The sequence below is a fragment of the Cupressus sempervirens genome, chromosome 7 (assembly GCF_028749045.1).
Source record: "Cupressus sempervirens isolate cs-2001-9-10 chromosome 7, ASM2874904v1, whole genome shotgun sequence".
NCBI lineage: Eukaryota > Viridiplantae > Streptophyta > Pinopsida > Cupressales > Cupressaceae > Cupressus > Cupressus sempervirens.
This window is the reverse complement of record NC_143124.1, coordinates 847,529,869-847,674,047: the sequence shown is the minus strand read 5'-3', so window position 1 is coordinate 847,674,047 and position 144,179 is coordinate 847,529,869. Positions and strand designations below refer to the sequence as shown.

Sequence of the window (144,179 nt, the reverse complement as noted above, 5' to 3'; positions counted from 1 at the left end):
CGTAAGTTACTCAAGAGCTCTACTCCAATGCCTCCTATTACAAGTGATAAGAGTGATGCTTCTAGAAATTCAAACAATTTTTCTAAACCTAACAATTCCATTAAAATCAAGTCTATGAATACAATTGATGATCAAGTGGCTACTACATCTAGAGGTGCAACTATGTTTTCCTTTGTATTTCATCCTAATCGTCAGTATACTCAACTATCTGAGAATTTTCCTAAGGTGATAACTAATTTGATTCATGCTCGTATTCTTAATCTCCCTCATATTCATCCTATTGATCCTAGTAAACCTTTTCCCTAGGTATTTTGATCCCAATGCTTTCTATCAATATCACCATCAACAAGGTCATGATACTCCAAAGTGTTATAGTTTGAAGAATACTATTCAGGACCTTATTGATTCTAAGACTATCTATGTTGATGCTCAAGTTAATAGCATGAATAAGTTTGTTACGCAACCTGATCAAAATTTGTAGATTTATACTAATCGTTTACCTTCACACTCGATGAATGTTATTAATCAACCTTCTTCCAACCACCATAATGATTATGATGAGAAGATGGAATAAGAGAATCATGTGGTTAATCATGTTGAGGTACACTCTCAACCTCTAATTTCTTCTCCACTTGAGCCTAAAAAACTACCTCCTATTATTAGCTTTTAGTCACTTTGATATGTTTAAGTCACCTAATGGTCCTTTTTACATCACTAGTAGAGTTGCTCATATTCCTTCTCATGGTACTCTGGTTGATCCTTCCTCTATTTTGAATGTTATCACTGAAGAACACATTCTTAACAAATGAATACATCAAGATACTTATGATTTAACTCCTATTTAGATTGAAAATTATAATGGTTTTTTCTATCATTCTCAAAGTTCTATCACTTTACCAATTGAACTTTTAGGGAAACCTATTTATACTACATTTATTGTTATTCCTACTTCTGATCAATTTCAAGTTAAGTTTGGTATTCCATGGCTTTCTACCATGCAAGTTGTAGCTTCTCGTATTCATAAATTCCTTAAATTTCCTCATGATGGAGACATTTTTACTATTAATCATTCTCTTTATAAACCATCATATCCTAGAGATTGTGTTGAGATTGATTTTTATTGGCCATCTCATCTTGAAAAACTACCTACTCATCCTAATCATATCTATAGAAACTATCAACAATATAAACTAGCTAAGATTATGGAGCTAAGTCTTCCTAAGGGTTGTTCACCTCTGCCTGTCTTACCTATTCCATGTGTTCCTTCTACTTTTGCATATGTTTCTTCAACTACTGCATATCAACCTATTAATGTTCCTTCTTCAAAACTTATGGTTGTTGATCCTATTCCTCCTACCATCCTTCATAAGGCTTTTCATAACCAACATTCTCATCAGCATCACTAGAACCATCAAGCTAAAGCTCATTCTCTTTCTTCTCAACCTACACCTTTGTCTCAATTTTTACCTTCCTTGATCAACCTATGTGTGTTTCTTTAAAGGAACCTACACAAGGTAACACTTTACACTTACATAATTATTTTGTTTGTATTTTAGATTTTGTTAATCTAGATATGGAGGATACTTTAGATGATAGTAGTGATGATGATTTGATTAGTATGGAGAGTGATTTTCCTAACATGTTTTCTACACAACTTACAATCACTTCTAGTAATGAGCATAGTGATTGTCAAAGTCCTTTCTTAGAACTCGTTGTGATTCCTACTATTATGGATGTGGTTCCTCTCGCAAGTCATCATCCTTCTCCTAACATTTTACACTAAGATGGGGGGGGGGTACGTAGAACGCTTGATGTGAACTCCATCCATCATGGTATTTTTTAGTGTTTTATGTTGTATGTATCTCATGTCATGTTTTTGTTTCCATCATTCTTCTATTTTTATCTCTTTTATTCTATATGTTATTCCATGTTGTGTTGTATCTATGCTATTGTTCATACCAGTGGTCTTGTCTAGTCTTCTTAGTTACTTATGATATGGTAGCACTAATTCTTTTTGGTCTCCATGTTATTGGCCCAAAAATACTCTTCTTCATATCCCTTTTGTATCTTTTCCTTCATTGTGTTGTAGTTCTACTTCCTTTGGGGAATGATGATGTTTTAATACTTGACATAAAATTGTTTGTTATCATATGATCTTAATGAACCCTAAGTTATTAAATCCCTTTCATGCTCTATCTTTGTGTTGTGCTCATTTCCCTTGGTATGTTTATCCTCTTGGGGGCATCTCCCAGTGGAAATGTGTTAAGAATATTCCACCAATATAACTAAGAGGGGGGGGGGGGGAGGGGTGTGAATCAATTATCCAACTATTATCAAAATTATCAACCTTATTAAACCTTAACCATATGAGCAATATAATTAGAAACAATAACAAGATACTCATACACAATAACACCAGATATGTTAACTAGGGAAACCCTTGATCAAAGGGAAAGTCATGGTGGGGATGGCACCTACAAGATGATGTATGAATATAAATATTCCTTGTTAGAGGATAGACCCTGTTAGAAGTCTATGAAAACATTCAGTACATATCAGTCCTTGTTAAGAGACTTCGAATCCCTGTTAGGAGTTGTAGAAGGCAGATGGACCCACTTTCCAAATAGCTTTAGGGGAAAGACCAATGAACTCACTATCCAAATGATCCCTATATTTTTCATTGTAGAATAATATAATTGAATTGTACTTCTCCTTCCTCTTCCTTTTTCCTATCAACCAGACTTATTCTCCTTCTGATCTCAATACTAAATCACAAACTTTGCATCTAATAATCCCTTAGATCACTTACTCCCATTTAACAAACACTCTTCTCTTGTTCACACACTTTTCACTTGATATACAACACAATCAATTTCTACAACCAAGGAAAATACTTTCCTTTATACCAAGTCTTCAAAACAATTCCTTGAGTCGGCCTTGAGGCTTTCTCAATTAATTCTAATAGGACCACAATAAGATAATTAATTATTTCACAATCACATAACATTGTCAGCTCACAGTCTTAATAACTTCTCACACGTAACTTGTGCACTCACTGATGTCATCATTGGACTATCCTCTATCTTTGTGTAACTTTGCCTATCTTGATTCTATCTTTGTTAGGAGATACAATCCAATCATCAGAAATTGTTTCTCAGGTACTCTATCTTTACATTGCTCTCTATAAATCTCACATATCTTCTACATTTCTTTGACTTATTTGATGTGCACTTAACCTCATCATCAGGACATAGTGTAGAACATGTCCTTAACCGCGTGTCACCTGAACATCAAAACTCTATCCGTATGACAATGATCTTTATCTGCTACCCTACCAGTCTTCACATAAACCATACTATGTTGTCATGAATGAAAAATCATGAATGCAACATGTCAATCATGCCACATGCTCACCAATTCTTAGGATAATCCCCCAAAGAAATACCATCATCATTCATGCTACAAATCTCCCCCTTTGGCATTGATGGCAACATAGATGAAAAAACATCTAAGCTCCAAGAATGCCAAACAATACTCTGATATTGTTGTTTTTCTCATCTCTCCAAGTCCTCTTCATCAATCAAATCTAAAATTCTCTGGAACACTGCTATGTTTTGCAACTCTTAGGATTGGCATCAATTGTTAACACACTAAACAACTCTTATCTTCTCCCCCATACATCATAACTCTTCATGTTGTCTATCTCCCCATAGAGATATTCCTTCTCATTAATTACATGAATCTTTCTAAATCTCCTTAATAAAGTAGGGATTTTTTTCATGTACATATTTCCCCCATTGACATTAATGATAAAGGCCTCATTATGTGAAGCATCTGCTCCACATTTTCAACCAGCTCAAATGTCCAAAGACATTTTTCAAGACCAATTCCCAAGAGTCCTTAGTGACTCTACTCATCATAAATACTCCCACATACAAGAGGCGTCAACATTCAATCCAGTCAAACAATAGTTCTCTATACCACTAGATTGATGCAATCTTTGCATCACCTACTTTGAAGTAGGTAGGGTCATAACCCCAAGCATAACCCTCATGTACTCAAATGTATCTTTAGGAAAGGGCTTCATAAAGAGATATGTGATATGATCTTTAGTACTGACATACTCTAATCTAATCTCTTCCTCTGATATATGCTTAGTCTTAGAATTAAATTCAGGATTCTTAGACATACTTATTGTACTTATGTTATCACAATATATGATAACAGGTTTTGAAAATTCTATCCCAATGTCCTTCAACATCTGCTTCATCCACATGACCTAATTATAATTATTTTTTGCTGCTATATACTCTGCCTCAATTGTACTCTATGAAATACAATCTTGTTTCTTGATTAGCCAAGAAACCAATCTTCCTCCTAAGAAAAATGCTCTACCACTAGTGCTTTTTCTGTCATCCATACTGCTTTCCCAATCTACATCTGTATAAGCACATAAAGTGAAATCAATTGATTTGTCATACCATATCCCATAATCAGATGTTCCCTTCAAATATCTGAATATCCTCTTTACTGCTACATAATGATACTCCTTAGGATCAACTTGAAATCTAGCTACAATCCCAATCACATTTTATCTATTTGGTCTAGTGTGAGTCAAATAATATAAACCTCCAATCATAGATTTGTAGTTCTTTTGCTAAACTATAGGTGTCACATTCTTGCTAGATAACTTGTGACTAGTTATCGTTGGTGTGCCAACATGCTTACAATTTTCCAAGACAAATCTTTTCAACACATCCTTTAAATACTTAGCTTGTGAAATGAGAATGCAATGACCATTTTGCACAATTTGTAAACCTAAAAAGAACTTCATCACACCAATCATGCTCATCTCAAACTCATTCTTCATTTCTTCAGCAAACTTGTCACTCGCTTCATCATTGCCTCCAAAACTTGTGTCATCAACAAATATAACTATTATCAGCAAGCCATTCTCAATTTCTTTCAAGTACAAGTTACTATATGTCTTACCTTTAGCAAATCCAATCTTTGCCAAATACTTTTCCAACCTTGCATATCAAGTCTTAAGTGTTTTCTTTAGACCATATAGAGCTTTCTTCAAGCTACATACCATATCCTTGTCTTCTATGAAAGGAAATCCTTTAGGCTTCTCAATATATACCTCTTCTTCAAGTTATCCATTTAGAAAGGCTGATTTGACATCCATCTGATACACTTTGAACTTTGTGTTTGCTACATAAGCCAAAAACATTCTCACTTCTTCCATTCTGGCTATAGGGGCTTATGTTTCTTTATAATCTATTCCTTCTTGTTGTGAATAACCTTTGCATACCAATCTAGCTTTTTTTCTTACAACTTCACCTTGTTCATTCATCTTGTTTTTGAATACCCATTTAGTTCCTATAATATTCTTGTCTTTAGGTCTAGGAACTAATTCCCATGTATCATTCTTCATAATCAGATCTAGTTCTTCCTTCATTGCTTGAATCTAATGATCATCTTTGCATGCCTCATCTGCACTCTTAGGTTCAACTTGATAAATCAAACATAATTCCTCTTTTCCTCTATTTCTTGTCATCACTCCTTTTTCTTTGCTTCAAATTATCTACTTTGGAGGGTGATTCTTTGTTAGGTTCTTTTTAGAGGTAGGAGTTACTAACTCAACTCTTATCTCATCTCTTGGTTCAGATATTTGTTCTCCTCTTTGCTCAACAATTTGCACATCATTATTTAAGTCATTGTTAGTCTAAAAGAAAACTTCTATATTTTCTCTAACAATTCTAGGATTTTCTTCTTCCTCATCATCAACAATAGTTACTAAAGCTATCTCCTCTATTACTTCCTCTTTATTAACAAATTCAAGATCATTATCTTTGTCATCATAGTCATTCAAGAATTTTTTGATACTTGCTTTAAATTATTCATCTTCAATAGGAGTCAAATTCTTTCTAGTTTCCCTTATCCTATTAGGAAATTTGGAAGAAAAATGACCAAACTCTTTATATGTCCAACAAACATTTTTTTTTCATACCTTCTAGCTATCTTTTCATAAGCAGATCAATACCTTCTTTCATCTTCTTGTCTTCTTTGGATCTAGATTTGTCTTTACTTGTGCTTATGTTCTTTCATATGCAACAAAAGTATTTTGGATCAAGAAACTCAATGCTCTATTCTTTACACAATTTCGATAACTCACCAAGAATCTCTATCTTTTGGGTGTCAAAATTTCCTCTTTCTGACTTAAGACTTTCTTTTCTGAAGTGACTTGTCATTGATCTCCCAAAGTTGTTAAGCTTTCTCTTCAAGGACTTGATGATCTGATACCAATTGTTAGAATATAGTCCACCAATATAACTAAGAGAGGGGGGGTGAATCAATTTTCCAACTATTATCACAATTATCAACCTTATTAAACCTTAACCATATGAGCAATATAATCAGCAACCATAACAAGATACTCATACATAATAACACCAAATATGTTAATTAGGGAAACCCTTGATTAGAGGGAAAACCCCAATGGGGATGGTACCCACAAGATGATGTACTAATATAAATATTCCTTGTTAGAGGATGGATCCTATTATGAGTCTATGAAAACATTCAGTATATATTAGTCACTATTAGGAGACTTTGAATCCATGTTAGGAGATTGCAACCTTGTTAAGAGTTGTGCCAACCCTGTCAAAAGTTGTAGAAGGCAGATGGACCCATTTTCCTAATAGCTTGAGAGGCAAGATCAATGAACTCACTATCCAAATGATCTTTGTATTATACCTTGCAAAATAATAGAATTGAACTATACTTCTTCTTTCTCCTCCTCTATCTTGTAAACTAGACTTCTACTCCTTCTAATCTTGATACCAGATCACAAACTTCACATCCAATAATCCCTTAGATCACTTACTCACATTTACCAAAAACTCTTCTCTTGTTCACACACTTCGCACTTGATTCACAACATAATCACTTTTTACAACAAAGGAAACAGCTTTCCTTTATACCAAGTCTTCAAAACAATTCCTTGAGTTGGTCTTGAGGCTTTCTCAATAAATTATAATAGGACCATAATAAAATAATTAATTATTTTGCAATCACATAACACTGTCGACTCATAGCCTTAACAACTTCTCACATGTATGACTCTAGGACTTATGCACTCACTAACATCATCATCAGTCTGTCCTATATCTCTATGTAACTTCACATATCCTAATTCTATCTCTCTTAGGAGATACAATCCAATCATTAGAAACTTATTTTCAAGTACTCTGTCTTTGCACTGCTCTCTGTAAATCTTGCATATTTTTTGTATTTTTTTTACTTACTCGATGTGCACTTAACCTCATTATCAAGACACAATATAGAACATGGCCTTAACTATGTGTTACCTGAACATCAAAACTCTATTCATATGACCATGATCTATGTCTTCTACTCTTCCAGTCTTCACAGAAACCATACTATATTGTCATCAATGACAAACACACTCATGAATGCAACATGTCAATCATGCCACATTATCACAATACTTAGGACACTCCCCCAAAGGAATACCACCAACATTCATGCTAACCAAATATTCTTTCATAGATGCATGTATGCTTTTGTTAAAGTTATTGCTCTTGTTAACATGTTAGTAATCACTTTAATGTGGGGAGATACACTCCAGTCATTCCTTTTTCCCATGGAATAAAAATACAGATTTTGTGTATAGTTTGGATTACTTCAACCTTTAGTGCTTGGTACACTTTCTAAGGTATACCCAAATCTATGCATTATTATTTCATGCTTTGCCTCTCTCTTTTCCTTTTTTTCTTTTTTAGTTTCCAGGAACTATAAATAGTTCTCAGGGGCTTGGTCTCTTTTTAGATATCTCTCTAAACTATTGACAGTTCAGGAGGCTCAATCCTTATTTTTGGCCCTTCTTTTGACTACTAACGGTCTGGGAAGCCTGATCTTGTTTTGATCCCATATGGACACACAAATCCTTATGCTTGGATCACTTTTTTATTCTTCTTTTAGAGACATGGATTTCCCTTGAAGTTGAATCCCTCGATTGCCTAACTAACATGCCACACACACTTTCTAGACCCTTTGGTTCATCTTCTAATGTGTTGAATAGCATGCCACATACACTTGCTAGACTATTCAATACCATCCCCTTTTTGCAGAGACCATTTTCCCCCTGGTCATTTCCTTTTCCTTGTGTGGGTCAAAATAAGGTACAAAACCCTTATTGGGAAAGCAAATACACCCCATTTTTTTTGTAGCACTTATCTCTCTTATTGTGATTTTGGATGTGACAAATACTCAAGTCTATTTGGGGCCTGATGATTTCTTTTCCTCCTTAGTCATGATAATATTTTCCCTTTTTCTCTACTTTACCTTGTGTTTGAGGAAACTCATAAAGTGGGAGCTTAATGTACCATCTTAAAATGGATGCACATTCCTTTTAAGACCATTGAGATCCCTCCTCTACATAATTCCCTCTTTGGACCATGGATATGCCTATGCTCACTTTTCTTTTCCTCTTTTCCTCTTCTATCTTCCATATTCCCACCCTATCCTTCTATCATCTTCCCTAGCTCTTTGTGGCACCTAGGACCTTTCCTCATAGACTAGGTCAACCTATTCCTCCTAGGTCGACATAGTCATGGACTAGGTCAATCAAGGTTGACCTAGTCGCCAATAGTTCTAGATCTTGGGGCTCAAAAGTCCTCGAGATTTTAATTAGTTTGTGACCATTATCTAGTTGACTAGTATTATTTTCCTGCCCAAAAACTCATATATAAGGAGACATGGAGACTTCATTTTAGTATCTCATCAAGCTCAAGCATCTCATCCATATCTCATCTCAAGTGATTCAAGCTATTGCTCTCTAGTGAAGATTTATGCCCTTTGCATTCAAGGAGTTCAAGCATTCAAGCAAGGAGATTTATGTATAACATTAAAGAGTCATTTGTGAGCATTTTATCTTCAATATCCAGTGCATTGTTAGCCATCAAGGGGGGAGATCCACATTGAAACATTCATCTTCGTCTTCATTGATGCATATTCATATCCATGGCACCATGATAAAATTATGGTAGATCTGGTGCAAAGAGTGGAGATACCTTACATTCCTAGTTCAATATCTACAATACAACTACATTATATACACATTGGCAAGGTGAATCCTAACATTTATCTTGTTCTTTATAGTCATTTACATTTATATTTCTCATTTACGGTTAATTCCTTAACTTAGGGCTTAACCAAGGCAAGCCCTCAGCAAACCCCAATCTCTAAGCCTTTCTTTTATGTATTCATTTGTAGGTTGGAAGAAAAAATAATCATAGATCTAGAACTTATAGCTTGCAAGCTTTCTAGACTCATTAGATTTGGTGTCACGGACTACATTAACCTAGTTGTAAGATGTCCTTCCAAGTTGACCTAGTCCTTCAATCTCAGGTTCTAGGAAGATTTTTGAGTTTTTTTCCTTTTGTTGTTTCATTCTAAAATACACAGACATAAATTAATAAAAGATTTAGATCTAAAAGTTCTTGAGCGAAAACACATATTCTTCTACGCATTTCAAGGTGAGTCTTTTATATTTTGTTTCCTTTGATATCTTTAACCTAGATTTACATCTTAATTGGGTTAATAATATTCACATAGCATCTAGATTTACATTTCCTAAGAAATTAGTTTAATTTCACATTCACATTTGTTAGGATTAACCAAGGACAAAAATAATAATTACATGCAAATATAACCAATATAAGAAAATAGTAAATCACATAGAAGAGAACGTAATATACACAAATTTAACGTGGTCTACCCAACCCTTGGGCTATGTCCACCAATTTAATAAGTCCAATATTATTATTATCCAGTGATTACAATCCACAATCCCTTACATCTCAATACCACTACAAGAAGCTACAATCTCATCATACGTAATGAAATCCCTAACAAGAAGCCATTTTATACAAGCTTTTGTCACTTACAAAATGAGGGATAGAATAAGTCATCCAATAGAAAACATAACAATTGATGCCTCTCACAATAGTAAATTTATTTTTGGCTTCGGGGGTGCTACCCCCCAAAACCCCCATAGGGGCATTACCCCTCAACCCCACCATGTACTATGTTAGGAAGCACACTTGGAGCGTTGCCCCCAAACTCTCGTAGTAATAATTTGTGTGGAAACTACACTAAATAAAGAGGGAAAAAATAACCTCTAGGTATGATTAGGCTCCACAACTCAACAACATTACCCTATTAAGGGTCAAAGATAGTGTATTTCTTTGTATTGTGTTCCTCTTTATAATCTTGATTTAGTATTGACACCTCTCTTCCTTTGGATCCTAGCTAATCTAATTTGGATCATAAGTGAAATCATACTTATTTCCCTCTTTCCATCACATACATATTTGAATGTCTTAGTGACCCCATAAAGTGGTAGTATACATATTATTTAAAGTGCTTCCATTTTACCACTAAACAATAGGAAGAAGCTCAAGATCACTACTTAATAATCAACCGAGTTCAGTGAACCATAATGGTCTTAGAATTGAGAAAGGAGAATGTTCTAAACCTGGTCAAGACAAGAATAAATCTAAAAGACAAAAGAAATAGGATGACAAGATTTCAACAAAGCTACCTAAAACTCAAAAATTTAGTGGGAAGTGTTTAGTTTTTTCTAAGACTAGTCATGAAGACATGATCTGTACAAATAAACATCATATATCTAGTAATTAAAGGCATAATTATGACCCAAGTATATGCAATGGTGTGATAAGGATGAATGGAAGCATAAAAAGGGGAAGCTAGATGTCAAGGTGTTCACTTTCATAACTTAGAGAAAAGTTAGGGGCTATTTCCCCTCCTAATAAGAATTAAGATACAAGAAATTGCATCAATCTAGGACACTAAATGTATATTTCTTACAACTAGATTGGAGTTTTGGAGGCTACTACTTGGGGGGAGAAGTATACATGTTAGTTTTATGTTAAGATTTGATTGGTGATCGTGATTGTGGTAACTCAGATACAAAGATGGACCTTTTTCATTGATGACAAAGGGGGAGAGAAGAATGTGAAAAATAAGTACTAATTGAGGAGTGAATCATGTAAAAGGATATTTAATATACTTTCTCATAAGAAAGAGTTTTGGCTAAGGAGAAATGGTTGTTCAAGAGATGATAATATATATTCAAGGGGGTGGTGGGTGGTGGATAATAGAGAGAATAATATGCAAATAGATTGGAACCAGGCGAATCTTGTTCCTAGGGGATCAAAGACAAAGAAAAAATGAGGTAGAAAAGTAGAGTTAGATAGACTATGAAAGATATTGTGATATTGCTTTTAGTATTCTTGGTTGTTGGTCTTAGAGGAAGGTTGTAATGACTTTTATTGCATTAATTATTTTCCCATCCCATGCTTCCATCAATGCTAAAAGAGGAGATTGTTGGTAGCATTAGTTGTGTTTTCATTGGTATCAACGTGTTTATTGTGCAATATTGCCAAAGGAACAATATATTTAGATGTATGGCAAGAAAAAATATTAAGGATGAGGAGTTGTACACCTCATAACTTGATATATATTTTGTCTACTAGGTTCATATGAAGGTTAAGGTGTTGACATGATGATTTGAGAAAGTCATTTAATCGCATTGTTGATTGGATACTTTATTATCTATCAATATAACATAGTTACAACAATTGGCTTCACTTATATACATAGGTTGAGGTATTTGGTCACATGGTAGGAAATATATTCATTACATGGTGATATGTCTTATATTCAAAGGGATATTGATTATGAGGGCTTGCAAGGTATTTTCAAGCATTATAGTGGAAGGTGATAACATTCTCGAGGTATATCATAAAATGGTGATAGATCCATTGGTTAGGATGGATTTTTTTATTTTTTATTTTAGCTTAATGATGCCTAAGAATGTTCTCAAATTACATTCTTAATGAGTTAATAGCCTATATTTTTCAAGTAGATAAGATTTAAAGGAAATTTTAAGTTGGTGATAAGTTTCCTTATGTTCTTAGCTGACCTTATTAGTAAAATATTTTAGGACAATCCGTAAAATATTTTATGGAAGAGTTATGATCTATAGGTGATTACGAAGGATCAATCATGTTGGATTAAATAACTATATATCAAGTTCATTGATTATGGCATGATGAGTTGAAAATTTAAAGTTAGATCTATCTAACCTTGTTCTTGATAAAAATGAGATGGATTAGGGTAAAGATTGTGGTTGCACAAGTAAAGGATTGACCATAAATGTTAGGGATTTCTTGTGAAGCAACTATATATATCTAGTGAAGGTTGAATTTCTCATTTGAAGGAGTTAGAGAAAATTGCAACAATATATATGTTGTAATCTAATGGAACTAGTCAAGGCATAATTAGATGCTATTGTACATCAATTTGTAAATCTATAATATTGGGATCTAATTTGTGTTTTTAAGAGAGTGAGTCTTCTAGAGGGTTGTAGCCATGTTGTAGTTGATTAATGAAATATAGGTAGTGTACATTAATGCACATGCCCCCTACCCCACCCCCTTTTAGTTCCTTGTTTCCTATTCCCTACACAACTTAACACTTTGACTTGCAATATAGAAGTAAGATCTATTTGTCTTCAATTTTGTCTCTAGTAAAGTGGTAATAGAGAGCAATATATTTTGTTCTTGCATGTAATATAGGATTCTTAGCCATGGAAATTGTATTATGATTGTCAGAATATAAAGGTTTTGGATCTTTTTTAGGTGTCCCCAGATCTTCACAAAATCCTCTAATCCATAAGGATTCTTTAGAGGCAGTAGTACATCCTTTATATTCATTTTTTCTGGTACCAAGAAAGGTATATTATTATTTCTTACTATTCAAAGAAATGAAACTTGAAACAACAAAGAAATAATATCCACAGGTTGATTTCTCATCATTGAGACCCCCTATTTATGAATCAATAACTCCTTTTAAAAGGAAATCACAATTTGCACCATGAAAATAAACCACCATTAATTGTTCCTTTAATATATCTCAAAATTATTACTGCCACTTTAAAATATTTTTGTTTTTTATTAAGTAAAACAGGTTTTAGAGGGGTGCCTGAAACCCACCAGTTAACAACAAAAGATGACAATTTTTTTAGAGCTAGCTACTTTCCATTAGTTAACAACAAGTCATAATAGACCTCCAAAACCAAACAAAAGAAAACATAGCCACAAAGAGTAACAGGTAGGCTTAAACCGCCAAAAGCCAAGGGCAAGACAAAAAACTAGGAACATCAATCAGAGCATTGTTTCTTTGACCAACTCCGTAGCCTTGAGCTCTAGCTTTCCCATGGTTTCTATTGTGATAGTTAACAAATGAATGCCATTCGGAGAATCCTCATTTTCCCTCTTCCTCTTGTTTGATCTCCTTCTGTTGCTCGGGCTCTCAACTAGTAGATAGTCATCTTCTTCAGCAACCCTGATTTCCTCATCGTCCTTATTCTCTTTCCCCCTAGTGCTTTAAAATATTTTTGTTGAGGTTTAGACATAAATATGGAAATTAAAACCACTATAAGAAATATATGATCCAATAAGAGTTAAATAATTTAAACTTCCAACCAATTGTTTATATAAAGTAGCATCAACTAGAGGAGTTTACCTGTCAAGCATTAACTTTGTTCCTAATTCATGAGTAGAAATATGATTAGCATCAATATTTTTAAACTTGACTAAACGATCTTGAGCATATTTACTTTGAGATGGAAAAATACAATTAGTTGTTTTCTAAATTTCCATTTCCAAAAAATAATGTAAAAAATCCAAAATCAGTCATTTCAAACTTTTGATTGAGTTGAAACTTAATTTATGAAATCAATTTTTTTGGAGCTTTCTGGTAGTCAAATCATCTACATATAAAATAATAACAACAATTTATTCTTCATGGTGTTTAATATATAAATTTAGATAATTTTGCTTCTACTAAATCCTTTGAGAAAGAAAGAATGGATATATCCTATCAAATCATGAATTGATTTCTTTAACTTCCAAACTAAACTTTCACTAGCTTTCTTAACATATCCATGAGGTTGAGACATAAACTTCCTCATGTAAATCATCCTTTAAAAAAATCACTTTTAACACCTTTTCGATGAGTAAACCAATAATTGAGATGTTAAAGAAAAACAAGTTTAATAGTAGGCATTTTAGCAATAGGAGCAAACATTTCATTATAATCTAAGCCTTCAATTTGAATAAAACCTCTAGCAACTAATCTAGTTTTAAACTTAGTAACATGATTATTAGAAGGGTAAAAGCACAAATTTGTGTCACTTTTCGCAATACCAAAACCTATTTTGGTCAAATCTCATTTCTCTTATCAATTTTTTTTTTCAAAAACTAAAAATACCCTTTTATAGATCTTAGATTCAATATCATCATTATATGAATTTCAAAGCATTTTGATTAGTTATAATATGTTATAATTTCAAAATGTTATAAGTTGATATTTCAATATTTCAGAAGATGCTCCCTCAAAAAAGGAAAAAAAAAATAGTAAATCATATCAAATATATATATATATATATATATATATATATATATACAGAGAGAGAGAGAGAGAGAGAGAGAGAGAGAGAGAGAGAGAGAGACCTCTTCATGAATATGTAATTTTTCTAAAAATGGTGTAGACTTGATAGGGAAGTTTTCACAATAGGAAAAAATTGTTCAATTTTGATAAAGTCGCATTATGCACTTATAACAAAGAAAATATACATAAAAAATAATTATTTCTTTTTTTGTTCCCTAGCTATACATGTCATCTATAAGATATTTTCAAATAAGAACAAAAAAAAGATTTGCATATACTTGTTTGTCGGGAACTACACCCTATATTTTTTATAGTTAAAAAGGGACTTTAAAATTGGAAAAAATGAATAAATTATTACTCAAAAAAATTATGAAAATAACAGGCATAAAATTCATCCAATTCTACACATTTCATCAGTTTACATCATCTTTAAATTCTTAACACAAATACCATTATTTTTGTTATTAAAGTTGAATTGTCGCATTCTAATATCCTATTTCTTTATAAAAGGTGACACAAGTTTGTGCTTTTACCCAACATTTCTTTTATCGTTATATAATAATTTGCAAGAAATAAAATTGTTACCTTGAGGGAGAATAACTAACTCCCTAGTTTGATTAGCAAGCAAAGTATTATATTCTTCTTGCACTCATTTTTGTCAATAAGGTTGATTTTTAGCTTTCTCAAAGGAATTAAGATAGTTTGCATTCCTAATAATAGATATCAAAGCATAATTAAATAATTTATTCTTCAAACCTTATGTTTATCCATCTAGCTAAATAATCATCACCTTCTTGAATTAAAGTTTTAAACCATTCATACTTCCTTTTAGAACTAATAGAATCAACAATAGAATAATAATAATTAGGAGTAGAATCATCATCATCATTATCACTATCACTATGATCAATAGAAGAATAAAGAGGGTTGATAGAAGGAGGATTTTCTTTTGTAACCACACCTTTACTTTGAGAAGCTCCAACATGATAAGCTTTGGAATAATCATGTACTCCATTTTCTATAATACAAACATCTCTAGAAACTTTTACCTTTTTAGTAGTACAATTTTAAACTCTATAAGCCTTTGAATATTAATCATAAATAAGTATACAAGGAGAAGATGTAGAATTTAATTTTTGCCTCTTTTGTTTAGCTTTATGAAGATAAGCAATTGAACTAAGAATCTTTAAATGTTGAAGACCAGGCATTCCTATTGGACCAAGCCTCTTTGGGACCCATATCCTTTAGAGTTTTAGTAGGAGTCCTATTAATAGTATAAGTTGTACAAGTTATAGCTTTAGTTAAAACATTATAATCTCTATTCTTAGAATGCAATAAACATCTAGTTATTTCAATAATGGTTATTTTCTTCCCTTTTGCCACACCATTTTGATGGGGTGTATAGGGAATGTTGAGCTCATGTTTAATACCAAAATAGTTCAAATAAACACTAAATTAATGATTGCCATATATCATACCATTAGCAGTTCAAAGCATTTTAATATTAAAATTCGTTTTCCTTTCAATAAACATAGGAAATTTAAAAACATATTAAGAACTTGATCCGTAGTATGTAAAACAAAATCCATGTTATCCTTGAAAACTCATCAAGAAATATAAGTGCATACCTTGATCCTTATTCTCCATGCATCCCAAAAGGTCATTGTGAACAAGATGTGACTTATCATTTTCCCTCCAAACTTAACCATGAGGAAAGGGATCCCTATGCATATTATTACTCATGCAACATGTGCATATAATTTTAGAAGGTAAAACACTAGGTTTGATCTATCTACCTTATTTTGTGTGAAGGATTTTTTTTTTTTGATTTATGTGGCCAAGATATTCATGCGAAACATAAAAATTAATGGTAGTAAGGATTACTTTGAATCAACAAACTCATGAGATTTGAATAAGTGATCATTGTCCATTTTAGCATTAGAAATAGCTTGGTTATATTTTGGATCAATGATATAACACATATTCTTAGAAAACTCACTCTTATAATCTCAAAAAAGCTTAGCAAAAAAATCAATTTTATTTATTTATATAGGAATATAACTAACATGTAATTTACCATTAAAAACATTGACATCATCAATAGCTTCTACTTTATAAGTATAATTGTTAGCAATTCAAACAAGAATGTTCAAAGTATCAAGATGTGTAAATCCTATAGTTTCTTTATGAGAAGTAACATGTTGAGATGCACTAGAATCAATAATCCAAGCAAGAGGCTTTGAAGCATTGCAACTAAAAGTAAATATATGATGTGATGAATACTACTATTATTACCTTTCTTATTTAAATATGGTTCATTTTGTTGAATATTTTGATTATTTTGGTTCATAAAGCTTTTACCTTTTTGTGTCTTAAAATAATTAGTAGTCACATGACCATCCTTATCACAATATTCATAATGGTGTAGATTGTTTTTTAGTATTATTATAATTGTTATTATAGGATTTATATTAATATTTATTATTAGAATAGAAATCATTACGACGATGATTAGTATTGAATCTAAAATCAATATTTAAAAAAAAAAGATTAAACATAAAATCATGTTCGTTACTTTTAGGATAACCAAATTTAAGTAATTTGGCTTCCTCTTGACGTAATAAATGATAAAAAATATGATAAGTTTTTTATTAAGTAAAACAAGCTTTTTACAGGGGTTCCTAAAAGCCATCAGTTAACTACAAAATACTACTAAAAGTTTAGGTCTAGCAACCATGCAATAGAAAAAACAACAGGCCATACCCAACCATCAGATGTAAACAAAGAACATATGGCCAAAAGCCAAGATATAGACAAAAAACCAGAAATAATGATCAGGGCATTAATTCTTTAGCCAGCTTTGCTTTCTTGAGCTCTAGCTCTCCCATGGCCTCAACCTTGTTTGTCTTTGATTGGCTATTGTCCGAAGAGACCTCCTCTTCCCTCTTCCTCTTTTTTGCTCTCTAGCTTTTGCTTGGCCTCTCACCCTACAAAGAATCATCCTCATCAGTCGTCCTAGTTTCCTCTTTGTCCTTTTCCTCCTTCCCCTTTTTGCTTTCCTCCATCATTGCGTGTAGTTGAATGATGTTATTATTAAGACCTTTTATTATCTTAAGGCTCTAGTTAGCCGAGCTATGGAGAGAGCTCTCCATCCTTTCCACTCTTTTTTCAATCCCATAAACCCTGGCATCCAGCTTGCTAATTCTAACATTCCTATCTCCCCCTTCTGGCCTTTCTTGCCCCTGCATCCTGAACATAATCTCTTCAATTTCATGGAAGATCCATTTAATGGACTAGAAATTGTCCACCAAATTGTTGTGGGAATTGTTAAGGAGGTTCATCCCCATTTCTTGTGCGTTGTTGCTAAGAATCACCAAAGCCGATTCAATTAGCTCTTCCAACTAAATTTTTCCATCCCTTCCCTCCAAAACTTTTGGGTGGATATGTTCTCTAACTAGACCCATCTTCGCAGTGCTAGCATTAAAATTCCTCCATGCAGTTTTCCTTCGCTTTGCATCAAGAGTAATAGTGGTATTAGCCAAAACCTCTTCCTCTTTTCTCTCTTCCAAAGCTTCGATAGTGCTCTCCTTACCCTTACCAAGTGCCTTCTCAGTATCCTTCTCACCACCCCTTTTCCTTTTGACCAAGTTGTCATCCTTCCTACTTACCTAAGCCTTACTGGTGCCATCCTCTCTCACATTGCCCTCCTTATCCATGTCTATCCCCTCTTCCTCATCATTATAATCCTCCTTTGAGTTGTCCTCTTGCTTTATCCTTCTCTCTATTCCTTTTCCAACTTAGAAGGATTAAAGGTGTAATCAGTGTCACCGTTGATCTTTCGAAGATCAACGATTGGCGCTTACCCGCTATTTTAAGATACAAGAAATTTAAGCAATGTGAGTAAGCGGTAATGCGACACATGGCCCCACCCCTAAGGACATAAAGCTTATTACTTTTTTGAATTAAAGCCGTCTGATCCGGTGAAATTGAAGGATGAGATTTGAATTTCTGATGCAACTTGAGAAAAAATGGCTAATGGAAGTTAATTTGGTTCAGAGCTTGTTCGCGTGATTTCAATGCTTGAATATAATTCATGATCTCGCCATTTATTGAACCACCAAATTGCAAAAGGCTATCAGAATACAAAAAATTTCTAGAGCTAGGGCACAAAATTTCACAGGGAAATCCAGTGAATTGCAGCAAAGCATTTCACAGAGCAAAGCAGAATTTCGGGGGCTTCTCAGTGAAAATTGCAAATTTAATGTTGCAGATGAAATTGCAATCTGATATAGACATAATTTCATCATGTATGACTTCTCCAGCAATTTTAAGGGTGATTTGATTGTCTTTGATCCAGTTGGGAGCAATTAAATGTTTTTGGCAACAACACAAGTTGCATTTCATGAAAAAGCAAAAGTGACATGTTGAGATCATATTTTTGGAGCCTCAGTATAGTTTGATGATTTCTTGATATTTCTCCATAGGATATTTTGCTAAATTGTTAAAGGGGATATATCAGATATTTTGGCATCATTTATGGTTTTTTGTAGGTAGATGAGGAAGTTCAGTTTCAACAACTTCAGAATGAAGGCTCTTTCAATAGGGAAGATGTCAATTCCAGATTACATTTCCTGAAAGATCTTCTCTCCTATATATCTTCCTTTTCTGCTGATTGTAAAGGTTCCAATTCTTTGAATATTTTAGGAGGATTGTGAGACCATTCCGGTTCCAATCTCCTGAGATTTTCTCACAGTTGTGATACCAATTTTCTTAGTGTTCTTTAGTTATGAACTGTTAGTCTCAGAATGGTTTTGACATTTGAGTGCCAACACACTTAACCACTTTCTACATTGAAGCCAAGTACACTATGTATGCCGAGTCAGAATTCTAATAGGTGTCGAGTGATCTTCAGGTGTTGAGCATGATACAAGTGTCAAGTAATATATAGGTGCCGAGTCATAAATGATGCCGAGCAGGATAGAATCACTAGAGGAGCCGAGTGAGCTAGTTTTCTTATATGTGCCGAGCATTAGGAATTAGAAAGTGTCGAGTAACACAAAATGCACATATGAGTTTGAGAAGGCACAAACTTAGATGTAAACTATTTTTATGGCTAACATATGATGAATCTTAAAGGATCTAACTAATAAGATCGAATCTTTTGTACTTCCTATGCAATCTGCATGTAGCCAATAAGAAAAATGGAGAAGGCATGCAACCAATAATAAAAGTGCAAGGAATGAGCGGGAAATAAAGATTCAATATGGATTGTAGATCCATAACTAACCTTAAGTCTTCAAAATTCTTTATAAGGAAGACGAAATCTCATTGTGTATGAAAAAAAAAAGTGTATGGGGAAACTATAGTGAAATTCAGAGTGAAGAATGAAAATACTTAGACGAAGAGAGTAGCAATTAGATATTCAATTGATCAGAAGAAAGCAAGGGATACAAACAGATATCAGATCTCAGAGAATCAAGATCAGAGAGAGCAGATCAAGTGCCTGAATTCAACAATCAAGGATTGTAAGCTATCAGGTTTATTATACCTAATACTCTCTAGCAATTGTATTAGAAAGGAAATCCTATGTTGATAGGTTAGCATAATAGCTAGGTTGTAGATCCTTTGAAGAGGTGATTAAATCCTTTAACAGGGTAACACTTAATGAAAAGTGTTTGTAAATCCTTTAACCAGGTCACTATTGATACAATGTAAAGCCTTTAGCTAGGCAGATCATCAGAAGTGGTCAAAACAATTATTGTTGCAGTGATTTTGTGGGTATCATCCCCACCCCAGTTTTACCTTCTTATTCTTGGAGGGTTTCTAGGTTACCAAAATCTAGTGTTATGTGTTGTTGATGCATGTGTTTACTTCATATTTATTTCATATGTTTACATGCATGCAATTTACTTTTAGTTAAAAGTTTTAATGGATAAAGTGTAATACTTCTTATTCACACCCCCCCCCCCCCCCGCCCTTAGAAGCATTCTTCCCATTTGAATATTCCAACAATTGGTATCAGAGCCTAGGTTCTCACAAGGAGAAGCCTAACAACTTGGAGAAAAAGGTTAGAAGATGGAGGTCTTCAAACTTGGGAAGATAATAGAAAATCAAGTGATTGATGTTCAACTCGCTCTACACAAATTGGAGGAAGCCAGAGTAGAATTTAAAAAGTCTTTAAAAAGAAGGAAGGGTGTAGCCATAGCTGAAAATGATATAAACTACAAGGAGATTGATACCACAAAAGTATTTTCCAATGGTGATACTAAAGAGTTTGATGTAGCAATAGCAGAACTGATGGAAATGAATAGATCACAAGCAGAAGAAATCAGAATCTTGAAGATTGAACAAGAATCACAAGCCATAATGCTTTGTGAAGTGACTGAACAAAAGAAAAGAGTTATTGAAGAAAAAGACATGATAGAAGATGACAAGAGAAATCTTACAAATAGATTGGAGGAAAAGACAATTGAGTTTGAAAGAATCTCAAACATGCAGCTAGAAACCTTAAGCCAAATGATGAATGCACATCATGAGCTGAATATGAAGGACATTGAGATCTCTACACTGAAGATGCAAAATGAACAATTGCAGAATGACTTGAGAAGAGAAAAGGAAATTTCAGAGAGCTTCAACATACCTAACGAAGCCATCAAGTACTTTGAGAAGTTGCTAAAATTGCCAAGGTCTAGCAATGACACTCAAGGATTAGGATATACCAGCACTAAAGAAGGAGAGTCATCCAAGACTGTAGAAGAAAGGAACAAAAAAGGTAAGAACACCAAACCTACCTCTCATTTCTGTGGTAAGAAAGGACACACTTCTAATGTGTGTAGGAGCAATAATGCCCATCAGCATGATAAGCCTAAGAGTGCAAGCTATTTTCATAAGTGCAAGAAGCAAGGACATCAAGCACATGAATGTAGAACTGGGACTATCAAGACACCAAGATTTCAAGGTCACTGCTACAATTGCAAGAAGTATGGATATAGAGCCTTTGAATGCAGATCAAAGACCATGTGGACATCAAATCAACCAGCAAATACAAAAGGCAATGGAAATCACTACTATTGGGATTACAACACCAGGTATAGTTGTAATTACTATCAAGAATATGGACATGTTCCTAAAAATTGCATAAGGACACATTTTAGAGGAAACTACAGCAGATGGTTGAGTCAAATCACATGTTTCAGTTGGTTGAAGACTGGTCATATCAGTAGGAATTGCCCAACAAGGTCCAAGGCACCAAGTTTTGAGTTCAACAAAGGGAAGGCAAAGGCAGGCGTTGAACACATCAGAGGAGCAATGAATAAGAAATGGAAGAAGAAAAATGAGTTTAGCACATCAAGTGAAGGGTTCACTTCACCCAATGGATCAAGTGATCACACTTCATCAAACTAAGCATGAATAGGTGTATGGGATTGATATACAAAGTTATATCATACATCAGTCCCAAGACAAAGAAGTATTGCAAAGAAGAAATCAGCATAAGCAAAGATGCCAAGTCAAAATTTGAAGTTCTTGCAAATATTGTCGAGTCGTCCTCAGATGCTGAGTAAAGCTCCAATGCATGCCGAGTTGCTAATAGCAACCAAGTTGATGGTTGATGTCGAGTTGAGAAATGTCAATTGAAGCCGAGTCATGTTGAAACCTTCAAGTGCCGAGTTTATAGCTATACATGCACTAATCATTTAATGCTATGTTTTGAAGGGTATAAGGTCAATTTTTTATTATTTCTCGCCATTCAAACGCAGAGCAAAGATGAGAAGAGTGCAGGAGAGATCAAAGAACTGCATCAAAGCCATTTGTACGGATTTCAACAGTGATTCAACATAAATTTCATCGATCAAAGGTATTTATCAAGTGCTGAGCTACGTAGTGTTAAAGTTTTAATCTTTTAAAACCCTAGATCGGTATAATGGCTTCTAGTTCTAAGAACCCCAAGGGAAAAGAAGGTCATGAGGTTCAGTTGGTCAATAATGAGGTTAAACAACTTGAATTTAGGCCAATTCCAGAAGTCGCCTATAAAAACGACCGTGCTGGTGCATTATCCATCATCCCATCCAAAGTAGTCATGGTACAGGATGTAAGGAAGTGTTATAGATGCAAAATTAGCACCATAGGTGATCTTGAAATATTCCAAGCCTATGAAAAACTATGCAAGAACAAAATTTTGAAGGACGAATTCCAGATAGTCGAGAGAAAGGGTTTGACCAAATGCCCTAGTTTACCCTATAGGATTCAAAATTGAATGGATACAGATTGTTTTAAGCAGAATTCACAATGGATGTTTTTGGCTAGAAAAAGGTCCAGTAAAGATTACAAAAAGGATAGTGCATAGGGTTATGGGTTTTCCAACCCTAGATCGGCCTAAGACCCTGCGCAGTGATTCCAAAGAGATCATTGAAAAGAATACATGTGCAAAATAGAATAAGAGGGGTATGACTATTGATACTATCACTGATCCTCTTCTAGATTTTGTTGTGAGAATAATATCCCATAGATTCTATCAATCTAGTAGATTGAATAGTGTGCCATGCATAGCTATTGATGTAGCCTACAAACTGGTAAAGAAAGATCACACATATGATCTGTTAGAACTTTTGTTGCAGCAGATAAATGAAAACCTAGGAGCAATAAGGAGATCAAAAGGTGCTCAATGAAAATTTGGTTAAGTTCTTATGTGTATATTCTTTTATGTTATGGAAGAGTTTTCTTCTATAGGAAAGGTGAGTTGGAATCCTAACAAAACTGCAACTACACAAATCAATGAGTTCATTGATCAGATGGGTGACAACTTTGAAGCCCATATGACAAGCTATTTTGAAGATTTCAAGAAATCCATGAAGCAAAGGGTAAGAATACCAGTTTCCTTAGTGGAAAAACATATCAATGACATATGCTTCTTAGTTGATATTGATTTCACCTATATCCAAGCGGCAGTTCCAAGGGTGAGATGGCTAAGGCCATTGGGTTATGAACTAGATGTGGATGAAGCATCAACAACAATCACTACATTGCTTGCAGAAGAAATAGACAAATCTGCCAAGCCTTTTGGCACATATGATGTTGTTAAATCCAAAGTTGAAATAGGGTTGAAGACTGCCTCTGTAATTAATAAGAAAGATAAATTGGTGAAGAAAATAAAGAAGAAATTTGGTGAAGGAATTGAGGTGGTAGCAGAAGAAGAAGATGATGATGATGATGATGATAAGGATGAACAAGGGCAAGGCCCAATGGAATTGATTCAAGGCCTAGGTGAAGATAAGGAGGAAAGTGTCGAGGAAGCACCAACTCTAACCGAGCCAAAGAAAAGAAAGGCAATAGTATAGCCAGCCTAGCCTAAAGCAAAGAAGGTTGCTAAGCCAACCCAAGCCAAGCCATAGATACTAGTCACAAGGTCTACCACAAGGGAATCTTCACAAAAGGCCAAAGAACAAATCAAAGAGAAGAAGAAGGCCATTGAACAGACTGGTGAAGTGCAAAAGAAAATATGTAGCACAACCAGATTCAGATGAGGAAGAGAGAACAGAGTTAGAAGATAACAACCAATTCAGAGTGGTAAGTCATCCTCCCAAATCAGCCATAGATAAAATTTGTGAAAATATTAAGAATGTAGATTTTACTGATTTGAAAAGTATTGATTTCAACAAGCTAAGTAGAGAAGAGAAAAACAAAATAGAGGAATCAGTATATGCAATGATGGCTGAATTTAAGAATACACCTCTAGAGCTAGACAATACCATGCCTAGGGAATTATATGAAATAATTGAAAATAAATGACATTATTGTCTGAAAATGGAAAAGGAGATAAGAGAATCTACGTTAGCACAAGTGATGCTTGACCTAACAAGAGGTCAAATAACAAAGGCTAATAAGAAACATAGTGGCAAGTTCACACTAAAGTATAGAGCCTTTAGCATCCGACAAAACAAGATTGAAGATGTTGTCAGTAAGTCCACAAAAATATGCAAGTTGATAGATGGTTTGACTACTGTCAAGGATGGAGAAGAAGATCCCCTTGAGGGACAAAACACTAAACAAGAAGATAAGGCAGAGCCTAGTGAAAAAGAGAAGGTAGAAGAAAAGGTCATAGAAAAAGGAGAAGAAGAGAAGAGGGAAGAAGAAAAGAAAGATGAAGAGGAGAAAGAAAAAGGTGAGGAGGAGGAGACACAAAAATAAGATGAAATGGCAATAGCTGAGCAGGAGCAGCAACAAGACTAGAGTGTGCAAGACACACAATTGCCACCTCTTAGCCCTCCTCATGTAACCATCACACCTGCAGACACTATAGCTGTAAAGGATGTTCCTGACACTTCTGCTCAGAACATCAATCCTTTAACTACAAAGGATCTCAAAAAGATCCTTGACCAATCCACACAACAAGAAAAATTATGTACAAATCCAGTATTGGTTAGTCTGAATGAATTACAAAAGGTAGTAGCTGACACAATTAGAGATAAAGTGAATCCACAAGAACAACCTTCCATCATCTCTACAACTACTAGTGGTCAACTTCAAATGCAAATAGTTGTTACATCAGGAACAATTGACACCATAGTGCAAAAGCCGAGTGTAGAAGGAGACAAAGATATAGAAAACAGGACAAACTATTGCATCTGATCCTATAGCACAAACACAAGGTGCACCTCCTCACATTTTTATAATTGACCAAGATAGTAGACAGGAGGAGAAGGAAGCAGAGAAAACCCCTAAAGAGTAGGAGGTAATACAAACATTGATAAATTTTCCTACCTCGGGGACTCCTCTGAAACAGCCAAGCAATGATGCAATGCCACTACAAATGTCAGCACCAGGATCAAGTACTACAAAATTTGCAAGGGTGCTTCACTATGGAGACCCTAAATTAGATGAGGAGATAGTCATACCTAGTTATGACTAAAAAATAATAAGCATTGATCAAATCACTGAGATTCAGGAAGCATTGAATAGAAGAAAGTGGCAAGAGATACTCAGGAAGGAGTATAAACAAAAGCAAGTATTACATGAGATTAAGGACATCTTTATGGATGCCTTCATCTTGCAGTCACCAGATGAGACAAAGCATATAATGGAACAATTGTCAGATATTGTTGACCAGGTGACAAATGAAGACCAAGAAACTAATGTAAAACTTATGGAATGGTTTGAAAGGAAATTCCAAGGGAAAGTAAAAGAGAAAATATCTAGTGAAATTGCATTGTCCCAGGCTGACTTGGCAAAGATGATTGACAAAGTGAAAATGGTACTTGAGAATATATTCTCATTGTACAAAAATTTGTGTGACTTTTCATACTTCACACAGGAGACAAGCCAAAGAATAATGAGCCTGGAGAGGAATCTGAAGATTTCAAGCATGCAACTACCAAAAGATCTAGCTCAAAGTGAGAAGCACTTTAATCAAACGCTTCACACCTAGAAGGAAGTAGTTGTGTTAACAACAGAAGAGGCCACCATCAAGGCCAGATTGATGTAGCTCTAATCTTCCATTACCCCACATTTGGAAGTACTCCATAAAGAACAAGCCTATGCTGAAACTATTCTCAAGAAAGATCCTCATCTTTCTACTTTAGATGGACTTGTTCACCTTGCTACAGAGACTGCCATCCAACACAAGTCATTGGAAATTGCTTTGCATAATTGGGATGCAGCCCTTAAGATGATTATGGAGGTAAATAGTGCATTTTTGGCGAAATATGGTCTTAACCCTTAGTACCCTTTGACATTTGTGTCAAAAAGGGGGAGATAAATTAAAAGGGGGAGATATAATAAGGGGAGATATAATAAGGGAGATATAAAAAAGGGGGAGATACATTGTATATCACAGGTATAGAGTACAGAAATAGGGCACAGCTAAAGAGTATCAGATATATTAGAATTTTGGTTACAGGAATGGATGGCACAATCAACTCAGGGGGAATTATAAGAATCTTAAGGTCAGATAAATAATGCTTAGTTAAGTGTTTTTGACACTCATGTCAAAGGGGGAGATTGTTAGTCTCAAAATGGTTTTGACATTTGAGTGCCAACACACTTAACCACTTTCTACATTGAAGTTGAGTACACTATGTATGTCGAGCCAGAATTCCAATAGGTGCTGAGTGATCTTCAGGTGCTGAGCAATCTTTAGGTGCCGAGTGAAGATCAAGTGTCAAGTGACTTCAGGTGCTGAGCATGATACAAGTGCTGAGTAATATATAGATGTCAAGTCACAGATGATGCCAAGTAGGATAGAATCACTATAGGAGCTGAGTGAGCTAGTTTTCATATATGTGTCGAGCATTAGAAATTAGAAAGTGCCAAGTAACACAGAATGCACATATGAGTTTGAGAAGGCACAAACTCAAATGTAAACCATTTTTATGGCTGACATATGATGAATCTCGAAGGATCTAAGTGATAAGATCAAATCTTTTGTACTTCTTATGCAATCTGCATGCAGCCAATAAGAAAAATGGAGAAGCATGCAACCAATAATAAAAGTGCAAGGAATGAGCGAGAAATAAAGATTCAATATGGATCGTAGATCCATACCTAACCTTAAGTCTTTGAAAGTCTTTATAAGGAAGACGAAATCTCATTGTGTATGAAAAAAAAAAAGTGTATGGGGAAACTATAGTGAAATTCAGAGTGAAGAGTGAAAATACTTTGAGGAAGAGAGCAGCAATTAGATATTCAGTTGATCAAAACAAAGCAAGGGATACGAACAGATATTGAATCTCAGAGAATCAAGATCAGAGATAGCAGATCAAGTGCCTGAATTCAACAATCAAGGATTGTAAGCTATCAGGTTTATTATACCTAATACTCTCTAGCAATTGTATTAGAAAGGAAATCCTATGTTGATAGGTTAGCTTAATAGCTAGGTTGTAGATCCTTTGAAGAGGTGATTAAATCTTTTAATAGGGTGACACTTAATGAAAAGTGTTTGTAAATCCTTTAACCAGGTCACTATTGATATAGTGTAAAGCCTTTAACAGGGTAGGCCTTTCATAGGGCAGACCATCAGAAGTGGTCAAAACAATTATTGCTGTAGTGATTTTGTGGGTATCATCCCCACCCTAGTTTTACCTTCTTATTCCTGGAAGGTTTCTAGGTTACCAAAATCTAGTGTTATGTGTTGTTGATGCATGTGTTTACTTCATGTTTATTTCATATGTTTACATGCATGCAATTTACTTTTAGTTAAAAGTTTTAATGGATAAAGCGTAATACTTTTGATTCACCACCACCCCCCCCTCCTAGAATCATTCTTCCCATTTGAATATTCTAACAATGAACATCAGTATTGTATTTGTTTTGAAGCATTTTATAGTAGACAGTCATTCTTTGTGTATTTTATGAGTTTGATAAATAGATGATATATTGGTTTCAAGGAAATTAATGCAAGAGATTCATTTCTTTTAGTTTCTTTCTAATTCTCGTCTCCTTCTTCTGTTATCTGCAATGTTTTGTGTTTGAGAACGAAGAGCTTGAACTCATTTGCAATCCCTTAAGGTTGTATGTCAGGATGAATTTTCTAGTGGAACAAAGATCCATGTAAATGCTTGTTTACATTGACAGGGTTGCAAGTTACACCAGAAGGATTTCATAAGTATGAGAGTTGTTATGAAGACAGATGTCTATTTGCAAGTCAAATGGATAGATCAAGTGTTTGAATATATGAGTATACTTCAAGTACCCATCTGTATGTTAAGATTTATTTGATGCCCAATGGATAAGGGACTAGTCAGTTTGAAGGATACATGTTCTCTGTTGTTGCATACCTGGGTTATGCTGAGAAATCAAATCTTTAAATGAATATCAATTTCCCATTTTATGTATTGAAGAACTAGAATTGTTGGTCATGGCTTGTTTGCTATTACTTTCCTTGGTTGTGATTAGCTACTGCAATTAAGAAGTTTGTCAGCAAACTATAGAAGGATATTGACCATTTCTACTATAGGGGATAGTCTTGCATAGGAGAATGTCAAGTTAAAGAAGATTTATCCCTTAGGTCTGCCCGCCTTGGCTTAGCAGAGCCTAAAGTGAAGTGAGTCCTGATGACTCTATTAATTGGTCAAGAATTGAGATTTAACCTTGTTGAATATAGGATTTAGCTCATCCTTAGGCTTTTTCCTAGTCTTTGTTTCTTGGTATTAGGTTTAAATCTACCTGGTATGTTCTTTACTAGAAAGAACTCTAACAAAATGGCGACTCTGCTGGGGAGTCTGTGAAGAATTTCATTGGTAGAAGTACTGGAATGTTTGGTATAAATAACACTGTCATAAAGTGTTTTTCATTGCTTTGCTAAAGATTCATGTTCCCTAGTCAAGTTTTATCCATTTGTAGCAGTGACTTTGAGGTTGAATATAAATGGTATTGTTAAAAGGTGTTCATCTTCAGTCAATCCAGTTGGTCGTTGTTTTCAAAGTCTTACTGTGATTTTAGAGTCAAGAAATTTATGTTTTAGCTTTGTGTAAAGGTTTTAAATTCAAGATAAATTTGAAGAGATGTCTTCTATCTGCTGTTGTTTCAAAACAATTTGTGGTATCTTTAGGACTAATTCAATTCATGTCTCACTTAATGTGAGTGGCAACTTGAAATCAATCTCTAAATCAGTGTAGTATTATACATGAATTGTGGTTAGTTACTACAAGAGAAGAACAAATCTGAAGAGGTTGAAACATTTGAAAGCTTGGTAAGATTTGTGATGTGTTGGTTCAAAAGGTTCAGAAAAGAATTTGTGATATTTTGGGTCTATTGTTGTAAGTAGTGAACAGAGAACTTCCAGCCATTTAGATCTTCAGGTATTTTAGTTTTCATGATGCTATTCTTGTCATGAAAGAAAGTGGTATATGTATGTGTTCTCCATCAAGTGGTTTTCAACACTAAGGGAAGGAGAATAGTTTAATAAAGTTCCATGCACTTCATAAGAATAAGTTTTAACTTCTTGTATAAAGTTTTGAAGTGTATTTGAAGAAATTCATTTGGTAGTAGGTTGTAAGATTGAAGATAATGTTCTATGACTATTATAAGTTTGTCTTCAATTAGTTCATTTTTGCAAGTGCTTTGCAAAAAGGTTTAGAATCAAGAATCAATTCATGAAGTGTTTTCTCTTTCCAAGGTCGTATAGATCTGCTACAAATTGTGAGTATGCAAAGTTTTCCATATTGAAAGTCTATTCAGAATTCATAAGTGGTAAATAGTTTTCAAATATTTTCTCACTTAGTGTGAGTGGCAACTCTGATTTAAATCTCTATACCAGTGCATGTTTTATCTCAATATCAGAGGCTTTCAGTATTTATGGGTAGATCTAGTTTGTTGGGAAAGAGGAAATATAAGTTTCTTGATTAAGGGTTTATGTGGTTGTTTGTATCTATTGATATAATTGATTTCAAAAAGGTGAATCACTATTGTGATTTCATTTTCCTCTCCAAGGAGGTGGCGACTCTACAAAGGATTCTATTTACCGTGTGAAGGGTTTCATATTTGCACCAAGCCAATCAGTAGATCTGAGGTTTCAAAAAACAACACATAAAGGTAGTTACAATTTTCATGTCTTTGTCATTCATGAAAGTTGGATGGTAAAAATGGTTGCCTCAATCTAGTGGTTTCAGCACTAAGAAATAGAGGTAGAAGTTTAAAATCTCAAGAGATGGATTCTAAGTCTAGATCTTAATATGATGTGCCAAATCATGAAAGTGTTCGTGTGAATATTGCTAGGTTGAAAAGAGAAATTCATAATAAGACTATCTTAACATTAAGAAGTACAGTTGGTGATGTTAAGGGTCTTGATGGATTTCAAACTTACATGAAATTCAAATCAGCAGTTATGAATCTTGATGAGTTCTTTAGACCAGAGAAGTTTTCATGGCCAATGGTTCTCTTAGAAGTTCTTAGGTTGCATTCAGTTGATTGGTCAGCTGAGTCAAGATTCGAAAAGATTATTAAATTCCAAGATATTATCACAGAAATTGAATGTGATTTAAAGGCTAATGAGTCTAATGTTAGTGAATGTAATGAGTCTCTTGAAAGTGATATTGAAAATGAAGAGTCTCAATTTTATGAATCAGAGGATAGTAATCAGTAATATGATAATATGCATAATGTAGATTCATCTTCTTACGATGATGAGTATACAGAAGAAGAACAGTGTGACAATAGTAATAGTATTTCTTCTAGTAATAAGTGTGAATGTGTTACAATGCTGGTTGTTGAGGTATTGTCTAAAAAGGAAGATGTATGTGATGATCAGAATTTTGATTTTTTGGAATATATTACTAATGAGTCTGCTCTTACAAATGTATCAAGCCATCCAGATAATAGTCATAGCCAAGGAAAATAAACTAGGGATGAAATCTTATTAAGTGTTGATGAGATTTCCAATTTGTTGGCTCACGACTTTGAAAGGTATGCTAACCAATCTAAGGATGCTTGTGTTTTGATACATTATGCAAATTCATGTGGTGAAGTCATTTCCCCTAAATTTGATGTTGAAGAAAATGTAGTTTCAGAATATGCTATGTTGAGTATGGCGGGTGTATGTGATGATAATGACATACATGACGACTTCTATGTTGAGAATGAAGATGTAGAGATAAGGTCTGTTCCTGGTTCATGGTTTTCTTGTTTTCATAAGGCCGAGATACATTTAGATTGCTCATGTGATGAAAGAAATAGTAATGAATTAGTCCATTATAGTGAGTTATTTGAGGAAGAAATTGATACAGATCAGCATATTGTAAACATGCAATTTCATGATGATTCTTTTGATTTGGTATCTAATCATTTGTTGGAATGTAAAGAAAATGCAGCATATGTTCAGTCTGATTTATGGAGTACTGATATTGCAAGTGCAGAGAAATCAAATTTTTCATACTCTTCATATACGGAGGCACAAGGTGAGTTACAATATGATTCGTGTAACTCGTTGAATGAAGTAGAATACCAAGCTTTTGTGTTTCTAGTTGAAGGAATCCATCATTCAATTAGTGGTGATCAGTTTCAGTTTGGTGTCAGTTATTATGATCATGCTGATTCATATTTTCATAGTGAGCAAGATGAGGAAAGCATGTCTAATTTTTATATGCACTACGGAAGTGATGATAATAATTTTGTTTTGCCTAACAAAATGATTGAAAGTGCTAACATGTTGGGTGAAACAAATGTGAATAAGAATTTCAATTTACCTTAGGAGAATGGTGATGAAAATAAGGTGTATGACAAAGGTAAGGAGTTTTGAAAACTTTCTGGTGGCCCAAGGCCATCGTTTGTACATAGTAGGAGTAGTTGTTTCTTTCTTTCAATAAAGTTGTTCGAGAGGAGTTTTTGAAGTTCAGGTGTGTGGTCTGCTCTCCCAAAAATTCTAAATTCTTGCATAGACTCAAGTAGTCTATCATCCCCAAACAGAGCCACTGTTGATCTGATTTTTCACAATGCAAAAATTTGGGGAAATTTTTAGTGAAAAATCATTTGAGTCTTTGTGTCTTGCAAATTAGGGTTTTATTCCTTGTATTTTTCAAACCCTTAGATTGCCCTAGTTCATAGCCTGGTCTCTGTGTCTTTGAAATCCTATTAAATTCTCAAGGTTTGTCTTCAGAGAATTTCTCAGAAACCCTAGTGCCCTATCTTATTTTACCCTAGTTTTGAAAAACCCTCAAAATATTTTCAAAAAAATGTTTTTTAATGGTTTATCATTTTACCCTAAGGTCAGGCTTACACGAGCATGGTTTTATTAAAAGCTCATTTAAAATTCATTGACAATATTCTTTTTGACTGGATTATTTTGAAAAATGCCCGAAGTATTATTAATTTTGTGTGACTGTTGATCTCATTCAAATCAACGGGTACCACATTCCCGCAATGTTCAGGTGCAAGGATTTTAAATAAAGCGGGCAAGCGATTTTTTGACATGTAGCAAGGTGGGGTCGAGAAGCCTTAGTATATGTTGTAGTATGCCAAGTTGTAAAGTGATTGCTGACATGTATTGTCAACTGTGTTGTTAAAGAGGTTTCTCTGCCAAATATGATCGGACCTTTGTCAACCGTAGATCCTTCAAAGATCAAGGGTTGGCACAAGCCCGCAATAAAGAACTGCTCATTAAATAAGAAATGCAAAAATGCACCTTTGTGCCATGTGTCATAGTGGGGCTAGAATTGGGAGAGAAAACTAAGTCATGCCATAATGTATGCCACATGTGCTTAGCTAGAAGTACTTTTGTTACGGGCACAGAAAGTTTCAGAAGTCAATGCAGTAGTCAGATAGGTCAAAGCACGAGAGTTGAAAGTAGTCATTCCATTGCCCAAAGTAGATGAAGTGACCATAAAGTGTAGAATTTTTCTTACATCGTTGTTCTTGTCTTGATCAACGCAGAGCACTTGCCCACATTAAGAACTTGAAGGAAGTTTAAATAATGCGGGCAAGCGGTTTGTAGACATGTGTCCATGGTGGCATCACTATTCCCAACTTAGAAGGATTAAAGGTGTAATCAATGTCACCATTAATCTTTCAAAGATCAATGATTGATGCTTACCCGCTATTTTAAGATGTAAGAAATTTAAGCAATGCTGGTAAGCAATAATGCGACACGTGGCCCCGCTCCTAAGGACATAAAGCTTATTACTTTTTTGAATTAAAGTCATCCAATCCGGTGAAATTGATGGATGAGATTTGAATTTTTGATGCAACTTGAGAAAAAATGGCTAATGGAAGTTAATTTGGTTCAGAGCTCGTTCATGTGATTTCAATGCTCGAATATAATTCATGATGTCTCCATTTATTGAACCACCAAATTGTAAAAGGCTATCAGAATACAAAAAATTTCTAGAGCTAGGGCACATAATTTCACAGGGAAATCCAGTGAATTGCAACAAAGAATTTCACAGAGCAAAGCAGAATTTCAAGGGCTTCTCAGTGAAAATTGCAAATTTAATGTTGCAGATGAAATTGCAATCTGATATAGACATAATTTCATCATGTATGACTTCTCCAGCAATTTTAAGGGTGATTTGATTGTTTTTGATGCAGTTGGGAGCAATTAAATGTTTTTGGCAATAGCAAAAGTTGCATTTCACGAAAAAGCAGAAGTGACATGTTGAGATCATATTTTTGGAGCCTCAGTACAGTTTGATGATTTATTGATATTTATCCATGGGATATTTTGCTAATTGTTAAAGGGGATATATTAAGTATTTTGGCATCATTTATGGTTTTTTGCAGGTAGATGAGAAAGTTCAGTTTCAAAAACTTCAGAATGAAGGCTCTTTTAGTAGGATAGATGTCAATTCCAGATTACATTTCCTGAAAGATCTTCTCTCCTATATGTCTTCCTTTTCTGTTGATTGTAAGTGTTCCAATTCTTTGAAGATTTTAGGAGGATTGTGAGACCAGTCTAGTTCCAATCTCCTAAGATTTTCTCACAGTTGTGATACCAATTTTCTCAGTGTTCTTAAGTTATGAACATTAGTATTGTATTTCTTTTGAAGCATTTTATAGTACATAGTCATTCTTTGTGTATTTTCTGAGTTTGATATATAGATGATTTATTGGTTTCAAGGAAATTAATGCAAGAGCTTCATTTCTTTTAGTTTCATTCTGATTCTCATCTCCTTCTTTTGTTATCTGCAATGTTTTGTGTTTGAGAACGAAGAGCTTGAACTCATTTGCAATCCCTTAAGGTTGTATGTCAGGATGAATTTGCTAGTGGAACAAAGATCCATGTAAATGCTTGTTTACATTGACAGGGTTGCAGGTTACACCAGAAGGATTTCATAATATGAGAGTTGTTATGAAGACAGATTTCTATTTGCAAGTCAAATGAATAGATCAAGTGTCTGAATATATGAGTATACTTTAGGTACCCATCTGTATGTTAAGATTTAGTTGATGCCCAATGGATAAGGGACTGGTCAGGTTGAAGGATACATGTTCTCTATTGTTGCATACCCAAGTTATGCTAAGAAATCAAATTTTTAAATGAATATCAATTTCCCACTTTATGTATTGAAGAACTAGAATTGTCGATCATGGCTTGTTTGCTATTACTTTCCTTGGTTGTGATTAGCTACTGCAATCAGGAAGTTTGTCAGCAAACTATAGAAGGATATTGACCATTTCTGCTATAGGGGATAGTCTTGCATAGGAGAATATCAAGTTAAAGAAGATAGATCCCTTAGGTTTTCCTGCCTTGGCTTAGCAGAGCCTAAAGTGAAGTGAGTCCTGATGACTCTGTTAATTGGTCCAGAACTGAGATTTAGCCTTGCTAAATATAGGATTTAGCTCATCCTTAGGCTTGTTCTTGGTCTTTGTTTCTTAGTATCAAGTTTAAATCTACCTGGTATGTTCTTTACCAAAAAGAACTCCAACATGGTGTTTGATGTTATAATTTGAAAATGTTATTAACGCAAAAATCTAATGCACAAAATAGATATCTAAACTTTGAATGCAAATACCATGAAGTCAAAATAACATCATAGATTTAGTCTAGACAAGAAGAAATGTGCAAATGCTTGAAGCAAAATATCATTAAGAGGATGTTAAACAAAAAGATGTTATAATCAAGCTATTTATCATGCCTACATAGAAAAAAGAGAGAAAGGAGGTGGTTGTTAGAAAGTAACAGATCATAAACCTCTCACTTAACCAAGCATGCTCACCTAACCAAGCGTACTCACCTAACTAGGCGTACTCACCTAATAAAGAAGTATTACCTAAACAATCATATTTTATTTAACTTAATCAATAGTAATAATAGGTGTCAAAAAAATAATGGGAAAAGGAATAAACCAACTAGCAAATAAAAACCTACACTAACACCCCCATTAAGTATAGCTTAGGTGAATGTAGAGATGATGGGTACTAACAAATGAGGCCACAATAGGTACCCATGTACATTTCAAAGTCCCCCTAAAGGAACAAGAAGCACCCCTTCCCCACCCCCACAAGAAATAGAGAGAGAATAAAAAAGACTAAAGAGCCCCCCATAAGAGGACACTGACCACACCCTAAGAAAAGCTCGCAAATGAAGGAACTTGCACTCTATAAAGGGTTTGGTAAAAACAATTGCAGTGTGATTTTATGTAAAACACTACTTGAGATAAATTGTCACACCATGAATCATATCTTGCATGTAGAACTTTATGTGCATGGTATGTTGATGATAGATTGCATTATGAGATATCAGAATTGCACTTTGGTTACTTTCAAAATGGAATTCCATAATCAGTGAGAATGTTCTGAATTGAGATGGCCTCCATAGTGACATTAATTGTTCCTCTATAGTCATCTTCTATAGATGAAAGAATAATAACATCTTTCTTTTTTCTTGTCCATCAAACTAGACTACAACTAAGGGAGAAGTGATATCTTGAAGTAAACTTATAATCTTGAGAATTGTTTACCCAATCTGGATTTTTGCATCCCACCAAGTACAAATCTATACCCATTGCATTATGAATCCCATGATTGTGAGTACCCTTGATGTATTGTAGATTCCACTTAACTACCTTCCAATACATTTATTGTGGATCCTGCATAAATCAAGAGACCATGCCCACTACATATGAAATTTCAGGCCTTATATGATTAAAAAAATTTAGTCTACGAACAACTTATCAATACAAAGTGTCATCAATCAAGGATGAAAAATACATAGCCTTGAAGTTTGACCCCTAACAAGAATGGAGTAGCTACAATGCTACAATCAATTATTTGAAACCTATGGATAATGTCAAGTGCATACTTAGAATATGAAAGAGTGATACCTAATGAAGATTGAGTGATCTCAATCACTAAACAATAGTACACAAGCCCAAGATTGACATTAAAAAATGAGCATGAAGGACATTTTTTCATTGCTTTAATGGTGGATGAGTGACCCCCTGAGAGCAAGACATCAACATAAAGAAAAAAAGGTGTGAGCATCATCCTACTGTAATATGCAAACATTAAAATCTAAATGGCACAGAGTGAACCCCACTTTCAAAATGAAGGAATCCACCTTGGCATACCAAGCCCTGTGGGATTGTTTTGAGGCCATAAATAGACTTTCCAAGATGACACACAATTGAAGAATCTTGAATAAGCCCATATGGATTCTCCATGCATATCTCCTCTTGAAGATAACCATAAAGAAAATAGCTCATCACATCCATATGATGAACATCCTATTTATGTGTTGTAGTTATAGCAAGAACAATTCAAATGAAATTCAATTTGACAACTGGTGCAAAAGTCATAGAGTAATCAATCCATGGAAGTTGGGAGAAACATTTGGATGTCGAGAAAGCCTTATGCTTTTCAACCAATCCATCTAATACATATATTTTTTGATGCACCCACTTGCATCAAGAACAAATTTTGTTCCGAGGAAGTGGGACAAGATCCTATGCATGGTTTTTTTGCAAGGTACTAAGTTCTTCTTGCATAACTGCATCCCATTTTAGTGATACCAAAAGTTTCCCACAAAATTTGTGGATCAAAAGTTGAGGAAAGAAAGGCATTTAGAGCATCCTAAAATTGTGATGTTGTTCTCCTATGATTTGATGGATCCCCTACCCAATCACATGCTCCCTAGAAAGCCTGACTTGAGACCAAAGAGGCCCAACAGTTAGAGAATGGGGAGATTCTAGAGGAGAATCATAACCCTCTAAATGATGACTAGAAGAGTAGGAAGATCTAATCTCATGGTCACCATCCAAGGTCAAAGAAGAAGACTCCTCAAAAGGATTAGGAGGATAAGAATCCTTAGAAGAACTATCATCATGATACAAGGAATCCAAGTTGATGGTCATAGGAGAAGTGTCAAGAGAAGTACTTAATCTTTTCTCCTCAAATTTAACACTCCTCTTAATGAACAACTCATTTGTGGTAGGATAAAGAATCCTATAGCCTTTTATATCATTTGGTGTAACCAACAAATATACAAGGTTTTCTTTGTGGACCAATAGCCTTATTTTTCTCTACTGAAATGTGAGCCCATGCATTAGAGAGAAACATTTTAAAGGTCTTAACTAAAGGTTTTCAACTAGCCCAAGCTTGAAAAGAAGTTACTCCCTTCACAAATTTGTGAGGAACTCAATTCTTGATATACCATGTGCACTTTATCAACTATATCTTTTGATACTGTTTTATCAAAGGATCCTAAATCTATTACCAACTTACACACTTTACCTTTGCTCTTGCATGTGGTCCTAAATAGACTTCTCATTTGCATTGGTTCCTTATCCTTGCGGGCCTTCAAAAAAATTATTTGCAACATCAAAGCTTCACAAAATTCTATTACACATCCCTTAGTTGGAAACTTGTCATTTCCTTCTTATTCCTCTTGCACAATTTGTACTCTCTTTTCATTTCTTCTCTCGCCACTATTGGAAGTAGCAACAAAATTATTAGGACACTTAACATATGGGTATCCAAAATCACTACAAGTGTAACATCTTCCTATAAAGAATCTAAACCTCTACCTTCACCAATTTTTTCCCTAGAACCTCTACATCCCCCTATTTGATCTACATTCTTTTCCCTTTATGCCTTCTTTTGAACATCAAGGGGCTTCCTTGAAACTCTCCATCTACTAGCATGATCCCTATCTCTTCCTTGTCTCTCTTGCCTTCTTTTGATATTTTCTTTAGCCCCGATTTCAATCATCTTAGGACTTATCATAGGTAACTCATCTTAGATGTTAAATATTAACCCTCCAATATGTATTTCCACCTTCTCTAAATTTCCCTCCATATGTCCTACCCTTAGTTTATAGAACTCATAGTGCACATGTTTACACCCATCACTCTCTCATTCAAAACTTGTAACTTCTTGTACATCTACAATTCATAATTAGAGGGTAGGATCTTACCCTTGATATTAGCTACCATTAAATCCTAGGAATATATCCTAGACTTACTCTTTTTCCTCCCCTTAGTTTGTTCATAGCCCACCATAATAATGCATGACATTTAATTTTTGTCTTTGCTATGTTCACCTTTCTATCCTCTAGAATCTCTTTACGCTCAAAATAATTGTCCAATATAGAAATCCAATCCATTTAGATAACCTTTGTACATATGTGCATCAACCTTCATCTCGGGTCTATTCGCCTTAACTTCTCTCAAGAGTCTAATTGCACTTTGTTCTTTAGGATGTAGTTCTTCCACTTCCTCTACACTCTTCCCATCCATCCACTTCTATATCACTCCCAACATCTTGAATTACTCCATTTATCTAATTTGAATCCAAGGTAGAAATATTTTCCATAAAATCTCTCATTTCCCGCTCACCTCTTACTTGTTTCTCAATTAACTCAAATATTTGTCTAGCAATAACACTAATTTTAGGAGACATCTCTTCTTATTAACTTCTTAACCACATAACCAACACAAATATTCAGACTAGGGCTAAAATCTTATACCAAATGATGTATAGGATTACAACATCAGACAAGCATCTCCAAATGGACTAACAAGTTGGGTTTCATGGTGAGTTCCATAGACAAGTCATCAATGTGACATGAGGTTAAACTAATAAGGCTACAAAATGGAAGACCAAGAAATAACCCTCTATACCATAGGATCACTAACCTATGGCTATTTTGAGTAATATGAGACTTTAAACACTCAATTAAAATAGTTGGAAAAGACCCAAAATATTTTCTCATTTGAGTACTTCTAGGCCTATTAGCCCTTCCTAGGCAATTTTTAACTAATAAATTTTAAAGTATTAGCACACAATGAAAGATGATTAGGATACTCTTTTAGAGTTGTAAACATTTGTGAAACAAAGGTATACTTGTTTTGGAACATTGCCTTCAAAATTTGATTGATTTGTGGTGGATTTGGCCTAATTAGGCCACACTAACAAAGAAATTATTAAAAATATTGGCCACCAACCCCCAAAATATTCACTAAAGATCTATACATGTTAATAAAAAAACTAGTTCCATAATTTTCAGCAATGACCACACTCCCCAATAAGCCCAAATGCCAAATCCTTGGTCTAGGTCCTTAAGGCAATTCATGGAAATACCACCTCTAAACCATCTCAAATCCCACCAACACCTCAAAAAAATTGAATGAGGTTTGTGCATGCCCTTTGAATCATTTCATGGTTGACCGCTTAAATGCTTCATCGATTCCCATCTCCAACAACTCAACTTTGCATGAGAATGTACAACAAACTCCCCTTGTGCATCAAATTGAAAACCGCCAAATGAGATCCAATGCACCTAAAACACATTTAAACACAAAACATATGCCAAAAATATGCAGTTTGCCCATGTCATAGGATTAAACAATGGGTGGAATGACTAAGAGTCCATTTTCTTCCTTTTAAACCCTTGTTATTGGGTGTTACATGTCGTCTATAGTAAAATGATCATAAAAAAATCATAAAACTTAATGAAATAACCTCAAACCAAGGGAAAATGAAAGACAAATCATAGCATTATCATTCCATAACAATTTATTGACATGATAGGACTGTAAAAATAGTATGTGAGGGAGAGAGAGAGAGAGAGAGAGAGAGAGAGAGATCAACAAATTTATGGAAATACTTATTTGGAAAATAATGATTTCTTATTGCATTTACTTTCTTACAAATGAGAACCCCTCATTTGTGGTTCTAAAAACATAAATAGACTTTTAAAAACTATTTAAACTAAAAAACTAACTTTTAATCCCCTTTTGACCATTGGGAACATATTAGTGCATTTTTGCACATGACGACAACAATACCAATTTTTGTACTTCTATAAATTTGGACATAATGTCACCAAACTTTTTTGGCACCTATGTAATGAGCTCCAATGACTTTAACATTCCTAAATGACAAAAATAAAACCTTATTACATCAAGAAATTTTTGTGGAAGGCTTAATTGCACCTTTGGCTCCTTTGTGACAACAAAGGTAGCTTCTTGTTAATTTTTCACTAGGGGTACAAAGTGACCCCAAAACACATGAATTGGCTACAAATTCTTTTAACATGGTCCAAGGAGCTTATTACCAAGCTTGGAACTAATCAAACCATAAAATCCTCATATTTTGCCTCATGTAAGCATGATAACACATTAGGTGCCCTTGCACCACATAACCATATTTTATTTTTGTACATTAACACAAAATGAATAAATCAGTTTTTCATAGAAACACAATATATTATGAGTGTCAGGGGGAACCTATGCCTGAATTATAATTAGCTCAATTTTAAAATTTAATAAATTTTTAAAAAATCAACATAATGGAAAAAAAACCAATTGCAGTCACTAGATATCAATGTTATGAGCATAAATTTGAAATAATCATAGTTTTCATTTCTATATAAAAAGCATTATGTGTCATAAAGTGAATGCCACTCTTTAAAATGGTGTTTGTTGTTAAAAACTAGTCTTTAAAGGAGATGAAAAAATATATACATATTGATTCCAAAAAAATTCAAAACATAATATTTGGAATCTACACACAAAATGTCACAAATCACTAGTTTATATCATCTTCAAACTCCTAAGAGTTTAGAAGCAATAGGTGTTTGAGTGTGAAGATTTTTGTTTTCAAAATGTTCATTTTAGTATCAAACTTGGCTAAAAAGTGTAACCTATATTGTGGGATCACTTGTAAAGTTCTACAAATTCCAAATTATCAGATATGAGATAATACCTTTTAAAGTTGTTGTTCTCATCTTCCTTCTTTGTTCTCTTAAAATGAGATGACAATATTAATTGTCCTTCTGAAATATATATTTATCACAACAACTATCTGTGGCAGAGTTACTTAAAGGAGCAGACTTGGTGTTCTATTGTGTGTCCTTTAACTACAACTATACCCTCCTCATATACCATAACCAAAGGGCATGTCCCTTAAAGGGACACAACCTACCCTACCTAGGTCAGCCCACAATGCCTTCTCATAATTGGTGCCTAGAATGAGAATTAGTTTAATAATAAACATAACTAATTTAAGTTGATGTTAATGCTAACACAAGGTCATCACCAAAGATCACCGATCATGCCTAACCAAGGGGCAAAGTATTAATAGCCTTCAAATGGTATTATCTGAAAGATGAGGATTGTACAATCTACACAATCAGACTATTATGAGGATTGAAGTTACAATTTTAACACTCCCTCTTAACTTGATAATCATACTAAGAGATAACATATCTATCATCATCAATTATGATGAATAAGCATAGAATGATACTCTATATCTATCTGAATCTTCTTCTTAGCATGTGGTATTATTAAACACATGATCCTATGTCATATTACTATATTTGTGATATGACACACCACTTATATTAGTGATAACAATATTGTAATGAATACAATATACTAGATAACATCTGGAGAATAATTAAATTCTTCATTTATCCACATTGTGACCCATAGGTATTGGCATTCCTATATCACAACATGATCTTGAGTTAAGATCTACTAGAACATAGGATAAACTCTGGAGAATAATAAAATTCTTCCTTTATCCTAATTGTGACTTGTAGGCATAACAATGTCTACATCACAATGTGATCTTGAACTCATCTAGATCTAATAGTAGATCTCTACTATTTAGCACATTATATAAAAGATCATCATCTCTCATAATTTCTTTCATACAAGTGTTCATTATCTCAGAGATTGTCATCTCTAAAACAATGAATACAAATGGTGGAGCCCATAATAGTCAATAGCCTGACAATAAAATTATTTTATTAATAATTTAAAGAATAAAAATGAATTACAATTCAACCTTCCCAAATCTTTTCCTGAAGTGATCTATCTTCATGAGAGAGAGAGGGGTTTCGTGATAATATCTGTTGTATGATTTGCAGTGCAAATGTACTCTAATTTTATAGTATTCTTGTCTACCATATCTCTTACATAATGGTAAGGAATTTCAATATGTTTAGACCTATCATGAAGAACTGGATTCATAGAAAGCTTGATTGAACTCTGATTATCACAATGAACAATTGTAGGCTTCATGGCTTGACCAAATATTCCCACAAGTAACTTTCTAAGCCAAACTACTTCCCAAGAGGCCATCATTGTTGCAATGTATTTGTTAGGATAAACCACGGACAGAAATAAAAACTACATGCAAATATAACCAATGATAGAAAAATAATAGATCACACAGAAATGAACACAAGACACCAAGATTTAGCGTGGTTCACCCAATCCCTAGGCTACATCCACTAAACATCAAGTCTGATCTTATTACAATCCAGTGATTGCAACTTGATTACAATCCGTAATCCCTTACAACTCAATATTGCCACAAGAACCAATTTCGCATTACAACATATTGAAAAATACCTAACCCTAAACCCTTTTATACAAGTATTTTATCCATTTTAGGGTTACAACATGTTAGCCATAATATGTTGGCTACAACGTCGGTCATGACCCAAATTTTTTTTTTGAATTATGAAGTATGTACAGTACTTTCCTAATCAGTCACCATAATCTAATAGTATTTGGCTTCTATGGAACTTTGTGCTACTGAAGATTGCTTTCTGCATATCCATGATATCATCGCTAAGCCTAAACTGAAACAATATCCTAAAGTACTTTCCTCTAAGTGACACTTCTAGCCCAATCTAAGTCTATGTATCCATGTAGATCCAATTCAACCTTCTCATACTTGAGCCCAAGGTTAAGAGTGTCTTGTAAGTAGCTCATGATGTGTTTGACTGTAACTAGGTGAATCTCCTTTGGCTCACACATAAACTAAATTAATGCATTAACAACATAAAAAATGTCAAGTCTTGTATTTACCAAGTGCATAAGGGACCCAATCATCTTTCTGTAAAGAGTAGAATCTATGGATGGTGATTCTGCTATTGCTTCCTTAAGTTTATGTAAATTAGACTCCATGGGAGAAGACCTAGGCTTACAGTTCCACATTCCAAATCTTTTCAAGATGTCTAATGTATACTTTCCTTGATTGAGTAAGATGCTGTCATAATTTTTTCATACTTCTAGTCCTAGGAAGTAATAAAGGAGTCCTAAATCTTTCATCTCAAATTCTCTGATTAGATCTTTCTTGCATTGATTTATGAGATGATCATCACTTGTTATTAGTAAATCATCAACATACAGTATCAAAATTACCATATCATCTTTATCCCTTTTATAATATAGATTTGGATCAATTTCATTCTTGGAGAATCCTAAGCCAGCGAGATACTTATCAATTCTTTCATACCATGCCCTTGGAGCTTGTTTAAGCCCATAGAGAGCTTTCTTGAGCTTGCAAACAAATTTTTTAGGGTTATGAGATTCAAATCCTTCAGGTTGCTCTAAATATACCTCTTCTGTAATCTTTCCATTTAGAAATGTTATTTTTACATCCATTCGATGTACTTTCCATCCCTTCGATGCTGCAATAGCTAGGATTGTTCTTACAGTGGTGTATTTGGCAACAAAAGCAAAGGTTTCTTCATAATCAATCCCTTCTTTCTGAGAGAATCCCTTGGCTACAGATTTGGCTTTATATTTTTCAATGCTATCGTCAACAAAATGCTTGATTTTAAATATCCACTTGGAAGAAATAACATATTTTCCTTCAGGTCTTGGAACAATTTCCCAAACATCATTCTTCATAATCAATTGGTATTCTTCTGTAATGGCATCCTTCCAAGCTGCATGTCTAATAGCATCTGAAACATTGGTTGGTTCTGATTTAGATAAATCTCTTAGACTAGCAACCCTTAAGAAGTAAGAATTCATCGATTCTGCCTTCTTTATTTGTATATGATTTAGTTGCCTTTTTAGTGCAAGGACTCTAGTTGCATTGTTAACCTCATATGCATTTAATAATGCATTCATCATATTGAATTTTGTTTGATGTTTCGTTAGCATGGGTATTATTTCATTTTTTACTCCATCTAATATGATCTGCATGGCTTTCTAGTTTCCTTTACTCCAGATAGTTTTATTAGGTTCAATATCAGGTAGCTTGGATGCTTTATCAACAAATTGTTTCACATCATTTTCTTCAAGAATCATCATGATTCTGAATTTCCAAGCATCAAAGTGTTCTTTCCCATCAAACCTATCCTCGAGTTTGATTATGTATGCCATTGAAGATAGGAGAATGTTGCAAGATATAGTTAGTTTGATTATTTAATTTGCAAAGCCTAGGTTCAATTACCAGAGCACTGATGCCATGTGAAGTTCTGCAAATTTTGAATTATCAGATCTGAGATAATACCTTTTAAAGTTGTTGTTCTGATCTTCCTTAATTGTTCTCTTGAAATGAGATGACAATATTAATTGTCCTTCTAAAATATATATTTATCACAACAAGTATTTGTGATAGAGTTTCTTAAAGGAGTAGACTTGGTGTTCTATTGTGTGTCCTTTAACTTCAACTATACCATAACCAAATGTCATGTCCCTTAAAGGGACATGACCCTACCTAGGTCGGCCCACAATGTCTTCTCATAATCAACGCCTAGAATGAGAATTAGTTTAACAATAAACATAACTAATTTAAGTTGATGTTAATGCTAACACAAGGTCATCACCAAAGATCGCTGATCATGCCTAACCAAGAGGCAATGTATTAATAGCCTTCAAAACAATATTATCTGAAAGATGAGGATTGTGCGATCTGCACAGTTAGACCAATATGAGGATCGAAGTTACAATTTTAACATCACTAAGTTATTATTTTAGATCAATATTCATAGGATGCAAGTGCTAATGGAGTCTTCAACAATCTCCTCAACTAACTCAATAATTTTTTTTTCTAATAATGTTGAAAGAAGATAGACTTGATTTCATTAGGATTGTCATGTTTGCTCCCTCTTGATCAGGAATAGATAATATCTTTAAAGTGCATAGTCTTTAAGATAATTGATTTCCCCTCACTTAGTCTCTTTCTTTCAGCCAATAGAGCCCAACCCTCAATTAAGCTCCTCACCTTGATAAAATTTAAATATTTTTTTTTAAATTTTGTTTTAGTGGCAACAACAACTATTGTATAGAGATAATAGTTGGTGCTTGAATTAGAAGAGTTCCATTTTTTCCAATCAATGTCAAGTAATATCTTTCCCATTCTAGATCTCTTTTTAACATAAGATCTAAAGCAAGACGTGAAACAAGTTAGATATCTTTCTACCATTGAATCCAAATATCATTTTGGAGATGTGTCGAAGCACTATTCCAAATGGAAATCAAAGGAGCAAGACAATTAGGCTGTCTAAGGTGAGAAGTGTTGAGCTTATAAGGGAGACTAGAGGGGTGGTAAGGGCAAGGACTAAGACAACAAGTTATCGAAATAATTGGGAGATGGTGTAAGAGAGGCAACAACATCCACTTTCATTAGTGTGTTTTAAGAAGAGGGGATCATGGAAAGAGAACCAACAATATAAAATCAATCAAAATGACTAAACTTTCTTAATTCACTATATTTTGAAGTTGACCCCAAAAACTCATGGGGGGAGTCATTATATATTTTGCTAAAATTGGGGTAAAAAACTTCTATGGTATACCTAGTTAATCTTCAAGTATCAAATTCTTTTTGAGATACTTTAAGACGACGAAACCAACTTATCTTATTTATTTTCAATTTAAAATCACCTTCTTAAATCCATTCTATTATTGAGCATCAACTATCTATTTTTGATTTAAGATGAAGAGTCCCCAAAAACATAAATGAAACAAAAACCAACAATCTTCCTTCACATAGTAATAGAAACCAAACAAACTCACTATAAAGTTATTTCCTCAAACAAAAAATAATTTAATCAACGAAAGTGCAATAGGAAAAGCATCCCCACTACCTCACACGAAGGGTAGTTTTAACTTGTATATTCAATTCGCATTACATTCTCCTTTTATTGATGTGTTACCTATTAGGAAATGGATTGAGTTTTGAATGGGATAGATAAATAGATAAAATTTTAACTCCATCACGCTAAAAATAGCCTATAAGACAGCAAGACAAACTTAAGCAGACTTAGAAGAAGAAAGAAGAATTGGTGAGAAACATAGTTCTTGAATGTACTTACAATCAAGGACGAGATGTGCGGAACTGAAAAATGCTGAGAGATGCGCGGAACTGAAAAATGCTGAATCTGCACTCTATTAACATTCAGACATTTTCGTTGAGATCATTAGCACCTATGTTTACCGATCTTTATGCTCGTGGCTCAATTTTTTTGGCGAAATTAGCCATTATATACCTGAAGCAAATCCAACTCTCTCTCTCTCTCTCTTACTGAGGGGGCTGAAATAATAGCTATACCTGGCCACATAGATTGTATCTGCGTATATTACAGTCACATATTATGCATAGATATGTTGCTGAGCAGTCAGTTTGGTTACTAAAAAACCGTGCAAGTACATATACGAATAGCGTGTATATACATTAAGCCAGCCTTATCCTGAGTTTAGAGACGCTATAGATTTGCTATATCCTGCATGTAATATTTCTGTTTACCCATATAGCACGATATATTCGCTTTCGAAAACCGCCCACACAACCCAACCCAACAGGTCACATAGAGCAACTCTTTGTGAGCGTTTAAGACGCGAAACGAGAGAGGAATATTCACTGGTCTGAAGAACATATATTAGGAATGAAGATAGCAAAAGTAGTTGATCCCCTGCTAGGATTGGATAACTCAGTTGTCAGAAGAGCTAGCAGCAGCCTATTAATCAAACTGCACGCCCTTTAACCTCACCGCCAACATACATTAATTTGCTTCAAGTTAAGAGTATCGCCCTGCTTCAGGGTCTGACACAAAACTGCCATCTTACAGTACCCAATAAGAGATTTCAAATTAGCCATGATTGGTATATCCCAGAGTCTGGACTCCACAATGCTGCCATGTTAAGTTTATTCTAAATCTTATTTTGATCAAGATTATGCAATGTGCCATCTTCCTAGACAACTCAACTTGATTTGGACTGTGTAAAGTACCATTTTCCTAAACTACCCAATTCAGATGAGAACCGTGTAAAATATTATGTACACTCTTCCCAAACCCCCAATTGACTAACCCCTCTGAATATCTGCTACATTATAACGTGGACATGTATACGTAGCATAATGACGTGCCCCATCTTTGCCCTTTTCTTTAGGCTTGGTTTTAGCTATGCTCGTTGAGCGAAACGATGGCATTTGGTGAATCCCTCCCAGATTTTTCTCAACGGTTTGTCCTCTGCGCTCTTAGTCCACGGGCACCAGAGTCCTTTTGAGGCCTGCTTCTTTTAGCTTCGACGCTGTATATGTTTTGTTTTCTACTGATTTGACAGTCGGGATGAACTTAAACTATGCCAACTAATTCGTACTACTGCTTGTTTTTCAGTTATGCCCACAATTGCCTGCATTAGTTCTTCTGACTGAATGTCTCTTTGGATTCGTAGTCTTAACAGGCTTGTACTAAATGCTCCTTGAAATTTCACCTTTTGTTCTGTCCTTGGTGGTGGTTCCTCTGATTGTTAGCGTGTTGTTCATAAAATGGAATAGCACAGCATCGAGGACGGTCAAGATCAGGAAGTTACTAGAACTAGCGGCAGAAGAAGTAGGCAGGGCTGAAGCTGAAGCTGCTGCAGTTGACTATGGTAATTCCAGTACCATGTTGGACAAGCTTAACCTGTGTGCTGTTTGTTTTGGTCCTACAACAAGCCGCTGTTCCAGATGCAAGACTGTGAGATACTGGTGTGTCCTCTCTTTTAGCTTGTCAAGTATTTTTCATCCATTACTATTTCAGAATTGCAGCTGTAATTTATTTTAGGCAGCGAGCAGTTGGACCGTATATAAATTATGCTCTTCTGAGCTTCCACAAGTTTCGAAAATATAATTAAAAAAGTGAACTATCATAGAGTAGAGGGTTTAGTGTGTATGGGCATCTAATAAACTCAAAGGAATCCTATTCGTTTGCAACTTTGAAGTCATTTCTTTCGTCTAACCTAATTATATCAGTCGTAGTGTTTTGTGAAATTAGGCAAATCTATGTTCAGAGATCTTGTGGTGATACATAAGAGCCAAGTTTATATTTTGAGTTTCATATCTGGATTTAGTGGATCAGGATGTCATCGTTTCGCTCAATGTTGAGCATAGGTAAAACCAAGCCTTCTAAAGTTGATTGAGTCTGCTGGTAACTGGATATTACAAGCGAAAAAACTGTGTAATCTAAAAAGTCAGTCAGTACACATACAATAAATCAAAATTTAGAAAGTATATGCGCACACTTTGGCCTATATGATTGCATGTGGTTGAATAGTTTTCCATTTCTCACTAGTCATCGAGTTGGTGATGACAGCATCAGTTGGAAACTCATGCTTGACATGTTCTATCTTCACTCCGTCAAATCCTTATGATTATAGTTCTAGAAGTGGAGTATGGAAGCATAAGCGTTTTTCTTATTTTTAGCCAAACATATATTTTTTATTAACATGATTGTCACGCTTCAGTATTAAAGTAGATAATGTCTAGCAATTGGCTGACAGGTGAAAATCATCTCTATTCTTGAGTCTCACATGACTAGTTCAGTTATCCTTTATATGTACTCAGTAAGTAGGTTTACATTAGCTAACTCGGGACTCCATCACATAAAGAGAGCACCCTTCATTTAGCAGGCAACTGGCAAGTAATAAAAATAACACATAAATGTTTTCTATTTTTGTTATCACTATTCAGTTTGCCTCAACTTTGACACCTGAATGTTACTTCTGCCTTCGTTTTGAGAGAGCTTATGTAGAGATCTCCTTCTTCACAAGTGACTGTTTTACTTAATTCCCCTGGCAGATTTGCTGCAATTGTGAATTTGTCCAATGTCCATACTTTAAAAAAAATAAAGAATATTTTGCAACTTGGCATTGCACATCATATTAAGAATGCTGCCTACTAGTATGTATAAAGTTAGAGAAAAGTGGCAACTTTTATTATAGCTGTTATATATTTTCAATTCTGAAGTCGTTTGTGTGAGAAGTAGCATCAAAATTGCATTCAAGAATGTAGTCAAGTGGCTCTACTTGCAAAACCCTCCATATTAACGAAGCATGCAAAAAAATAAATTGTCTTCATCTACAAAGTGCTAGCTACATATTCTTATTCCCGGTGCAAAATAGAAAACACAATTGACACATTCCTGGTGTGACTGGTAGGATTGTTTGTATTCAAGATCACACGTTTGTAGTTTGTAGATATTTGAGTGGATATGATCAAGTAAATATTTCTAGGTTTGCCTATTCTTTCTTATTTTCCTGTGCTTGTTTTCGTTCTTGCTCTTTTTACAAATTTTCATTTGTTCTACAAAATTTCTCCCTCAACCAGATACATGCAACTTCTAAAAACTTGCCCCCCAATTTATTCTTTGTAGGGATTGTGAACTGTCCTCAACCAGATACATGCAACTTCTAAAAAATTGGCCCCCGCCTCCCCCCCCACCTTTGTAGGGATTGTGAATTGTTATGTCCAATTTATTCAGATTATATTTCTACTCATGTTTAGTATGGTGTACAATCTTTTGCGTATTTTTATGTTTATTGTTTATAATTATATTTACAATGCTGTGAAATTTCCATAATGCTAAGGAATGGTTGCTTCTCTTAAGAATAGAATCATCTTAGGGAACAAAATGTGTTTGTTAGTTTAGGATTCTATTGTAGGCTTTTCACTTATTATTAGAATTTACATTTGCCAGTAGATACAATATAAGGTATACTACAGACACTATAGCATTAACCATGAAGTAAAAGTTAAAGCACGGTTATAAGTTATAACTTCTTTTGACTCATTCACATTTTTGTTGTTGATATTTTTCTATTTTGCTTTGGTTTATATGAAGAGATACTTGTAACTCTAATAATTAAGCTACAATAGATGGTGAGTAATGAGAATCAATGACAGACTACATAGAATTATTTTTCTTGTTTTTATAGACCTGCTCTAGTGTTCCTGTTATAGAAAAAATATTGTCAGTTACAACAACTAGGTATTAACCAACATATTCATCAAATACATATCTACATATGATTCGTGGTTGATTACAGGTATCAGTGGCATTTCTTTATAGTTCCTCCATTGTTCCATATTACTGTCACACCTTGCAGACCTTGTTCCGTGAAGTCTGTGTGTAAAGCTCTTTTGTACTTAAAAGTGTAGATTGTTAATTTGTGTTCTTTTTTTGAAGTATCAATTATTCATATCAAGCCATGGTAAAAGCTTCTAGAGATGTACAACATCTAACAAGAGTGACTGTTCTTACTTTACAGATATTTGCACATACATAATAGTCAGCAGCCTACATTATCGATTGGGATTCCTTTGATTAATAAACAACTATGATGTTGATGGAGTTACATATTGAATAGAAACTAAAAGGAATAAAACACCTTGATATAAGGCAGGATTGATAGTTTGAGAATAAGATCACTTACATAACAGATTGCTATAAATATGTAAACCTGTATAAAAAAGCTATAGCCTTCAATTTAGCATTAATCTGGAGATTGTATATAAGTTTTTTGTAACACGAGTTCTTGTTGTAGTGGGAAGCTAATCATATTTTACTTTTGTGGACTGTGTCTTATTTTTAAGCTGTTATATATCCTTCACTTGTGCTTTAAAATTCATAGTGTCCCAGTGAAAAGTTGTGGATAGAATTTCATTTTGAAGGTTGCTACAAAAGAAATTTCAAACATTATATAGGCCTCAGTCAAATATGTTTGCAAACTGGGACATGTTCTGGATTTCAAGAGATAAGTCATAGTATTGTAATGTTTCTTCGGCCTCTTGTAGTGCAGGCATCCTGTATTGCTTTTTCAGGCTGGGAGAGAGATTTGTGTTAGGAGACTTTGTGAGAAACTTTTACATTTTCTTGTCTCTACATACTATTGATTCACTTATTAGACTGTGTAATATGCTGTTGTCACCTTTCATAAATCTCTCACTGTAATGTCTCAGTCACAGACTCACAAGTGGACAGAGTTTAATAGGCATAGTTTTTGATTGAACCATGAGAGCCAACTGACCGAAACAAAAGATAAGTGAAGGAGAAGGAGAGTAAAGAAGTGGTAATAACAAAGCTTTCATGATTTCATCCTGTGCACTTGCTTCAAATACCCACACCGTACTGAGGAATTGTGGAATATTTGCATCAAAATCAATTTATAATTAGCCTTAGTTCTAATAGTGACCTGCCTAATATGTATGATGATAACTAAGTAGATTATAACAGTAGAATTAGTATCTTCCTCTGTCCAATTCATATGGTCAAAGCCATTTACTGGATTAAATAGTTTATCAGAACACCAATTTTTTTTTCTTGAAAGTGAACTTTGGTGTACAAAAAGCAATTAAAATAATTCTAATAGCTCGAAGGTACAATATCCTTTTATTTTTCTTGGTCTTTCTTATATGCAAGTTCCCTTATCAAAATTCATTATTGTTTGTCTTTAGAGAGAGAAAATATAAATTGGTAATGGCTGGAGTAGAACGTGGCCTTAAGTTGATTGAGGGAGATAGCCCTTAGGCATTTGGTAATAGAGCATGGGTCTACTTGAGTAATAGGCCATGTAATTGTACAACATTATAAATGATTGAATACCAACCTTTTACAGAAAAAATGGTAAAACGCTGCTTCAGTGAGCACTCCATCATGAGGTGGAAGCCTACCTCCAGTTTAAATGCCTAAAAAATAAAAAATACTTGCTTCCTTTTTACCATAGTCTTACAGTTTTTTTCCTATATTTGCAGCTCTGGAAAGTGCCAGATAGTTCACTGGAGAAAAGGTCACAAGCAAGAATGTCAGCCACCAAATAGCAGCACTAAATCTGATTTTCCAATTCCATTCAAGACGGATGAAGTCAAACCTTTTGATGTGAATATACAAGAGGCAAGAAACTTCAGTTCTGGATCTCAAATGTTGGGTTCTTCTATTAGTGCTGAAGTTTCTGAAATCTCTGCTTCAGGAGTGATTGATTTGCAGAAGACTAATTCTAAAGCAACAGAAGAAACCTCAGAGATTTTGGTTTCTAATGCAACTGAACCTAGAGAACCAGCTGTTTTTGCTGTTGAACCTGAAGTAAACAACTCAGATATCCATCGATCAAGTAGCATCTCAACATATGTCTGTGCAAAGACTTCTCCCATGGATGGCAAGCATGGCTGTCAATGTACACTCTTGAATTGTTGCATTACAGGTACAGAGGCTTTACAAAATTATGTCAACTCAGATACTGGCAGCTCCTGTGAAGGAATCTGTCTTTCCTCTGAAAATATAGTGAATCAGGTCACCTCCCTGGCAGATGAAGTGAATCTTATCCCTTGTTTCCGTGAGAGAACAATCAAAACGTGTGATGATCCAGTCTCTCCCAGTTTTGTCAAAAATCTGACAGGGTGTCTAGTTTTTGAACAGAAAATTAATAGGTCTTTGAGCTTCACTCATGATCTTTTGAATTCTGGTAGATTTATTACTGAAATAACTCCAGATAGTACACATGAAGGATCGAAAACAAAGAATAATATCTGTGACCATCCTCTTGATGACTCTTCAAGTACTGATAATCATATTGTTGATACTGTTATTTCTGAAAATCATATTTCAGATACTGTTAGTGAGTTATGTCATGTGGATGTTCCATTCTCTGGAAACTCTGATATTAATATCTTTAGCTCTGCCATTTCGAGCATCAATGTCCCTTGTCTTCAGATTTCTACTAGCTTAGGTTCAGAAGGAGCTTTGCTAATTGGTGATACTGGTTGTAGCTCATTATTGAATTTCATTAAGTTTCAAAGTCAGGAGCCAAATGAATCCAATACAAAAATTTCAGAAGATGAACTCCAAAGTTCAAGCACTTCTATATCTAATAGCACAACAGAAATGTCTCCTCAAAGTGTTGTTTGTTCTTCTCAGAATCAGAAAAGGGCTTCAGGTTGCACTGTTTCTAATAAAGATGATTCCAACATTGATGATGACTCAATTTTCATGCATAATCGGAATCCCACTGCCAATGGTCTGAATAGAACTGAAAAGAAATCTGCATGGAATTCTAGATCTCCAGAACCTGTGACAGAAAATACTACAAAAAGAACACATGAATTTTTAGTAGAACCTGCCAAGGTAACTCAGATTCTGGTTGAAGTGTTCGCTTTTATAATTTTTGAATAAGTATACTTGGCAAATTTCAAAATGATCAAAGTAAAACCATTTTGTTCTCAAACAATGTCCTTCATTGTCATGGATTTTATCTTCAAGTGTAATGTTTTTTCATTTTGTTTAAATCACCGTTTTCTAAATCAGGAGCCAGATGAGTATAATGCTACAATTCCAGAAGATGAACTTCAGGGTCATAGCACTTCCATGTCTAATGATGCAATGGAAATGTCTCCTCAAACTGTGATTAGTTCTTCTCAAAATAAGGAAAGGGCTTCAGGTTGCACCATTTCTAACAAAGATGATTCTGACATTAATGATGACTCAATCCCCATGCATAAATCAGATCCAACTACCAATTTTTTGAATAGAACTGAAGAGAAATCTTCATGGCACTCTAGGTATCCAAAACCTGTGACTGCAAACACTGCAAAAAGAACACATGAATTTCTAGTAGAGCCTGCCAAGGTAATCCAGACTCTGCTTGAAGTGTTCACTTTTAAAAGTTGCGAATAAATATACTTGGCAAATTAAGAAAAGATCAAAGTAGACCCATTTTGTGTTTTCAAACAAAGTCCTCCATTATCATGAATTTTATCTACAATCATAATGTTTTTATTTTATTTTAATCACTGCTTCTCTGAATAAGTTTTTTATTTTATCAGTTACTCTTTCCATATGAATATTTTACCAAGCTCTTCAACTGGAACAATTTGGAACTTGCACCTCGTGGATTGATAAACTGTGGAAACAGGTAATCTTAGCATACGTGAGGTTTTTATTCAGGGGGAATGAGAAAATATTTGCTTCATTTCTAGTATCCTTAGGTTATCTGTAAAATATTGATTTAATTGCCTGTTGTGGTTGCAATCAGGCACGTTTTCACATTGTATCACATGATATTAAACAGTGAAGTATATGTTTAGAGATAATACAATCTGATCTTTTTGAGTCGTTTTACGTAGACCTGTACTTACTGCACACTGTTCTTATCACTGAAAAAGTCTATCAAAAAGTAGTTCTTTATTGAGGTCATCCACCTGTATCTTGCTTAAAGAGTTGCTTTAGGAATTAGTTTTCCCGAATTGCATATTTATGGAGTTTGTGTAATACTAACATTTAAGAATAGAAACATAGCAGTTAAAACATGTAAAATTAAGACAGTTTAATAAAGTTGTGTCACATATAAATATGTCAAAAATAACTTGGAATACAGACACATTTTATATTAGCATTCAGCTTGTTGTTGCTCATGAAAGGTGGGTCACATTTTTAAGTTTAACCAATGCATGCATGATACATCTTCTCCTTTCAATCTTACAACATTTTATCTTTTTTAACTGCACTCAATGATGTACTTCCCCATAAAATGATCTTGGTAATTATTTGGCTTAGCAATGAAATGATGCTAAATCTCCTTTGATTATAGCCTTGGTATCTATAAATTTAAGACAGTTACCTGTAAGAGTTAATATATGTACTTATTAGATGTTAACAAATTTGCAATGATTTCCAGGCTACATTTTTTCAGCTTAACATGAGTATGAGTCAATAATTCCAAGAAAATATTTCAAATCTTCATCTATAGACCAGGGACACATGTTTTTCAGAAAATAACTTTCAAGATGTTAAGATGTGAAAGTAGAAGATTCCGTATTCAGAATTCACATGCTGATCAAAATAGATTACTAGCAAAGTCTTCCTTGGTTTTGGATGTTAGTAGTTCAATAATCTCTTTATTATCATGCTTTAGGATTTGATACCTTCACCATCATGGATGGAATGTTGTCATTTGTTGAGCATAGTTTATCTTGGGAAGGATTGAAGTCCATTCCCCATTCAGACCTGGCATCGCGGTGCCAACTTCCAAACCTTTTTAATCTTAAAATTGCTGTTGGCCTTGAAGATAGGCGATGACTAGAAAGGCTTGTTAGATCTGGTTTTGGGAGGCATATAATCAATTTACAATGTTCTTTTTCTGGTTTATTTCAACTGTGTTTTTGCTGAGCATTCCAGCTGAGTGGTTGAACTTCTTTCCTGTAGGTATTTCAACATGTAAACTTTAAATTGGCCGAGGTTAAAAACATCCAGGTTATTTGGATCAATCTGACATGATATCCATGTGGCTTTGTGTTCTTGCTGCCTGACATGAAAAGTCTTCCAATAAATAATATATTTGAATAATTGACATTTTTTTTTCAAAGATAATGTTTAGTGCCATGCTAATTAACATAATTAATTTACAATGTTCTCTTTCTGTTTTATTTCAACCGTATTTATGCTGAGTATCTCAGCTGAGTAGTTGAACTTCTTTCTTGTAGGTATTTCAATTTTCAACTATGTAAACTTTGAATTGGCTGAGGTTAAAGTCCTCCAAGTTATTTGGATCAATTTGACATGATATCCATGTGACCTTGTGTTCCTCCTGCCTGACATTAGAAGTCTTCCAATAAATAATATATTTAATAATTGACATTTTTTTACAAAGATAATGTTTAGTGCCATGCTTGTTAACACTGCTATTCAGGAAATGGATTTCATGTTCATTGATGATGGATTCCTCAATGCGTAGTGGTACAACGCAGCTTTTCGTCCAAAATTAAATGATCAAATTGGTGCAAACTGTGTAGCCTTCAATAGATGCAAATAAAATAGAAAGCATCTCTCTGAGCTAGTTATGTGCATCCGTTTAATGTATATATAATGTTAATGACCATCTTATGCTATTAGTAGAATAAGGCTTTATTAGTAGAATTGGATATAATGTAGCCATCTGTTCAAACTCTACATTATGTGACACACAACTGCAGCAAGAAGTCTACTGTTGCCAGCTGGACATAATTATTGTTTTAAATGTCAATGACCACAGCTTCAAAGGATCAGTTACGTATTGATGTCTGGTCTCCTTTTGTGTTCTCTAAAATGCTGCCTGTTATGAGCAGGGTAATTCTCTTGGATGCTATCTAAATACTTAGCTGTTATTTGGCATGGAAATAAGAAGCTTACTTTGCCTGGCTCAAAAAATTCCTTATCAATCACCTTTATGATGGAAAAACTTAATAAAAGTTTTAGTACTGAAGCAAAAGAGGAGCCATTCGAAGTTGGGCTTCTTAATTCATATTGCTTTTGCAGTGCACAATTCATATCATCTATGCTTTATGCATTTGATGATTTAATAACAACTGATCCTAATCATGTGCCATGCACATCATTACTTAAAAGGAACCAATCTGAATACTTGTAATTGACAACTTCCCCAATTAAATGCATTTTAACACATGACTGCAATGCAATAATTTGAGGACAGACTGTGTCTGAATTCTAGCTAATTGGAAATGCACAGATTGCTAATGATTTGTATGACACTTTGTCTAATAATACAAGTTGGTTGATGTTCAATCCTGTACATTCTTATGTTTTTTGATTTCCCAAAATCAAGCATGTTCCCTATCTTAATCAGGACCATTGAAATGGTTAGTTCTGCTACACAATTGAGGTCAAAACTTCAAATGTATAAACAAGATTCTTGAAATTGAATTTGACATTACTAGATCCAAAGTAGCTTTTGTTCCATGAGTAAAGTTTTACTTCCCTCATGTTTATGATCTAAAATTTGAATATTCTCATTCAAATGATGAATTGGCAATACAATCTGGGATGACACTTCATCCTGTATATTCTCATATGTCTAAAAGTTTGCCTTCCCAAGAGATAGCAGTTGTCCAACTTTTAACTGGAGTTATAGAAAAAGTTAGTCCTAATAATCTGATATCAAAATTCAATACATATTAGTGTACTCCCAAAATTTAAATGTCACATGACTTGATCAAAAAGCACTTTGTTTTCACGAGTACTTCACTTATTCATGATATAAATTGTTCCATTCAAAGGATGAATCAAACAAATGTATCATTTTATTCTATCTGTTTATTTTTTGCTTCAATTTAATACCTTTTTCTCTCTCTGAAGCTCTTTTTTCTTGCCTGTAAAAAGATGGTCTTGTAATTTCTAAACGTAAAGAATTAGTTTCTGGATAGATTGTTATTCATGATCTTTGCCTTTCCACTGGTCTATTGGCAGTTGCTTTGCCAACGTGGTGCTTCAGTGCCTGATATACACAAAACCTCTTGCAGCCTATCTACTCCATGGATCTCATTCTCAAAAATGTATGTTATCATTTCTCAGTATATTTATCCTTAGACACAGGCATTGCAATATTAGTTGTGGCTTGCAAAAACAATAACCTATACTATTTATTGGGTCTGCTCAGGTCAGAAGAAAGACTGGTGCTTCATGTGTGAGCTTGAGTTTCTTGTCTCAAGGGTGAGAGGAGGAGATGGTGCCTTATCACCAATTAGAATACTTTCTAGAATTGAAAACATTGGCAATCACCTTGGATATGGAAAACAGGAAGATGCTCATGAGTTTTTAAGGTAACATGAATTGCAAAGTGCTTAGATTCATTCAATTTTTAAATCATACTGACATATATCAAGATAGAAATGCTCATAGAAAAGGAGTATTCAAGGATATGCTACAAATTATGTGCATTGATGTGCTTAAACATACTTACATGGCACACACATTCATGCTCGTGTGTGTGGGAGATTGATATTTTTTTTCTTTCCTTTTCAGATTTGCAGTGGATACTATGCAGTCGATATGCGTTGATGAAGCTGGTGGAGAGGAAGCCATTCATCCAATAGCACACGTGACTACGTTCATTCAACAAACTTTTGGTGGTTATCTTCAGTCAAAGGTGGTGCCAGTATTAACTTTAAAATGCAAAAATGTATAGTTTTAACTTTTATTAAATAGCGTTCAGACACTTTTCTTGAAAAAGCATGATTTATTGAATAATTATGTGTACTGAATAACAGTTCAGTACTTATTCCTAAGAAAAGACTAAAATGAAGTTACTTTTTCCTGTCCATTTACTTTTTTTGTACTAATGAATAGTTTTTAGGCTGCACATGCATCTTTATAGCAAATTGTACTGATTGCAGGCAGTCAGATGGATCTGTCCATGCATACTTTTTCTTAATGCCGTATTTGTCTAAGAACAGTTCATTACAAATCACAATTCTCTGGTAGTGAAACAAATTTTTTTCCCACCCATTTTTGATAATGTATATTGAACTCAATCAAGCCATAAATACTGTAGTTATTATTTTCTTGCTACACATGCAGTGTTCTATGCTCTCTTCTTTCTATTTCCATCATAAATCCAAGAGAAACAAAACAGAAAAGGGCAGAAACTTAGAAGGGCTTCTTTAGGAAGTGAATGCCTTGAGGTTTTCTTTAATATATTTTGTACCCAACAAAATCTCAGAGATCTTGTAGAAAGCTCTATATTAAAATTGCGAATAGCTTTCTTCTGGTCATTTTTAGTGAATATCTCATTCCGACATATTTATCTGTTCTTTAGTTATGCATCCATTACTACTGTAGTTGTAATAATTTCTGTGCAACACAATTGGCAGGTGGAGTGTAAAATGTGCAACTATGAGTCTAATCGATATGAAATTATGATGGATTTGACGGTAGAGGTAAATGGGAATATAGAATCTTTGGGAGATGCTCTTAAACAGTTCACAGCTGCTGAAGTTTTGGACGGGGAGAACAAATACAAATGTGATAGGTTAGTGCATATTCAATTTTATGGATTATCACCAAATAATAAAAATTGCTTTGAAGCAAAATACTTGTCACGGCTATTTTGTTTTTTAAATTTTTCGCATACTGTAAGAAGTTAGAACCATAAAAGAGTAACAGTTAAAAATTTCTATTGATTGCTCTTTTGTCCTGAGGAGATAAAGTATCTTGGATATATTGTTGATACATATGGAACCCATGCAGATTTGTCACAGATTTGCATCTTTCAAGAAGAGCCTATGTCAAAGATCTTCACAAATTTTTGCAGTTTCTTGGGATTGACAATTTTTGTAATGAACTTTATACTTGGCTTTTCACACATCAATTAGCCCATGAATGAAGATGCCAAAAAAGGTTGATGTAAAGACAATCTTCAGCTGTCTAACGACATAATATAAACCAACAAGAGATTTAATGTTGGAGTAAGAAAATATCCTATATATTACTGAAAGCTTTATGCAATTTTCCGGGTATGTAAGCATAAAAAACACTGCATTTTGGTAAAAGAGATCATTGTCCATACCTATCTCAAACTGTTACTATTGTTGTGGACATAGAGAAAATTAGGAAGAATGGCATCTCCATACCTTCGGTAGTTACACTTAAACATCAGGCATGATGAAGGAGGTGCATATCCAGTAGTAAATTGTTTTAGTTGACTCCTGGTTGAAATTCTCCTCTCTATGCATGACACATGAATATAAACCAACAAAATATAAGAATTATACACTATGGATTCAGACTTGGATGTACCAGTTTCATAGAAACTGTATGAGTCAATCCCTACACAGATCTTCTCTCTACAAATGACACAGTTGGGCTTTAGACCAACACATTTGTTGGAACTGTACAAGATGGAGTCGAACTTGGTAGAACGATTTTAGACATTGCATAGTAATAGAATTATAAATCAATTCTAAATTACTACTCATAACATGACGTCTTGTAGCATTTGAGATACTTGTGGATACAATATGGAGCAGAATGTCAGAAATTAATATGGGAGCTTCACTTCAGCAACGTTGTAGGTCATATTGGAGTTGAAAAAATCCTCATGGTATTGAATAAGAATTTCCTTTGTCATATCTTGGGTTATATGATGCAAAATATTGATACATAGGGTCTTGTACCACATGTATCAATCCAAGTCAGCCAACAAGTACACACTTGTGAATGCTTTAAGATATTATTGTTATAGCTCTAGTTGCTACCAAAAATAGCAATGATCCTCAGAGATGGCAATTCTTGTGCCATATAAAATGTCTACTTCATCTTGGGAGGCAACTCAACTATAGTTTGGCTTCACTTTGGATGGCAGCCAGCACTGTATCTAATAGAGATACTATAGTCTGGATCATTTTTTGAGAAGTGTTTTAGCCTTAGTTACCGGATTCGCCTGGAAAAGGCCGGATCCGGGCTCGGGTCCGATTCGGATCCGGATCCACGTATGGATCCGTGAGGATCCGGGCAGGATTCGTAATCCTGCCTGTGGATCCGCGGCCCGCGGATCCTTACGGATCCACAGGCAGGATTACGAATCCTGCCCGGATCCTCGAGGATCCACGCGCGGATCCGCGTGAATCCGCAGCAATGAAGGAGGAGAATGCAAAAACGTGGGCCCATTACCATTTTTTAATGTTTTTTTTTTGCCCTAAAGGCCCTAAACCCTAAAAACGACCCTCTAAATCACAATGCAAGTTCATTTGCTCTCTATTTTGCTCTCTATTTTGCTCTCTCATTTTGCTCTCTCATACTTGCTAGTTTGAAGTGAAGTGCTTGGATTCGAAGGAGATCGGTTGTGGAGCTTCAAATACCTTGCAAGAAGTGTTTAAGGTATGCATTTCAACCATATTCTTGAATTCTTTCATAGATTATTGATTTATTTTTAGTTTTCCAAATTTTCAAGTTTTTGTGCAAGTGTGAAGTATGGTTTTCTTTCACTTTTTCTAGATTGCAAGAATAGAACAATGAGTAGTCAAGGCTCAGTGGGTGGGGGTGGGGCTGCATCACCAAGCTTCAAAATTGATAAGGGGTCTCCTTTATGGAGACACACAACAAGAGTTGCACAATGTCCTGGGGGTGGGGCATACATATGGAAATGTAATTTTTGCAACATACAACATAGAAGCTCCTATTCCCGAGTGAAACTACATTTTTTGGGCCCTGCGGGTGAAGGAATTCACATGTGTCAAGGTAGTGATAAGAAGGGATTACAAGTTGCACAAATAGCAGCATTAGCAAAAGAGCAAGATGATGCTGATAGAGCAGTTGCAAAAGCAAAACGTGGTGCTTCCCAAAAAACAAATATACCAACACCATCATTTGATCAAACAAACACAAGAACACATCCTTTTTTGCCTATGCCAACTACAAATGATGAAGATGAAGACCCATCTCCACTCACCCGCAAGAGAGGCCCACTAGATAGGGCATTCCAAATTGAAAAGAGAGACATTGCTGATCACAAAATTGGACGTTGTTTAATTGCAAATGGTGTTTCATTTAATTTTGCTAGATCACCTTATTTTAGGGAGATGGTGGAAGCAATAAATGATGCACCCCATGGTTACAAACCGCCTGGTTATGAGAAGTTGCGCACTACCATATTACATGATGAGAGGAAAAATGTAGAGGCTCAACTTCAACCAATAAGAGATTTTTGGGTTCAATCGGGTGTGTCTATTATTTCGGATGGTTGGAAAGATTGTAGAAACCGTCCATTGATCAATGTTATTGCTGTATGCCCTAAGGGGGCAATGTTCTTGAAGGCAGTTGATTGTGAAGGGCAAGTGAAAGATGCAGAATTTATTTCACGCATTCTCATTGATGCCATAGAGTCAGTGGGTCCTGATAATGTTGTTCAAGTGGTCACGGACAATGCAAAAGTTTGCAGGGCTGCAGGGATAATTGTAGAGTCTAGATATGATCATATCTTTTGGACACCATGCACCGTCCACTCTCTCAATTTAGTGATGAAAGCAATTGGCACCGAAATAGATTGGGTGAAAAGGATATATGAGGAAGCTGAAGAGATTCAAATGTTTGTGACAAATCACCACATGTCACAAGCAATTTTTAGGAGTTTCTCGGACTTGGAGTTATTGAAGGTAAATTTTTATATTTAATATATAATTGAATATTATTGGATTCCACAATTATTAATTTTTGTTGTTGTTTACATTAACATGTTTTAATTTTTAAATGTTTTACTAACTTGAGTTTAACATGTTCTTAGGTTGCTGAAACCCGCTTTGCCTCTCACACAATCGTCTTGAGACGACTTGTGAAGGTAAAAGAAGCATTGAAGCATATGGTCATTAGCCCCCAATGGGGCATTTGGAAGAATTCCAATACAACAAGGGCTTTAAATGTGAGAAGAATGATACTAGATGAGGATTGGTGGGGTCTTGTGAGTTATGTGTTGGAAATCACCGATCCAATAATGGCAATGCTTCGCTTCGCAGATAGTGATGAGCCATGCCTTGGGGATATTTATGATTCCATGGATAGTATGCTGGAAAAAATTAAAATGGTAAGTTTTACGCTCTTTTACAACAATTTTTTATTTGAGAGATATCTAGATTCTAAAGTTTAAATTGACATATTCACTAATTATAATTATTATTCATATTTCATATCTTAGGCCATACAAAGGAGGGAGAATGATCCTGAGGACACCCTTTACAAGAAGGTGGAAAAAATTGTTCATCATCGATGGAACAAGATGACCACACCTTTGCACCTCCTTGCATATGCTCTATCCCCGAGGTACTGTAGTTCTTATCAAATGTTTGTGCTTATTTTATCCAATGTTTGTGCTATTGATATTTGATAGTGTTCAATTGTCTTTTGTTATCCCCAGGTACTATAGTGCAGATGTACTTCGCCTTCCAGGTAGAGTGCCACCATTTAGAGATGCAGAGGTTGCAGATGGGTATAAGAGGGCACTAGCTAAGATATTCCAAGATCCAGAGATTGGGGCAATTGTGAGGAGTGAATTTGCTGCTTTCAACTCAGGTGAGGATTTCGACCCTATTGCCATAGCAGACCAAAGCAGGATGGGTGCCATCAAATGGTGGTACCTTCACGGGCAAGCCTTCACGTATCTCCAACCTCTTGCCATAAAGGTCCTATCCCAAGTAAGTTTGTAAAATTAAGCTTAAGGTTAACATTCTCAATTCCTTGAATTTATTAGTTAATTTATTTATCTTGATTGTTGTATTGATAATTTTTAATTTCTCTTTAGGTTGCTAGCTCTTCTGCCGCTGAGCGGAATTGGAGTACTTACTCCTTTATCCACTCAATCAAACGCAACCGGTTGGCTCCAAAAAAATCAGAAGACCTTGTGTTCATTCACAACAATTTGCGCTTGTTGTCACGGAAGGATCCTAAGTACAAGAAGGGGCCCGAAAAGCTTTGGGATGTAGCACCCGAGACTCCTGATTTAGATATGACCATCCGAGATCTTGCTAGATCCACTTTGATTGATGTGGATGATGAGGAGGAGGATTATGAGTTAACAATCCCCTCTACTACTAGTGGTTTGGGTTCCTCTACTAATACAGATGCAGCACTTGCAGCTCACCAGTACCCCTCTGATGCGGATTTTCTTGAAAATCCATTTGATGATTAAATAAAAAACTTTAGTGTTGACTCTTGACTCTTTTATGAGTAAATCATGTTATAAACTTTAAGTTTAATGATCTATATTTTGAATGTTACAAGCTTTCACTTTCAGTAATTCAATGTGAATGTGTTGATTTCCTTTATAATCGTGAAAATAGATTAATTATCAATGTCATTGATCAAGTATACTAGATTCATACTATGAAATGATTTAGTTTTCGAATTATGTATATTTCTCTTTTTTTTAGTATATATAATGCATATATATAATTATATATATATATATATATATATATATATGCACGAATCCTCCACGAATCATAATTGGGAAAAAAAAAAAATCCCGAATCCACGGATCCGATTCACGTGCCCGAATCGGATTCGTGTCACGAATCGGCAACTAAGGTCATTCACTTTTAGCTAAGTGTCCGCATTCTAAAACCGATGGACAAACTGAAATTTTTTTAGAAGGATGATCCTGAAAAAGTTTATAGTTCCAAGAATTATTAAACTTTAGGATGAAATTCTTGACTTCCATTCAACAGGGATACAGCAAAGATCATCAGAGCTCAAAAAACACAAATCTTTCGAAGTTTGGTTTGCAATTATAGACACCCATTACTGTAGCTTATCCCATATGCTACAATTGAATGCAACAGTCCCTTTAGGTCAAGAAAGATTAAGGAAAGAAGAAAAGAAAGGAGAGAAATTATATTAATACCTATATTGACAAAGAAAAGGTCATTAGAATTAGAGCATTCAAAATTTCAAATGTTACAGTAGAGAATCGGTAGGGCAAAAGGGCACTAGTATAACTAACAAAATAACAAATAGAAAGCAAACAAAGTAATAGACAAGTGGGCTAAGCACAACACATCACCTCAAATCAGGCACAGGAAAATAGCTTTTTGAGGCAAGGATGGGAGCTGGTGAAGACCAGTATAAAGTTTTCCAACTAAAGCCATTTCCTGTGAGTTCAAAGATGAAGGATTCATAAGGCCGCATCGAGAAATTTCTTTGTAAGGAACCAAAGACATTGATTTACTACCACTATCATTTTGAACAGAAAATATGTTTACCAAGAAGAAAGATGGCAGAAAGGAGAAGCAGAGAACACGGAAGTAAGAAGTAATTATAAACAAGAATAACAATAATGTCCGTTGATCACATCCAATAGCAAGTGAAAACCATTTTGCAAAATAACAACACTTATTATAAGCAACATGATTATTTGTCTTGATGGATGCAACAATTCAAGATTTACGAGGGAGAAAGGTTCATGTCATTTCTTCAAAAACTGTCCTCTTTGGTATGGCTCAATATCAAATTGCCACCAATAGAGAGGCTGGAGATAGTGCCTCATAGCTTGATCTTCCAATTATCCTGGCGTTGATTGTTTTTCAACGCAAAATTCTCTAGCCATTATTTTCCTGCTTCACTGGATACCCCTGCAATAAAGCAAGTTCAATCCTTAGCAATCAATCCTAGTTGTAACATCAAGCAGGGAGGAAGTTTAATGCACAGAAGAAGTTGACATGGAATAAAGAAGTTCCTATCTGCCCAATTGTCAACCCAAGTCAAATTCCTTATCAAGTTAAGAGCTGACTGATCTAGGTGGATATAGAATTTTGCTTATATCAACATATATGATGGTACTCCAAAAAACATGTTATCTTTACTCTTAACCACTAGCTTCAACATAATTGAAAGCACACCTGGTCAATCTATGAAGTCCCATTTCAACATATCTAAAACCGCACAACTTGGACGGTGTCATCCTTGTTTGGCACATATGTTCAGTGTATATAAATATAAATAAATAATAGATTAGTTATCTATAATATACATTCATATTATATATAACTGAATACTCTATTTATTAGTAATATAAAATATTAAAAAGAAACAATGTATGGACATTTTTAGTAACATTTAAAAATTACTGTGCATTGAATTTTACGATTATTTCTTTGTTTCAGGGATATAAAATCCGGCTGACTGTATTTAGTCGATTGCTAAAGGGAGGGCGAGGATCTTTAGAGGGCGAATTTTATTGCAGGCTCCATAGGCTTTGCTTCGCTCCGAAATTCATTGCAAGCCTAACCTTTTTTTGTGCAAGCCGTGCTCTTTGGCACATTAACTATCATGAACCGCTTGTATTTACTCTTTGTTTTAGCTGTTTAGAATGCGGTTCATCTTCCCTGATACAAGCAGCTCAGTTTTTCCTTCATTTAGCAGTCTCTTCAGCTGTGCGACGTTGATCATTGTGTTCGGGCTTTTTTGAACATCGAACCCTCAGCAAACCTTTGTGTTTTGTATTTTACAAGGCAGAAATTGGAGCCCTTGTTGGTATTTGGAACTGGACCCTGAGCATATGAGAACATCACTTTCTCTATACCCCGGGCTACAAAGGCTAACCCGGTAACATAGGCAGTTTGTGAAACCATAAAAATAGAGAATATGAACTAATGAGATACAAGTAATTGGATTTTTTATAACAACCAAGTGGTTTCTTCATGCAGAGATATCCTTTTATGAGATTTTTTTATAGAAATAGGTGCCTTGATAAGGATATCGCTGGACCTATTGTATAAATTTAAATATATGTATTACTAGTATTTGTGGTACAATAGGTAAGATATTAAATGAAACAGGGTTAGGGTTGGCTTTAGGATCAGGATTGAAGTTAGGGTTAGGTTTGGGTAAGTGCTAGGGTTAGAAATAGAATCAGGGTAAAAGATAGTTACAGCTATGGTTAAGAGATAGAGAATAAAAACTGATGAGATGCAAGCAATTCTTTATCTTATAACCACCAAGCTGTCTCTTCATGTCCTTGTAACAATGTAACACAGTTACATTGTTACTCATCAAATAGGCATCACGGGAGTGTCTCTCAGTTGATTAATCTATTGCCTCAGATCAGTTTACAAAAGTTGCATAATACAATCTTGTGATATAATTTTAGTATGATGCTTCATTGTTCTTGTGTCCTTTTGTTGGCTTGGCGGTCAGCACCTCCTTAGTGAGTCATGATATGGCTTAATTGGCTCTTGTGGGCTGGTTAAATTTCGGGTTTGTATAGGGTATTGATAGTTTGAGCTTTTGGCGCAATGGAAAATGATTTCAACAATGGGCGTTAGAGCCTTGTGTCACAAGTTCGAGTCTCCCTTTAGTGAGTGGTGGAGACTTAGTTGATGGTGGGGGAGATTGTTGACTTGGTGGTCATCACCTCCTTGGGGGCTTGTGACATGGCTTAACTACCTCCCAAGGGTCAAGTTAAATTTAGTGTTTGTATCGGGCATTGACAATTTGAGTTTCTGGCATAACGAAAAAATGATTCCAACACCTTTGTCCTTTAACTCTGATTGTTGTCATTGTCCTTGGTTAATCATGAATCAGTTTCCAAACATAATCTACAAAACCCATTTGGTATATTGTATAGTAACGAGAATCGTGGTGATTCACGCGATTCAACAATTCGATTCAAGCCAAATGAATTTTTGCGAATCGGTGGATCGAATCAGCGATAAAGGGTTTATGAAATAAGTTACTAAATTTCAAGGGTTTATAAAATTTGTCGATTTGTGGTCGATTCGTTTCCGATTCATGATTCGATTCGGCCTTTGCCGATTCCGGTTCTCGTTACTTTGGTATTTTGGTCCTTAGGTCATCATGACCTTGAATGTATTCACAGATTGAAATTTTGCTAAAAATTGTGATATATGGTGCATAAAAAATTGCAAACAATTTTATTGCAGAATAACAATTTTGCAAAAAGCACGGCAAAAAAAAAGTATAGTGGCAATAAAAATAACACAGTTAAAATTGCGATTTTTTAGTGTCAAACTCATTGCAGTTGCAAGAACGATTTTCTTTTCCCAGGAGTAAAGTGAAAACTTGACATCTCGACGTCTCTTTGGCAAGTGACAATGTCTAAGGCATGTGACAATGATTTAGAGCATGCGATTGTGATTAAGGGAAGGACTAAAAAGGAAAACTTTCATTTAAATTTGTTTTATATGATAAAAGTGAAACTATAACAAGATTTTGGTTAAAAACAAACTTGTGACATTTACTTCCTCAAGTGATGAAAAAGGTTGTCTTAGTCTTACCTTCACCAAACAAATGAGACGACTTATTATTTGAATATAAATTAACTATATAGTTTTGTTGTCCCCTCTTCTAGGCCAATGAATTTTGTTTCGTCGTTAGCCCGTTTTGCCTTGGTCTTGTCGGCTGATTGGGTTTTCTTTGGGATCAAATAGAGTTTTGGCCTAGACAGTTCCAATTGCCGGCCAATCGAGGTTTGTTTTAATGGGGTTTCCAAACACTTACTAGTTTAAGTCAACAAGCTCAGCATTTGTGGTATTTTAGTGCTTAACTTGGAGTGTCTCTCGAGGCCTTTCTGTCAAGCCATCACACATGCTTATCTAAGTCCATCTGATCGGTGATTATAATGACTGAAGATTTGGATGGTATTATTAATAAAGTTACTCTAAAACATAAGCTTATATTATTCATGTCACTTAATTATATATGAACACTCTATTTTCTCAAGTGGGAAAAAGTATTATTTTTAAAAAGGAAATAAAGAAATTGAGAAAGGAAGGTGAAGAGACACCTCGTTGGGCTTAATAGAAAAAAGAAGGCTCATTTGCTGCATACTTGGTTTTATTAATTTGGATCTCAGTTTTCTCTCTTGGAGAGTTTTGTAAGCTTCAGCTTTCAGTAGGTGAGAGGACAGAAACCCTCGAGCTTGAGACAATGGACATGATCAACTTTTACTAGGTGAGTGGACGGAAACCCTCGAGCTTGGGACAGTGGACGAAAACCCATTGTCAGCTGGAGAGAAAGTGCAGTTGTTTCATGTAGTGTTTCAGGTTCATATTTCTAATATTTAATCTTGCTGTAACTTGTGTGTCTATGATTGGATTATGTGGTTGTTTTGCTGAAGAAACTCAATGCAATATTATTTCCTAAAATTTATATCTGGTGGAGACTAATTGCAATATCGTATCTGAGACTTTAGTTTGTCTGGTTATTTTTTGAGGTTTTTCTGGATAAATCTGAATTGCATTGCATGAAATTAATTGTTTAAAATTTTTGAGATTTGGGGCAAATATCCAGTTAGGGATATTACAAGTCTATTTTTTAATATATTTTTATTTCTTAAATTAATTCTATTTATTTGTGTAATTTCATTTCTTTTTTGTTTTAAGTTTTAAAACATAAAATGATTAATATATAATATTACATTTATTATTCAAATTATTATACCTTCTTGTTGATAGTTGTCTCGTTGTATAGGATCATGACCAATCTCACAATCTTTCTTAATCCTATCTATTAACCTGCCTTTATAAGCAATACATTATATGTAGATTTGTTATATAGTTTCCAATATCATTTTAGTCTATTGTGCCCATTATTAGACAATATTTTGCTTTAGCCGATCTTGTGGAAGACATCTTTTTGGTTTTGCTGGTGGTCTTAGAGGATTGAGTTCATTGATGACTAACATTTATTAGACTTATACAAATCCCCAACATTAATTTGGATAAAATGGCTTAAATCCTCAAAACAACAATATCCCTTTCAAAAATCAGAATATTACATCACGAAGTTCGAAAAGTCATTCATATGATCTTTTTCCGATTTCAATAAATACAATTTCTGATTTCATAGTAGCAATATGCATATAAAAACACAAATTTTATTGTGTGGAATTTGTAAAGTAGTTACAATATTGAAAATTTCCGTCTCATGTGAATAGAGATTTACCATTAAATCCTGAAACTTAATCCATCAATCAATCATTGATAAAGAAAATACAAAAAAGAAGAGAAAAGAAAATGCAAAGAAATAAGTTGGGACAAGAAAAGAGTTAATAAATAGTAACTTGTTTCCAAACCACCGTATGCCATTCTACCTAAAAACTGATCCTTGCCTTACCTATTGCCCGTGATTAAAATGTAGGATAGTGTGATCTTCAAAGGAGCAAAAGCAATGTGCGTGATCAATGTTGGATTTTTGCTCACACAAATGGGTTTTGGTTGACCATACAAAACACCTTACCATCAGTAAAGCATTGGTGGAATTAAACACATTGAATGCATTGGACATTCGTTGAAGTAAATGCATTGAAAAATGGAAGAAAAGAAATTCAGAGTTTAGAATCAATTCATCCTACGAATGTGATTTACATATAAATGCTTGGTTTAGTCCAACTTCCAGTCCTTGTGTAGCATTGCCAAGTAAGGGCAAGGATTTTCATCCCTTTTCAATATGTTCAGCCAAGGTTTCAACTTTCCATCCTTAATTGCGAAAGTGAATTTAAACTCAAATTGAGGAGTGCTAAAATGAAACTTGATGATGCAAATGGAGGCTGGGTGTCAGCTCTAATACTCTTTTTAATTCAGGCATTGGAATCCAAAACTCTCATTAAGTATTTAAATTTTATCTTTTTTAATTTCATTATATGTTATCATTTTAGTTACCCTTTAAATGGGAGTTTGACGGGCTCAACTAAAACCAATATTGTAATACTTTCGCTTGCTCCACATTTAGTGACTAGTCAATGGGAAAGGAAAAAAATAGGCTAGACCTCTTACTTTTTTATCTCAAAAAGGGGACATTAGCAAAAAATCGACTTGTGGATGCATGTCATGCTTTCAGTGTGCACACTTCTAGCTGTCTCTAGTATTCTTGTGAGAATACTAGCTAAATTTAACTTTAGCATGAAAAGGAGGACACAAGAGTACTTGACAAAATTAAGTTAAGGATAAAAAGGATTAACAAGTGTTTTTAATCTGATGTTTACACCTCATACAGTTGCCAAACTATTTCCTTCAGCAGTGCTAAAACCTGATGAATTTCACTTTACACAGGATCCTCAGCTCTCAAGTGGATAGAGCAAGCAGTCTATTCCTTCCTTTACTTCTTTCTTTAGGGTCAAGTGTCATTTTTGGTTGTTCAATGTGTCCCTGAGGAAATGAATCAGGTTCTATATCTCCATATCAATCCTAATTGTCTTTTAGAGCTTTGTATCATCATTTTCAACATGAGGAACATCACTGATAATATATTCTCATTTTCAGCTTAAACAAGAGCAATATTCTAAGTTTTTGACCCTTCTAATCATCATCTCCACATTATCAATTCATCATTGCCATCGAAACTTTCTTTGAATGCATTTCTAGACAACATCTGAGGAGACCTAGATCCTCACTTAGAACTGGGGAAATAGGTTTCTTGTTGAATCTTTGATAACATTTTTGTTGCAGTGTATGCTTCTGGGACAAAGTGTTGCTTTCTCCAATGTAAGCAACATTCTCCTTTGTTGGCTCACATCTAGCAAATCATGCATTGGCCATGACAATGAAATTTTCTCCTTTTGTAGCTGTCTTCATTTGTTAACAAGCTCGTTGCCTAGAGAAATTGCCAGTTTTATGTAATTGATGTAGTATATACAGATCTCCTCCCTGTATTTGCTCTGATTTTGCGACTTCTTTGATAAAACAAACTTTTAGCAAATCAATGGTCCCGTTGCTTCAACTGAAGAAATGCATTTACAGGTACTGGCTATAGATCACCCCCTCTTAGACCAAACTCTTCAACACCACAAACATATTCAGATACTACCAGCCCATGGCTATACTCCCAAACTTACATCAGCATACCATTGCCAATCCAGCTGGATTCTTCTAATTAAAGAATACATTGTGAGCTGCCTCAACCTTACCAGCAAAAACTCAAATGAACTTGAGTTTCATAGAAAAAAGCTATAAATCCTCTTTTTAGTCCTTTAGGTAGAAAAGGTAAATGATAGATTAAGTCAAGAAACCTATGACCATGCATAGGGTATCCAGAGAAGAGTTGGTTGAGGAAAAGGCCAAGGGAAGATGTTTCAATTCTCTAATCAAAGTGGGAAAATGTTCACCAATGTGTAGGGAACCACAATTGCATCTCGTTGACTTTGCAACGGTGCCTAGTGACATTGAAGAATTTTTAGAAGAGGGATAAGGATTTGCTTTATTAGAGAGCGAGTCCATTGAGGATGCTCACATTTCTAGTCATGCTCTTGTGGGACTTTCTTTTCCCCGAACCCTTGAAGTCATTGGCTGCATCAAATCCCAAAGTGTTGTGGTTTTGAATGATAAGGACAACTCACATAACTCCCTTAGCATGAAACTCCCACATTCCACGAAAGGGATGTAGGTCAACTGAAAAAATATCAAGGCAATGTGGGTCTGACCTATGCCCGAATCCATTAAAAGTCTTAGGCCTTTTCTAGGCTTGATTAGGTTCTATTGAGAATTTTCCCTTAACTTGGTAATTGTGATGTCTTTGACAACACTACTGAAAAAGAATTTAAGTTGGCCTTGTTCTTGATGTTGCAATTTTTCGTACTCCAGTTTAAGCCATGTTTTGATGCAAGGGTATTGGCCACCATCTTTGACAACATAAAACTAACAGGATAGATTTTCTCTAAATCCACTTATGGAAAGGACATGATTGCTATTCTCTATCTTCTTTCAATAATTTTTTCTTTACAACTTAGGCTGCAAACTCGAGATAAATATTCGAAAGCACAATTTGATATATTTTTTGCAGCACATGTTGTCCTATCCTAAACAGAAAACTAACTTAAACCCTCACTTATGATTATGAGGTCACCTATAAGAATGGTAAACAAAATCTTAAGGTTAAGGCACTTCATCCAATAATGAATAGGAATGTTCATGTTTTCTCTCTCTATGCTTTTACCCACATAGATGGAAGATGTTAGTCAAGAAGGGGTAGTTAAGCCTAAAATGTAGGATGTTAGTTGCCATTCAAAACAAGATCCTTAGTTAATGGAGAGATTTCAATGGCAAGGACTCTTATTGAAACATTATGAGCACATTTAGTTATGTCACTAGTGCCACCTCACGCCTCATTTGTTTAAAGGACTTCACTCCTCTCCCACCAGAAGTCATCTAAGATTTCTAGAAGATTTAAGAGTGTGTCAAGTAGGATATACCTAAGTAGGATGTCGAAACCTTTGTGGTTGAGTGTGTGATATGTGCCAATGTGATGAAAGGGAGGCAACTGAACTTTCAGGATCTTTACAACCCCTTCCTATGCTAGAAATGATTTGGGCATATATTTCAATGGGTATGATTGGTGGGGCTACTTAAGTGAAAAAATAAATCATCTAGTTGTTGTTGACCGTTTGACTAAATATGCTCATTTTTGTGTATTAATTTAGCCTTTCATAGCTGTTATAGTAGCACAATGCACATGGACATGGTTTTCAAGCTTCAGGATGCCTCGTTTCATTGTATACAATCCTAAACTTACTTTTAGAATCAACTCATAGCAAGAATAGTGTAAGTCACAAGGAACTCAACTCAATGAGTTTTTTTGTCATCCTCAAATTAATGGCTACACTAGGGTTGAAAATAAATTCTTACAAACTTGCAGTTTTTGTGTTACAGTAACAAGTGCAATGGGAAGATTGTTGCCACTAGCTGAATGATGGTGCAATACTAATCACAAAATTCCCAAGATGGCTTTGTAATAAGTTCTTTGTGGTCAGACCCCATCTTATTTGGTCATGTTTTGAGCTCTTTTAGAGTCCAAGTAGTTGATAACTTCTTTTCTCAATAGGAGAACATTTTTAGTGTAACATCTAGATTTTCCGAGTCTAAATTAACATCTAACATAAGCATAGAATACAGTTATAACTTTGATTTCATAAGAAGGTAGTTACATCATTCATGTTTATGTGAAGGAGATTACCATTAAAGTCAGTTAAACAAAATTTCTTAACTAAATACTTGAAAAACCTTTTAATGAAATTACTTAAGAAATTGAAATCACATACCTCGGAAAACTGAGACTGAAAATCATCTAAGTATGCTTCTACAACCATTCAGGTTAGTCCACAAATACACTATAACAATTTCTCAAATCGACTGCTATCTTAAAATTCATTTGATGATTACAACTATAATTTAAATTAGAGCATCACATATCATCTTGCCAATTAGGGCATCAATTACCATCGGTTTATTTAGGGCTTCTGATACTGCTTTACCACTTAGGGCTTTTGCGATGATGGATTCTATCTAGGGTTTCCACAACGACAGATTCAATTTAGGGCTTCCACGACCACGGATTCAGTTAGGGCTTCCAATACCACTGTATCAATTAAGGTTCCAGCTGTCACACAATCAATTAGGGCTTCGGATTCTCTTTTCTTTTGATTTCTTATTTGTGACAGATTCTCATGATTAGATAAATAATTATATTCAATATTCATATATATGAAAGTAAAATAATGATAACAATGATATACTTCAATTTAATCTTACCTCCTTATAAATAAAAATGATAATACCTGTTTTCGATAAACAATTGATTGCATGGCTTAACTCTGTTTGATGCATAACTGACATCTTGAGAGAGGTGAAACATTGTCAGGGGCTTTACCTCCCAACCTCGGACCACAATATATCCCCACACGATCTTCAATGAGAAAGGCCCTCCCTACCCGAAATTGACAGGGAACATCATTCCTTCCACTAGGCATCATGATATATAACACGCCATACGACTTGGCAACATAAGATCACCATAATAGGAATATGCATGAGCTAATATATATATATATATATATATATATATATTAGTTTGTTTATGTATGAATATATAGGTTACTGGTTTCTTTCTTGCTTTTCTTTTTTCACAAGTTCATCAACACCTCCTCACCATAATCAGGCCATCAGGCCGGTGACTTCTTGGTGCCTGAACAATTAACCCCTTTTAAAAAAATTTGTACTGTATCTTATTCACGTTAATCTAGCTCTCAGCCTGGTGAATTCCTTGGTGTTTTGGTTTAATATCTGTTCTCAACAAAAATTATGTAAATATATATAAAAGGATTGATTCCATTTGGAATGTCAATATTTATGCAAACAAATTTCAATGATTATCTATTGAGTCATTTCACATGAACAATTATAAATGGATGAGAAAACCGATAGACTTTTAAGCTTAAAAACAATATCATACTGTCACATGAATATAGCAGACTGAATAAACAATAACATATTACCACAAGGAAATATCAGACTTCAAAGAGGGGATTACAACATCTTTATGCTTTAAACAGGGTTTATGTTTCAATGGAAACCGACAGACATAAGTGAAAGATTCGACAAGCCTTATGCTGAACCAATATCATGACATTATATGCTATAATAAGGGAAATTGATGATCAGAGATGTCAACCTAAGGATGGGATTTGATATCAAACTTAATAGGAAAGAGTAAAAAGAAAACCACAAGTTGCCTTACTTGACTCTGTCAAATATTTGCAAGTAGCCTTGGTTTTGGAATGTATCCGTCAATCCATATGAGATCGTGGCAAATTAAATGTTTAGATTTAGTGTAATAATAGGAGCTAACGCGAACTGCAGTTGTAATCCTTTTGAACTTATGTTAGAATGGGGAAGATACCAGAAATTAACAAATATTTAAGGAGCTTCTTTCACTACTGAAGAAACAGGAGTGTAGAGAAAGACTTTTTATCGGCAACGATTGCTACAATGGTCATTAAACGCTTGAGTAGCATTAAGGATGTCAAGGTGTGTAAGTCCTTGTTGAACGAATCCATTCTCACCATAAACAAAGAAGGGCGTTAAGTAAATTTCGAAGGACCCAACTGCTATTACCAAGATTAATAATAGAAATCGGGTACCAAAAAGATTAAAGGTTCTCTAAAAAAAACGATCACCGAGACTCTATTAAAAGGATGGCCTTGGCTCTTAGGCTACCTTCAGTTACAAGAAGCCATTCGAATTCCTAAACAAATCGAATTTGAAAAGGGAAAAGAATAAAGGAAGAAAATAAGAAGTTGAAAGAGAAATTATAATAATTCAATTATTATAATTTAAACATTACTAAACATCATTCTAATAATTTATTTAAGTATAATGATGCTAATTCATTTTAATATTTAAAAGCACAAATTTAAATATTTACAAATAAAATCCTTAAGATACGTTTTATAAATAATTTAATTATTTTAATTAAAATATTTATTAAACAACTCAATTATTATAATTAAACTATTTAATAAAATAACTCATGCGATTCCACAAATGTATTTTGTTCCAAGTTGCTAGGTCCTCTATCTGTCTGCCTAGTGATGGTGACGCCTTGCCTAATTCTTTTTTGACAATGCTTCCACCCCTTTCAGCATGCTCCCTACAAGAATTTTCTCCGTAATTAAATTATAAATTATAAATAATCACATCAATTAAAATTCCATGAATTTTTGATTAACAAATAACTGGCATTTCATCTTCACTTGAAATCCTAACGACTAACTATCTTACCATTTTGCCAGATTATATCAAATTAAATTGCCAACTGACTTCATGTGAACTTCAACGTCTATATTTCAAGCTAGGTCAAAAATTGGGATGTAACATTTAGCATCCTTAAGGATGATTTGCTAGAGGCATAGAACAACATGAAAACTAGGTGGATTAACATAGTTCTAAGTGTACCTTTTCAATTGTCAATTATATCTTTTTGTGTTGCTAGCTTTACAAGCAATCATCTATGGAGGAAGTTGGGTTATCAATTAGGTCCAAATTTTATGCCCCTTATTAGGTGGCATAGTGCAATAGTGAGTGGCATATAAGCTTTCTTTTCTCCCCTATTCAAAGGTCCATATGGTTGCACACATAGTTCAAAATCTCATTGAGAAGTGGCAGATATACCAACTTCTCACGAGAAGTTTTTCCCGGCAAGGAAATACATAGTTTTCGTGCCAAAATCACAGTAGGGAAGTTTCGAACTTCTTGCCAAGAAGTAGCATACTTCTCTCAAGAAGTTGAAAAAATCTCACAGGCAATCCAACAAGATACCATTTAGTGGCCCATTTTAAAATTTGCAGCCTTCAGAGGAGAGGATAAGGATTTTGGTGGAGAGAAATAGTCATTGGAAGCCAAGCCTTGTAGATTGATTGCAATTGGGTTTCAAGTGGATTCGAAGAGATTTTTCAAGAAAATACTGATTCGAAAGAGAGTGGTTTTGCACCGAGATTGGATGACATTCAAGAGGAGGGTAGTGAGAGTGAGGAAATAGACGATGAGTCATTGCTAACGCCAACACCAGTTACATCCAGAATGGATATTGAGCCACAACTACAACCACAACCATAGTGGACTGCTAGGTCTAGACCCCCTCCCACTCCCATAGTTTTTACTAGAGCTAGTGGGAAGGGGAAGAGGAAGATGCAGACTATTTTTATATTGTACTTGACATTTGTATTTGTTTATCTTTTTACAAACACAATTTACTATTTTTAGTTTGCTTTAGAGGTCAAAGTGTCTGACTATGTTTGTCAGCCATTGATATTCCACATGAGGATGCAATTTTGTTACATATTGCATTGTATATATATCTAGATCAGCTTGTTTACAATCGGGGCACCTCATCCTCAGCATTAGCACAACAAGAACCAAGACATGCGAGCATGGGAGCCCAGCAGGGGCATAGAGCCCATGAGCACTCCAGCCCAGTGAGGGTCTGACTCAACAACCAGCCTAAACAACATAAAAGTTCATAATCAGCTTAGCAGGGATTTGAACCTTGGTGGCACCATTATCAACACCACAACCTAACCATCACCCAGCGGGATGATCCCAGTAGTTTTTAGTTTCTTGTGATATGACAAAAGTAATTACTTTTGTTTTGAAATTCTTCAATTATAAATGGTAAGGGAATAGCAGAAAAGGTTGCATCAGAAAGAGCTTTGTTTGTGTTGATGCATATCTTTTATACATGGACATGGCTTGTACCTATAGTGAATGCCATGTAAAGCGGTTGGTGCAATAGGCAATGTTTTTTTGGAAGTCATGGGGAGCCTTTGCATGACATTGATCTATTGATGTTCAGAGAGTTTAAAACTTTAAACTATTTGGTTGAAAAGGTACATATAACAGATCTGTAAATCTTATAAATCTATCCTCTATGGTAGTATCCATAGCTTATGTCACCAAAAACTTACCTGGCTCATAAGTACTTGCGGATTGAACCATTTAGGTGAGTAACTTGCTGTCGACTTTCTTGCACAAAAGACCCAGGAATACCTCACGAATCCAAATAAAAAAAGTTGGCTAGTGACAAAGTGCATTAGTCTGCCCCAAAAAATTGCATTTTCATCATCTTTCGCATTGTTTTTGTTTGAGCATTTGAGCATGGACCTTGAAGGTTCATGTGGTCCCAAAAGTCTTAGTTAGGGCTCTCCCCATAAACCCTGTTAGAAGTGCAGTCCGTCAACTCTGCTGGGGATTATTTTCCTAACACTTGCAAGGGGTGCTATCACATGACCCCACTTGGGGCTGCCACTCCAGACCCCTGCTCTAGTTTTAAAAAGAAAAAAATGTTTTGGGTCCATGCTTTCATGGAAGAAATTCGTAACATATAAATATAGATTGTGATTAATAAAGAAGGAAAATCTATTTATAACCTTTGTAATCCAGTTGTATATTTTTAAAGATTATTTAAAAAATTTATATGTTTTTTAATGTTTGAAAATATTGCCGAGTTTTTGAAATTTCTGATGTCTGCCAAGATTTTGCCCGAGTCTGAGTTTTTGAACCATGGTAATATCACATTTTCAGTATAGTTAATTGACTGAAGTTTTTATGGATACGCACTACAAGTATAGAAGTAGGCACATTTAATAATTTATTTTTATATATATCTCAATCGGTGCAGTCCTTAGTTTAGGATGGATGCTTTTGAACTTTTTATGTTCAATCATGAATGGATGGTTGTGCGTCTTACTCTGCTGTGTCTTTCATTGTTGTTTCTTTAGCCATCCATCTAAAGTCTTAATAAACATTGAAATATCTGTGTTATAAATGAGAGGTCAGTATGCATTTTCTGAAGGTTTCTTCGGGCATCATAATTTACATTATAAAGTGTACATTAATGGACAGCTTTGTTTCCTTAGCGTCAAGGGCAAGTTAATGAGTTTTTTCTGTATATTCTGGTGGTCTAAGGAAATTTTATTCTTGTTTGTTATTGTAAAGCATTTTAAAATAATGAATTTTTATTTTTAATTGCTTTATTAACATCTTGCTCACATTGTAATTGGGATTTGGCTAGTTATCTTCTGTATTTCTGTTCACTATAGGTGCAAATCCTATGTCAAAGCTCAAAAATGGTTGACTGTGCATGAAGCTCCCAACATTCTTACTATTGCTCTAAAGAGATTTCAGGTAGCACCCGCATTTCCCTTGTTAATTTTAAGTACTGTCTTATTGTTTTCAACAAAAGCATCATTTCAGATCTTGACTGTTTATCCTGGAATTTTCAAACTTTGTTGTGTATATCAGAATGGAAGCTTTGGTAAACTCAACAAGATTGTTGCTTTTCCTGAAGTCTTAGACATGTCACCATATATGAGTGGGAAAGGTGACAAGCCACCCCTTTACAATTTGTATGCAGTGGTGGTTCATTTGGATGTGCTTAATGCTTCTTTTTTCGGTCATTATATATGTTACGTGAAGGATTTGAAAGGGGCATGGTACAAGATTGATGACAGTAAGGTCAGTTTCATTCACACTCCCATTTAAAATTAAAGTTCGACATTGCTTTATCTTCATAAGAGACTGAGCTGCCCCACAAATTTACACCAATTTTTCTTGTTCTGGAATCTGTCAAGTAAACAGAGAATCTGCACAAGAGTGTAATGAGTTCTAATATATTATCTTAATGCTTACCAATTTTAACTCAATGAAAACAAATGCATTCCATTGTTGATTTTGTTTCATTTTTTCACTGGTTTGTAATAATAATTTTGGCATTTAAATGTGCATGAAACAGGTCAATCCAGTGTCAATTGATGCAGTGATGGGTGAAGGGGCATACATGCTTTTCTACTCTAGGTAAACAATATAACTATGCAGCAGCCAATTATAGATGTTTTATTGTCATTTTAGAGAGCACCGTCTTTTCTTGCATTTTGTTTTGCATCTAGCATATCGTATCTCCTGGAATTGAGAAGTTTAGATCACAGATTCAACTTATTGTCAACATTTTCAGGTCTTGTCCAAGGCCACCAGCTATTATACTGGATAGCAAGGCCCTAGGCTTTATAGATGTTTCTAGGAATGTGTGTCATGCTGTGCAAACTTCCTTATGCGATGAACATGATGTAGAAGCTGATGTGCCCAATAGAGAATTTGCTTTCTCGAGCTTCAATGGAGCTGCTATTATTGATATAAATTATCCTGTCAAAGTTCAAGACATAGAGAATTGTTCCATGGATTCAGACTCCATAATTCCAGATAAATTTGATACTTTTGGTTTTAAAGGTGAAAAACTTTATCCAATCACGCGAAACAGGGACAATGACTTAATTTCAAGGGAGTCTGGAGATCTAACTTCAAGTGACACTGGATCTCTCTTCAGTGGCTCTGATGAAACTTCATGCAGCAGTGATAGTAACAGGGATTCAACAAGTACAGTGGATTTGGCCGAAACAGTATCAGTAGACCCAAGATACCAAGCATATGGTAGTCTGAATATAGATGAGGCTTGCGAAGTTTCTAGTTCATGCCCTTCTGAAACAAAGAGCATTGTTGAAAACAAAACTTCAAAATGCCCTCCTGAAATAGATGCAATTTGTGGTAAAAATTCCATTTTTCCAGATCAGTCCCCCATATATCAAAGACTTACAAATAGAAGAATTGTCGAGGGATTATCTTCTTTATCTAATTCTCATACTGCAGATAATGATAAACATTCGGCCTGGACAAGTGCAAGCTCCTTTAAACTCTTTTGTCAGCCATCATCCAATTCGATTGTTTCTGAAGAATCTCAACCCAAAGATATGTTAGATTTTAGGGAAAGTATCGCAAAGAGGGAAGAGTGCTTGCCTCAGTCTCGCCGTTGTTCTGGTGTCTCAGAAAAAGAATCTAAATGTTCAAAAGGAAATCTGTGCCAAAATTTTGCTGTCTCAGCGAAATGGAAGTATGGTACTGAAAAATGGATCGCCGAAGAAACAAAAAGATTGAGACTTCAATCTCCATCCCGAACTTGTAGCACTGGTAATAGATTTGAGCATTGTTTAGCAAATGACCCCAGAACGTCGTCTCTTTCTGCATTTCAATCTTTGGGATTCGAAAGATGAAGTGTACTATTACTGTAACAATATTAAATTCTGCTTCCCATGGGAGCATTGTTATATTATTTTTAATGGGTAGAATAATGCCACAAAAGAAGTTTTAAATGGTCTTAACAGTAGGCATGGTCGGTATTTGTACTTGACTTCATATTGATCCTTGCCAAACCTTAATTCCAGGCGCCAGTTATAGCGAAGTAGCCTTTTATACGATTCCAGTATGTTGTAGCTCTCTTGATGTTATCTCTTGTCTATGTTATTATATAAAGATGGGTTGAGAGAGATTTTAGTGTCTATTTACTGTCTAATAAGCGATGCACTGTCTTGTTGAGAAATGAGACAGTGTACAAGAGGCATCCTACATGATTATCCGTACTTATATGGTAAAAGTCCAGTTGAAAATCCACACGATGCATGTTAACTGTTGAAATCAGCTATTTTTTACATCCAATGTTTAGTGTGGTGCATTACTGGGGGAATTTATCCAGTTAAAATAAATTTGTAATATCCGACAAACTGATTGGCAAGTTGCAATGGCGCTTTAATTAGATATATCTAAGAACTTTGTTGGGGTTTTATTGTGTTAATATTTAGTCTATTAAAAAGAGGTTATAGTAACTGATTTCTATTGACATCAGGTGTATAGTTAAGATTGAGCGACCGACTTAACTAACTAATTAGACCAACAATATCACATCTTCTCAATTCAACATTGAGATTTGAGTAATCTATAACTTTGGATATTACAAACTTAGCTTTGAGATCTAATCTATTTTTAGATGGAGTATTGTATGCTCTTTAGTTAAAAGCGAAGGATTGAGGGGTATCCACTCTACCAAATTCATCTAGATAAGATAGATAAGATAAGATGCATTTACGAGGCCATCGACTTATGAGATGCAACAAGGCGGCTGATGAGGAGGGTTTTTAGGCTAAGCTCTTCAAACTTGTTACCACGATCTTGGGCCCTTATCTCTCTACTCTCTTCAATTGAAGTAAGTGGTTTCACCCTTGATGTCAGCAAGATTTGATTGATGGTGGGCTCATTAAAATCATGCACCTTCACTAGCAATGATGAGATCTAATATTTAGATATGTTCTAGGTTCAAATTTTTGAATTTGCAAATTGACTACTTCTAAGTCATGCATTTATCTCTACATAAAATTTGTGTTTTTTTAGAACTTTTAATTCTTATATTTGTATCTAGAATTTTAAAAGAACATTTTATAATTTTTTTTACATGCTACATGTTAAAAGTTTTTGGCTTGCTACAAAATATCCGATTGTAAAGATTATTTTTGAGAAAGTACACTATGGCAGGAAGGGATTTAAATTTTGGCTATGGTCAAGGCTTTTGATTTTGATCCCAACTTTATTATTTTGTGCAAAAAAAAATTCATGGAAGTTTCAACTCAATCACCATTAATGTTCACTAGTACTAAAGTTAATTGTTTGCCTTGATTTTGGGGAGAAATACCTATTTTTTGATGTTGGAGGCATCCTCGCAATCGAGCCTAGTGTCCAATAACTCATATCTTGGGTACCTATGGGATCTAGGGAGACACTAATCCCCTTATGGGTGAGATTCTCTAGCCATAAGTTGTAACACCTCTATAAACCAAGAGGAGTGCCTAACTTGAGACCAATGGGGAGTAAACAACCCAAACCAACATTGCTGCTCATGCAATCTTTTTGCTATCCAAACCTCAATTCAGGAGGAAGGGTATGACGAGTTAAACAGGGAGGTTGAGTTGTCTATCCTATTAGATTTACACAATATTATCAGTAAAGAGGAGAAGTTTTGGAGACAAAGATCTAGGGTAAACTGGCTCAAAGAGGGAGATCAGAATACAAAGTTTTTTCATCTCACCTCTCTAAAACACCGTGCAAACAACAGAATTACAAGTTTAAAGAAAGGACAGGGATTGTTGACCAAGGATGAGGAAATATCATCTGAGGCTGTTTCTTTTTTCTCTTCCCTATTGTCTTGGGATCCTTTGCTTTCCAAAGTGGATCAGGATGACATTGTCTCTTGTATCCCTAAGGCTATCCTTCCTCACCATAATAAACTGCTTCGTGCCATTCCCTCTGAGACGGAAGTTAAAGAAGCTCTCTTCTCTCTGCAGGTTGATAAATCCCCTAGCCCTGATGGCTTCCCATCTTGCTTTTTCCAATTGTTTTGGCCTGCTTTGAGGAAGGATGTGGTTCAGGTTGTTCAGGAATTCTTTGGGGCTAGAAGCATTCTTAAGGAGATTAACTCTACTTTTTTAGTTCTCATTCCTAAAATTCTTGGAGCCAATTCCTTGGACAAGTTTAGACCTATTAGTCTTTGCAATTCTTTCTATAAGATTATTTCGAAGGTTCTTACTTCCAGGCTGCTCAATCTCCTCCCACTGATTATTTCTCATTAGCAAACTGGTTTTGTCCCGGGCAGACAAATTTTAGACTCCATAATGATGGTGCATGAAGTGATTCACTCCATGGAAGCGGGAAAAAGAGAAGAGATGCTACTTAAATTGGACCTTTCTAAAGTCTATGACAGGGTCGACTAGTCTTTCTTGGATAGAGTGCTCAAGGCTTTTGGGTTTGATGACAAAACTTGTAAGCTAATATCTCAGTTGGTGTATACTTCTTATCTTGTAGTTTTAGTGAATGGATCCCCCTTCGATTTTTTCAAACCCTCTCGTGGCCTTTGTCAGGGGGATCCTCTTCACCTATTCTCTTCATTATCTTGGTGGAATGTTTAGGCAGACTTATTGAGAAGTATAAGAAGGAAGGGAGAATCAAAGGTTTTAAACCTTCTTCTATAAGTGCCCCTTTTTCTCATCAGCAATTTGTTGATGATACCATAATGGGAGGGGAGGCTTCTGTTAAGGAGGCTAAGGCTATGAAGGACATCTTGGTATCTACTCCAGAGGGTCAGGGCAGCTCATCAACTGGGATAAGAGCTCTGTTTTCTTTATCAACACCCCTGAGGATAGACTGAAGAAAATCTCCAGAATCCTGGGATGCAGTGTGGGGAAGCTTCCCTCTACCTAGCTTGGGCTTCCTTTGGGCACGAGTCCTCCTGATTCTTTCTGGAACGACATTATGGATAGATTTAGTAAGAAGCTAGTCGGTTGGAAAGGGGCCTCTCTTAGCCAAGCTGGAAAATGCCAACTGGTTAAATCCACCCTTCAGAACTTGCCTGTCTATGCTTTGAGCCTCTTTGTGATCCCTGTGAAATTTGCTGAGAGAATGGAAAAAATTCAGAGAGACTTCTTATGGATGGGGGCTGAAAAGAATAAAAGGTATCCTCTTGCTGCTTGGGAAAAAGTTTGCCTCCCAAAGAAATATGGGGGTCTAGGCATCAAGAAGCTAACTCACCTCAACAAGGCTCTTTTGGCTAAGCAAATATGGCGTATCTTCAGCAGCACAAGGGAATGGAGAGACATTATGGAAAACAAGTATATTAAGAGACCCTCTAAACAGTTTACCCTCTTCAACGAAGATATCCCAAGAGGATCTCCTGTTTGGAATGGTTTTTTAAAAGCCAGGGACCTGACTAATTCTAGAGTTTCTTGGAAACTGGGAAATGGGGAGGATATCTAGTTCTGGTCCGATAGCTGGCTCATTCAGGGCCTCCTTATGAACAACCCCATCTATGAGGTCTGGATGAATGACTGCATCAACCATTTTGGGCAGAAAGTTAGTAACTATAGGAATGACTAGGGATGGATAGACCTTTCTGTCATCTCTGAAGATCTTAACCCTATTATGATTATGCTTAACTCTATGGCCCTAAATAACAACAGGGACGAGTTGGTCTGGGGAGATAATGCCAATGGGCAATATACTGCTGCCTCTGGGTACTTGGCTCTTTGGAGATTAAAAGAGATTCCTCCTTGGTCGAGGGCTTGGATTCCTAGCCTCATTCCAAAAATTAATATGTTCTATTGGCTGGCTCTATAGGAAAAAATCCTTACCTAGGATAACCTCATAAAAAGAGGTCATATTATGCCTAGCAGATGTGAGTTATGTAAAGATCAGACAGAGACTGGCAATCATTTGTTCATTCATTGCTCTTCCTCTAGGGAGGTTTGGGTTTCCCTCACCCAAGACTTGGGATTCAGCTGATGTGTGCCTTTTAACCTCCTGGATCTCTTCTGTCAATGGAAGTGTATGTTCAATGGGTCTCAACTTCAGGAATTAAGTTCTTGGATCTGCCTCATTTCTGTAGGAGCATTTGGAAGGAGAGATAATAGAATCTTCAGAGATAAAGAGGAGCCAGCTAAAGTGATAGGAAATAAATTTTTTGCAAACATAAAGGAAAACTATTTAGTAAGGAAAGGGGGAGATATTAAATTAGGTGGCAGAAAAAAAGAGAAGGAAAAAGACAGAAAGATGAAAAGATAGGAAGCCAAATGGCTTCTCCCCCTGGAAGGATGACATAAAGCCAACTTTGACGAAGTGTCCAAGGGAAATCCTGGCTCTTCGGGAAGTGGAGGCATAATAAGGAATGAAAATGGAGATGGAATTGCGGCTTTTTCCCTCCCGCTGGGTTATCAAACCAACCACTTTGCGGAAGCGAATGTTGCGTGTAATGCTATCAAACTAGCTTTTGAAATTGGAGTCACTAATCTTTGGCTTGAAGGGGATTCAAACAACATAATAAAATGTATTAATGGCAACTCTCAACCATCATGGTCGATTGCAAATCTTATTGATGAGACCCGTGAGACTCTTGCCAAATTCAGTAGAGTCCACGTCACTCATATTTTTCGGGAAGCTAACCCGGTCGCTGACAGGTTTGCAAATATTGGGGTCAGCACAAGCCAAATTATGACATGGCATCCTGGAAATACTTTGCCAGCGGATGTTAAAAGCTTGATCGATCTGGACAAGATCCAAGGAAGTACAGAGAAGATCAACTTGCAATTATGAGTATGAATGGATTAAGGGGAAAGGGTACTTCCCAAAAAGTTAGCATGGGAAATTGTAATTGCTGCAATTTATTACAGACTAGTCGACACGCTTTGTGGGTCGTTTATTACATTTACAATAGGAGCAACAGAAGGGTTAATTCTTTTTGCATTCTGCTTAGTCACAAAGGATCCAATCCGTTGCAGTACGAGGTGCATATGAGAATTGAGGGTGCGTAGAGTGCAGATATGGTTGGCGAAAGGTGTAGAAAGGAGCCAATGGGCGAAATAGAGAAATGGAAGAGCAAGGACAAAGTTTGGGAGCAATTGGATCTAGGTGGGATTACCAGATACATAACGGAATTGCATGGCTTTGATCAGGAGGTGACCAATAGTATGATTGGTTCATGGAAGGATGGCAGAGTGAAGGTGAATGGGGTTTCTTTCATGATCACCGAGGAGGTGATTTCGACTGTTGCTGAAATCCCGATTGAGGGTTTTAAGTTTTTCAGGGACAAGAAGCTCTCGGCTAATGTTGTGCGGGATTTTGTTAAGGATGAGAAGGAACTGAAAGCCCTAAAGAAGATTGACACGTACTATGTTCCTGACACCATGAAGAAACTGTGGAGGTATGTTCTAAGAGTTGTTATAGAGTATATTACTTTGGACCCTAGGTTTGATAGGGCTCGTACCCACCACTTTGTTCTTTTGAATCATTTTTGTCGCAACCGTAAAATTTCTTTTCCTTTTTACTTGTTAACTTCTTTGAGCAAGGTGGTGGTTAGCTTCAAAAATAAGCCCTCTGATAACCCCGCGTTGCATGAGGGGCTCCTGTTGCTTATTTATGAGCATTTTAAAGCTCAAACTATAAGCAAGGATCCCCCTCAGACTGAGAATGTGACCTCTGGTAGCTCCAACTACTCTTCAGACTCGGATGACATTCAGAGCTTTAGCTCTGGGGATGACGTGATTTCATCCACTGATAAAAAAGCCACCCATTAGGTCTAGAACTCACCTTCCTCCATCATCCCCAACAGAAAAAGTCCTAGGGATCATGGGCAGAAGCATCTTGTGAAAGATGTGAAGGATGACAACGATAAGGAGGAGGATGTGGAGATGAAAGAGGAGGAAATGGAGACGTAGGAGTAAATTAAGGAGGATCAGAGTGGGAAGAAACACAAGAGGGAGGGTCTGGAGGATGAGATTATGCAGCAAGATCGGGACATGTCTTCACTGCCTCTTTCACCTATCCATATTCATGCACAACCTGAGGAACAAAATTTGGATTCTGAGACCGAGGGTGGGGAGGTGCAGGTAAATAATAGGAGGAAAGCTTTGAAAAACTTTAAAGTCAAGACCTTGAAAATGGGTATTTTTAGAGAGGCCATGATCCTGCAGGTCCTTGTGGATAACCAAGAAGAGACCAAGCTTGAAGAACTCATTGACCCGACTATTGTGGCTATTTTGGACAAAGCTAGAGAAACTGGGCTGAATCTCTTGAACAATGCTTGCAATAGCATGATTGATAACTTCATATCAATCAAGTGGCTTTTCCATGAGTTGGAGGAGGTCAAAGAGTAGGTGGGTCATATGGAGAATAATAGAAATGGAGCAGACTCTGATAAAAGAGATGACAACGGTGAGAGACTTAGTTTGGCAGAGAGAAGGATCAACACCCTCGAAATCTACAATCATAATCTCTCAAATCAGATGATTTCGATGCTAAGCTCCATTAACAACAACATCATATCCTTAACGGGCTGTATCAAAGACAGAGTTATGAAGGATGATGAGGATGGCAAAGACAAGGAAGAAGCCAGAATGGGGGTCGACATCGCAAAGGACAACATCAACAATCGTCAGGACCAGGGGGATCAAAGGGCGCTCTAGCAAGAGGCGGAGGAGAACAAGATGGCCTATGAGGCAGCTCAGGTCATGCAAGACCTGGAGAGAAAGAACAAGGACTAATCCTCTGCCTGTTCTTTTGTTTCTTTTTGTGCCTTTTTTTGGCTTTTTGTAAGGGCTTTTGCCCTAGTCGTTTCATGTTGTTTCTATTCTTGGCCTTTTCTTTGGTTTTTGTCTGTCAGCTGGGCCTTGTGCTTATTTTCAGCCTTTGAACTGGAACTTTTTTTGTTGGGCTTTTCACGCTTATTATCAGCCTTGTTAATGTTTTAACTCTTGGGTTTCAAGGTCCCTGTAAAACCTGTTTATCTAATAAAAAACATTGATGCTTGTGCAGACTGAAAAAAAATCTCATTGTTATTGAATTCAAGTGAATTAAGCTTAGATGTTATATTTAAATTCTTTAGCATTCCAATTACTTTTTAGATCTCATCTAAATCATAAAATCACTATTAAAAAGTGGAAAAGTTGCATATTAAGTTATCAATTCTTTCTCTCTTAACTAGTTTATCAAATATTTCGTAGTGGCACATTCAAGCTCTCATGTTTATCATTCTTATGTGGTTTTTAATTGACAATTGTTCCAATTTACAACTTATTAACATACTTAATTTTAACCCTTAACAATTTTTATGTTTTTAAAACTTTCTTTTGTAAGTAATTCTTATATTAGCTTTGCTTTTATGTAAAGAAAATAGTATTTTCTTTTAAAAAAAGTGGGGTGGTTAAAAGGTACATTTACATGTCCATCAAAAGGGTTTGTCTTGAAACAACTAAATAGAAATTAAGTAGTCATGAATAAGTCCAAAAAAGGTGGATCTTTATTCTCAAGTTTCCCCTCAAACATGATGAGGGGTAGAATCATCAATGGGCTCCTAGATAGAAGAGGAAAAATCTTCTATATTTTTCTTAGGATGCTAAGTACAAATTGGAGAGATGACGACAATCACATGGGGATAGTTTTTGGTGTTAGTAAGCCAAAGGTGCATAGAGGAAAGGATAGAGGTGAAGGTTGAGGTCATCCTCCATGTTTAGTAGAAACCCTTGTGTTAGGGGGCATGCAACCAAAATCTTCTACATTCTCCTTGGGAGGCTAAGTGCAAAATGGAGAGATGGTGAGTGGCCCATGGGGATACTTGTTGGTGTTTGGCTAGGTAAAGGCCCATGAAGAAGAGAACATATGTGAAGGTTGAACCCATCCTCCATATTTAGCTTGGAGTTTGAGGCATAGGGCCACAAGAGTGAGATTTATAATCTCCAAGACTATCTCGATGGGAAGAGTGGCTGCCCATATTGGTACCTAGAAATAGATGTGGAATTGGGAGGGACTTGAGCAATAGTGCATGGGGCATTTTCCTATTGGTCCAACAACTCCTAGGATGAGAAATCATAAGTACAAATTTTCTACCTTGCATGTTTATTTGCATAAGAACATTGGAACACATCATAGCTTTAGAGTATGAATATAAATGTTTTTCAACTAGATTGTATGATTAAACAAAAAATAAGTAAATAAATTCTAGATTGTTCCAAATGTTGAGAAATTTCACCTTGAAAGTGTGTCATATATGAGAAAAATTGTGAAGAAGGTAGGGTCGATCTCTAAGAAGTACCATATGCCATAAGAAAGGGTTCAACATAAACAACTTGAAAAATAATGAATTTAGTTCAAGGCTTCTTGAGCTTGTGAATAATACCAAGAAAGTGCTTGAGGGATTCAATTCGATACATAAAGGGAGCTTAGAGTAGGAATTCCTATATGAGTGAGACAATTCATCAGTAGAAGATGTTAATTTAGCTCAAGTATGGTCACCTAAATCCCTTGAATTTTTTTTTTTTGAATCCCCAAAGAGGACTATAATTGCTAATGTAAATTAAGTTGACCAACCATTTGCAATTGTGGAGACAACTAAGAATATCTATTGGAGGGACTATGATTCCTAAAAGTAGTGTCATGATACCACTTCTATCCTTCCACCAAGGCTTGAAACAATAAACCCAATTTGTGCAACAACTATAGGTAGATAAAATCAATAACTATTCGGTAAGTTTTTTGGTTTTGGTTTGAAAGTTTGTATTTCTTCTTAAATTTAGAAAAGTGAGGAAATTCTTAGTAGTTAGATCTACAAGATTTGACAATATTTTGGCTCCTAGTTTGAAAGCTTTTAGAGCTTGGGACCAAGGTAAGAGATTCAATGACCTTCCTTGAAAGATAATAATTATAAAAATCATCTTATTCCTAATGAATCCAATGCTTGAGGGTTTCCCATACTTTCTAGATGCTTTTAATAATTCAGTTTTCTTCAATGAGGATTGGTTCCATGTTGAGAAGAGTGCTAGTAACTAGGTCATTCCAAGCTAGGTAGCAATGAGGAGTACCAATACCAATGCAATGTAAAACACATTTTCTAGGCCTTAGTACAAATGAGAGCCCTAGTTATCCATTTAGAACATTGTGATGCACCTTTTTTTATGAATATAAATCAAACCAAGACCTCCAACCTCCTACGATAAACAACAAAATTTTTATGCCACTTTGTGAAAGCCAAATCATCCATTGCTAAAGGCCTAAAGATAGTTTGTAAGGATATTCTAAATCTTTGGGTAAGATATCTTAGAAGGAATCCAAAATGAAGAGTAATAAACATGTGTGGCATCTAATATCTTCAAACAAAATTGAAATTTCTTAGCCAGCGAGAGAGGCTTGATGATCCAATCTATTGTAATTCCCTATTATTTCTTTCTACATTGCCAACCAAAACTCAAAAGAGTTGGCATGAAAGGAAGGAACACTTAAAAATCCAAAAATCCACTTGGTCAATCCATATCCATTGGAATGAAGATAGGTAGGAAGACATCAACAATAAGGATTACTTGTAACATGCATTGAATCTCAGATTTAAGAGACTTTTCAAGAAGTGTCCAAGCATTTGAGAGCTTCAAAGATATTCTCTTCTTCCCCATGTAGAGTGAGAAAAGTGTAAAGCATACCACATACTAAGAGGCGATGGGGATTAGTATATGCAAAATCTCAACTTCAAATCTAAAATATTATAAGGAACATTTCTAGATCTTGCATGAGGATATTTATGCTCTTCTTTTTTACGTCCTCCTCTAAGGTTTCAATTTTACTCGCATATTCTTCGAATATTTTTTGTACATCCTCAAATACAACTACCTTAATTTCAACTAATTTTTCATTTGTAGGTTGTTTAGATGGTAAGAGGTGGAACCATAAAACATACATCTATAATGTTTCTTTTAAATTCTAGATTTTCAATTGGAACACCCTTCATACTTTTTAGACATGGAAAGATCAACTTACATTTCCTTTTTCCTTTTATCATTTTCCTCTTCAACTATCCTATTTATTAATGCTACATGGGTGAGCATGTTAGCACTTTCCATGGAAGAGGTGTTGTGAATAATCTTGTTAATTACAATCCTCTTCTTTCTTCTCCAATGCTTATAACATGGGGTTTGTGTACGGTTCAAGTCAATGCCCAAATGGAAAGGGTCTTTTACTAGGGGCCAAAGCTATATCCTTTCAGGAACTCACCAAATTCATATTCTAAAGAGAAAATAGGGTCATTTTGATTCCCAATCAAATCAATAATTAATGTAGATTGAAGATCCTAGCCTGGAAGTAATATCATTTCTTTTTTCATGACCAATCTTCTAACTTCTTGAACAAACAATTGAATTGAATCTATAACATATTGTTGCAGAGTAGCAATTACAGCTTGATGTTGATTCGAGATGGGGTTTCTCTGTCCTGGTCCATTAACTTCTTCACTTGTCTTCCTCTCAAATCCATCAATTTTTTTTGAATTCCTTAAAATATTAAATCTTCATCATCCAAAAATTGTTGGGGAGTTATTTTCCTATCATCAATTAACTTCCGTAGGGGTTGATATTTATATAATTCAAGACCACTATTAGTCCTTGCCTTAATCTTTTCTCTAAACCTTCTTGCTGATTGATCAATCTTGGGATCATCACTATCCACAACATCATCATTTGTCTATTTCTTAATATGGGACTTAGTCCTTTCCCTTTTAGGATAGGGCTCCTTGGTAAAAGATGAGGAATAAAAAAACTACTATAAACACGAAAAGATTTGATTTCTCCTTGGTGCTATTGGGAAGGAAGATTTAGAAGGGTTGACATATGGCCATTAGAGCATCAAAATTATTCATCACCTTCTCAATTCTCTTAATTGGGGGGAAATGAGGGTAACATCTAGGGAAATTGACCTTTACTTGAAGTAGTCTTGCTTTATGCATCATCTTTTTAAAAATATTTTTCCCTGTTTGTCTAAACATCCTTCTTGAAATTAAAATTTCTTACTATGTCTTATTCATCAAGTTGTCATGAGGGGAACCTTCACCCAACTTATCATCTTTGCAAATGAATTCTTTATAAAACCCTCTACACCACAAAACCTAGAAGGAGATGTTTTCATTTTTATATTGCTTCAATAAAGTGTTACATTCTTCAAATAATTCCTTAGTGTTAGAAAATTCTAATACTTTGACAAACCTCGGTACAAGAGTACCTCTTTTTCCTCCATGCAAATATTCCATTTCCACTAACAAAAGTTGATATCTAAAACTCAATGACTACAAGACTTTTTGGTACAAAAATTGGCAACACATGAGGGGGTTGTGGAAAGCTGTAAACTCTTAACATAGTAAAATCATCAAATAAATAATAATCACTAGAATTATGACTAAATGGCCCATCAAAGGCTTCCTTATTTGGCCTCAATAATCTCATCACCTCAATGCCTAATTTAGTTTTTTTGTCTTTTCCCAAGAGATTCATGATTGTTGCTAGAATCCAATTCCAAAAATACAAAAACTAAAGGTTGGGTGGCTCATGTCCCACACTCTTTACCACCACTACGCTGACATCTTTACATCATATTGATCAAACTTCTCCAAATAAAGTTTTTTTTTATCAATGCGATCAACACTTTACTACAAAATGAGGTGGCATGATATGAAATAATGCTTAAAATTGATCACAATAAGGTTTTGTTGGATAATTACCAAGTCCTCATGCAAGACATTGACTAAATACCCTAAAAAACTATATTATAGTATTGACCTTTAAGTTTTGAATTACCATACATATGCACATTATATCAATTAGGACTTTATCCTTAACATCAAAGCCCAAAACTTTGCAAAGCCCTTGAACTCTATACACATAGTAGTGTTGGAAATATTTTAGGTCAAAGGGTTCTTTAACATTATTAAGAATTGGTAATTGACTTTTTATCAAGTCTGCCAGATGTAAACCTTGATATAAATTTTCTTCTCAGAACCCATTTGTAGGCCTCATTATTACTATTTACCTCGTCAAAGTCAATCTTAGTACAAGTAGCACCTCTGCTACTGAAGGCTTTAGTTAAACTTCTTCTATCAACTACACTAGGGCTTTCTAGTATAATCTTCTAATATCCTTTGTCAATATGTAGTATTTATGGGTCAATTCTCTTAAGAATTCTACATCAACAAAAATATCTAGTACTATCAACTTGGACAATTTCAAGTCCCTTGGGTTTGACATGGGAGGGCCTTTAGCTATATTATTAGAGAAGTAATAAAATAGTTCCCACCTTTACATAAAGGAATTCTAAGAGTCCTTCACATGTGACACTTATTCTTCCATTATATTCATTGGAAGAGAAAGCATTTTTTGTCCCTAGCAATAAATCCATAAAATGTTGCCAATAATCCTTGTTTTATGCACTTTTGTGGACCTAGACCCAGATGTGGATGTGCACTCTTACCTCATTTTTCTAAAAATCAATTAAAAAATTGACCAAAGCTGAAACATACACCATACCAAATAAATGCCCGAGAACAAGGAGAATGCACTGTCAAATCTTTGAAATCACCCTAGAAAACATCAAACGCCATTTCTACAACTCCTCTTCTACACCTTGAATTTTTTTTTTGAACAAGGTTAATTGAGAATGTGGAAAATAAGAGGTTGAATAAAATATTTATAATCACAATCTACCAATTAATAGAGCCATCAATTTAAAATTCATTGCATATTATTTAGTCATCAACTCAACTATTCATATTGCCTTTTTTCATACTTTGAATCTCAGTAATTGATCACACTCAAGCTAATAAGCATGTTGAGTTGATCACCTCCAACTAGTACACATAAGAAACATTGTTCCACATAGGTTCCACATGGAAAACACTTATTTGGTGAACCTCATATAATCGTAGGCATTATAATCAACTAGTCATGGACCCTTTTAAGTTTCCTAGGACATGTGTCATATTATTGTACCACAAAAAACCTTCTCGACTACCTTTTTAAAAGTTTGTAAAGCTATGACTAACCATCTTGTGTTACCCTCTTACTCCATTGTAAGATCAAAATCATTTTTAAATACTTATTATAGTTTAGGTCTATGAGTATGCATGGTTGGTGATTCTCAATAGCTATCTAATTCCCAGAAGTTTGCACCACTCAAGATCAATTAATGGTTAACCTAATGACATGGAGTAGAGAAATTCACCTTTTGCTTCCACCATGTATGTGAGTGCCACACATAAGACTCCTTGTATTGCCCACCTATAGTTTGCTTTTCTGATCTTATTGTCAAATTCTTTTTAGGCTTATTTTCATGCATATATTAGTTTTAAGAGATACTTGATTTACAGTTATATGAAATTACTTCATGACTTCATTATGTATCCAAATTGATTACATAGTTTTTACATTTCATGTGTTATTTGATGATAACAATTACTTTTGTAATGATGATACTTTAATTGCTCTTAATTAGTAAACATAAATGCTTTCGTGACAATGTTGAATATAGTTTGTCTTAAAATGATGATTATTGTATATTCATGAATTTGAGTTATTTATATTGGAATATGATGTTGTTTATAGTCATGATTTATTTATGGTACTTATCCCATACTTGCATGTGCATGGTGCATGCGTCTATTTTGCATTATGTTTGATGTGCCTGATATGGTTGAGGGTGGGAGTCATAGTCACCTGCTAGTCGGGATCTACACGATGCATCACTCCCAACAATCTCCTTTTTAGTTCACACACACACACACACACACACACACACACACACACACACACACACACACACACACACACACACACACACGTCTTGTATGCAAGTTATAGGAACTGGGCATCAACTTCCTTGCATTGTCAACATGAGCGTGCCCTATCGCAATAGGTCAATGGTACGTAAGAATGAGGAGATAATGTCAAGGTCTAATCCTAGCCAAACCTTGATTACTTTTCTTAAGGAGGACATGTATCTGATTGCCTACCCTTTTGAAACCCATGAGATTTTCTTTGTGTGTGTGTGTTGTATCCTGTATGCAGGTTATAGGTACTGGGCATTGACTTCCCTGCATTGTCAAGATGAGCGTGCCCTATCACAATAGATCAACGGTAAGAATGAGGAGATAATGTTAAGGTCTAATTCCAACCAAATCCTAATTACTTGTCTTGAGAAGGAGGACATGTATCTGATTGGCTACCCTTTTGAAACCCATGAGTTTTTCTTTATGTGTGTTGTTTGATTTTGACTTGGTAGGTTTTTCTTATGTTACTTTTATGTGGATTTGACTGTGACTTGATTGGTAAATGATTTAATTGTGATCATCAATGTTAGGATTAATCTTATGATATTAAAATTATTAAATATTATTTGATTTTAAAAGGAAAATATTAAAATATGACGATATTTAATTAATTAAAAATTAATTGAATATATGCTTTAATTTAATAGTCTAATTTGGAAAATTAGATAAAAAGTTTAAAATATTAAAGATTTAATATTGATTTATTATAATTATTTAATTAATAATGATTAAATTAGAGTTGTATTTAAATAATGATCTTTAATTATTACTAATTCAAATATTTAATTATGCTTCTAAACATGCTTGCACTAATTAATAAAATGGAAGAAGAAAATAAAAGAATACTTTAATTGAAAAGGCTTTAAGTGTGCATGAAAGGATTAAATAATTAAAGTAATTATTGTTTAATAAAGTAAATGACTTTAAGAATATTAGGAAATAGAAACCCTAGATAGGGTTATTCCTCTTTATTAGAGGGATTGTAGTTCATTTTTGCACACACGGGTTTTCAAAGAGAAAATTTGGAATTAGTGCAAAAGAATTATTGAAAGTTTTGGAGGATTTGGATTTGAATGCAATCAAAGATTGTCTCAAATTTTAGTTGTGGTTTGGAGGTAGGGTTTGAAAACCCATTGTAGAATTTCATTTGTAAATATTTGTATTCTCTGTGTCTTTGTGGGTGCCTATGAATCAAATTATTGTTTTAATTGAATTGATATTTAGATCAATAAATCTCAATAGTAAACAAAGTAATTTGGATAAAGAAATCATTTTAAATTTAGCTAGGGTTTGAATCAAATCATTTGGAAAACTTCAATAGAAACCCAAGTATAAATGTGTTAAACAAACTCCTCTTTTATGCATCTAACTCAATTAGAAAATTCAGTTTGGAAAACTAACCAGGAAACCCCAAAAAATGTCAAGCGTATTTTAATTGGCTAGAAAGTTTTTGCCTATCAAAGTACTATTATAAATATGTTTAAAAATAATATTTATAATGATAAATATTTATTAAAATGTTTATATTAGAAATTATTAAAAATAAATTTATATCAAAAGGTTTTAAAAAAAATTGATACGAATTTGGAGCTGAGTGGAACGTCGTCTAGTAACTTGAATATATGTAGTAAGATGTTTGAGAGTTTTTATTTATTTTTCTGTAATAAATCGAGTTCACAATCAAAGTTTAAGCCTATAGATCATGTTTTATCCAGAATATATCTTTAGGCAACAAGCATTATCTACTCTAAGTAATATCCACAAAGAACTATAAGCGTCTGGGATGAAGCCTCAATTTTGTTTTGATTATACCACACTAAGTATAAGTCCTTGATTAGTCATTGTAATTAGTCCTTCAAATTTTGGGTTGTATAAATTGCAGGGCTCTTGTCTAATTTGACATCTACAAGTCTATCATTTTATAGTCTTTTAGAAATATTCCAACAAAGAAATTCATGCATATCTATAAATACTCCGATTCCAAGGAACTTGATAGTATAAAAATCCCTAATAGTAGTTCATGTTTTAACCTAATTATATCATGAATATATCAAGAATTGTGAAAAATAGTATCGAATATGTAAAGCACATTCGATTAATATAAAGTAAAAAGATTTATGTATTATTCTATATTTTAGATATAGAAGATACTTTGTTTTTAGCTAGTTGTGAATTCAAAATCTATGTAAAGGAAGATACTTTATTTACTAAAGTTGAAGATATGAGAAGCTTCCCTTTGTGTATGATATTGAGAAAATCTTAGAAGGGCAAAATTAAAACACAATATTTATATATGTCTTTTAAATTAAGATCCTTATGAAACCACTAATACCACAAGAAAGTAATTAACAAAGTAATGAAGAAGTTGAACCATTACTCTAATCCCAAGACATTTATATATTGTATATTACCTAAGAAATGTGAATAATAGTTTGAATATAGAGGAATGTAAGTATTTGATCACAAATATTAACATTTAAAGTCTAATTTAGATATTAACGTGGCACTTGTCCCTGTCGCCACTAATGACTAAATGATTGTGAGATGAATAAAGTCTTAGAAAATACACTTAAAGATACTCACAATGATAAAGTTCAAATGAAAAATTAAGTAGGTCTCTCTAGTAAGTTAAATCTTGATCGATAATAGTAAATAGATATAACACCACAAGAATCCAAGCAATACCCCACAAGAATCCATTTGGAAAACCACCCAATCATAGTGGAAATAATTAGTAAATTTCTTTATAAAGTATTAAATAGATCAGCCAAAATCAATAATAGAACAATTAAGGTTACAATTAATCTCAAAACTACAATGATAAACTTCAAAATAATGATGTATGAACTTTATTGAAATGCTAACTTTTAAGAGTCTTTTGGTGTAAAGGGTTTTGGGTCCCTTCAAAATTTGTTTTTTTCCCTTAATCCAAAACTTCAGAATAATGCAAGGAAACCCAAAAATAAATTTCAATTGCAAATAAACATTCCAAAGTTGACTAACTTTCTAATAAACTAAGAAAATTAGCCTTAATTCAATCCCAATAGCTAAAAGTTGATTTGGACACACTAAAGGTGATAAAGGAAAATAATAGAGATAGCTGGATTCCTCGGTAATTATTTATGATAATAACAATAGTAAAAATATCATTATACACCATTAATTTAGATGTCCTAAAATTAATACAAAAATAGATCAGCCAACAAAGTGTAATTAGTTAAGTATTAATATGGGAATAGAAATGTTTAATACATATATTGAACTTCTCATGTTTCATAAATAACTACACTAAATCTTGATAGCAATACAGAACATGTAATAAGGTTGATTAATTAGAACAACTTCAAAGTTTATTAGGTTTTCAAATTTTACATCTTGGACTGGCTTTGTTTAACCTTAACCTTGAGATCTTTCCTAGTTGCAAAACTGGTTAAGTTGTAGTTTAGGCTTATTTAGAAAATTGATATCCTGCTAGTCTAGACACAACATTAAGGGAACCCTGGCTTTTGATCTTAGTTAGACTAGTAAGAGTAACACTAGTTCAATTAATCCAAAATGTTCATTTTTGAATGACATAAAATGGATAAATAATTTTAGACATGCCTTCTTTTTTGGAAAATAGGCAATAAGTTTAAGGCACAATATCATTAACTTTTAAGCAAGTATGCAATAAAAGTTCAACTTCTTTAAATTTATTTGATAGTATAATGAGAATATGGTAATTTTATGGTAGAAGTAAAAGTTAAGTGTCCTAGTAGACTAGATTAATAAAGAGCCTTCTCTTAAACTACTAATGATAATAAGACATAAGCTAGCTATGAAAAACATTACTTGAATTTATTGGCATATAATCATTAAAATAACATTTACAAGGAATTTTTGGTATTTAAGTAAGATCAGTTAAATTTCATATCAAGTTAATGAATATGAAAGTTTAAGAGGGAATATTTTGAGAATGATTTTTATTTTAGATATAATTATTGCTAATCTTTTCATATGTTCAAGCTAACATCGATCTTGGGCAAGAAGTAATGTATGTAGGACTAGGATAACAAGCTCTATCAACGTTAGATAATTGAGTGGGGAGGGGGGGTTAATCATTTATCCCCAAGCCCTTTGAAAAAATTCATCACACTTATAACAACTTTAACTTATCAGTAAGCCAACTCAGTAATCACATTAGACTTAATCTTTCTTATGCATCAAACAAATTTGCTTCCTATATTGAATATTAGCCATGTTAATCGACTTACAGAAGCAGTAACAATTTTAACATGCAAAAAAAAAAAAATAACATACAAGGAATTCATGAACATATGAACACCATGAATTTTAATGTGGAAACTTGATTAGGGCAAAAACCACATAGGACTAGTCACTCGAAATAATTTCACTCTTCTAAAGTGAGCTCAGTTAAGAGCCAACCCTGTTATAGGTTCAAACACACTACTAGGTGTGACCATGTTAGGAAATTTTCACCAAAGATCATTTAGACCTTATCACCCTTATATGAGTGGCATATCTAAAGGACTTATAAACATTCAACATAATGCCACTTTACAATAAGGATTTACAAATAAAAAGACTGTTAAGTCCACTTAGTTAAGATATTTTTTATTATAATGGTTAGAGAGTAATAGTCAAATGATCTGATAAGTATGCAACTCACTTTGCTTGTTTAGATCTCCATTCTACTCAATATCTCTACTCACTAATTGGTCATCACATCAATACTTCACTTCACTTCTACTTTGCACTTTGATTTGCTCAGTAGAATCTCTTTCAACAACTTCATATCCACATTTATATCAACTAGACTAGTAATATTTACCTTCTTGTCTCTTCCTTAAATAAACATAATTTTGGCCACTTCATCCCATGAATTAGGGTTTCCATGAAATCATCTCATCTACACAATCTTAGGTTCATTGAATTTTGGCACTAGATAAAATTATTTTTGGATCTTTCCAACTATAACACCTCATTGGAACTTGTACCTTTTCTTGGATCTTAAGCCACTTCTCAAATTGTCACCATTAGATCTTGTCTTAGCTATTACAGCTAGTGTCCTTACTAACAAATTTTGTTCTTATATTATAATCCTCTAGAATAGTCTCAATCTTCACTTTATGTCATCCCTTAATCATTCTTTCACAAAATGTTCTTCATTTAACAAACAATGTTCTTCTATCTCTAACCTTCTTCATACTTGATTAATACTACACTCGGTTAATAGTAGATTTTTTCGATTAACACTTGACTTGCTCGATCAATAGTGTTCTAACTTATTTCACCTTTCATCCTCTTTATTTACTGACCACTATCTCTAGTTTGGTGTACCTTATCTTTTCACTTTCTAACTTCTTTCCTTGTCTTGGGCATATGCACCGAGTTGTGGTGCCAAAAAGATGACAAGTTTTTTTTATTTTTTTCTTTCCTAATTTTCAATAGCGCGTATGCGCTATTCTAATGTCCAAAAAGTTATATGATGGGCTGCAGACCCGCGACCCATCATTTTTATTTTGTTTTTTGGCTCTCCAACAGTGCGTACGCGGGTTTGACAACAAGAATTCACCACCATTTGCCAAAATGCCTCCTCACCGACGAAATCCAAGACAACGAGCACACCCACGATGACGAGGTAAGTGATATAAACTTAACTTTGCATTGTTTAATATGTTTTCCATATTGTTTTATTGGTTTTTGATATTCTTTTGTAGGGTTTTTACAAATTTCATTTAGATTTGTTTATTTAGTTGGATTTCAATTGATTTTTTATCAGGAAATGTCCATAATCAACCGAAAAATCCACAAAACCCTCAAGAACCTCAAAATCAAAACCCTGCTCAAGAAGAACAACAAATTCCACAACCCGAACCAATTGCAAGACCTCCGCCTAGCACACAAGAAAATATAAGAAATGAAATACAGAGAGGCAAATTTGAATTAGAAAGACTCATTGCTCGGTTGAAAGAATCTGGACAAACCAATCCAATGAGGGCTCAATTGGCATCATCCCTCGAATTTAACACTCAAATAGCCTTAGTTAGTGGTCAGTTAGATATTTGGCGGGCTAAGAGGGATGAACAAAAAAGATTTTATGCAAATAAATTGTCATATGAAGATGTTAAAAAAAAAGAAATATCAAAAGGTAGTATATGTGCATTATTTAGAAAATTCGGTGAGCCAAATACTATTAGAGAGGGTACTAAATGATTCCCCATCCATTGGTGCATACATGATGCTATTAGAAATAATTTTTGGGATAGATGGTGGATGGTTTTTGATGCCCCTCCTTGCAACAATCACGAGGTCCCCATGTATTTTTTGAAGAAATTATATTGTGAGTTTGTCCTTGGGGAGATCCCCAATTATTTTGATATGTTAGACTCCTAGGGTAGAGGTGGGGGGTCATCATTTGAGAGGCCAGGAGCACGTCGTGACCCTAATGTAGTTAGGGCACCTGTGGTCCATCCACAACACGAGCATGTGATTATTCCTTCAGTTGTGAAGGAACATGTAGAGGCCAACACTCTAGGGACCATTAATGCTTTGACGCAGACCCTCATCCATTCCACGAGCCCATTAGTTGAGGGGGAGCCTTCTATGCGTCGTGGTCACATGTGCACTTTATGCGGATCCCTATGCACATTTGGCACTCATGCCGGAGATGGTGCGGATGATGGGCTTGTCACTGATGAGTTCCTGAATGATACATTTGGCATTAACACACAGGTAAATTACTAATTTGATCACATTTCATATGTATAGTGAATGATTAATTAATTAGCATTTATTAACATTGTTCAAAATTTAGGGTTAAAGTGTTGCTGGGCCTAGCAGCGATCCTCTAGGCCCATTTTTTGTCCCTTCGACGAGTCCTGAGGTACGTATCAATTTAATCATTTTAATTAATACATATATTTATTATGTAATCATATTAAGGATTGACAAAAAAAATTATGCATGTGCATCAGTTCTCCATAGGACCCTCAACCTTTACCAGAGACACAGAGCAGAGACATCATACGAGCTTCACACAGGTACAGTTGTTTCATGTTAATTTAATTCATTTGATTATATTTATTCCATGTTTCATCTTAGATATAACGTGTATTTTATGACATGTAGCTCATGATGTCGGACACACCTCCTCATCTGCGACAGTCTGTTGATAGTGGAGTGGCCGCAGCTGTGGCTAGCTCACAGCCACTGACGAAGGTATGAAAGAATTTTTTTCATTTTAGTTGTTGTTTATAATAGTTAATCTCAAAATTTCTAATGTTATTTATAAGTGATTATATTTATTGAATTGTTGTAGGGTCTTGTCACGCCTGATCGTCCACGAGCATTTGAGGTGGACTTACAAAGTGACTATTTGTTGGCGGTAAGAAAATAATTGATTTTGTGTGTACATATATTTGATTTCAACATATAATAAATATTGATTCATATCTACTTTCTTTGTATCAGTTGGACCTAGAGAAGAGCCTCAACAAGAGGTCAAGTGAGCGTGTCAGGAGAGCCCCGTCATCTCCACTGTCTCCCTCCACACGACGGCAGAGGACGTCAAGAGACTTGTTTCCTTCCCCTCGTGGGAAGGAAAAGATGTAGTTGAGATATTTGATATATATATATATATATATATATATATATATATATATATATATATATATAGAGAGAGAGAGAGAGAGAGAGAGAGAGAGAGAGAGAGAGAGAGAGACTTGTTTCCTTCCCCATGTATATATATAGGCATTAGAGAGACATATTTGACATAAATTTGATGTACATATGACATTCTATATTTGATGTATGACATTTATTTGATGTATGACATTATTGGTTAATATATGATATGTTTGTTCATATACGACATTATTGGTTATCATAATATATTATGTGTTTGTTAATGTACATATGACATTATTGGTTATCATTTTATATTATATGTTTGTTCATGTATGACGTTAAATTAGATATGTTCGTGTATGACATTAAATTAGATATGTGCATGTACGAAATTAAATTCAATTGCTAGAGAGTTGCCATTATGTCTACCAACTAGTAGATGTTATTTTTTGCTTTATTAGTATTTCTCAAAAATTGCAAAGAAGTTGTTTCTGGTGAATAGTTGTAAACAATTGTGATCATCGACTTCATGTACTCATGGCTTTGGCTGCGAACACTCGTAACTTTGGCTATAAGCATACATGGCTTTGGCTATGTGCACTAGTGGCTTTGGCTATGAGCATTTATGGCTTTGGTTGTATGCACAATATAGCTTTGGTTGTAGGCTGTCTTTCTTGCTGCATGTCAAAGTTACCTTCAAGAATATCATTAGTCTAAGATCATTACAATTAAAATACTATGACATAATACCTTGGAAATAATAGTCTTTAACCCATTACTTTATTTGTTAAAACATCATGTAGTGTCTACTATAGTGCTTCTACTCAAATATGTTTTCAAAAGTACTTAGCATGGAAAAGAAATGTCTATGGAAAGCTTGTCAAATAGGATATTGAAGAACTAAATGTGGATAGTCATTAGTACCCATCAATAAGAACATGGACATCTTTCTCAAGCAAGCCATATGACATTATCTTAATTTATAAATTTCCTTTGCAAATAACTAGAAGATGCTATGAATCTTAATACTGAGTTAATCACGAACTCATTATTCCATCCAAGAAGAATATATCACCCTAAGCCAATTAACCGATAGGATAAAAATTAATTCAATTTCAACAAAATTTTGAGTATAACAAGCATCTTAGGGATTCTTACAAGAATTAACACGATGTTCACAAGAGCATTACAAGTTCTCGTAATGCTATTTCACATATTGTAATCATATTCAATTTTGAATGGCCATTTGTGTTACAAGCATAAATTTTCTTTAAGGTCTTTTAATTCTAGACATGAATTTTATTCTGAAGCTTTTCTATGACAACCCACTCAATGCATATATTGTTGTTCCACATTATGCTGATTTGACTTTCACTGGTTGATTTGGGTCTAGACATGACGTTATTCGCTACCTTTTTTATATATTATTTTTTTGTAGTGAGGTTCTAGCCTGAATGAATGTATTAATCATCGAAGTTGTGAACCTTGGTTGAGATCCTTACAAATATATTTTCAAATTGGACCTCAAATAGTTTTCTCAGTCACCCCTGTACACAGATACTGAAATTGTAGTTAATTACAAAATTAATATTGAATTAACACAAGTTTAATTGAGAAGTATTATGTACCTCAATAGGCTAGATTATTATTGACCGGGAAGCTTTATCTTAGAGCAGTTGGTTTCCTAAATCTTTAGCGCAATGACACTCTTATGGAATGTGGAATTAGGTATGCTAGCTAAGGAACGTTCTTTAAAAGGAAGAGGAAACTCAAGACTCACATGTTTCCAATCAATATAAATGTTTAAATCACTTCTCTAATTTTTTCTATTTATGATCTTCTTAAAACTTAACTTTCTAAATGCATTGATGGGGAAATAAAGATCTTTTAGGAACTAAAGGCTAATCATGTTTAATACTTACAATTCTTTGTTTTTATCTAATAATTTAAAAAAGATTGTACAAGTGTTTTCAAAGAGCAACACTTGTCACTAACATCATAAGAAGGAATATCCAAGGAGAATTACCACTGATCCCCCACCACCAAATTCAAGAGAAAACAAAAATCCACTACTAAAGAGATAGTAACAATGATCATCCCTAGTCTCTCCCTTATCACAAAATAATTACCATCAAAATTTGCATTTCCAATTGTGTCATGTGCGTTGAAGCGATAGTAACATTTTCACTCTCTTACCTAATGTCTCCCATTTCTGAAATTCCTGGGGAAGGGCAAGGCCATCTTCTCAGTACTTCAAAATACAACGAGTTCCATTTTTTCCCATATTGATAATCGTTGACTTAAAGTATAGTCAAAGTATTGACAGCCCATAGGAACTCAACCTTTTAACATCCCATCTGTAAATGACCTCATAAAGAAAGTTCAATAAACTCACATGAAATAGTGAAACAAAAGTTGCATACTTGTGAAGATGATCAGACTGCAGGTGATCAATATGTCTCAAATCTATATTCAGTTCTTTTACTATGCATATAAATGGTTTGTTATATAAAAGACTTATATCCACAAGATAAATAATCATTTTCTTACTATGCTATCCTTATCCTTGGCTGATCTCTGGTAGACCATTTCTTAACCATCCTCCTTCGATCTATAGGTCACTGTATTAATCTGGTTCATCTTGTCTCTACTCGAATTAATAAGAATTGGCAATCTCAGGGATTGCCAAAAGAGGAATGGGTCCAAGTGGAAGATAGGATTTAGAAGTGAGTTTAATTAAAACATAATAAATAGTGTATTACAAAAAGGAGAATGGTATGTTCTTCGCAATCTACTCCCTTATACATTCTATCAATGTTTCACATTGAACCTGATAGAGAACATCACAACACATAACTAGCAACATAGAACATACCTCCTAGCCACCTCAAGAACATAAAATTTCAAAAACCAAAGTGAACAAGTTTAAATTCAAAGCCTCAAAGGTCAAGAGCACAACAAAAAAAATAAAAAAAATAAATACGAACAAAACCCACATTTGATGGAATCACATAAAATCTGGTGGCTAGATAGTTACAAGCTAATTCAAGCTAATCCTTCATCACCATTAAGGTTGAAAATAACATACCCAATTGAAAACCAATTTACATATACAAAGTGACTAACATTACTCACAGAGAGGGAGTAGAAGCTACACACTACCTTGCGTCCAAGGTGCGCTAAAGAACATAACCAAACTCTTGGAGATCATATAATCCTAAGTTTACATAATCTAGTAGTAACACATTTCATTAACTTATGAAACATTTACCAAGTTCCATGATTTGTCTTTCCAAAAATGACATGCTAGATATGCTTTCCAACAATATAATTAAGATATGCTTTCCAACAATATAATTAAGATACGCATCACCTGAGATGGCATTGTAGAATGAAAACAGAATGGGATCTCCAAAAAGCGAGAGAGGTTATTGTAGGTCTCTACAACATGGTCCTGCAGGAACTGGAATCTCATCCATATCTCGTACGAGCTCCGAGATATGCCTCGTCAAAGATTGCAGCCCTGTGGCATTTAGTGACCCTTAGGGACATTCCGGTTGAGCGTGCCTGAGAATGTTTGAGCACTGAAGGGGAAAAGATGAGGTTGGGGATAGGTTTTACTTGGCCACCTAGAGCTAATGGAGCAAACAGTTTGATCCCATGACGAAAGATGAGAGAGATTTGGCAGTTGGCAACTTTGTACTGGCCAACACTGCAAGTTTTAGCATCACCCGAGATGGCGTTGTAGAATGAAAATGAAATGTGATCTCCAAAAAGTGAGAGAGGTTATTGTAGGTCTTGCAACACGGTCTTGTAGGAACTGGAATCTCATCCATATCTTGCACGAGCTCTGAGATATGCCCCATCAAAGATTGCAGCCTTGTGGCATTTAGTGACCCTTAGGGACATTCTGGTTGAGCGTGCCTGAGAACGTTCAAGAATTGAAGGGGACAAGATGAGGTTGGGGAGAGTAGACAGTTTGATCTCATGACGAAAGATGAGAGAGATTTGGCAATTGGCAACTTTGTACTGGCCAACACTGCAAGTTTCAACATCACCCGAGATGGCATTATAGAATGAAAATGGAATGCAATCTCCAAAAAGTGAGAGAGGTTATTGTAGGTCTCTACAACATGGTCCTATAGGAACTGGAATCTCATCCACATCTCACACGAGCTCCGAGATATGCCCCGTCAAAGATTGCAGCCCTATGGCATTTAGTGACCCTTAAGGACATTCCGATTCAGCGTGCCTGAGAACGTTTGAGCACTGAAGGGGACAAGATGAGGTTGGGTATAGGGTTTACCCGGCCACTCGGAGCTAATGGAGCAAACAGTTTGATCCCACGACGAAAGATGAGAGAGATTTGGCAGTTGGCAACTTTGTACTGGCCAACACTGCAAGTTTCAACATCACCCAAGATGGCATTGTAGAATGAAAATAGAATGCGATCTCCAAAAAGCGAGAGAGGTTATTGTAGGTCTCTGCAACACGATCCTGTAGGAACTAGAATCTCATCCATATCTCGCACAAGCTCCAAGATATGCCCCGTCAAAGATTACAGCCCTGTGGGATTTAGTGACCCTTAGGGACATTCCAGTTTAGCGTGCCTGAGAACGTTTGAGCACTGAAGGGGACAAGACGAGGTTGGGGATAGGGTTTACCTGGCCACCCGGAGCTAATGGAGTAGACAGTTTGATCCCATGACGAAAGATGAGAGAGATTTGGCAGTTGGCAACTTTGTACTGGCCAACACTGCAAGTTTCAACATCACCTGAGATGGCGTTGTAGAATGAAAATGGAATGCGATCTCCAAAAAGTGAGAGAAGTTATTGTAGGTCTCTACAACACAGTCCTGTAGGAACTCAAATCTCATCCATATCTCGCACGAGCTCTGAGATATGCCCCATCAAAGATTGCAGCCCTGTGGGATTTAGTGACCCTTAGGTACATTCCAGTTCAGCGTGCCTGAGAACGTTCCAGCACTGAAGGGGACAAGACGAGGTTGGGTATAGGGTTTACCCAGCCACCTGGAGCTAATGGAGCAGACAGTTTGATCCCACGACGAAAGATGAGAGAGATTTGGTAGTTGGCAACTTTGTACTGGCCAACATTGCAAGTTTCAACATCACCTGAGATGGCATTGTAGAATGAAAACAAAATGCGATCTCCAAAAAGAGAGAGAGGTTATTGTAGGTCTCTGCAACACAGTCTTGTAGGAATTGGAATCTCATCCATATCTCGCACAAACTCTGAGATATGCCCTGTCAAAGATTGCAGCCTTGTGGCATTTAGTGACCCTTAGGGACATTCCGGTTCAATGTGCCTGAGAACGTTCGAGCACTAAAGGGGAAAAGACAAGGTTGGGGATAGGGTTTACCCAGCCACCTGGAGCTAATGGAGCAGATAGTTTGATACCACGATGAAAGATGAGAGAGATTTGGCAGTTGGCAACTTTGTACTGGCCAACACTGCAAGTTTCAGCATCACCCGAGATGGCATTGTAGAATGAAAACGGAATGCGATCTCCAAAAAGTGAGAGAGGTTATTGTAGGTCTCTATAACACGATCTTGTAGGAACTAGAATCTCATCCATATCTCACACAAGCTCCGAGATATGCCCTGTCAAAGATTGCATCCCTGTGGCATTTAGTGACCCTTAGGGACATTCTGGTTCAGCGTGCTTGAGAACATTCGAGCACTGAAGGGGACAAGATGAGGTTGAGGATGGGGTTTACCCAACCACCCGGAGCTAATGGAGCAGATAGTTTGATCCCACGATGAAAGATGAGAGAGATTTGGCAGTTGACAACTTTGTACTGGCCAACACTGCAAGTTTCAGCATCACCCGAGATGGCGTTGTAGAATGAAAATAGAATGCGATCTCCAAAAAGTGAGAGAGGTTATTGTAGGGTGAACCCACAATAGTGGGTTACACTTTTTTGGAGGAAGAAATTCCTCCAAAAAAGCGTAGACCCAAAAAATTAACCGTATAGTTTCAATAGAAACTTATTTTAAAAGTTTCGATCAAAACTAATTACTTTCGATAGAAAGTAACTGTCGATCGAAACTAACCGCTCCGAAAAGTTTCGATCGAAAATTAAGTCAAGTTTCAATCAAAACTTGGAATGCAAGTTTCTTCGCAGTTTTAAAGTTTCGATCGAAACTATGAAACCCGCTAGCATAAATAGCGGCGCGGTCGGATTCTCTCCTCATTATTTCGATCGAAAGTTGGAGAGAGACTGGCATCCGCTTTATCGACCATCTGAAAAAGGTATGAAACATTTGTTTTTTCCTTTTTTCTATTGTTTTAGTTAAAATTTATATTTTTTTGTATATTTTATTATTTTTTATATATGTTTCTTTGTATATTTTATTTTACTGTTCATGCTTAAGCCTCTAATTTTATTGTGAATCTCTAAATGCACAAATAAGATTTTTTTAAAGATAATTTTCATCTATATTAGATCTAAATATATAATATTGTCTTTTAATTTAAAGTTTATTTAAAAATTTATTATTTTAGATGTTTTGAAATGTATTTAATTTATGTATTTATTACAATGTTGAATGATTAGATTAGATGTAAATTCATTGTTTAAGTTACATGTAATTTTACAAATAAATATAATTTTAACTTAGAACCATATAACCTTGACCTAGAACCATATAACCTCGACCTAAATTCATTATTTAAACTATAATCTCGACCTAACCATATAGTTATGTACAATAAAACCCTAAACATATATAACTAAGTACTTAATCACATAACAACTCGCCAAGGGATCCAAACAAAAAACTTCTAGTACTATTTTAAATGATTTTACTTAAATTGTATTGTACTTTGTTTCATGGATCGGAAATGGATGATGTAAACTATTTTATAAATGTATATTCTTTCAGCCTTTCATACCCTGTGACATGTACAGTGGATGATTGTTCATTCCGAATTAATTTGCCAAGTGGCATTCGGAACAAATGTATATAAATTATTTAAATGTATTGAACTGAAGTCTAGTTAATATTATTTCATGTGGATGTGTTATTTATTTTACTTTTAGTACTTATAATTATTTAAAAATGAAATGTAAATGTGCTCATTAAGGAATTTGTAATCTCTTATGTTTTTTATAATTGCAAATTATTGTATGTATGTTATTGTTTGCTTAGTAAAACTTTTGATTAGTTCTTTGGATCCCTTGGCTAGGCCTCATTTAGAATTAACTATAATGTCAGTTTGTAAATTGAATTTAAAAATAATCTAAGTATATAATTAACTATATTATAATTCAATCACATGTCTTAACTTGGGTCCAGATCCTAAATTAAATACATATATAAGAATGTCTAGATTAATTTGCATCTAGGCGAGAATATAACATACATATACATACATAAGAACATATAACTTAGAATGTGTATGACCTAAAGAATACATGTTACAACTTTTAATTAATAAAAGTTAATTATAAGAACATAACTTGATTAAATAATATACAAGTTACATAAAAAAATGTACATCATATAATCTAATGTTCATGTAAAGATTAAATATATTTAACTTAAATTTTAACTGTTAAGTTCCTTAATGCTAAACAGTAGCCCTAAATTATACTAAACCTGGTCATAATCCTAACTGCAAAACCCTTTAATCATAAATTATAACCCCTAATCTTAGATGCACACTTGAAACCATAAAAGTTTCCTAAATCTCAATTTGAACCGTAGAGGTCTAAATGATAAACCCCAACATTAAATAGTAAATCATATTAATACTTGATCCTAACTTTAATTATATAAATTTATTAAAACTATGTGTTAAAACCATAATAAAATTTTTTATTGCTAATACAAATCCTAACCCTCAGAATCATACTTCTAGTTCAACATGATGTAAACCCATACCCTAACCCTCTAACCATACTTCTAGCAATGATCATGTACAAACCTATAACCTATAATCATAAATGTTAAACCATGACCCTAAATTATACTAAACCCTAGAATCAAGATGTATGTACACTAAGATCCTAAAATTTGTTAAATTTAAATGCTAAACTCTAATTTTAAAAGCTAGCTAGATATAAACTAATTTTAAGTACTAAACCATTATTCTAACCCTAATCATAAATTATGGTAAGTTCCCTTATACTAGATGATAAGCCCCAACCCTTATCCTAAATTATAAGCCCTAATCATAATCCTAGATCCATAAATTTAAACCCTGATGTACAAACCATAACCCTAAAAATAATACTAATACCAATGTCAACCCATATCCTAACCCTATAAATAATACTAATAGAAATGTAAACCCAATGTACCCTAACCCTAAAATCATAACTATAACCCTAAATCCTAAATGCTAACTTGCCTACTTTACTAACCCTAATTGATCTAGACTATAATTTCTACTCAGGTACTTGGTCTCCGACCACATGATCCTAACCCTTTAATCGTGGTCTCAATCCTAAATCATAGCCCTAACCATAATCCTAACTCTAACCCTAAACCTAAAACTAAAATTTAATTATCCAAACCCTAACCCTAACCTCAAGATCTTAAACTTTAATTTTTAAACCCTTATATTATAAATGATAATTTATGGGCTAAATCATAAGATTATATATACATATACATACATATATATATATATATATACATACATACATATATATATATATATACATACATACATATATATATATATATACATACATATATATATATATATATATATATATACATACATATATATATATATACATACATATATATATATATATATATACATATATATATATATATATATATACATATATATATATATATATATACATATATATATATATATATATACATATATATATATATATATATACATATATATATATATATATATATATATATATATATATATATATATATATATATATATATATATATATATATATAAAATCCATGCATATTATATCAAAAGAATCATATAGAAATGTCATTTACGACATGTCCATCATATCAAAAAATCAAAAAATGAGTGATATAATTTAGCATTATATCTTAATATTTAACACTAAAATAAACTAACCCCTGGGTCAACCCTAAACCAAATTGAATATATCAAACTAGATTGAAATGTAACCCTGGCCCTTAACTAATTAATATTATACTTATAAACCAAATTGAATTAAACCACGATCATAAACAAGTAATTATATATCCCAAGTTAATAGTAGAAACCTTGAATTTAACCTTAAATCCTTTCCCCAACCATTAACAAAATTGAACCATTACCCTAAGATTGAATTGAAACATTAATTCAATTTATTAACTCTTGTCCTAATTGAAACCTAAGCATGTAAACCTAATCAAATAGTACAAACCAAATTGAACCCTAATCCTAAAACTAATTAAACATTGATATCAAGGTCTCAAAATGATACATCGATGTTATATATATGTACACAAATAGATCTATATATGCATATGTGTCATGATATGTATATTTGCACATATCATGTGCACGTGTATATATATGCACACGTATGCATGTATATATACGCATGTGCATGATAGATCTATATGTGCAAATATACATATCATGTACATGTATATACGCATATATCTATATATACATATATATGCACATATTTAAACTTCGTGGACCTGAATTACACCTGTCAATTTTATGTGCACATAAATGTCTAAAACCTTTGAACATTCAATCTAACTTAGATAGAAAAATAACTTGTACACATGTAGTTCTTAAAAGGTCCTTGAGTTACAAACATTATATATATAACAACATGTGTGTTTTAAAATTTAGTTTTCTTTTAAGGTATATGTTCATTTAAGTTTTAGGACTTTTATATATATGTAGACATGTACGTGCATGTTTAATTTTATTAAAACAATTTAGATACAAGTTTTTTAATTTTGTCAAATTGTACATACATATATGTTAATATAAATTTCAAGTTTATTAAATGTCATACATTTTAATTTAAATTTTCAGGTTTACACATTATACACGCACCTACATACATTGACATGGCTGATCAACAACCTTCTATCCCCCCCAAGCAGCCTGTCCCCCTCGAGCAGCCTATATCTGGGCCCGAGCAGCCTATCCCGGGCCCTGAGCAGCAGCCTATACCCAGGCCCGAGCAACCTATCCCAGGCCCTGAGCAGCAACCTATCCCCCCTGAGCAGCATCATGTCCCCCGTGATCAGCTACCTGTCCCACCTCAGGAGCTCTATGATCGCACTAACCAGAGATTCATAGACTTGAGGAATCCCTGACTAGTGGCACATGCTCCAATGTTTATAGTGGTACATGCCAGACTATCTTACGTAGCCTGACATTTATTCGAGATGAGATTCATGGCGCTACCCCATATTCTACACATACTATACAGGCTGTCCTTGACAGTAAGAGACGAGAGGTCTCCTCTGGTCTTTCACTCCAGGAGGTGCAGGGCTTGGTGCCCAAAGATGTCTTGAAGAGGGAATGTTTCCCTCATTATCTTTCACAAAAGTATGTGAAGGGGTATTCTCCCCTTAAGTGTACAAATCCACAGATGGCTGCATTGATATACCCACGCTTCCTTGCTGCCCATGGTCGTTATCCAAATAACGACCAAATTCCACTCTATTTTTCCTGACAGCTTTACGCAGAGGTTTGCTTACGCAGGGCTGTGAACTACACAGATTTACCAGGACATTTAGGACAGGGGCGTGGTAGATTGGCTAATAGGCAGCCAGGTCATCCCCCACTGGCACATAGATCGATTGTCGGAGAGAGGGCACCTGCTATTTCCCCAATGTTAGGTCTATCAGCTGATGAGGCCATGCGTAGCACTCAGTTACGTGGGGTCCTTCAAGGAGTTGGAGAGATTGTAGCAACTGTCAGATCTATTTCAAGTGATGAGGTTGGTTAGTATTTGATGTCTTGTCGGCGTTCCAAATCATCATCCTATGCTTCATCTTCAGGAGACTTGTACAGTGTAGCAGGCATCCCTTCAGTGGCTAGCTTAGAGGGTCTCACTGGAGTGTTTTCACGAGATACTATGATTGGTTTGGTTGAGGATTTATTAGATACATATAGATTTGTATAAGAGCATCTTGGCATACCCATATCCGATGTTCGAGGCTGTGTCCATAGTAGTACTAGGACACATCCTCAGCCATATTCCTCTCATCGATCAGGTAGTGGTCATGGTGGTAGTGCACATGATGATCCATCTACTGACCACTCTTTTGCTCCATAGAGACATATACATACCATAGACCCTTCAACCAGTGTTACAGTGCAGGCTCAGAGTTCAAATGTGGGTCTTGATGATGTTGATTTGAGCTTGTCGACCACAAGATGGATGGACTTGTTGACACATGATGATTCTACTTCTATGCCATCTCATGTACATAGTCCACTTGGCTCATCATTATTAGGACATGTGTCAGTCACTAGCCATGGGGCCCGCGTAGATGCAGAGATTGAGCTTGATGCAATGCAGCGAAATCTGGATGCATTAGTGGACACGATCAATGCTAGGTAGTCTGAGTATTATCAAATGCCACCATCTACACAGGTAAAAAAAAAATTATTCATGTTAAAATTTCAATCATTTCAAACTAATTTAATTTAGACATGTGCATGTGTGCACATGTACATGTATATCATGAACGTAGATTTAAATGTAATCATGTCGAGAAATTTTAATTTGATGTGTTGCACGTGCACATGTACAATGTAGGGGGACGTGCCTATTTTTACTCCAGCTTTGATGCCAGATCGTTTACATCGTCGAGACTCATTGGATGATGTTAGTAGTGGACAGGTAATGTTTATTTATGTTTTGATTAAATGCACATACATGTATTTCAATATCACTTTCTCTTGATTAAATGTATGTATGTATTGATATCACTTTCTCTTGAATTTATATATAGGGGTTAGCACATCCTAGTGAGCACCTTGTTACTAGTCAGTCTTCAGAGTGTGTTGTGAGGAGGCATGGCGATGATAGTCCTGCACCTGATGATCTATAGTTTTTTTTATCTAGATGATTTGTTGTAGACTTTCATCCAGAGAGACATTCATATATGTTAGATAGACACTTTATATACACACATGATGCATGTTATATTTATATTTGATTTGATATAGATGTACCTGGATTTACATGTCTACATGTGTGCACACTATTTATATTTGATATTATCTTCTAATAGATCTCTAGATAGATATATGTTTTTGTTAGTTGTTCTCGAGATGATTGATACATGTTGCATTATGTTGTGGAATCTAATGTACATACTAGATCTAGATCTAGTATATTATAAATTGTTTCTATCTAAGATATGTAAGTAATTTATTTAGATATGTACGTGCATGTTTAATATATTGATTAAATTTAGATATATATATATATATATATATATATAAATAGTTCATGTAATTTAAATGTTTGGTAATATATCACATGTATTAAATGTTAAAGTATCAGGTAATTAGTTGTACATAATTCCTAACTTGAGTAAATCTATAAAACTCATCCCTTTTATTTGTACACATATCCTAGAATTTTATCCCCTTAAGCCCAATGTTGTAAAATTCAAGTCCAACTTAAAACATGTATATGTTCAAAATTTAGTTTAAACAAATTGCAATTTCAACTTGAAAGCTCACATGTCAAGTAATTAGTTAAATCGAAAGCTCACATGTCCTAAAATTGAAAGCACATGCCCTAATTAGTTAAATTGAAAGTGTACATGTGTTCTAAAATTGACAAGTTAAATGAAATAGAAAGTTCAATATAATAGAAAGTTAAATGAATTCAAGACATTGAGTTAAAAATGAAAGAGTAAAAGTTCAATTTAGAAAATTAGTTATTGGAAACTAAATTTAAAATAGTTTGAACCAAATTTCAAATTGTTCTTGAGTTACATTTCGAATTTTAATCACAGTGAAATTTTAATTCAAGTGCACACATGTATCCTAGAATTTTATCCCCTTAAGCCCAATGTTCTAATTCAAGTCCAACTTAAAACATGTACATGTTCAAAATTTAGTTAAACAAATCGCAATTTGAACTTGACAGCTCACATGTCCTAAAATTGAAAGCTCACATGTCAGGTAATTAGTTAAATTGAAAGCTCACATGTCCTGAAATTGAAAGCACATGTCCTAATTAGTTAAATTGAAAGCGTATATGTGTCCAAAAATTGACAAGTTAAGTGAAATAGAAAGTTCAATATAATTAATTTTACAAACTCCTAATTTCATCCCCTTAAGACAAGTGGTGTTCGAATTTCTTTCCCTCAAGGTGCACATGTCAGGTAATTAGTGTACACACATGTACATATAAGTTCATAATTTCTATAATTAGTTACTTTAGAAAATTCAAAATGAAAGAGTAAAAGTTCAATTTAGAAAATTAGTTATTCCACAAAATTTCAAATTGATCAAATGATTGTTCAACCAAATTTCAAATAGTTTGAACCAAATTTCAAATTGTTCTTGAGTTACATTTCAAATTAGGAGTTGTTTCTATCTCATATCAAGTGGATCAGCTCGTTCTTGGATAACATTTAATATTTTCTCATGATCATCAATATGGAGCCTCCACTTATGTATTCCAAGTCCTTTGACTAGATGAAGAGTTAGACTAGTGGCAATAACATGGTTACTATATTGATATACCTTATTGTTAGGTTGATAATCGGTGAAATGAATCCCATTTTTAAGTACTTTTATTTGCTTCAAATATGTTCCTTGTACAACAACAGAACCTGCACATGTACACATTTAAAAAATACATCAATCTTGAATTTAAGTCAAAGAATTTGAATTCATTAAAAATATAGATACTTGACATACATATATACATAATTCAACTATATACTAACCTGTGGGAAAAACAATTTCATCACTTATTTCAGTCTTTGTTAGCTTCTCTCTTTCCATGGTGCAACATAATAAATAATAGCTAGCACCTTCTACATTTTCCAGTTCTACTATGACTGCAAAAACATTTCCTACACAAACTTATATATGTCAAAATTCTGGATACACGTCATTTACATAAGTACATATATAAAATAAAAATTAACCAAAATTATGAAAAATGTATACATGTACATGATTTAGGTATATATATATAGTTCATACATACCAACTCTGATCAATCCTGAAATATGGTTATAATCACTAGAAATCAATGGAATATCATCATAGTTTTCGTCCTCAAACTCATTCGTATTAATAACATCTAGTGACACCAAAGTCCATTCACCCACATATCCACATTCTTGATTAATGCAACCACCATAGTCTTCATCAATACAATTAGGACAAAAACATGAGTATTCTCTTGTATACAATGACCACACATTACTATTTGTACTCATAACTGAATGCAAAGATCGTGTCTTCTCTACCCTCTTGCATGCATGCATTGATCTTCTATCAACACCTGAATGTGTACACAAGGTCCATAATTTAGTTAGAGATAATATAAGGTAACATATTAAATATAAATTTAAGATTCAATTTAAAAATATGAACAAATTAATTTATATATACCTGATACCTCCCAAAACACTCTAAATGGTATGACTCGATCCGCTTCTGATGATGTGTTATCTATATTTGTTGGCACCGAAAAATGTGTTTTGCACCACTCAACCACATCGTGAGCATTATTAATGTGATATCCTTTATAATCCATTTGATACTTTCTTAAAGCACGTTTGATACAAGCTCTTGCACCATCATGCTCACCCTTTCCATGTCCACTCTAAAAAAAACTCCAAATGTGTGGTATATTAAGGTATCGATGATATCTACATAATGCATAAAATGGTCTAGCTAATTATAATTGTGTTGCACATCCATCTGACCATACAAAATGTTTTTCTATTTTAATGTTTTTGTTTTTCAAATATTCAAAAAATTCTTAAAACAATGTTCCACAAAATGTGTGTCATGTTCTTTGTCATCACTAATATAAAAGTGATACTCTTTTTTAATGACTCATGCTTGATTTGTACTTTCCACACCATCCAGATCAATTTGTGCATGTTGATAAGACACTTAAACCATAATAGTAACCTGCTCTGTATAGTAGTATTCTGCTTGAAGTTGTTTTTGAGATACGAAAGAGTAATTCTCTGCAAAGTCAACAACAAATAGAATTGTTCCGAGTGGGAAAGTTTCTCTTAGTGTTTGAAATTTTTCTGCTTGCCACTTAGCAAAAAATGCATGGCGTATATATGATTGAATCAATTTACAAAAAATTTGACATAAATTCTCCAGCCGATATCTCATCCTCTACATATTCTAACCTTGTTGATTCTTTTCCAGCTTTTGTTTATGACTTTATGTACTTATATCTCTTACATTTTACCATCCTTGTCGTATTAGTATCTTCTTCTCTCAAAGGAAATTTAGTCAAGTTACCACATGTTTCACAGGTTCCTCTTATGCAATCTATTTCACGAACACAATCATTTGGTTTGTCACATAAGATTGATGTTATGAATTGACTCAGTCGTTTAGGAAAAGTATTTTGAGAAGTTTCACCACTTTCTTCTATCATCTTTCGAAACCCTTCATAGTATAGATCAAATTCAACATGATATCGACAACAACATGTTTCAAAAGATTTATTTATCTTCACAAAATAGGGCTTCAATCTTTCAAACATTGTTTGTCCAATCTTTATGTTAGGATTTAAATTACAAAATGAGAGATACAATTCATGTTGAGTGACATCCAACCAATGTTTTGCGTGTTGAATATATTCCTTAGGCCCAATCCTCTGCTTGATGATATCTCTTCTATTTGGTGAAGGACGAGTATTATCAATCCAAAATTGAATAACTAAGTTCTTAACTGTTTCCCCAATCATGTCAGATCGAGGAGCTCTACACATTAGTGCCCAATTTCCTTCTAATGTACTATCATTCAAATTGTTTCTCCTTTTCAAATAATGTAGTACTATCTTTCGACTATACCTGAAATGAGATGATAATGAAGAGATTTGTCTATTTTGGGATGTTTTCTTATTTAAAATAGATGTTAGTATCACTCTTCGTGCAATGGATTTATCTGCAGATCTAGTTTTTTTTCCAATGGAATGTAACCCTTCCTTAACACTTTCAACAATATCTTTTTCTAGTTTAGAAGTCCTCATCTTTTTTATACTTGTATCTATACCCAATAGTCTCAGTGGCTCATTTAATTCATCTTTGAGAAGTGAAATTGATAATAGTTGAGTTTTCTCCACTGTTGATAGATTCTCAAATTGTGCAATTATGTCTTTAGACTTTTTATTCAATTTCCTCTTCGTAGTATGTGTAGGTTGATTAGCATATTCTCTCAATGTTTCCCCATCCATTTCAATTAAATGATCTATGTTTCTATGATTAATTTTTCTCTTCAATCTTTGAGCTAAATTAGCATTCTCATTTGTTGTTTGATCTCGGGCTACACAAGAAAAAATGAAACAAAGTCTTAAGATACAATCTCTTTAGGGGACATATATGTATACATATATACATGTTTAACTTGAGTGAAATATTATGTACTTGATTAAATTATCTAACCTTCAGATGGTCCTTCTTCAATATCCATTGCTTCATCTTCAATTTCCTGATGTCCAACATTTTCATCATCTACTAGAATTGCACGTGCACGATATAACAAATAAAATCAAGTAAGTTTATAAGGGGAAATATCGCTCACTAAATTTAAAAATTAAAGATATAAATTTTGATAGAGACCTAGAATTCTAGAAAGATCTATATTATATACTTGCAAGAGATGCACATGTACCTATTTGAACTTGGGATGAACCTTCTCCAATGTTGGTAGGTTGTCCTGGTTGACTACGTCCTAAATAAATTCATTTAAATTCATTTATTTAATTATAATTATAATCTAATAAACCTTAATGGACTATAAATTATTAACATAATTGAATAAACAAGGTAATTCCCATGCTAAATAAATTCATAATTTAAATTTATTCATAATGTAATATTTACCCTAAGGACTAATATGGACATAATTGAATAAACCCTAATGGCCTAAATATGAACATAATTTCAAATAAACTCTTAATATTAAGTTAATCTAGTAATGCTAATTTAAGATAAATATGATATTCCTAATTGGATTTAAACCCTAATCCTAACTAAATAAACTAATTAAATACATTGGAAAAAAGATTGTGCATGTGTACCTGATCTAAGATAGTATCTTGCTAGCATTTTTTGACGATTTTCATCTTCTTGTTCCTTAGTTCTTCTTCGTGCATATTTACTTGCTCTTTTATCTTTATTGCCCATGTCGTAAATTCTTCCTCCAAAATTCGAAAATAGGTTGAAGTTTGTCAAATATTTCTTTCTACCCAATTCAAAAGCCAATAACTTGATTTCACATAAATGCAAATTGTAAAAAATGAAACTCATATTTATATACAAATTTTTTTTTTTAAAAACCTCCTTATTAGCCGACTAGGGAAAAACCCTAAGGAGCTGACTAGAAAAACACCTCTATGGTCGGCTTCTAAGGGGTTATCCCACTTTCCTAGTTTCGATCAAAACTAGGTGGATAATTTCGATCGGAACTATGTAAGCAGTTTGCTAACTGCATGGTTAAACCGCCAATAGTTTCAATAGAAACTAAGAAATTTTGTTTCTATCAAAAGTTTGTAAAATAGTTTCGATAGAAACTAAGTTTCTATCGAAACTAGCTAGTTAGAAGCCCCCATGAATAGTTTGAAGTTTTTTCAATGATTTCCTTTCTTCAGAGCTGAATTACTAGGTTCAAATGGAGCACTAAAGACCTGAAATTATACATGATTGAAGTACTCTGAACTAGCTTTCTAATGACTATGAATTTGGTGCTTTTCAAAATTTTTAGGTATATATATTTTAACATGAATTAAATATAGGTTTATTGTAAAAAATAAACTAAGATATTCAACGCTCATGGAAAAATAGTAAATATAAAAATAAAATTTTTGAAAAATAAGTAGGGTCTCCGTATTTGAGTCACCTTTCAATCAAATTTTACTTTTTAAAAATTGGGTAAATATATAATAAGTTACATGTGTCAAAAGCCACGTATGTCTAAATTAGTGTTATGCCAACTTTAAACTACAATAAAATATGAAATACTAACGATAAAGATATAAGACCAACTCTACAATTTAGGTATGGATGTTAAAAAACTAAATTCGAAAGAATCACATTGATATCTATTGTAGAAAAAAATTCATGTGCGTCAAAAACAGTGTCACTCTTTAAAAATCAGGTTTTTGATATCATACCAATTTTCATAGGATAAAAAATAATTCAATAAAATCAATTTTAAAAAAAAATTAAAAAAATAGATTTAGAATCTAGACACAAAATCCTAAAAGACTCTAGTTTACTTCATCTTCAAATTCCTAACAGTTAAACAGGAATTTGCATTTGAAAGCGAACATTTTCTTAAAAATTCAGAGTTCAGTGTCAGTTTACGCAAAAAAGTGTAACCCACTATTGTGGGTTCACCCTGTAGGTCTCTGTAACACAGTCCTGTAGGAACTGGAATCTCATCCATATCTCGCATGAGCTTTGAGATATGCCCTGTCAAAGATTGCAGCCCTGTGGCATTTAGTGACCCTTAGGGACATTCCGGTTCAGCGTGCTTGAGAACGTTCGAGCACTGAAGGGGACAAGACGAGGTTGGGGATAGGGTTTACTCAACCACCCAGAGCTAATGGAGCAGATAGTTTGATCCCACGATGAAAGATGAGAGAGATTTGGCAGTTGGCAACTTTGTACTGGCCAACACTGCAAGTTTCAACATCACCCGAGATGGCGTTGTAGAATGAAAACAGAATGCGATCTCCAAAAAGAGAGAGAGGTTATTGTAGGTCTCTGCAACACGGTCCTGTAGGAACTAGAACCTCATCCATATCTTGCACGAGCTCCGAGATATGCCCTATCAAAGATATTTGAATTTACAGTGTTTAATGAGAATATAGTTGAGGCTTGCTTTACTTTTCTATGTTAAGTTTGGCTTTCAATTTTGGTTTCCCTACTTATCTATGTGAAAGTTCCACTTTCATAAGTAACATGGATGCAATAATACTAAATTAAGTATAGGTCCATGGTTCTAGAAGCTTCACATAGCTTCTCTTCAACTATGGATCTTGTAAGCATTGTACCATGACTATTGGTGTTGTGAGAATATACAAAGCATATATATTGTTTGACCAAATGTCTTCAATGAACATGAACTATATGGAAGAAGAGAAGACATGTTGCAAAGTCTTTGAAAATTTTCTTCAAGAAATGTAAGGAGCCATGGGTGATTCATCCAAATTATTTGGTAAAATAAGAGAAGGAATGAATCAATCTTGATGATAGAGGTAAATGCTGAATAATATTTATTTAATCACATTGTTTGAAAAAACTTTAATGACCTTTAAATACAATTGAAAGAAATGGAATTGATCTCCCTTACTCATGTAGATGAATAAAATTGGAATTTAAAAAAGAGAGGGACATCCACCATAAAACCATGCAATCATGCACTTCTTGATGGGAGTATCATAAGTTCATTGTTAGATGGATATGCCAAATGTGGAAGAATTAAAAGGAAAATATGTTGATTGATTGAACACAAGCATCAAACCAATGTGATAACAAAAAATCAAAGTTGATTCCATAAGGTCTAACAATATCATATAATTCATTTATCAATAATTTGAAACATCATAAGCATATGTCTTATAATGTCATACATGAAATATATGTAAAAAATGACATACATAGAAAAAATTATACAAAACATATGCCCAATAATACCATATAGGTGTAAAATGTACATCATTAGATATATACTCTTTCCAACTAGGGGAACAAAATAAATCCCTAATTGTCTTTAATTGCCAACAAGTGGGAGATGACCAGTGTATATAATGAGGTCTTCCAAACATGCTCACTAGTCCATTAGTCTAGAATGATCTGTAACTCGACATGTTACAATCAAAATTATATATGAATAAATAACTATTTTATATAAAAAAATAAAATATATTTACACATAAAACTTAATATTTTCTTATAGCTAGCTAATAATTCCTCTGTATATACACCTCAGGGATACACTGATGGTCAGGAATAATAAGACCCTACAAAAACCATCAAAGTTACCACTCGATTGTGCCTATGAATTTTATATTGAATTTTAGTACTAATGAAATTTTAATGTAAACTCTTTCATACCTTAGTCATTGGCTTAGAACTAGTGAGTGCAATAAGGACTCGTTGATCAATGCAATGATGAAGATGTAAAGGTATCTCTGATGTCAATAGTTGAAAATGATAATACATGAGACTCAAATGCAGTTATGAAGAATACACATTTTCTTTTGTCTCCATATCAAATCAAATATTTCCATTAAAATGATTTACAACTAATTGAAATGATTTCCCCAATTTTCCATCTAGTCACTAGAAAATTGGATTTGTTGTCTCTTTCTCTTAAAGAACCAGATCTACTAGTTCCTTTGGTCTAGAAGCCTTCCATTGAGATTGGGGTTTTGAAAGGTTCAAGGGTTGAGGAACTTTTTATAGAATATCTTGAAGAAGGAGAGGTCATGTATAATGGTTTTGAGGAAGGCTAGAGTTCCATCCAGATGGTGTTGCAAAATAGCCAAGCGGAGGAGGAGGTAGAAGAATAAATAGAATAAATGCATGAGAAGGAGGGTCATGGGGGCAATGGATTCAAATCCACAACCAAGATTTTATACCATTATACAAATTAAAAATTATAGGACTATGCCTTTCATGATAGTTGCATTTTCATATTGGCAAATGAAGAATGACTTTTGGAACAAACATAATAAATACTTTCAAATACAAATGAAGCCAATGTATTGTATTATAAGCTCGAATGGTAAAGACCAAGCCTAAAAATTTATTAAGGTGTAGCATTTATAGTTGTCAAGTTCATGTGAAGAAGTCATCGTTCATATTCTCATTGTTGTGTAATTTGATGATAAGAAGAATACAATGATATAGAGGTTGACAGTGACTTAAAACTTTACAAAATGCAATCAATGAGAATTTTACATTGAGGGGGGAGTAATAATCAATGTTTCATTCTCATTGTTTGACAAACTCTTATATAAAGAGGGAGTAGACAGATGATATGGTTTAGTCTTCTTTCGAGAATCTTAGTCATATTGGTTCAGAAGGATTCATGATACAACTACTATACTTAGCGTGACCAATTGACGCTAAAAACCTTAGTATTGATGCTAGAAACCTTAGTATTGACATAATTTAACCTCTGCAATTCCAGGCATAAGATGATTAGCATACAATGGTACTTTAACAAAGAACACTAATAAATATTGAGGATGTGAATTGATAATACCATTTCGTAGATGATTTTGGCATCTCACCCTTTATCACTTGTGCGTCAACTTTATTAGCCCTCTTCTTTGGTGACCTACAAATGAAGAATTAGCACAGTAACAAATCTAAGATAAGATTTAAAAAATGGGTCCTATTAAAGAATCTAATATAAATACAAATAATGTATCTATATTCTAAACAAATCAAAACTAAATCTCATCACTTACACATCATAACAATACGGTCCACCTTAGCCATGTGATAGTCTTGGGGAAGAGGTTGTAACACTGTATTTGGATCCAATTGATCACTTTTCCTCTCTCTCCCAATTCAATCTAATGAGCCAACTAGATCTGCTCGAAATTTTAATGTCTCAAGTATTGCCTCATGGTCTGACTCGCGAACTTTCCAAAGAATCTTATTATGTGGTTTTCCACCATATTTTATCAAGTGGACATTTGATGGGACAAAAAGGTTTAAATAATGAAGAATCTTCCTCTCTGTTTGCCAATCCTCGAATAACCACAAGTTAGGATTCTTCATAGGATATCGTCTAAGCCATGTGCCTGTTACAATCACCGCACTGACATGGTACTCTAAACCTTCACCATCTATAACTAAGTGATCCAATTTTTGTTTGGCTTCAAGACAACGACACAAATAATAATCTGTCCCTTCTTCATTGTCTTCAGGTGCAATAACAGCAAAAACATGGCCTACAGTGACAAATGTACAAAATGCAGTCATTAATTCAGAAAATACTTGGGTAAAAGTTATAAAGTTACATATTGAAATTACAAAGATATATATATATATATATATATATATATATAAATATATATATATATATATATATATATATATATATATATATATATATATTACCAGGTTGCACTAAATCTGACAAGCGGTCAAAGTCAATAGATGAATCCATCTCTACCATTTCCAGTGCTTGTGGGGGACGATAGGTGTCAATTGGGTCCAAAACTCGTATATCCCATTTGTCCACCCATTCAGTTGACTCACAGTCATCCCAACTTTCCTCTGCACATGATGGACAATAGCATGCCATTTTTCGTGTGTGGATACTCCATGAACCTGCATCAGAGCTTCTAAAAGAGTGTAACTCACTAGATCCTATTAGTGTGCAACAATCTTGATATGATGCAATGTTAGTATTATCTATCAACCAAAAAAATCTACGAACTGTAGACTCACCTTCCTTACCTGGACCCATTGTAGCGTTACACCATTGGACGATGGATTTTGCATCTATCAATATTGCTCCATCTTTGTACTTTAGTTCTTCACGAGCCAAGGCTCTTTTAATGCATGCACCTGCACCATCGTGCTCTCCCTTACCATGACCAGCCTCTGTGAAATTCCACATATATTGAATTCTACACAACCTGTGCATCCTGCTCAACCAATAGAACATCCGTGCATTCTTGAATTGAGATGCACAATTGTCTGACCAAATAATGTGTTGATGATATGATATGCCCCTGTTAGCCAAATCTCCATAAAATAGTTGAAAACAACCATGTACAAACTTCGTAGAATGTGATCAATCATCGCTGATGTAAAAATGGTACTCCCTCAAAATCTTCCTGTCATCCTCTGTACTTGTAGGTGAATGCATGAATGTTATGTGAAAAAATATAGAAACCTGTTGAGATGTATAATACTTTGCTTGCACCTCATTTTGTGGTTGTAGTGTGTAGTTCTCTACAAAATCTACAACCAAAACAATGGTATCCAATGGAAACATATCCTTGCACAACTTGAATTGCAAATCCAACCATTGAACTCTATGGGTATGCCTTGCATACTCGTACATAATCTTTTCATGAAAAATCTTCATGAACCCATACACTGGAATCTTTTCAATAACTAGATCACATATTTTACTATGTTTCCCATCTTTTAGAGCATATGTCATTGTCTTGAATTTTCCGTAATCTACTATTTCATTTCCAATTGCATGTGTACTATCCATATGTTGACAAGTTGATAAAAGTTGCAAAGAACCACAAAATAAGCACGTACCATCCAAGCATGATGTCTTGTAAAATTGTTGGCCGTCCCCTATTTCATATAAAATGTTGGATATGAATTCCCTTGAAGATCTTGGTGGCTCTTTTATGTCACAATCCTGCAAAACAAACTAAGAATGCAAAACTACGCATATGTGCCTAAAAACATCAAAATGGTTAGAAAATTCAATATGTATCCTACAACAAGAAGTTGTGCGTGTGTGATTTATTTTCACATAAAAAGGTTTTCCCATCTCAAAAAATCTTTGATTTATTCGAATTTGAGGATACATACCAATAAATTTTGCAAAAAATTGTGTCTGAGTTGAGTCCAAAAAATGTTTCGCATGTGGCTCGCGATTTCGGCTACCAATCCTCCTTACAACATCTCTTTGATTAGGAGAAACACGTGTGTTATTTTTCCAAAAATCTTCGATCAATGATTTCAAGGCTTCACTAATTTTTTTATCCTTCCACGGTAGTCTACCGCTAAATGTCCATAACTCATTTTTTGTTGGATCTTCTAATCTCTCACACCTTAGCATGGCTCTCCTTAAGGTACCTCTACCAATTTTTAATGTTTTGCTTGTCTTTCTCATGAGTCGAGCTTTCTTCATTTGGTTACTTACTATTGTCGATGTGAGTACTTGTCTTGTGATATTACTATCTTTGGTGCGTGATTTAGAACCCACTTTGTCATAAGCACTCATTAGATTCTTTACAATATTTCTTTCATTTGAATCATCCATCGTTCTTAGCCCAAGAATCTTCATGATAGGCCTAAATTTCAAATTTCTCATCATTTCAACAAATAATTGGCATTAACCTATAATATTTAATTCTTCAAAAAATAATCTCCACATATGATTAACTTTTCTTTGACAAGTACGCTTGCTAATCTTGTTAGGCATTGATTTCAAAATGTTAGTATCAATATCAATCAAATATTTTGGTTTTCTAAAATGAATTCTAGAAGGTGTTCTAATCTCTTCAATTCTCTCAACATTTTGAACATCAATATAAGGTTGAGTGTATTGCATACCTTGAATTGAAGATGATGTGCCTTGGCAATAAGATGTAAAAGATGGAATATCACCTACTTGATGTGTTGATGTTGTGCTTTCAACATGACATGATGGAGTGTGTATATCGTCGGATCTATAAATCAATGTCTCTTCAACATGAGAGGATGATATGACTTCAACATTGGAAGATGGCGTAGTGGCTGATATGACTCCAACATTCGAAGATGGTGTAGCGGACGATATGACTCCAACATTGGAGGATGGTGTAGCTTCACAATTCAATTGTCTTCTTGAGTGTAACAATCTCATTCGTTCTCTTTGTCTTTCTAATTCTTCCTCCTTGTTTCTTTGTACTGGTGGTTCTTGATCCTGTTCGAAAGTTAATTCTTCATCATTTCTTTGCAATTTTCTTTGTTCACGTAGTAATTTTATTTTATCTCTTTTAATTTTCAATTCTCTCTCCCTATCTGCATTTGTTTGAATCTTTGGTTTCTTCCTTAGCATGATGATGATTTCTACATGTCAAATTATTGAAACATCCGAATTACTTAAAATGTGCAAATTACAAATTATTCAATTACATACAAAAATTATAATTATTTGAATGAATACACAATATATATCAAACGACTTGTCAAATTTCTAACCATTTTGAAATAACATTTCATTCAAACATACAAATTTTAATGAATTCACTATATATTACATAACATATCAAATTATAATCAAATTTGTATCTATATATCGACAAACAATATTTAAAATGGATTGCACTAACCTTTTCTATTAAAAGAATATTCAAAAATTCTTCAAATCACATATCCAATGATTGAATTTGGTGTTTGCTAGCTTCCAAAAGTGTTGAAATAGTGTTTGCTAGATGTTGAAACCTGTGTTTTTTGTCGGAATAATAGAGAGCATAACAGACCAAAAGTTAAAAATGGATGAAATGGGCCCCAAGGTTGGTTTTTGACCATTTTTTGGTGATTTGAGATAGTGTGTACACACTATAGAGCGTACGCCCTATAAAGCGCGTACGCACTATCTCAAAACACATCACTCCCCATCCTCCCTACTCTCTCTCCCATCCCCTCCCTCTCTCTCTTCCTACTCTCTCCCATACTTTACTCTCTCTCACCCTCCCTCTCCCACCACCTACTCTCTCTACCTCTCTCACCCCCTCTCCTCTCCCATCCCTGACTCTTTAGATCTCTCATACACACTCTTATCCCCCCTATCTCTCTCCCTCTCCCTCTCCTACCACCTAATTTCTCTCCCCCATCCCCTACTCTCTCTCTCTTCTCTCCCATCCCCTACTTTGTCTCTCTTACACACATTCCCATTCCCCCTCTCTCTCCCTCTCCCACCGCCTACTTTCTCTCCCCCATCGTCGTACTCTCTCTACCACCCCCTACTCTCTCTCACCCTCACACTACTACTACCTACTATCTCTCTCTCTCAAGTTCTCTCTCTCCCTCTCTACTCTCTCTCCCCCATCTTGTACAAGCTCTCTCTGCCTCTCCCACTCTCTCTCCCATCACCTACTTTCTCTCCCCCATCCCCTGCTCTCTCTCTCTCATCTCCCATCCCCTACTCTCTCACACTCTCACACTCTCCCCCATCCCCTACTCTCTCTCTTCTCTCCCATCCCCTATTCTGTCACACTCTCACTCTCTCCCATTCCCCCTCTCTCTCCCTCTCCCACTGCCTACTTTCTCTCCCCCATCATCGTACTCTCTCTACCACCCCCTAATCTCTCTCTCACACTCACACTACTACTACCTACTATCTCTCTCTCTCAAGTTCTCTCTCTCCCTCTCTACTCTCTCTCTCTCTCCCATATTGTAAAAGCTCTCTCTGCCTCTCCCACTCTCTCTCCCCCATCCCTTGCTCTCTCTCTCATCTCCCATCCCCTACTCTCTCACACTCTCACACTCTCCCCCATCCCCTACTCTCTCTCTCCTCTCCCGTCCCCTACTCTCTCACACTCTCACTCTCTCCCATCCCCTACTCTATCTCTCTTACACATACACCCCCATCCCCCTCTCTCTTTCCCTCTCCCATCGCCTACTTTCTCTCCCCCATCGTCGTACTCTCTCTCTCATCCACCCCATACTCTCACACTATCACACTCTCTCCCATCCCCTGCTCTATCTCTCTTACACACACACACTCCCATCCCTCCTCTCTCTTTTCCTCTCCCATCACCTACTTTCTCTCCCCCATCGTTGTACTCTCTCTCTGCCACCCCCTACTTTCACACTTTCACACTCTCTCCCATCCCCTACTCTCTCACTTTCATAGATACCCACACTCTTATCCCCCCACTCTTCTTCTTCTCTCCCATCCCCTACTCTCTACATCTGTCACACACACTCCCATCCCCCCTATTTCTCTCCCTCTCCCTCTCCCTCTCCCACTCCCTCTCCCACTGCCTACTATCTATCTCTCTCAAGTTCTCTTTCTTCCTCTCTTGATGGGAGACCCCTCCAACATGGCCAATCATGGCAAGAGTTTGCAATAGTGGAAAAATTTCAAATCTGGGAACCATGGGGTACAAATTGTTTATGAAGTAGAAATATTATGTTTTAATGGTGAAATATAGCATTAAAATGTATTATAAAGGCATTTCCCTTGTATTAGGAAAGAGATCTCCATGAGGAGACAATAATGCATTAAAATAGGAAATATGGTTTTGTAACCATAACTATGTAACCGATTGCAACTCTTTAATGGAGAGCAAGTATAAGGAAAGAGGGGGATAGGGGAGAAAAGAGAGAGTTAGAGTTTTGAGATTCTTGAAGGGAAAAATATCTCAAGGGCTCTATGGCAGCAGCCAGAGAGCCAAGCATTGTAAAAGCCTGGTTAAGCATTAATGAATAGTTTTTTTTGTGTGCAGTTTTGTTTTGTTCCTATCATTTTGTTCTTCTCTTTATGCATTCGATTTTGCTTTAGATCTCTATTGAATGAGCATGGAAAAGAGTGATCATTGTTTATTGGCAAAGAATATTGGTTTCAAAACTGTTATTGGAACCACGAACCAGCTTGGAAAAGTTGAGGAAAGCTAAGCATGAGCGACATCAACACATTAATTGGAGAAACATTTTGTTACAAAAATTTGGGTCTTCTTGCGAGGGTCATCTCTCACAAACCCACCATTGGATTTCTCTCCATTTTTGATATGTTTGAAAGAACCTAATTGCACAGCTTCTCACTAGAGCAATTTGGCAGATGTTATGTCTATAAAAAGTTATTAAGGTCTGTTTACGAGTCTATGAAGAGAGGCAGCTTAAGTGTAGAAAGGTGGCAGCATTATTATTAAGGTGGTAAACAACATAGATTCAAATGCTATGATAATTAGAGTTTTATTTCTATAAGAATAAGCATAATGGAGCTAAGGTGATTAGTATGGTATTATCATAGCCCAATAATGTCCATCGTTAGGCTGATAGTGAGTATGACAACCCAAGAAACCTGAGAGCAATGCCAATTAGATTGAAGATTCAGTTATGAAAATGATTTAAGTCTGAAGATTGAAGCACCAGACAGACATTTAGTTGGTCTTTTCATTGAACATGGGGTGGAAGCATTTTTTTGTTACATCAGAGTGGTATCAGAGCTAGCGAATGGTCTGGTGACATTGCAGTGGGAAGAAGCATAAATGGTTGCATTAATCCATCAAGCTGCAGGAAGAACGAAGAGAGTTCTTGGGAAGGTCTCAGGCGGAGATCTCGGTATTGTCTCCATGAGGATGAAGCTGGGTAGAAGGTGCAAGAAGCAACCACTGAGCGAGAGTGGGAAGCATCTTCCAGAATCTTCGATGGCTACGATGACCGTATAGTAGCAGTATGAAGAATGGTGGACAGCAATGACAATGCAAGGACGTCATCAGAGTGATGCAACGAAAGCTAAAGAGTGAAAGACCATGAAGAAGAAGCAAGCACATTTCCTTGGGACAAGGAAATTTGTCAGTCCGGGAGTTTGATGGGAGACCCCTCCAACATGGCCAATCATGGCAAGAGTTTGCAATAGTGGAAAAATTTCAAATCTGGGAACCATGGGGTACAAATTGTTTATGAAGTAGCAATATTATGTTTTAATGGTGAAATATAGCATTAAAATGTATTATAAAGGCATTTCCCTTGTATTAGGAAAGAGATCTCCATGAGGAGACAATAATGCATTAAAATAGGAAATATGGTTTTGTAACCATAACTATGTAACCGATTGCAACTCTTTAATGGAGAGCAAGTATAAGGAAAGAGGGGGATAGGGGAGAAAAGAGAGAGTTAGAGTTTTGAGATTCTTGAAGGGAAAAATATCTCAAGGGCTCTCTGGCAGCAGCCAGAGAGCCAAGCATTGTAAAAGCCTGGTTAAGCATTAATGAATAGTTTTTTTTGTGTGCAGTTTTGTTTTGTTCCTATCGTTTTGTTCTTCTCTTTATGCATTCGATTTTGCTTTAGATCTCTATTGAATGAGCATGGAAAAGAGTGATCATTGTTTATTGGCAAAGAATATTGGTTTCAAAACTATTATTGGAACCATGAACCAGCTTGGAAAAGTTGAGGAAAGCTGAGCATGAGCGACATCAACACATTAATTGGAGAAACATTTTGTTACAAAAATTTGGGTCTTCTTGCGAGGGTCATCTCTCACAAACCCACCGTTGGATTTCTCTCCATTTTTGATATGTTTGAAAGAACCTAATTGCACAGCTTCTCACCAGAGCAATTTGGCAGATGTTATGTCTATAAAAAGTTATTAAGGTCTGTTTACGAGTCTATGAAGAGAGGCAGCTTAAGTGTGGAAAGGTGGCAGCATTATTATTAAGGTGGTAAACAATATAGATTCAAATGCTATGATAATTAGAGTTTTATTTCTATAAGAATAAGCATAATGGAGCTAAGGTGATTAGTATGGTATTATCATAGCCCAATAATGTCCATCGTTAGGCTGATAGTGAGTATGACAACCCAAGAAACCTGAGAGCAATGCCAATTAGATTGAAGATTCAGTTATGAAAATGATTTAAGTCTGAAGATTGAAGCACCGGACAGACATTTAGTTGGTCTTTTCATTGAACCTGGGGTGGAAGCATTTTTTTGTTACATCATCTCTACTCTCTCTCTCTCTCTCTCTCTCTCTCTCTCTCTCTCTCTCTCTCTCTCTCTCTCCCATCCCTTACTCTCACTCTCTCTCCCATCCCCTACTACTTTCTCTCAAACTCTCACACTCTCTCCCATCCTTTACTCTATCTCTCTTATAAATATATACACATTCCCATTCCCCCCCCCCTCTCTCTCTCACAATCCTTGTCCCACTGCCTACTCTCTCCCATCCCCTACTCTATCTCTCTTAAATGCTTCTATTCCACCTCTCTCTCCCTCCCACTCCCTCTCCCACCACCTACTATCTCTCTCTCTCTCTCTCTCTCTCTCTCTCTCTCTCTCTCTCTCTCTCTCTCTCTCTCTCTCTCTCTCTCTCTCACTCTCTCCCTCTCTCTCCCATCCCTCTACCATTGCCTACTCTCTCTATCTCTCTCTCCCCTCTCTCATTCTTGACTCTCTCTCTTTGACACACACACACCCATCCCCCCTCTCTCCTCTTCCATCCCCTACTTTTTCTCTCACTTGCTCTCCCTCTCGCACTCCCTCTCCCACTGCCTACTCTCTCTCTCACTCTCACTCTTACTCTCTCCCTCTCCACTCTCTCTCTCTACTACCCTCTAGTCTCTCTTAAATTTTCACACTCTCTCCTATCCCCTACTCTCTCTCTCTCTCTCTCTCTCTCTCTCTCTCTCTCTCTCTTACACATATTTCTATTCCCCCCTGTCTCCCCCTCTCCCACTCCCTCTCCCATTGCCTACTCTCTCTTCCATCCCCTACTCTCTCTTGAGCTACTTTGTCTTCCCCCTCTCCCATTCCATACTCTCTCTTTCACACACATGCACTCCCATCCTCCTCTCTCTCAAGTTCTTCCTCTCCCACTCTGTCTCCCATCACCTACTCTCTCTCTCCTCCATCCCTTACTCTTAATCTTTCTCTCCCAACCTGTACTCTCTCTCACACTTCCTCTCTCTCCCATCCCCTACTTTAAATCTCTTTCCCCATCCTGCACTCTCTCTTTTCCACACGTACTCTCTCTCACACTTCCTCTCTTTGCCACCCCTACTCTCTCTCTCTCTCATCCTATACTCTCTTTGCCACCCCTACTCTTTCTCACTTTCTCTCTCCCATCCTGTACTCTCTCCCTCTCCTATCCCCTACTTTCTCTCTATCTCTTCATGCACACACATAGCCATTCCCCTATCCCCCCCCCCCCCACCTAGTTCTCTTTTGCAACTTACATCTTAATAGTGTGTGTGCACTATAGTGCTTGCGCCCTATAGTGCGTACACGCTATTTAGAACTGAGGTTTAAATAGCACATGCACGCTATAGCGTGTGCGCACTATAGGGTGCACACGCTATTTAAACCTTAATCAAACCCAAGCCTAAGGCTTGGTTTTTCCTTGGAGATCCAACCTAAAGGTTTGGATTTGATGAACAGGCTTGAGACGTGTTTTCCAGCAAACATACAAAAAATGATTGTTTTTTCTTCTGTGCTCCCCTTCAAGATTTCTCGTGATTGGGTATCGATAAGATTAGGTTGCATAGCATTATAGGTCTCTATGTTAGCTATCTAACCATATAATTTATTTTTAATTTGAACTATTCCAAGCCTTTCATCTATAATTTCTTTTGAATGTATGTTCATTTTTTGTCAAAAACCACCACGTACTAATTGGGCTATAGATTTTAGCTCATTCATCGAATTTTGTAACAACTTAGTTTTTTAGAAACTAGACTCCATTCTACACACTTTGAAATTTTATTTATTTATTTTAGATTAGTTTTCAATTATTTCTAGGGGGAGCACACAGATATTTCATGTTTTTGGGATGTGTCTAGTTAAAAAATTCATTAAAAAAAAAAAGACATTATAAAATTACTCAAAAAATTTGGGATAAACTACATAGTGTTAAGTAACTTTTGACTAGAGTGATTAAAAAATTTCAAAAAAAAAGTTAAAATTTTAGGGGGGCCACACTTTGTACTGTGCAATGTTTTTTTGGAATAAAAAGTACCACTTTTTGTGGCCCCCTTTTTTGAGGACCTAAAACTAAACCATTCTGAAAAAAAATTAGTAGTTTAGAAACTAGATTCAAAGGACTATGACTTTTTTTTGTGTCATATTTGAAAATTTTGAGCGTAACTATCTTCAAATTCTTGTTGAAGTTCAAAATTTGCAGATTTCAGGAAAAAGGTGTCCACTTATACCCCCCTTTCGGCACCACAACTTTGTGCACTTACCCTCTAACTAACCAAACTAACTTGCTTATACATCATCTCATCACTTCATGAAATCATGTAAAACAATCAAACTAATATTATACTATCATAGACTAATTCATCAGTTTCTCATTTAGGTTCACATACTTAACATTACTTCTTCATACTTTGTCTTCAACTTCTTTATCCAGCATCACATCCTTTAGATGCTTGCAACTTACAAGAATTAGTACAATCAATTAGCTTGACATCAATATCAATATAACAGCTAATCTAACTCTTCTACATATACTTTTTGAAATTAAGGTCAATTTATCTATTAGTGACTCAACACTTAGTAAATTAGTTACATTGCTACCAAGCTCTATAGTTGTTACAAAGCTTATCATCCGTCCTACAGTGTTTACCAAGTGATTCAGTTTCTCCCGAGACAAGAAGTCAGAATACAGTGTCTACCGAGCACCTGAGTCAATTTACAATGTTTTCCAAGCTACATAGTGTTTACCAAGCTTCAAAGACTATGTACAATGTAAAGCAAGTGTAGTAGAGGCTACTGAGATATTCATCAAAAATGAAGAAGATCATAGTGTTAACCAAGCTCTAGTATGTTAACCAGTTCTACTATATCTACCGAGATCACAGTGTTAACAATGTGAATCTAGTGTTGACCGAGTCATGCAGTGTCAACCGGGTTATTCAACAGCTACCGAGTTTCTCATTATTCACCAAGTCACACAATGTTGACCGAGTTCGAGCTAATTGGAAGTGATTAATATGGACCGAGCTTCAAGTTCAACCGAGTGCCAAAGTTTTTCGAGCATTGATAGTGTTTGCAATGTATTAGAACATCACCAAGTTTGTCTTCAAAACCCAAGATATAGCAATTAGGTCAACTTTGTGAATTATGAGGAAACTGGTATTGTAGCCGACACTAGTAAGTTGTTATTTGGATTGGTATATATGTAATGCATTATATCATATCCAAACATGTCATTGAAGAAGATTATAAAGTGCATAAGTGTGAGTTGAAGAAGGCTACAAGAAATATAAGGAACAACAAAGATTTATTTGTCACAGTTAGGCGATCATTGTAATACAAGGAATCTCAACCTACAAGTCAAAGTTGTAGATTAGAGATCATCCACTAGTTCATCCTAATAGGTGCATTAGTCAAATCCTTTAATAGGGTATACTTAATAGTCTTTTGCTAAATCTCCTAACCGAGTGCATACTTCATTGTATGTTTGTAAATCCTTTATCACGGTGGACCTCATAGTCCTTATTGCTCCTAGCAAGGTAGATCACCAGAAGTGGTCAATTGTAAGCCTTAATAAGTTAACTTTATACTACAGTACTAAAGTTAGTGGGTATCATCCTCACCCCAATTTTACTTTCTAATTGGAAGGTTTCTGGGTCACCATATCTTGTGTCAAAGTATTATGAATGTTTATTGCTTTCATTCTTTCATGCATGAAATTAGATCAAAATAATATATGAAGGATTAATTGGTGAAGTAAGATAAAGTTTTATTGGTTCTTGATTCACCCCTACCCTCTTAGTAACCTTGCCTACCTTATATTTCCAAAATTTGGTATTAGAGCATTTGGTTCTCATTGAAGAAGTTTAACATCTTGAGAAAAGATCAGAGGCAATGGAGGTATACAGGCTAGACAAGGCTATTGAGAATGAAAAGTTGGATTTGGAATCAGCCATTGGATAACTAAAGAAATAAAAGAAGCAACTCTCTCAATCATTGAAAAGAAGGAAAGATCTTGCAATACAAATGGATGACAATCTCTATAGTGAAAGTAAATTGCAGACTTATGTCCTGAACGAAATTTATATGAAGCTAATGCAACAATCGAAGACCTATTGGAGAAAAATTCCAATCTTCAAGAAGAGGCTAGAAAGATAAAAAGAGAAAAAGAAATCCAATCAGTAAGATTATGTGAAGTAATGGAAGAAAAAGACAAAGCCAAAGAAGTGATAGAAGAGAAGGATAATGAAATTCAACAACTATCTCTTTAGCAACCATACTTTATTGATCAACTCACTGGTGCAAATGAAGAACTCATGAATCTAAGATTAGAAAATAAAAGACTACAAAATGATCTTAGAATTGAAAAGAAAACCAATAAGAGAATGACGAAATCTCAAGAAAGCATGAATCAATTGAATGAGAAAAGTAAAAATAGACACAAAGGAAAAGATTTATTAGGATATATAGAAGAAGGTGAATCATCTCAGCAAGGAGCTCAAAAGAACAAAAGACCTACTTAAAATCATTGTGGTAATTAAGATAGGTCATACATCAAACAAATTTTGGTTCAATGGAATGTGTTACAATTGCAACAAGCACAGACGTAGAGAAAGTGAATGCACAGAGAAACCAAAGTTTGAAGGAAAGTGTCACAATCGCAAGAAACAAGGACACAAATCTTTAGAGTGCAAAACCAAGAAGTGGAACCCAACAGAACAAATTGTGAAAGCAATATTTGGATGGGATTACAACACATTGTGTAGATTTCACTATTGTAGTGAGTTTGGGCACATTGGAGAAAATTATGTGAAACATCACATGAGGAAAAGAGATACTACAAAGAGATGTTTTATTTGTACAAAAGTTGGACATCTTGCCAAGAATTGTATGAACACAAGAATAATTGAAGATGAAAAGAAAGCCAAATCTGACAATATCAAAAAACAAATGAGGCAAAAATGGGTACCAAAATCTCCAGAGAATGCAAGCCAAAATCATGAAGTGAATGACACCCAAGTCAATGAGTTGGGTGGCACAATCATTTCAACTTAGTTCCCTATCGAGATTAATACAACTATGATTCAAAAGAAGTCATCTAACATCAGTTCTAGCTATTAAGCAAAATTATCCAATTAGCATTCAAGATGCACAAGGATCACCAAATAATGATGGTAAATTCAAGACTTTATCGAGATAGGTTGGGTTGTAAGACCTTACCAAGCGAGGTCGGGATACACTAAAATACTGGATGCAAACGTTGAGTTGTTTGGTGACACTACTGAGTTGTGAATGTCTCTCAAGAATTAAAAGCCAGACCAAGTGGAGGACTATCTATCACTGAGTGAGTATATGTACAAAGCATTAATGATAATTAAAAGGAGAAATTTTTTTAAAAGGAAGAAATCAAATACATTATTTCACCGCAAATTTCTAGAGCTATTTGTGGAGAACGAATTCAGAGCCGCTGAGCAATTTTGAGTATTTTTTGTTGAAGAATTCTCAAGTTTTCAGAAACCCTACTGAGCATGGCATCTTCGAGAAACAAATCAAATAAAGGTTTTGAAATGTTAGTCCATGGAGTTGATTGCAAGGCACCTACATTCAAGTTGAGTCTAGCAAATGCAGAGGTGCTCGACCCAGCTGGTGCATAGTCTCAAATTCTGCCCAAGGTATTACTTGTCCATGACATCCATTCATTTTACTACTATTCTATTAGGAACTCGGATCCCTAGAAATGAATGAGGTGTTGAATGAATTATGTGGGAATGGTGTATTGAAACTTGAGGATCAACACTTGGAAACCAAGGGTTTGATGCATATTTCACATATGCCAAGGGATTTTCAAGTCAAATGGATTAGAGTTATCCTAAGCCATGTTTACAATGAGAAATTATGTTTAGATCAACCCATTCAATTAAAGAAGAAAATGATTCACAGAATCATAGGACTACCAATGATAAACAAAGAAAAGATGACCAAAACCCTAGGTCAGGTTGAATTGGGTAAGTGAACTCTTGCCGAGTGGGATGGAAGAGGCATGAAGCTAAGTGGTGTAATAGACATGGAGCTGAAGTCCAACATACATCTGATTGCTCACAAGATTTACAACTCTAGTTGGTTAAACAACATGTCATGTGAAGTTTTTGATCTTGCATACAAGGTGGTAAAGAATAATCTATCCTTTGACCTTGTCAAGTTGCTATTGAACCAATTCAACAAGAACATGGAGAGCATTAAAGTGTCAAAGAAAAACCCATGTAAGTTTGGTTCCCTTTTGACATGTTTCATATTCTTTGTTCAAATTTTTTTCCCTTTCAAAGCTTCTGTAGTCTGGAGGAAGGATGTTCCTATTTTATATCAGATCAATGAATATATAGTAGAAATGGGTGAGAATTTTGACAACATCATGGATAATTATTTTGAAACATTCAAAGAAAAGATGCAAAATAGGTTTAGGATTCCCATGAAGCTTGTGGAAGACTATGTGCAAGATATTTGTTTCATGGTTGACTATGACAAAGTGTACATTCAAGCAATCAATATGAGGTTAACATTGATGACACTAAGGATATCATTGAAGCTCTATTGAATGAGCTTGCAGATCCTAAAGCCACCTATTTCAGAACATATGATGAAGAAAAGGCAAGAATTGAGCTTGAGACGAAGCTACCTCAAGCAGTGAACAAAGGAAGAAAGAGGATAGAAAAGTTAATGAAAGACACAAAGAAAGAAAGTTCTACTCTCATGCTAATAGAAAGAAAAGGAGATGATGTAGAAGATGATAATGAAGAGAATGACATGGAGGAATCTAAATCTAGGAAGGAAGAGCCTCCCAAGAAGTAGGGGAAGGTCATCATAACCAGACTTGCCAAATCCTCCCTTGTTGTAGTTACTAGAAGGGAAGCCAAATCCAAAAGGAGGTTGAAGTTAGGTGAAGATGAAGCAGAATAAATTATCTTCAAAAATTCTTCACCTACACTACAAGAAAGATTGAAGAAAATTGAAGGAGGAACTGACATGGTATGTTTTAAGTTTCTCAAATATGAGACAAGGAATGAAGAAGAGAAAAAACAAATAGAAGATACACTCATGAAAAAATTGGGCAAATGGAAGTATTCACTAGATGAGCTTTCACAACAAATTCCTAATGAACTTATGGAGGCAGTAAAACCTAGATGGGAAAATGCAAAGAAGACTGCAAAGGACATCATTGAATAGACTTTGAGGAAACTCATGCCGAGTCTTAGTGAGAAGGAAGTAAAGGAATCCTTGAAGCAAAATGAGAAGAAGTTCACTCTCATATTAAATACTTGTATGATATTTCTTAAGGATATTGAATCTATGGTGAAGGCAACTACTACTACATGGAAAAACATCTATTAGTTACATCAACCTAGTGACTTTATTGTGCACATTGATGATAAGGATGAGGAAGATGAGGAAGAAGAAGAAATAAAAGATAATGAGGTAGATGATGTCAATCTTGATGATGAGGAGGAAGAATAGGAAGCTACTGGAGGAAGCCTTCTAGAAATATAAAGCATTGAGGAAACAAATGTAGAGAAAATTGTAGCAGCAGTCATGGATTCATTTCCTCACTTTCTAAGCACAACCTTAGTGCAATATGGCTCATAGAAAGCTTTTACTGAGTTGGTTGTGATTACCACAGCTGCACCAAGCACCCAACCAAGCTTTGGATTTGTTCGACTGAGTGTTGCTTTAACTGAAGTTCCCAACACTTCATTTGTAGAGCAACAAGTTCCTCCATACTTAGGCTTGATCAAGAAACAAGGTATTCTTGTTGTTAGTGTCATTTGTACATTTTTTTCTAGTCCATCAATTTCTACAATTGTTTCTATTCCAAGTGTATCCATAGCTAGTGCAATGACAGTTGAGAACCAGTCTCAACTGAGCATTGAAGTCTTAGATAAGGGTAAACAAATTATTTCTACCATTCTAAAAGAAAAGGGTAAAGAAGAGGAAATTGATTTGGATGAGGACATAGTTATTCCAAATTGGGATATCTCTACCCTCACCCCTGAATACCCTAAGTGAACTATTATAGAAGAGAGCTAAGAAAAAAAAGATTAGAGGAGAAAAGAAGAAGATAAATCAAGTCCTTGAGGACATGAGCATATTTGTTGATGCTCTAAGTATTGAGGTTGATAGTACACAACCTATTATTGATCAGCTTATTGAAATTGTCCACAAATTAAATGAAGATATGAATGGACAGGATAAACCACTATAAAGAGCTGAAAGAAAATTTGAGAATAGAGTATTGGACCAAGTTGCAAAGAAAATTGCAATAGATCAAGTAGAGTTATCTACTATTCTTGTTTCACTGGAAACATCTATTAATAATGTTATTTCACTATTTTTCAAATTGAGTGAAACATTTATCTTCACAAAGGAGATCATGGATCAACTATCCAAGATAGATGAAGATATGAAGACAAGTGCACATCAACTGTCACTTGACCCAAGTTATAGTTTTGTACACTTCACAAAGATCAGTTATCTGACAAATATAGCACAATTATTAAGGGAAGAAGCTAGAATTAGGGCCACACTTAAAAAAATTCAAGGGATGATTCTTCCAACCATGGGTGCATTGCAAAAACACATTGCACATGCAAAAACACTCATCCATGACAATAACTTATCCATAGCTAACCATATGATGTAATTATCAACAAAAGTTCAGATTGCCTTACATGCAAGTAAGGTATTACAAGAGAATTGGGACAAGACTATGGTACTAATTCTAAATGTACATTTTGATTTCTTGTCACATTTTGGTATTAACATATAGATATTATACACATTTGGCATTTATGTCAAAAAGGAGGAGAAGTAATATGTAAAGAGGGAGAAGATTTTGTAAAAGGAGGAGAAGTATCATATACTCTAGTTGTATGTATATAGGAGAGATATATGTATGGGGGAGTAGCATAGTATTATGCAGATAATCGTACATATAAGCAAAAAATATCTTTACAAAAGCAATTTTGAAAAATTAGAAAAATAAAGTATGCTATCGAGCGACAACAACAAGAAGTCAAAACCGAGTTGAAGACTCAGAATGATGATAAAGGAAGTTTTTGACTTATAGTTTTGAATGTTCAAATTTTTGGGGTTTAATAAGTGTTTTTTTCACTAATGCCAGAGGGGGAGATTGTTCACATTAAGGTCAATTTGTCTATCAATGAATCGACACTTAGTCAATTAGTTACATTACTACTGAGCTCTATAGTTGCTACCGAGCTTATCATCTATCCTGTAGTGTTAACCAAGTGACTCAATAGCTCCCCAACTAAGAAGTCAAAACACTATGTCTACTAAGCACCTGAGTCAATTTACAATGTTTTCCAAGCTACACAATGTCTACTAAGCTTCAATGACTATGTACAATGCAAACTGAGCATAGTAGAGGCTACTAAGCTATTTAGTAGAAATGAAGAAGATCATAGTGTTAACCAAGCTTTAGTATGTTAACCAAGTTCTACTGTATCTACCAAACTCATATTGTTAAAGATGCGAATCTAGTGTTGACTGAGTCATGCAGTATCAACTAAGTGATTTTGCAGCTACCGAGTTTCTCAGTATTCACTGAGTCATACAGTGTTGACCAAGTTTGAGCTACTTGGAAGTGATTAGTATGGACCAAGCTTCAAGTTCAATCGAGTGCCAAAGTTTTTGGAGTGTTGACAGTATTTGTCGTGTATTAGAACATCACTAAGTTTGTCTTGAGAACTCGAGTTACAACAGTTGGGCTTACTTTGTGAATTGTGATTAAAGTGGTATTGTAGCCAATTCTAGTAAGTTTTTATTTGGATTGGTATATATGTAATGCATTGTATCATATCAAAACATGTCACTAAAGAAGAGTATGAAGTGCATAAGTGTGAACTAAAGAAGGCTACAAGCAGTAAAAGGAACAACAAAGATTTCTCTATCACAGTCAGGTGATCATTGTAATACAAGGAATCTCAACCAACAAGTCAAAGTTGTAGATCAAAGATCATCCAATGGTTCATCCTAAAAGGTGCATTAGTCAAATCCTTTAACAAGGTAGACTTAACAGTCTTTTGCTAAATCTCGTAACCGAGTGTATACTTCATCGTATGTTTATAAATCCTTTAACAAGGTGGACCTCACAGTCCTCATTGCTCCTAATAGGGCAGATCACTAGAAGTGGTCAATTGTAAGCCTTAACAGGTTAAGTTTATACTATAGTACTAAAGCTTGTGGGTATCATCCCCACTCCAATTTTACTTTCTAATTGGAAGGTTTTTGGGTCACCACATCTTGTGTATTGCTTTCATTCTTTCATGCATGCAATTAGATCAAAATAATATATCAAGGATTAATTGGTGAAGTAAGATAGAGTTTTATTGGTCCATGATTCAGCGCTTCCCTCTCAGTAACCTTGCCTACTTTACATTTCCAACAATATTTTGTAGCTCGGTTCTGACCTTATTCTTCATCAACTTTACTTCTGTTCATAAGCATCAATTATGTCCAACAATCTCCCTCTTTGGCATTTATAGCAACCCATTATAAAATATACCACCCAATACCAAAAATCATCATTTTCTTAGCATTGCTTCAGTTCTATTAAACTTGATCATCTTTCTACAGTTTTGTTCTGGATTAGGTTCTCATCTGCTATGTTCTTCTACAACTTATATCTCCATTCAACATATTCCATCCCTTTCACAACAATCTTCTTCACTAATAAAATCCCCTTTTTACTTCATTACACATACACTCTCTACCCCTTTACTCATTATCTACCCCTTTGACGACAATACCAAAGGTAACAATAAGCTTCGGTTAGAAACCTATATACCTTGTAGTTATACCTTGTACCTTGCATGTACCAATCACTTTTGTTTCATTACATTATTTTCACTACTTTAGGACAGCCTAAAGAGTGAACTCCTACATCAACTCACAAATAGATATTCTAATAAACCATGAATTGATGCAATCATGCATCTTCACATAGTGAACATTAGATAGGGGAAGGACCCCCAATTTACCTCTTATATTGTCCCAATAAATTTTTACAGGATTAGTTACTTCCTCTTGCATACCTTTCAACAACTATTTTGACCCACACAATATTAGAGCAATTAATAGTAGAAACTACATATTCAACCTCAATAGCGGACTGTGAGATACAACTTTGTTTCTTACTTATTCATGTCACAAGCTTTTCTCCTAAAAGAGAAAGTTCCACCACTTGTACTCTTTCTATAATCAACAATTCCAGCCCAAACAACATGCATATAAACTCTCAGCTCAAAATATTTATTTTTCTTATACCATAAACCACATTTCTCTATTCCTTTTAGATATCTAAAGATTCTCTTCATAGTAATCATGTATCTCTCCTTAGGATTAGAAAAAATCTTGCCACAATAACTACAACATGACCAATATCTGGTTTTCTATGAACAACATACTATAGCTTGCCAATCATGGATTTGTACAATGTTTGATTTACCTTGGTAGTATCATTTTCTTTTGATAGTTTACGCCTTGTGATCATCAGTATACCAACTGGACTTCAATCTTCCATGGAAAATGTCTTCAATATCTCCTTGATATACTTGGACTGAATTATGTATATACCATCCTTCACTTATCGAACATGCAATCCAATAAAGAATTTAATCTCTCGAAACATAGACATCTCAAACTCTTTCCTAATTTCATCAACAAATGTTCTACACATCATTTCGTCTCCTCCAAATATAATGTCATCACCAAATATTTCAGCAATCAAGATCTTATCATTAGATTTACTTTTTACGTACATCTTATTTTCTCACTTATTCTAACAAAAATAATCTTCATTAGATACAAATGTAATTTT

The 144,179-nt window shown here is 34.8% G+C and overlaps 2 protein-coding genes across 2 annotated transcripts; both read left to right on the top strand.

Annotated features, from left to right (window-relative positions):
• Window positions 1-46,990: 46,990 nt before the first annotated feature.
• On the top strand, window positions 46,991-81,421 carry LOC149550076 (ubiquitin carboxyl-terminal hydrolase 16-like). Its single transcript, XM_089793217.1, has 13 exons — window positions 46,991-47,701; window positions 47,916-48,210; window positions 52,252-53,617; window positions 53,798-54,118; window positions 54,316-54,404; window positions 57,731-57,816; window positions 57,921-58,083; window positions 58,286-58,409; window positions 59,134-59,291; window positions 79,134-79,218; window positions 79,336-79,548; window positions 79,826-79,887; window positions 80,045-81,421. The coding sequence occupies exons 2-13, from the start codon at window positions 47,936-47,938 to the stop codon at window positions 81,132-81,134; spliced, it is 4,032 nt and encodes a 1,343-aa protein (XP_089649343.1). The 5' UTR covers window positions 46,991-47,701; window positions 47,916-47,935; the 3' UTR covers window positions 81,135-81,421.
• Window positions 61,136-64,029, top strand: LOC149550077 (uncharacterized). The gene is made up of 5 exons (XM_089793218.1): window positions 61,136-62,412; window positions 62,541-62,837; window positions 62,949-63,073; window positions 63,168-63,444; window positions 63,552-64,029. The coding sequence occupies exons 1-5, from the start codon at window positions 61,273-61,275 to the stop codon at window positions 63,936-63,938; spliced, it is 2,226 nt and encodes a 741-aa protein (XP_089649344.1). The 5' UTR covers window positions 61,136-61,272; the 3' UTR covers window positions 63,939-64,029.
• Window positions 81,422-144,179: the final 62,758 nt, after the last annotated feature.

Excerpts from the sequence above, each read along its gene's own strand:
- LOC149550076 (XM_089793217.1), top strand. The coding sequence starts at position 47,936 with ATGCTCCTTGAAATTTCACCTTTTGTTCTGTCCTTGGTGGTGGTTCCT. Across the intron at positions 58,084-58,285 it reads GATGCTCATGAGTTTTTAAG|ATTTGCAGTGGATACTATGC; the intron begins GTAACATGAATT and ends TTTCCTTTTCAG. Across the intron at positions 58,410-59,133 it reads GTGGTTATCTTCAGTCAAAG|GTGGAGTGTAAAATGTGCAA; the intron begins GTGGTGCCAGTA and ends CACAATTGGCAG.
- LOC149550077 (XM_089793218.1), top strand. The coding sequence starts at position 61,273 with ATGAGTAGTCAAGGCTCAGTGGGTGGGGGTGGGGCTGCATCACCAAGC. Across the intron at positions 62,838-62,948 it reads TGCTGGAAAAAATTAAAATG|GCCATACAAAGGAGGGAGAA; the intron begins GTAAGTTTTACG and ends TTCATATCTTAG. Across the intron at positions 63,445-63,551 it reads CCATAAAGGTCCTATCCCAA|GTTGCTAGCTCTTCTGCCGC; the intron begins GTAAGTTTGTAA and ends ATTTCTCTTTAG.